This window comes from Microtus oregoni, unplaced genomic scaffold, assembly GCF_018167655.1.
Source record: "Microtus oregoni isolate MIOR12 unplaced genomic scaffold, Mior012 000000F_ref0000247, whole genome shotgun sequence".
Lineage (NCBI taxonomy): Eukaryota > Metazoa > Chordata > Mammalia > Rodentia > Cricetidae > Microtus > Microtus oregoni.
Window position 1 is genome coordinate 34834431 of NW_024543059.1, and position 130718 is coordinate 34965148.

At 36.1% G+C, this 130718-nt stretch overlaps 2 long non-coding RNA genes across 2 annotated transcripts; both read right to left on the minus strand.

The window, feature by feature from the left end:
- Positions 1-44268: 44268 nt before the first annotated feature.
- Positions 44269-67156, minus strand: LOC121449360. Its single transcript, XR_005974517.1, has 7 exons — positions 67111-67156; positions 63424-63522; positions 53117-53265; positions 52869-53022; positions 51615-51753; positions 50380-50466; positions 44269-44342 (listed from the first exon to the last, which is right to left on the minus strand). It is a non-coding gene; the product is annotated as an uncharacterized LOC121449360 (long non-coding RNA).
- A 619-nt stretch (positions 67157-67775) lies between these two features.
- On the minus strand, positions 67776-110553 carry LOC121449366. The gene is made up of 9 exons (XR_005974521.1): positions 110511-110553; positions 100885-100941; positions 98609-98719; positions 87969-88050; positions 84875-84972; positions 84471-84538; positions 69624-69734; positions 68539-68708; positions 67776-68150 (listed from the first exon to the last, which is right to left on the minus strand). It is a non-coding gene; the product is annotated as an uncharacterized LOC121449366 (long non-coding RNA).
- Between the last annotated feature and the right edge of the window lie 20165 nt (positions 110554-130718).

Sequence of the window (130718 nt, forward strand, 5' to 3'; positions counted from 1 at the left end):
AGGATAGAGCCATTTATGAGTCTGTGAATTTTTTAACATAAAAACAGAAAATAACATAAGGGTTATTATTTAGAGTACACACTGATATTTTTATATGTAACTAACTACTCTACTACTTTCTTTACTCTAATTGTATTTTAGGCATTCTTAAAGATTCAACAATTTTTGACTGACTCCTGAAATGAAACCACAAGATGACTAAAGTGTCTTTGCGGTTTTTATATAATCCACACATATATCAAAGAAGAACAAGATTCAGGAGACACCCATGCAAATCAACAAAAAAAGTAATAAAGTAAAGTTTTAGTGTTTATCTTAAAAATAAGATATTTAATCAATATTTTTCACTGTTAGGATCTGATTGTCAGTCTGTAAAACAATAAATATAGCTATAATTTTGAATAATCATCCTAATATGTTATGGTCAAACCCACAACTAACAGGACTACAAAATACCTAGGTAAAATGCATGATTTCTTCAGCTAATTCAAATGTCATTATTTGTCAAAATTTATCTTCAGGGTGTATTACTGGTTACATATTCACAGACATGTGCAATTTTCTACGATTTGATATTTTAGAACTGTAGCTATATAATTGAAAGAAAGAACAATTTGCCAATTTCAACAATTGAGCCTACTTTATATTGTAAGTGATAACACAATCAGAAATTTCATATATGTATATTTTATAGATGGCAGAAATATTATTACAGATTGAAATGAAGGCTCTTGATTTCAAAGTACCAATGTTTTCCAGTCTTAACATTACTAGCAGATATACACATTTAGAATCTGCGATGAACTGAGATGAACAAGATAAGTTCTGAACTTTTAAAGCATATAAAACATGGCACAAATAGCAAAGATATCTATTGTGTTAATGATTTTCAAGGGAAGTATGCAATACCTTGCTGCCATCACCAATAAACACTGGATTTCCAAAAAGCACATGGTGTCTGATTTCCTAATTTGGAATGGGCAAAAAGTGAGAAAATATCATGTACAAGAGTATTTATATGCAAATACACAAAGACTATGTCAATGAAAACAGCAAATTTGAGATTGTGAGAACCTTAAAAGAAATAGGATGATATGAAGTAGGTTTACTCTTCTATACCATATTATAATTCAGAGGCTTTGGTGACAGTTAGGGTGATACTTTCATATGTTACTGCATAATAATATCAATGATTCTGTTTTCTTGAGAAAAAAAAAACAGCAATGTCATACCAATTTTCACAATGAAATTCAGAGAATAGAGGAAAGGGCATGACTCCCCTTGACACTGTCATATACTAAAGCATTAAGGGAATTATTTCTTTGCAGATGCTGCAGTGTTCAAGACAGAGATAGTGGTGCCACAACTTAAAGAGAAGGAGAGGTTTCAGAAGCAGGGATGGACATGATGCACAGGCCACAACAGGTGACTCCAGACAGTAATACTGGAATATACCAGTACCTGACTGCTAATTATCCTGGGTTTTTTTTGTCATATAGGAGCAGTCTGCTTTGTCTGGTAAATGTACATTCGGATTTCAGCTATAAATATTTGCAGCTGCATGCTGGCATATAGCCAGAACCTGTCTAGGAAGGATTCGCTATGCTGACAATATTATTAGCTCTCCTTGCCTGGGAATCCTCTGAATAAGTGTGTGCATTCAATTTTTCCCGGGAACAGTCACAAAAATGATCTCAATTCCACCTATAGGAACAAAGCCTGTGGTATCCTTGGAGATCTGCATCAGAGCTGCTGACTCATTTCTCATTCCCTTCTCTATGTTTGCTCCGGCAGAAAAATATGAAAGTGAAAGTAGATGGCAGGAAATAATGTAGTTTACCTAGGACCAGAATCCCAATATCAAAAGGGAAATCATTATGAGGTAGGTAGGGCATGATCACGTATCTGAATTCTTGGGTCTGTATCCTGCCTATCTACCTGAAATTTCCATTTCTCCCTTCTGACGGCTGATTGTGATTCTTGCTGCCGATTGCTGCTTACTGGCTGGTATCCCATTCAGAAATGCCATGTCAGAGTCCCGAAACACTTATTGCAGAATCTCACACTTGAAATTTTCAGATTCCCAGGTGCCTGAGACTATTTGCCAACATAGCAATTACCCTAGTGAGGTTTCCAATATCGCATAAGATCAGTACATTTCAGTGTTGTCATGTATGGACTTTCTATGAAAATCATCATTTCAGAAAATAAATAATTTACAGCTAAGCTAGAAATCACAGATTTTGCGGCTGAATCAGTGGCTTCAGAATCGAGCGCATTTCCTGCACTGCAAACAGAATCAGGTGACTCTCACAAATTCCTTGCTTTTCTTATGATTCTCTATCCTGCAGGTCTCGGAGACACATATTCTCCTGTGGTGTTTTTTACAGTGAGGCTTTGACTAAAGTCCAGCTTTTAGCAGGACTTTAGTCAAAGCCCCACTGGCAAAATTCCTCAGTGAGGTCCGTTTTATGCCATGTAGGAACCAATGAGCAGAGAGATCTCATAACAAGGACCGGAAAGCACAAGACAACATTCATCTTGATGATCTCATCCAGAGCTGATGAGTCATCTGTGTCTCTCTCCTTACCTTGTATTGTGAAAAGAAGCAGAGCAATTGGCAGGGGAACAGAGGATAAAATGTAATTTACCCTGCATTTTGCCTCAAATTAACAGCCAACTAAAGATGTAAAATGTAACAGGTTGAGCCAGCTGACAGATGCTTTTCAATTGAATCTACCAATATACTTGAGAGCCTTCCTTTCTCTCTGAGGATTTTTGATTGTGAATCTGTGCTGCCAATGTATCTGTCTTCTGATTCTTTGTGAATTTTTCTATGTTATTAGGTGTGGTTTTTATGCAGTCAAATTATAATAAATATGTTACATATAATATGATAGTTTGTATTATATACAAATAAAAATGTGAGTATAATTATGCAAATAGTTTATAATACACAATATATTTAAGTTTATTAGAAGGCTATACGAGGAATTGAGGATACTGTAGTAAGAAATGTAGATTTTAAACCTTCTCTCATATAGACCCAAGTGTAATATAGTAGCTCATAATGTCTTAGTGATAAAGAAATGAATTCAGTTTAATTGATTTCAGAAAAAAATGAATATATTTAAATTGTTAACATATGTGTCTGTTTGTTTTAAGGCTTATAGGTATTTGGACATTTACATTTGCATGAAGCATCCTTCATATTTTTTGTTTCTTGATTGCAAGCAATATACATAATTATCCTTTAAATAATAATTCATAATTATTTATTTAAAAAAAACTGGTTTCAAAATATTAGAAGTTATCTCCAAATCTCATGAGAACCATTAAAACTGATATATACATATACACACACATATATATACATTTATACATATATATATATATATATATATATATATATATATATATATAAGATTTTATTTAAGGAAGTTGTATGTCCACCACTTCCATGCCTTCTATTGTTACATCTATTTCATGGCAAGCCACTCTGAATATTTGTCCTGCCATAAGGCCTGCTAGGAACTTAGACACTGCCGAAGCTACATAATTATGCATTTAGTTCCATTGTTTTGAAATTGCTTTGGGGCAAATGTTCTTTTATATTAATCAAATACTGGTTTCATGTAGATGTTTATTGGAACTAGAAGATATGAGATTGGATTTCTCCTTTAACTGTAATGTGTTATACTAGGCTACCTGGACATAAATACTCAGAGAACTTCCTCTTCCCACACTTCTATAATATTCTGGAATTGCCTTATACCAGCATGCTTTCTTTCAAAAATGAGTATTATGAAAATGTCTTCTGGGTTTCTAAATTTCCAAATGAGCATGTTGTTGACTGTCTCAGGTTACAATGTAACCATGAAAGCAAAAAAAAAAATAAGATAAAGACTATAACTCACAGACTACACTGTTTACTAGTCTAAAGAAAATGGTATTCAGCTTACTCACCAAGTTTGATATGGTTCTGTAACATCACTATTAAATTATCTTATCTGAATTGTAGATGATAATGTGAAAAAATGGGTTAATCTCTGGGTTCTTTGACTATCATTCTTATACATATAATATAATTAGAATAGCATGGAGTTAAATCTATGTCCATTGAATAAAATTGAATAAAAATTTGTTGTTGGGATAAGTCCCGCCCCTTTGGGGACGTGTTCTCCTTGGGCTAATGTTTGCCTATATGTTTGGCAAGCATGCTCCCAGCCATCGCTTCTGCTTTTCTGGTCTCCGTGGGAACAGTGTATCTGTAAGTCTATTTCTACATTAAGATATATATATATATATATATATATATATATATATATATATATATATACAATCTGTCTGCATTCGTTTACGCTGTTACATTTTGGTGCTCAACGTGGGGCTCGAACCCACTACCCTGAGATTAAGAGTCTCATGCTCTACCAACTGAGCTAGCCTATTGAACTATAGGATCTAGCTCAAGGAGTGGAATATTTGAGGCAATTTCTAAAATTATTTTTTCAGGTACCCAATTATGCCATGAAAATCAGTTTTTTTTATCTTAACAGATGTTCTTTTCATCCTGACATGCAATAATAAATATCACAGCACTCTTGATATATTGAGAAGTTTGTAAGCCCTCTGTGATCAACAATTTCTTGGAACACAAGACCTGAAATAAATATCATTCATTATTCACAAAGTTGGAGCCTCAAAAATTATGTTTTCATACTTTATGTACAATATAATATTTAGAGGAAAATCTTTTTGGAAACTTTCCTAACCACCTTCTTGAATTTCATATCTGTCATACTCTATCTACTATAAAATTCTCAATGATAATTTGTATACCTTGTGAATAAATTTTCCACAATTCTTAAAACACACTTGAATGCCTCTTAATTAATAACAGCTGTGGGGCTTGATCTACCTGTGTCACCTCTGACAATGGGAGAAGTGTCTGTCCATGCTGTTGGGCTGGTGCTCTGTAACCTGCTCCCCATACTGGATAGCCTTACTCTGCATAAATATAGGGGGAGGTGTTGGTCTTATTGTAGAGGGAAATGTCATGTTGTTCTGGCATCCCTGAGAGGCCTGCCCCTATCATGGGAATAATGTGAGGGAATAGAATAAGGGGGCAAAGGGAGGAGCTGGCAAAGAGATTGAGGGGGAATCTGCAGTCAGGAATGACACAAAATTGACATAATTGAATAAATGAATGAATGAGCATATAAACAGATATAAAGGTCATTTGCATTCACCAAAGGTAAAAAACACAAATAAGAAACCAGATACTTAAAAAATAGAAAATACAATAATGAGTTATAAATAGAAAGAAATTATATCTTGTAAATTAAAATTAAATTAGTTTTTTATGAACCAACAATAATGATTAGCAGTGTGAAGAAATATTGAAGAAAATTTATAAAAATTTTCAAATTACTACCTGTCAGTCTTCGCTTTAGTCTGCTTTTTGTATCAGTGACAATGGGCATGTTTCTTACTTCTGTCAGATAGGCATAGCCTGCCATTATTACCTCTCAGAAATTCTACCTGTCACTCTCAACTGGACTGCGACATGATTCTGAAAAGTAGTGAGGTTCATCAGGGTTCTGATTTCATTGTAAGCAAATTGATGTTTATTAATTTAACTAGGTGTTAGTTTCTCCTTTTCTTTTCTGTGAAAATCAGCCTCCATCAAAGGCTGGAACCATTTTACTAAAATTGCTCCTTTCTATAGAGAACCATTTGAAGCTCATAATATTATTTCTTTGTAACCTAGTTAAGGTTTCATTAGCTTAACACGGCTGGAGGTTTTTTGGCTGGCTGAAAAACATTCTCTGTCCAAATTTATCCACACAACTTTGGATATGGATGGATGTTCCTCCATCTACAGATAATTTACTAATTTCTAAGTCTTCACATCCTGCATTGCAATTTTCACAATGCTCTCTTTCTTACATATATCTGCTCTTTGTTAGAATGTGACTTGCTTTAAAGAAGCCAGCATCCTGGAATCAGTCATCTCATTAGAGATCACATGCCCACTGTCTACCATATTAGTATAAGAAATGTCATACATCATATGAGTTTCTTCGCCCTGGGGTTTAGCATAGAGCTTTCAATCATCAGCACTTACGTTTCAGAAGAGATGTGTGTCTTTATTTTGGAATGCTTGATTTTAAAATAATGTAACAGCTATAAAACTTTAAAAAAATGGGGGAATACAAAAATAAGTTGGTAAGGAAAATTCCAAAATTGGAAGTATGACCATAACAAGAAAGGATAAAATATTCTCACAAATGATGTCTTCATGAGAAAGCAACAGCATTGTAATGTTGAGGGTAAACATTCTGGTTATTATGCACTAGAGTGTTAAACAATAGCTTTATATGCCATAAAAACATCATTTTACACTAAGATTACTCAAGCACAGTTGTTCAAAGAGCTAAAAATTTGTAGTGTTTATTCTAATTACATTTTATTAATACATACTACTTACCTCTATTCATGGACTTAAAAATACTTCATGCCATGTGTAGATTAAGTTTATATCCCAAAGAAAAGGATATCATATTGGAAGACAGCATATCTTAAGGAGTAGAACTGTCGGCAGACGCTGATGGCTTGTATCCTAATGCCCTGACTTGAAATAACCAATCAGAAACTATATGATTTAAAGTACTGTCTGGCCAATAGCTTAAGAGTACTGCTAGCTTACTCCTATATCCTAAAATAACCCACTTCTCCTAATCTGTGGACCACCATGAGGTCGTGGCTTACTGGCAAATTTCAGAACATGCCTGGAAACGTATCTGTTTTTGGCAGCAGCTTCATGACTTCTCAGTGACTCTTCCTAATTTTTCTATATAGCTCCTTCAGGCTTTCTTTACTCTGCAAAGACATTGGTTGATTCAACTTACTTATTAACAAATGGCAATACAAGATATTCACAGAATATATCACCTCCTAAATCAGCTTCCCTTTTCTTTCTAAATAAAAGAGAAAGATTTAACTTTAACATACTAATATTGCATATAAAAACAGTTATGTAGCAATAATCACAGTTATGATATCCATATGCATCTTATATTTCATCATAACTAAGGAAACTATGACTATTTATTCTTTTTATAGTACATAACATTTTATTTCCTGAGTATCCTCTTTTTATAATGAGAAACAAAGACATCCCCTCTGGTGATCCGTGTGTATGCAGGGATGCACTTACACTCTAAAATGCAGATTTTATCCTTCCAGCAACTCAGCCTCCATAAGCTTTGTGTTCCTTTATTGTATCATCGCAAAGAGAATTGGTTGCAAAAATAAGTCATCATCTCGATGAAAGAATTTATTGCTCGAATAATAGGCAGGTCTTTAAGGTTCACTGATTCAGCTCTCTTGAAGATAGAACAAGGAACATCTAGAGCTTTTTTTTTTAATAATGTATGACTATGTCATTTTAACAAACCTAGGCAGAGGTGATGAATAGCTGAAGATGTTAAAGTGAATTCAGCCTAAGGGGGAAAGTCGGGAACAGATATTTAGGTTGTGGAAATGAAAATGAACCTCATTTGAAAAGGTCCAAGTGAGAAGTAATTCAACCTATTTCATTCTCTAAGAAGTTAGTTGGGCCCCTGTACTGTATCAGTAAATCAGAAATTGAATCTGCCTCCTTGGACAATGTATTAGTGTCCTGTGTCTTATGAGACAAATCACCAAGCATTTTGCTGTTTTAAAGCAACACAAGTGGATAATACTCCTGATTGTTAGTGTACAAAATGGATTTTTCTCATCTCAAAACAAGGTGTTATGAGGCTGCATTCCTTCTGGGACTTTTGATCAGGAGTCCATCCTGATGCCATACAAAGTGACAGGTGACTTCCTGCCTTTTCAGTGAATGCTTGTCTTTCTTACATTATCTTTTAGGTCCCCTATCATCTCAATAAAGACCTCTGTGGGTATACTGAGATAGCTAATCTAAATAGTACACGATCACTTGCACATCTCAAATTCATGAACTTCATTGTAGCTACAACATCTTGTTGGCCATACCAGGGAATGTTCACAGCCTCTGTTGATTAAGTCAAAGGGATTTCTAGATTTATCACACCTGTCACAGAAGAGGAAAGAGTTCTTTGGATTCTAATTTGAATGCATATGCTTCACCTAAACAGAGAAGGAAGTAAGCACTGTGAGACATCATAGGTGTGATGATCATTTTAACATCTCTCTGTGCTCTTTCTGCTTTGTGTTGCATCAGCAGTAATAAAAGTGATCATCACCATATATGTGGTGATAATTTTACATCCTCAAAGGGCAGGAGAGAAGCCATTTCAGTTCTTTTAAAGATCTTATGTCTAACAAAATGTTGGCAAGGTTAAGATCATATCATTTCCACGAGATATATTTCAACATAAAGTTGTACAAGAAAGTATGTCATGTAAAGAGTAACATTATATCTGCTCTGGTTCTTGTTTTCTCTGACATCTATCTCTATGCAACAAAAGAGGAGACAAGATAAAGATTTGCATTAATGAAAGGGGATACAAATTTGCTAATTCAATTGACACACTATCAATACAGAAAGCATATTTCACACAGTAACTATACTTGAAAGCGGCATAATCAACAGAACAGGTATAAAATTAGAAACAGGATTAAACACACCAATGATAGAAGCAAGATGTGCATGTGTGAACCATCCAAGGGGAATGTGTGGCCAGGTAGCCTATAATGTTATAAAGTATAGAACTAGACCCTCTTGTTAAATAAAAAGATGTCATACTCAGTGATGACATGCTTTGGGTCAATGCAAACATACAGGGATTCACTAGCATAGCATATACAGCAGTAGAGAGTTGAGAAAATTTAGATGTAGTAAATGAGAAAAAGTAGGGTACATAATGAAAGGAAAATTGAGTACAAGAGTGAAAAGAAACATAGCAACAAAGGCAACATCCATTTTGCTAATCTGGGACCTCCAAGAGCACAAACAGCACAAAAGAAACACAAATACAACGTGAAAAACTTGCAGTGGTTAACGATATTTTAACAGGAGTATAAAGCTGGGAAGTCAATGTTTCAAGGGAATACCTAATTCAGAGATGCTAAGACTCATATGGAGGGTTCTGGTTTTGATGTATGCTTAGTTAAAACACTCATTGTAGATTATTCTTTGAAATCAGAATGTGCTGAAAAAGAGAAAAAAGGTAGAATAAAAAGTGAGATAATAGGAACATTACAGGACACCACAAAAAGTCGTCTCATTAAAAAGCCCAGGATGAACAGGAGAATGTGGAATAATAGCAAAAAGACAATGGTTTGTTCTCTACTACACTGAAAAGATTTCTACATTCTTTTCTGCTGAAAATGTACTTCAGCTTAATAACAAAACTAAACTCATATTTTAACCCCTCAAAGTTAGGTGAGGAGAAATTTATTTCTTCTTAATTAGAGTTCTTAACTATGGGACAGTAAGAAAGTGCCAGAGTAGGAAACCAGGGATTTCTGTTACAAACTTTACTGAACCTATCAATTTCTGTGTCTAGACTGCATCAAACATGTATATACTCTTCCATTCTCTGTTTGTTTGTTTGTTTGCATTGCTTAATTTTAAGTCACAAAAATATCACAATGTGTGCTCATTGAAACAAAAAAGGGTAATACAGAAATTTATATACCATTGCATTTACTTCCATGTCTTCCCAATGAGTAGACGTTGGTTTAGAAGGTTTGCTTTCAGATAACATGCCTAACTATGAATAAGATATTGATGTATACATAATTAGAAGGATCTTCATAGACTTCAGCAAGATCTTTTGTAACTTTATTTGAAATAGTACTATTTTTTTTAATTTTTTTTTTACCAAATTTTTCCTATTTGTTATAATTCTTGTATAAATTTATCAGGTCTTTATAGACATTTATCTTTATGTTTAGCATTCCTGATCATTCTTATTCTTTTAATTGAAAACTGTGGATTATTGCATGTTATGAAATGCTTACCCAGTATCTCAAGAAATTAATTATGTGGAGTTTATTATTTAATTTATTACTCCACAATAAATATTGTTTTTAGGTTATAAATCCATTCCAACTGTTGTCGAATAATGGGGAAAAGGATTAACCATTTTATCCCTTTTTTGGTAGGCATAATATGTAAAAAAATATTTGGCTAGGTAGTATATCTTTGTTTCTTTTAGCCACAAGTAATGTCACTTTGTGGCTCTCAACTGGAAGGTTGCCCCATCAAGAAATCTTCAAAATGTTTGCTTCCATTTGATATGCGAACAAAGCAAGTTCAGTAAATTGCTATTTGGTGCCAGGTTTTACCATGGTGACTTATATAACTTCAAACAAACTTCATCAAACTGCTGAAAATAAGAGAAATTGTGAAAGAAACAAAACAATAAGTAACATTATGTGCAAAAAATACTGGTAAACAATTGTAAGTCCCATCAGAAACAGGAGGTTAGAAAGTGGAACAGAATGCTGAAATGCTAAGCAACAAAACAAAACAGGCTAATGTGAGCAATCAAATTTAATAAGTACAAAAATCCATCAATCCAAACTGTAGTCAGAGAAAATAACCTTCAAATACACAGGTCAAATAAATGATGTAAATAGCATAGAGAACTGTCAGCAATACTTTATACCAAAAAAGCTAAAGGTATTTTTAAGTTTGCAAAGATAATACTCATTAAAACCAAGTGGTCTACAGTAAAGAAAATTTAGAATATGTTATAAAGTTCCAATAATGTTGACTCACTAAAGAATAGTAGGATAGTTAAATTATTATGTCCAAACGTGTGGCGATATTTTGCTTGTGTTCAAAAAAAATAAAACTTGCTTTAATATCAGAGAACAGAACTAGCTATGAGTTAACCATAGAGGTCTAGAGGCCTGTACAGACACTGTAGAAGTAATATGGCTGGGTGGAGAGAGGAATATAAGGTAGGAGTAGACATGAGATCAGATTCATTTTTCTGGTGAGGTGTTAGCAAGGTAAGAGTTAACTGTGACTTGTTCCTTTGTCTCTCTGATCTTTCAGCATTTACTCTTATTTGTGGCTCCGAGATTTTTTTATTATTCTTATTATCAATTCCTATTAGAACTCATACAACACAAAGAAACAGTCTTGCAGAAAACCCCTTGTTTATCTGGCTCTTAAAAATCTTTCCACCACCACCACCAGACCTTCAAGTTTTACCAGACCTTTAGCTGGGAGAATATTTTGAAGATGTATTTATGGGGACTGAAATCCGTAACTGTTTTTTTTTTTGGTCTTTTTATTTATTTATTTAAAATTTCAACCTTCTCCCATCCAGCACCCATGCTTGTTGGGACCATCTCTGATCACACCAACACATACCTAAGGGCCAATATGTAATAATTCAACATTGAATTCTTAGTGCTATACAATCTAGTTTTTGACCAGATTTTGCCTGCAACACAAGACAGAATTCCACATTTTTGTGCTGTAATCCTGCTCAAAGCCCATGGAGTGGTGGTCCATAAGTCTGAGCTTTTTTAGATGAATATGCTTTCAAATACCTTCTAAACAGTTATGTTTATGCTGAGACACCCTGGCTCCTCTCAGTCTTTTTTTTTTTTGAGACACATTTTTTTTATTGAAAAAAGGAAGAAAAAAAATACAAGTTTCCACCTCCTACCAGCCTCCCATTTCCGGCCCCCTCCTCCCACCCTTCTCCCCCTCCTCCCATTCTTCTCCCCCTCTTCCCACCCTCTCTCCCTCCCTCTCCAGTCCAAAGAGCAGTCAGGGTTCCCTGCCCTGTGGTAAGTCCTAGGTCCTTCCCCCTCTGTCGTTATCTAGGAAGGTGAACATCCAAACTGGCTAGGCTCCCACAAAGCCAGCACATTGCATAGGATTGTAGTAATAAGGGCTGCGGGGCTGCATCCCCAGCACCCCAGCCACCCGCAGGGCTAGCTTATGCCCGAAATAACAACACACAAACTGTATTCATTTAAACACTGCTTGGCCCATTCTCTTCTAGGCTAATTCTCACATTTTAATTTAGCCCATTTCTAGTCTTCTGTGTTGCGCCCCTAGGTGTGCTTACCGGGAAGATTCAAGCCTATATCCATCCTGGATTGGAGTTTCATCCTGCTAGCAGGGCATGGCGTCTCTCTCAGGTGTCTGCTCCCAAGAGGAGAGCTGTCGAGTCTGAGCTCACTTCCTCTTCCTCCCAGCGTTCTGTTCTGTTGACTCCTCCCATCTATCCTCTAACCAATAAAATGGGCCAAGGCAGTTCCTTTATTAGCCAATGACCTTCCTCCATCATTTCCCCTTTTTCGGTTTAAACCAAAAAAAAAATGGCTTTAACTTTAACATAGCAAAATTACATATAACAAAACAGTTATCAAGTAAAAGTTACAATAATCTTTATCATAACTAAGGAAAACTATAACTAACTATTCTTAACTCCATCAAAGACTCCAGAAAGATACAATCCTACCTAAGCAAACAAGAAAAAAGCAACTTTTAATACTCTAGAAATAACAGAGACATCTCGCTGCCTGGACAGTCACCCAAAGTTCCTCTGTAACATTGGGGCATCCATCTTCAGCCTTCAGGCCCATGGTATCCAGCAGACATTTCCATAAAGCAGGAAAATTCAAAGTCAGTTCAGTCACTATCTGTTGTGGCCTGCAGAATGTCTCACATACTCTTTCATGAATCAGGAACCCCGAAAGATCATCTCACCTTAGGCAAGTTCAGTAGTCCTCTCTCTGTGGGTTATCTGTGTCCCGTTTATGCAATAATTCAGGCAAGAGCAGTTTCTTGCCCAAATGGCTATCAAACTCCATAAGGTGCCTCTTCGATGCCCATCTTCCTCTTGAAGTACATTGGTGTTGCCAGGAGCAGAGTGTCTCATTGTCATGAAAAGTCCTCAGTTATTAAAACATTAAATGTCCTATTCTGTAATCTTTGAAAGACATGAAGAATGTCTATCTAAAATATGTCTCTATATATCTAGAAAATCTAATTAACGTGACTACAAGCTTTACTATTATCGATGATTATCCATTAACAACCTATATTTCTTAATTATACAGTACATATTTAAATGAACTACACAATCACAATACCTTAATCAGAAACACTTATATATATAACAAAATTGACCTTAAATCTCTATTAATAAATCAAAATCTATACTAATGTAAATTATTCATATCTATATCATATCCCACTTTAAATGTAAAAGGAAGTTTATAAACCATATTTGGGAACATGGGCGCAGTTTTTTCTCTCCAAACTGCTTCCTGCTGAATGGGGGCGTCGTTAATTAGGTCTTTCATGTTATAACCTGTGTGCTAGTTTCATCTCAGTTGGCAGTTGAGCGAAGCAATTTTCTGAAGATGTTCACTGCAACCCTTCAGGAGAGCGTGGTCCATCATACCAAATTGGAATAGAAGAAATGAACAGTGTCTCATGCTCTGTGAAAACAAAATAAGAAACTCCTTTCCAAAGTATCATATCCTTAGATCCAAATTCAAAATATCTATGTTGGATTAGTTTAGCAGCATTTATAAACAAATATCTTTTAGCAGCTGTTGCTCCTTCCTCAGCATTCAAACAATTCAAAGAGAGCATAATAGCATACAGTATCAAAATTCTCTGTGTATTTTCCATCATTGTGCAGCTTTGTTTTAACCTGTATTTTGTTTATTTTGACTTTTAACTCTTTGCTCTTTGAGACAGGTTCTCTGTATCTTTGACCTGAATTAACCCTGTAGACCAGGCTGTCTTTGAACTCTCAGAGATCTGCCTGTCTCTGCCTCCCAGGCATTGGGATTAAAGGTGTAAGCTCCTACACCTTGACCTCACAGAGATCTGTTTGCCTCTGCCTTCTAGGCACTGGGATTAAATGCGTGTGCTACCACACACAACAACTCTCTTTCTTTTTTTTTGTTTTTTTTTTACTTTAAGAACTTCAACTTTTAGTATGCATATATTTTAACCCACTTTAAACCATTCAGAAATTTTCTCTGTCTTTGAATCTCTCTTTACTGTATATCTCTCTTTTTCTGACCACATGAATCTTTAATTTACCAAGCAATCTCAGTAGGACTAAAGGTGTGGCTTTGCCAGCTAGATCCAGTCCATTCCTTAGTTTTCCAACCTCATGGCAGATATACAGGCTGTAGCCATGTTTACTGCAACAACTGTATGGCATTTCAAGGTCCCTTCCAGCAAGTGAGCTACAACAGACAACACTCAAGTCCTCTCTCGGTAGCCGGCCCTCCTGCCTCAACAATCAGAGTTTGCCCTGGCAGGATGGCCCAGAACGCCGGCATTTTTAAACGGCGCAGCTTTTTTCCTGCTATGGCTGAAAACCGAAAAGCATGCCTTCAGCTTTTCGTCAACACCATTTAAGTGTTTCATGGCAGGACCTCTTAATGAGCTGCAGGGTTTTGCAGCTAAAGCTGAGTCAGGAAGCCTCTCTTAGATGAGGCGCTTGCTTGCCTCTAGCAAGCAGAGCAGACCCGAGAACACAGCAAGTCTAGTTGTCATCAAACAAATCGTAGCACTTTACTCCAAATGCTCTATTCAAAAGCTGTCTCCCACGGGAGCCAGATGGAGATCACAATGGCGGCACAGCCCCAGGAAGTTGCGCTTTAAAATGACACAGCGTTTTTACTGCTACTATAGCCAAATCAGGAAATCTCTCTACAGCATGCCACCAACAAACAGCAAAAATCTGTGTTAAACTCTCACTCCCTTATTTTTAAGCATTCTCAGGTTTTTTAAATGGGTTTACTTGTCCACACATCTGGGCGCCAAATCTGTAGTAATAAGGGCTGCGGGGCTGCGTCCCCAGCACCCCAGCCACTTGCACGGCTATCTTATGCCCGAAATAACAACACACAAAATGTATTCATTTAAACTATGCTTGGCCCATTCTCTTCTAGGCTAATTCCCACATATTAATTTAGCCCATTTCTAATTATCTGTGTTACGCCCCTAGGTGCGCTTACTGGGAAGATTCTAGCCTATGTCCATCCTGGGTCAGAGCTTCCTCCCGGGAGCAGGGCATGGCGTCTTTCTCAGGGTCTGCTCCCGAGCGGAGAGCTGTCGAGTCTGAGCTCACTTCCTCTTCCTCCCAGCATTCTGTTCTGTTTACTCCTCCCATCTATCCTCTAACCAATAAAATGGGCCAAGGCAGTTCCTTTATTAGCCAATGACCTTCCTCCATCATAGGATCAAAACCCCGTGACTTTATCCTTGGCTTCTCATCAACCCTCATTGTTCGCCATGTTCAGAGAGTCCAGTTTTAACCCATGCTTTTTCAGTCACAGTCCAGCTGGCCTTGGTGAGCTCCAAGTAGATCGGCCCCACAGTCTCAATGGGTGGGTGCACCCCTCGTGGTCCCGACTTCTTTGCTCATGTTCTCCCTCCTTCTGCTCCTCATTGGGACCTTGGGAGCTCAGTTACTTATCCCAAACAGTTTGCCCCATTGCACGAGTGGACACATCTTGTCCAGCAGGGCAGTGTCACAGTGCAGTGGCCAGTGCTGGGTAAGGTCATTGATGTCTTTGTCCCTCACAGACTGTATGTGATTTTCAGTATGATGAAAGATTGTAGCAAGTATAAAGTGTCCTACATGGTTTGAGATTAATTTCCTCATTTCTTCTTCAATGTGTGTGGTTTATTAAGAACTGGAATTTCAACCATGTTTAGTATGTTGGATAACCAAGGGAAATGGTAATACCATTTTCAGTTTTGGAGACCTTGGGATTCACCTTTGCCAATAAATCACAATGAGATATCTGATCCTGCTACTGGAATTATCATCTAACAACCAATGTCTTTTGGAGTGACATTGTCCATCCATGTAGTGCAATTTCATTTTAGTTCTTATTTTAAAGTTATTTTTTTAAGTTAACAGCTCAACTTTAGTCAAACTGAGTAGATTATATCAGACTACATTTTGAAGTGTTGTATTAAAATTATATTACATGATATATTTTGTTTTAGTACATAAAACTAATTTTGTACTATTAAAAGGTAGAAATTAAAAAAAATATTTAGTTGTTGTTATAGGGATGAGCAGTTGAGAAATGGAATATCGTCACAGCACGACTAGTAAGGACCTGCTATGCTGAAAGTGTTATTAGCAGTCCTTGCCTCATACAGCAGGAGTGTGTGTTTTCAAATTGTTCCTGGAATATGAACCATAGACAAGAATGATTTCCATTCTACCAATAGGAACAAATCCTGTGGTAACCATGGAGATGTCCATCAGAGCTGCTGCCTCATTTCTCCCTCCTTTCTCATGGTGTGGTCCGGCAGAAAAAATGAAAGTAAAAGTGGATAACAGGAAAAAAAAAGTGCAGTTTTTCTCAGACCAGAATCCAATTATCGAAGGGGAAAGCCCTGCAAGGGAATTAGGAGTTGATAATATATCCCACTTCTAGGGTCTGTATCCTGCCTATCTTCCTGAAATCTAACATTTCTGCTTGGGGATGGCTGATTATTATTCCTTGCCGCCAATTGCAGCTTACTGGTATCACATTCAGAAATGCCATGTCATACTCCATAAACACACTGACTGTGGAATCTGCCGCTTGAAATTTTCAGAATCTGAGATGCCGGAAGTATCCCTCAATATGGCAATTATTAATGGGTACTCCAGTGGTGCATATGATCAGTACATTTCTGTTTTCTGTAAGGTATTGACTACCAAGCTAAAATTTGATTACAGAAAATGAATAATCAAAGGCTAATCAAAAAATCACAGATATTAAGCATGAAGCTGTGATTTCAGCGACTCGAGCACATATCCTGCACTGCAAACAGGAACAGGTGACTCTGAGCGGAAGCGTGGGGAATCTCAGAAATTCTATGCTTTTACTAGGTATCTATAACTTCTGTCTCCTGCAGGTCTCTGGAACAGATTTTCTTTCTGAGTTTGTTTATAGCCAATCTCCTGACTAAATTCCAGCTAAACACTGGACTTTAGCCAGGAGACTGGCTGGCAAAATCCCTCAGTGCAGACCTTTTTATGTTTTCTAGGAACCAATAAGAAGAGAGCTCTCAAACCTAAAAGCTCAGGACTGCGTTTTACATCATGATCTCATCCAGAGCTGATGATTTATCTGTGTCTCCTTCCAGCCTGTGTATTGTAAAAAGAAGCAGAGCCATTTCAAGGCGAACACAGGAAAAATATAATTTACCCTTTGTTTGCCTCCTGTTAACAACAGACAAACCTGCCTAATTAAGACTGGTTGCCACAGCTACATTGTAGCTGCTTTTGCCTATATTCTAGCAGGATACCTGATAGCCTCCATACCTATCTGTGGTTTTTTTATAGTGACTTTGCGCTGTTAATTCCATATGGTTTCTTATTTTTTCTGATTTGTTTATTTTTAAGTGTTTGTTTATGCAGTTGAAAGGTAATTATTTATGTTTTATATACTACATGTAAAATATAATATATAAATATAATATATTATTACAGTGGTTCATGTAGTTGAATTACAATACACAATATATTTAAGTCCATTAGAATGTTGTATTTGGAGATGGATGGATTGTAGAAAGAAATATTGATTTTAAGTCCTCCTATGTTATACAAAGTACAGAACTAGACCCTCTTGTTAAATAGAAAGATGTTATACTCAAAGATGACAAGCTTTGGGTCAATGCAAACATACAGGCCTTCGCTAGCATAGCATATACAGCAACAGACAGGTAAGAAACTTAAGATGTATTAAATGGAAAAAGAAGGGTACATAATGAAAGAAAAATTGAGTAAAAAAGTAAAAGGAAACATAGCAAAACAAAGGCAACATCCATTTTGCTAATCTGGGTCCTCCAAGAGCAGTAACAGCACAAAAGAAACACAATTACAACAAGAAAAACTTGCAGTGGTTAACAATATTTTAAAAGGAGTATAAAGCTGGGAAGTCAATGCTTCAAGGGAATACCTGATTCAGAGAGGCTCAGATCTCATATGGAGGGTTCTGGTTTTGAAGTATGCTTAGTTAAAACACTCATTGTAGATTATTCTGTGGAATCAGAATGTGCTGGAAAAGAGAGAACAGAGGCAGATTAAAAATGAGATAATAGAAACATTGCAAGACACAACAACAAAAAATCATCTCATTCAAAAGCCCAGGATGAACAGGAGAATGTGAAATAATAGCAAAAATACAATCATTTGGTTTTATACAATACTGAAAAGATTTCTACAATCTATTTTTCTGAAAATGTACTTCAGCTTAATAACAAAAGTGTAATCACATTTTAACCCCTCAAATTTAGGTAAGGAGATAAGTATTCCTTCTTAATTAGCGTTCTTAACTCTGAGACAGTAAGAAAGTGCCAGAGTAGGAAACCAGGAATTTCTTTTAAAAACTTTTCTGAACCCAGCAATTTCTGTGTCTAGACTGCATCAAACATGAATTTATTGTTCCATTCTCTGTTCATTTGTTTGTTTGCATTGCTTAATTTTAAGTCACAAAAATATCACAATATATGCCCATTGAAACAAGAAAGTGTAATAAATAAGTTTATATACCATTGTATGTACTTCCATATCTTGCCACTCCAGGTTTTCTCCAATGGGTAGATGATGGTTTAGAGGGTTTGCATTCAGATAACATGCCTGACTATGAATATGATACTGATGTATTTATAATTAGAAGGATTTTCATAGACTTCAGCATGATCTTTTGTAATTTTATTTGAAATAATAATAAATGTTTTTCTCTTTTTACCAAAATTTACCTATTTGTTATAATTCTTGTATTAATTGTTCAGTTCTTTAAAGACATTTATCTTTATGTTTAGCATTCCTGATCATTCTTATTCTTTAAGTTAAAACTGTGGATTATTGCATGTTATGAAATGCTTACCCAGTATCTCTAGAAATTAAGTATGTGGAGTTTATTATTTAATCCATTATTTTTCAGTAAATATTGTTTTTTGGCTAAAAATCTATTCCAACTGTTGTCAAATAATGGGAAAAATGGTTAACTATTTTATCCCTTTTTTTGGTAGGCATAATATCTAAAAAAATATTTGGCTAGGTAGTATCATTGTTTCTTTTAGCCACAAGTAATGTCACTTTGTGGTTCTCAGCTGGAAGATTACCCCATCAAGAGCTCTTCAAATATTTGCTTCCATTTGATATGAGGAACAAAGCAAGTTCAGTAAATTGTTATTTGGTGCCAGGTTTTACCATGGTGACTTATATAACTTCAAACGAACTTCATCAAACTGCTGAAAATATGAGATAACGTGAAAGGAAACAAAACAAACAGTAACGTTATGTGCAGAAAATACTGGTAAACAACTGTAAGTCCCATCAGAAGCAGGTGGTTAGTGAGTGGAACAGAATGCTGAAATGCTAAACAACAAAACAAAACAAGCTAATGTGAGCAATCAAATATAATAAGTACAAAAATCTATCAATCTAAAATGCAGTCTGAAAAAATAACCTTCAGATGCAAAGGTTAAATAAGTATTGTTATTTGCAGATAGTATTGTCAGCAATATTTTATATCAAAACAGCTAAAGGTATTAGGTATCTGTTTATATAAAAAAAGCTAAAGGTATTAGGTATCTGTTTGCAAAGATAATACTCATTGAAACTAAGTGGTCTACAGGAAAGAAAAGTTAGAATAAGTTGTAAAGTTCCAATATTGTCAACTCACTAAAGAGAGTAGAACAGTTAAATTATTAAGTCCAAAGGTGTGGTGATATTTTGCTTGTGTTCTAAAAAAATAAAGCTTGCCTTAAGATCAGAGAGCAGAGATAGCTACTAATTAACCATAGAGGTCTGGAGGCCTGTAGAGACAGAAAGGATGGAGAGAGGAATAAAAGGTAGGAGGAGACAGGAGATCAGCCTCTTTTTCTTCTGAGGTGTTAGCAAGGTAAGAGTGAATTGTGACTTGCTGCTTTGTCTCTCTGATCTTCAGCATTTACCCAATGTCTGGTTCCAAGTTTTTATTATTAATTCCAAATAGAACTCATGCAACACAAAGAAACAGGCTTGCATAAAACTCCCTGTTTATCTGGCTCTTAAAAATATTTCCACCACCGCCATCAGACGTTCAAATTTTACCTGAGCTTTAGCTCAGATAGTATCTTGTAGATGTATTTATTTGGACTGAACTCCATAACTCTTTTTTTTTGTTTATTTATTTTTTTATCTATTTATTTATTTATTTATAATTTCTATCTTATCCCATCCTCCCATTTCCCTCCAACTACCCCCACTCACCCTTCCCCTCCCTCTCCAGACATAAGAGAAGTCAGGGTGCCCATCCTTATAGGAAGTCCAACCCCCCCCCAATCTGGTCTAGGAAGGTGTGCATCCAAACAGACTAGGCTCCCCAAAAGACAGTACATGCAGTAGAATCAAATACAGTGTCATTATCATTGGCTTCTCAGTTAATCCTCATTGTCAGCCACATTAAGAGAGTCCAGTTTGATCACATGCTCGTTCAGTCCTGTCCAGCGGGTCTTGGTGAGCTCTCATTAGATCAAGCCCACTGTCTCTGTGGGTGGATACACCCCTCCCAGTCCTGACTTCCTCGCTCATGTTCTCCCTCTGATGGGGAGAGTCTTCTGTTTTGTGTTAATTTCATTCGTTAAATAATGAGACTGCCTTGGCCCTTTGATAGGACAGAAAATTAGGTAGGCAGAGTAAAGAAAACAGAATCCTGGGAGAAAGAAGCCGAGTCAAGCAGTCTCCATGATTCTCCCACCAGACACATATGCAGGTTAAGATCTCCCTGGTAAGGCACACCACATGGGGCTACACAGAATATCAGAAATGGGTTAGATCAATATGTAAGAGTGGCCAATAAGAGGCTAGAACTAATGGGCCAAGCAGTGTTCAAATGAACACAGTTTCCGTGTAATTATTTCAGGGCTTAAGTTAGCCAGGAGGCTGGGAGCCAGGTGGAATGCAGCCTGCTGCTTCCTACCACAGAGTGGCGCCCAACATGGTATTGAACTCCACATAATACCTGAGAGGGCTTATGGCAACTACACTGCTGTGTGCCTAAAGGTGGAAGAGTGGCACTCAAGCAACAGGAAAAAAGCTTCAGTTTTAAAATACCAGCCTTCTTGTCTGTGCTGCCATTGTGATCTCTGTCTGGCTCCTGTGGGAGACAGAGTCGTTGAATGGAGCATTTGGAGTAAAGTGCTATGATTTATTTGATGGCAACTAGACTCAATGTATGCCTAAAAGGGAGTCATTTCATGCTGTGGCTCAGAGGCACAAGCAGCTCCGATATACTAGTGATGCAATGTGCAAAGATCAGAGACACGAGCGGCTTCACCATGTTGGACTGGGCAGGGCAAGCAGGCAGTACCTGTTTTTGACCTAGGAATGTCACAGCTTAATTCTTAAATGCTTAGTGATTTAAAAACGTGTTCCTGGATAGTAATATATATATATATATATATATATATATATATATATTCACAATAAAACAGATTTCAGACATAAAAGAACTTTAAATGGATCACAGTGTTTGATGTGTACGTAGGCTTGGGACAGAGAAATTAAAAAAAATATAGAGAATAAATTTAATGCCTTTAAAAAAAAGGTAAAGTCTTTAAAGAGACAGAATAAAGTGATAGAGTAAAAATAATCCACGTAAAAATGGAAAATTCACAGAGTCTCGATTCTTTGTATTATTGTGTTTTCTTTAAAATTTTTGACTTTGAAGGAGCTAAGTACAGAGAGACATTTCATAATATGGGCTGCCAAGTAAAACCAGAATGGATATCATAAGGGTATTTTCACTTCAGAATTTGGGCTTAAGGATATGATGCTTTGGAGAGGGTCTTCTTTTGTTTTCACAGAGGATGAGACCCTGTAGATTGCTTCTATCCCAATATGATATGACAGACCATGCCCTCCTGAAAGGTTGCTGTGAACACCTTCAAAAAATTACTTTACTCAACTGCCAAATGAGATAAAACTGGCACACAGGTTACACCATGAAAGATCTGATTAACAGTGGCCCCATTCAGCAGGAAGCTGTTTGAAGAGAAAAAACTGGGTCAATATTAACAAGTATTGTTTATAAATGTTTTTTTACATATAAAGGATGATATGATTTAGATATGAATAATTTGCATTGGTATAGATTTTAAGGACAATTTTGTTATATGTATATGTATTTCTGATATTGATTAAGGTATTGCGATTGTGTAGTTCATTTAAAAATGTAATTTATAATTAGGAAATATAAGTTGGTAATGGATAATTATCAATAATAGTCAAGCTTGTGGTCATGTTCGATTTTCTAGATGTGAATAGATATATTTCATTTAGGCATTCTTCATATCTTTCAAAGACTACAGAATATGGCATTTTAAATGTTTTAAAGAGTTAGGGCTTTTCATGACAATGAGACACGTCTGTTCCTGGAAGCACCAATCTACTTCAAGAGGAAGATTGGCATTGAAGAGGCTCCTTATGGAGTTTGATACCCATTTGGGCAAGAAACTGCTCTTGTCTGGACTGTTGCATAAACTGGCCACAGAACCCACAGAGAGAGAACTGCTGAACTTGCCTAAAGGTGAGATGATCTTTCAGGGTTCCTAATACATTAAAGAGTCTGCAAGACATTCTGCAAGACACGGCAGAAAGTGTCTGAACTGCCTTTGAAATTTCCTGCTTCATGGAAATGTCTGCTGAATACTATGGCTTGTAGGCTGAAGATGGATGCCCCAATGGTACAAAAGAACTTTGGGTGACTGTCCAGTCAGCAAGATATATCTGACATTTCTAGAGTTTTGGACTTCTTATTTGCTTAGGTAATATTATATCCTTCTGGAGATCTTTGATGGAGTTGAAGAATGGTTAGTTATAGTTATAGTTTTCCTTAGTGATGATAAAAGATAAAGTATATATAAATATTGTAACTGTAATTCTTGCTTGATAACTGCTTTGTTATATGTAATCTTACTATGTTAAAGTGAAAGCCTTTCTTTTTTTTTTTTTGTTTAAACAGAAAAAGGGGAAATGATGGAGAGAGTCTTCTGTTTTGTATTAATTTCATTGGGTAAATAAAGAGACTGCCTTGGCCCCTTGATAGGACAGAAAATTAGGTAGGCAGAGTAAACAGAACAGATTGCTGGGAGAAAGAAGCCGAGTAAAGCAATCTCCATGATTCTCCCACCAGACACAGATGCAGGTTAAGATCTCCCTGGTAAGCCGCACCTTGTGGGGCTACACAAACAATCAGAAAATGTTGAGGTGTGGTGGGGCCGCGTCCCCAGCACCCAGGGGCCTGCATGGCTTATGACCCGAAATAATTATGTGGAAACTATATTCTTTGAAACACTGCTTGGCCCATTAGTTCCAGCCTCTTATTGGCTAGCTCCTACATATTGCTCTAACCCATTTCGAATAATCTGTATAGCCCACGAGTTGGCTTACCAGGGAAGAACTTAACCTGCTGCTGTGTCAGGTGGGAAAACATGGCTACTGACTGACTCAGCTTCTTTCTCCCAGCATTCTGTTCTGTTTACTCCACCTACCTAATTTTCTGTCCTATTGAAGGCCAAGCAGTTTTCTTTATTAACTAACCAATGTAACAACAGATAGAAAGATGATCCACCTCCATCACAAATGGGTTAGATCAATACGTAAGAGTTAGCCAATAAGAGGCTAGAACTAATGGGCCAGGCAGTGTTTAAATGAATACATTTTCCATGTAATTATTTCAGGGCATAAGCTAGCCAGTTGGCCGGGTGCTGGAAGGGAACACAGCCCGCAGCTCATACACCATCCCTTTTTCTGCTCTTCATCTGGGCTTTGTTCCTCAGTTCAGTGCCCCATTTGGGTCTCAGTCTCTATCTCCATCCCTCGCCAGATGAAGGTTCTATGGTGATATGCAAGATATTCATCAGTGTTGCTATTGGAGAAGGCCAGTTCAGGTACCCTCTCCTCTGCTGCCCACAGACTTAGATGGGAAAAGTCTCTTGGACACCTGAGTACCCCTCTAGAGCCAAGAATCTTGCCAACCCTAAAATGGCTTGCTTAGTTAAGATATCTTCTTGACTGCTACTGCAATAAAAAATATTCACAGATCATATAACCTTCCAAAACACCTTCCCTTTTTTTCTAAATAATAGAGAAAGATTTAATTTTAACATAATGAAATCTCATATAAAAATCTGTGATCTAGCAAGAATCACAGTTATTATATTCATAAGTATCTTATATTTTATCATAACTAGGGAAAACTATAATTAATTATAACTATTTATTCATCAACTCCATGAATGTCTCCAAAAGGAGATGATATTACCTAAGTTAACAGGAATTCCATTGTATGCAATTTCCAAAACTCTAGAATTAAGAAAGTCATTTGACTGCCTGGACAGTCATCCAAGGATATTCTGTAACTTTACAGGCACCTATGTTAATCTTAATGGCCCATAGTTTCTGGCAAACTTTGTCAAGAAATTTCAAGACAGTTCCCCCTATAATGGCAGTTTGTCAGTCACTTTCTTCCATGTCCTGCAGATTGTCCTACAGACCCTTTCATGAAGCAGGATCTGTTAAAGAATTCTCTCACCTTCTCTAGGCAACTTTAGCCGACAGTTCTCTGTGGGTCCAGCATGTCTAGTTAATACAATATATCATTAAGCAGTCCAGGCAAAAGCAGTTTCTTGTCCAAATGACTAGCAAACTCCATTAGGAGCCTGCTAGATGCCCATCTTCCTCTTGAAGTAATTGGTGCTACCAGGAGCAGATGAGTATGTGTCTCAATGTCATGAAAAGTCCTAAGTTTTGAAAACATTTTAAATATCATATTTTGTTAAACTTTGAGAAGCTCAAATAATTACTATCCATCAGAAATAAATCTCTGTAACTCTAGAAAAGCTAAGTAACCTGACAACAAACTTGACTCTTATAGATGACTCGATATTAACCTATGTTTCAAAATTATACATTATATTTTAAACAAGCTGCACAATACAATACCTTAATCAGGAGCAGAAACATATATATATATATATATATATATATATATATATATATATATATATATATATATATCAAATTTATTAAAATTATATTAATAAACCAAAATCTATACCAATGAATAATTCTATTGTGTATCATGCTTTAAATGTAACCAAATTTTATAAAATTCTTTTTGGTCATACCTGTTTCCTAACTTCTTGCTGCTCTTTATTGGGCTAAGTATTTGGAGGAGTATATTTAGACCTTTAAGTGCATCTTTTTCCCTTGAATCACATTAATCTTGAGAAATCCACAGGTTTCCATTCTCTATAGAAAGGAAGTATAACCTCTTTTCCAAAGCAAATATCCTTACCTATAACCAAATTTTAGTCAAGATACCTTTATGCACATATTTTGGTTTAGATTAGCACCACATACTATGAAATGTCTTTCTGCACTTAACTAATTCACAGTCAAAAATAATACACAATAATATAAATAAGCCAGTCTCCCTGTGTATTTTTCATTTTTATATGACTTATTTTTCTTTACTCATTTAATCTATGACTATCTATACTCTGTCTATTTAAATACTTTATTTTCAATGTATTGTTTCTTTTTATAGCTATAACTGTTTTCTGACCAGAAGCATTTTAAATGCAAAGTGGACAAGGCTAGGATTAACTCTGCCATTTTGCCTGTCATTTCCATTCTATCAAACATGTTGAAGGCATGTTTACTGCCTTTGAGAGCCTTTCTCTCAGATCCAGATACAGGCTTGTGTCTCATCAGATATGTGTTGCCATTCAGTAAGTTGTAGCACTCTGCTCACAAACTCCAGATAAATGCTCTGCAGCCAGACCACCAGAAAGAATAATAGTTGATCCTGAAATGAACATGGATCAGGATGCTTTCTTAACAAGTCTTGAAGATTTTATGCTACCACTGAGTCAGGAAGCATTCTCTGAGATAAAAAAAAAAAAGTCGTTCCTCTGCTTGCTGCTAGCAAACGGAGCCCACCCAAGAAAATGCTACTACCAACAAATCTATGTGTAAATCTATCTTTTTTATTTACCATTCCTTTTTCATCATTCTCAGGTTTTACATGGATATAGTTGACATGCAGCTAGTTCAATCCACCATGACCATCCTGACTTAAATAATAACTAAGAAAGTTTATTCTTTGAGTACTATTTGGCCAATTGCTTACTTTACGTGTGTTGTATTTAGCTATTTTATCCTAAACTAACTAGTATTCATGAATCTGTTCATTAGTTCAATAACTTACTGGAAAAGTTTTGGCAGGTGGCAGTTGAGGCATTTGCCTCTTGCAGCAGCTCCTTGGCTTCTCCTGGAATCTGTCTACTCACTCTGTCATTTCTTTCAGCCTGGCTTTACTCTGTAAAGACATTGTTTGAAGGCCTATTTTTAATTAAGAAATGACAATAAAACCAACTCAAAGCATACATCACCTCTCACTTCAGGGGAACATATTAAAGAGAAAAAATAATTTGAAAATGGGAACTTCAACAACAAACTACACAAAATTAATTAAAAATCCAAAATTGTGTAAGCACAGTGATATGAGAAATTTTAATGCCCACACAGATTCAAACATTCTCAAATTCCCAAACATAGCAGGAGAGTCATGAAAAAAAAATTCATGCAAAATCAGAAAAGATCAGCTTTTACTGTACAATAATATTGATAGTTTTAAAATTCAAAATGATAAGCTAAAATGATTACATATAATCCCCACATTCCTTATACAATTTTTGATAGTTGTGTTTATATTTGTGTATGCATTAAATGTAAAATAACTTCACATACTTATTGCATTATATGATATTTTCCAATGCACATATTTTACTGAAAGTAGCAGGAAGAATTGTGAAGTAATATAAATACTGTACTTACACATGATATTCTAAACTACATAAAGCAATTGTACCCATTAAAAATTATATATATATATATATATATATATATATATATATATATATGTATATATGAGGAAACACATATAAATATATGTGATAAATAAACTTACATAATTATTTGAAAAGAACAAAACGTATCACAGTACAGTTGGTGAGATGTTTTGAAAAGTGTACCTCCTATAGTATGAAAGAATAGGATATTTTAACAGTTACTCATGTAAAACACCAATTCATATAAAATAAAAATAAAATCTAAAAAAAAGTAAAAATAACCTGACTTAGCCAGGCGGTGATGGCGCACACATTTAATCCCAGCACTGGGGAGGCAGAGGCAGGCGGATTTTTGCGAGTTCAAGGCCAGCCTGGTCTACAAGAGCTAGTTCCAGGAAAGACACCAAAAACTACAGAGAAACCCTGTCTCGAAAATCAAAAAGAAAAAAAAAATAACTTGACTTATAAAGAACCTTCAACTGGCGATGGATCGAGATAGAGACAGAGACCCAAATTGGAGCACCAGACTGAACTCTTAAGATCCAAATGAGGAGCAGAAGAAGGGAGGAGAATATGAGCAAGGAAGACAGGACCACGAGGGGTGCACCCACCCACTGGGGCAGTGGAACTGATCTATTGGGAGCTTATCAAGGCCAGCGGGACTGGGACTGAATAAGCATGGGATGAAACCAGACTTTCTGAATGTCCGGACAATGAAGGCTGATGAGAAGCCAAGGACAATGGCACTAGGTTTAGATCCTAATACATGAACTGGCTTTTTGGGAGCCTAGCCTGTTTAGATGCTCACATTCCTGGTCCTGGATAGAAGTGGGAGGACCTTGGACTTCCTGCAGGGCAGGGAATCTGGAATGCTCTTCATTCTCCAGAGGGAGTGGAAATGGAGTGGGAGGGAGGGGGAGAGGGGGGAGGGAAGTGGGGGAGGGGGCGAAGTGTCAGAGGAGGGGGAGGGAAATGGAAGACAGGGAGGAGGCATAATTTTTTTTTCAACAACTAAAAAAAAATTAAAAATAGTCCTTCAGAGATACAAAAGATAGTAAAGATTTGTAAATTTCATTGTCACTTGTTCTGAGGAAGTGTAATAATATTCAAAGCTAATTAGAAACTAAGTTTTATGTAGGTATGATATTCTGAGATAATGTGTAGTTCTGATGTATTGCCACCATTTATATCTCTGACATATATGTGTTATATGCAAATGAATAAATCATGCTCCATTGATAGTATGTACAAAATTTGAATTAATTTCCCCTGAGTCTATCAACATCCATCACCTAGATCTCATCAGTGGCACTGCTTATAAATCCCACAAATGCATGAATTCAGAGTTTTGGATGTGTCTGCTCCCCTCTTCCGTTGATTACGTATGTACGTGATTCTTAGAACCCTCAGGTTAAATCCAGTTTTTCATTGCAGTTTGGCTTTTGAAAATCTTAGACATATTTGTTATATTAGTACAGAGCATAACGTTGAGAATATCAACAGCTATGCTTTAATCTTGTGTATTCAGAGAAGACATGAAAATACTACTACCTTCTCTACCTTTAAGATACTCACTCCATACCAGGGATCACTTTAGGCTTCTCTTCTTGAGTATCTACCTATTTTCTACATAGGTCCTAAGTGTACAAAACTTTAGTTCTTCATCTCTTGGTTGTTTCATTCAATGGAATAAAGATGTGGTTATTGCTAGGCTGTTCATGTTAAATTGGGCAGCATAGTGAAAATTTGCAATAGATATTCTTCAAACAAGGCATAAACTTGTCTTTCCCTAGATTGCTTTATGATGAATACCTTCCATGAACTTTCTATCTGTCCTTAAGTCTGGCCACAATACCATTCACAGAAATGCTGTCTTTCGTTCAAGAATTTTTCTGCTATGATTCAAAGTGACTCAGATACTGTCTATATTGTTCTCACACCTCTTTCCCTCACAAATCCAGCACTCATATTTGTGACATCCAATGGGACCATCTCTGGTGCCACCAACACATGCCTAAGGGCCAAGATGTAATAATAATTCAACAATGACTTCTACTTATTGCTATATAATCTAGTTTTTGTTATAGGGATGAGCAGCTGAGAAATGGAATATATGCACAGCATGCCTAGTAAGGACCTGCTATGCTGAAAGTGTTATTAGCAATCCTTGCCTCATACAGAAGGAGTGTGTATTTTCAAATTGTTCCTGGAATAGGAACCAAAGACAAGAATGATCTCCATTCTACCAATAGGAACAAATCCTGTGGTAACCATGGAGATGTCCATCAGAGCTGCTGCCTCATTTCTCCCTCCCTTCTCAAGGTGTGGTCCGGCAGAAAAAATGAAAGTAAAAGTGGATAACAGGAAAAAAAAAAACGCAGTTTTTCTTAGACCAGAATCCAATTATCAAAGGGGAAAGCCCTGCAAGGGAATTAGGAGTTGATCATATATCCCACTTCTTGGGTCTGTATCCTGCCTGTCTTCCTGATATCCGACATTTCTGCCTGAGGATGGCTGATTATTATTCCTCGCCGTCAATTGCAGCTTACTGGTATCACATTCAGAAATGCCATGTCATACTCCCTAAACACACTGACTGTGGAATCTGCCGCTTGAAAATTTCAGATAATGAGATGCCGGAAGTATCCCTCGATATAGCAATTATCATATAGGTTCCTCCAGTGGGGCATATGATCAGTACATTCCCGGTTTCTGTCAGGTATTGACTCCCAAATTAAAATTTGATTACAGAAAATGAATAATCAAAGGCTAATCAAAAATCACAGATATTAAGCCTGAAGCAGTGATTTCAGCGACTCGAGCACATTTCCTGCACTGCAAACAGGAACAGGTGACTCTTAGCTGAAGCATGAGGAATCTCAGAAATTCTGTGCTATTACTAGGTATGGATAGCTTCTGTCTCCTGCAGGTCTCTGGAACAGATTTTCTTTCTGAGTTTGTTTATAGCCAATCTCCTGACTAAATTCCAGCTAAATGCTGGACTTTAGCCAGGAGACTGGCTGGCAAAATCCCTCAGTGCAGACCTATTTATGTTATCTAGTAACCAATAAGAAGAGAGCTCTCAAACCTGAAAGCACAGGACTGCGTTTTACAATGTGATCTCATCCGGAGCTGATGATTCATGAGTGTCTCCCTCCTCCCTGTTTGTTGTAAAAAGAAGCAGAGCCATTTCAAGGGGAACACAGGTTAAAATATAATTTACCTTTTTTTTTGCCTCCTGTTAACAACAGACAAACCTGCCTAATTAAGACTGGTTGCCACAGCAACATTGAAGCTGCTTTTGCCTAGAATCTAGCTGGATACATGAAAGCCTCCATACCTATCTGTGGTTTTTTGATAGTGACTTTGCACTGTTAATTCCATCTGGTTTCTTATTTTTTTCTGATCTGTTTATTTTTAAGTGTTTGTTTATGCAGTTGAAATATAATTATTTATGTTTTATATACTACATGTAATATGTAATATATAAATATAATATATGATTACAATGGTTCATGTAGTTGAATTACAATACACAATATATTTAAGTCCATTAGAATGTTGCATAAGGAGATGGATGGATTGTAGAAAGAAATATTGATTTTAAGCCCTCCTGAAATAGACCTGTCTGTAATAATGTATCCAGCTGTGTATCTATGATAAAAAATGAATTCAAGTTAATTCATTTGTGTAAAAAATAGATATATTTATATTATTAACATTTATGTTTGCCTGTTTTTAAGTCCTTATAGATATTTGCACCCCCACCTTTGCAAGAAGCTACTTTCATAATGTTTCTTATCATATGTAATTAATATACCTGTAATATTGTCTTAATATAAATTTATAGGTATTTATTTTAAAAATCCACTAGATTCCAAATACTTGAATTCCTATTAAAATTTCATAATCACTAATAAATCTGAACCATATTTTTCTATCTTTAATGTATACAGAATATATTTAAGGAAGTTGTATGTCCATTAATTATAAACCATCTATTGGTACATGAGTGCCCTACATAGCAAACTACACTGATAATAATTCTATATTTCTTTCTCAATTAGCTAAGGACAATGAAGAGCTATTCTAATATGAGTTTTGATTTCATTGTACTTCTTCTGTGCATAGTGTGTTTTGAGCAATGAATATACTACAAGAATTATGCATTTAGTTACAGTTGTTGGAGATTCATTAGGGCAAAAGTGCTTACATATTAACGAATAGTGGTTTGATGCAGTTATTTATTAAAATTTGTGCAATTGAGATAGGTGTCCTCCTGGGACTTAAACGTGCTGTTCTAGCCTAGCTGTCCATAATACTCAGAAAACTTCCTGTTTCCAGATTTCTCTAATGTTCTGGAATTGTACAATACCAGCATGCCTGCTTTAGAAAACAAATATCAAAAAAAAATTAATTCCTGGTTTTCAAATTTCCAAATGAGCTTATTCCTTACTGTTTCAGTTTTCAATGTAACCATGAAGGCATAAAAATTATGATAATAATTATAAATCAAAGAACATATAGTTAACCACTCTAAAGATCATCGTATTCTACTTACCAAATATGATATGGTCCTCCATAAGTACCCATGTTGAATTATCTTTTCTTAATAGAAGATAATAATGTCAAAAAGTGGAAAAATGTTTGGGTTCTTCCTCAATAATCCTTAAGAATATAATGTAATAAGAGCAAAATGAAAGTAAATTTAGGCTCTTTTACCAAATATAGATTTTTTAAAATATGCGGTCACATTTACACAATAAAGAACTATTCAGCAGTAAAACAAAGATATCTTGAAATTTTCTGGCAAATGAATGAAAATATAAAAATCCATTCAGAGTGAGGTAACCTAGACCAGAATGATGAGGATTGTTTGTACCTAATTATAGGGGAAAAACAACTATAAAACATAGAATAGGGTACCTACAACTCAGTATCACAGAGAATCTAAGTAATAAGGAGAACATTAAGGGAAAAAATGATAACTCTGGGAAAAGGAAAAATACAAATATCGTGAAAATATGGGAAAATATGGATGCGGTAAAAAGAAAATGCAGAAGTAAGGATAAAGAGAGTAATGAAGAGGAAAGAACTGGAAGTAACAGGATTTTAAAGATTGGTGAGCAAGAGATAGCAAAGAAGGAAAAAGTTAGATTCACTGACAGAAATATTATGTAAATAGTTAAACCCTGGAATTGTAGGAATTCAGAAATATGACCATAACTTAGACCCAAAGTAATAGTGAAGATTGTACTTGAACAGTCCTTGCCTTGTTGTCAGATTGGTGACTATCTTAAATGTCATCATCATAGAACCTAAATCCAGCAAATTATGGAATCAGATGCAGAAATCCACAGTTGATCACATGGCTGAGTTCCTAAAGCCCAGTTGAAAAATGGGAATTTTAAGAATACATGCAAGAGAGGTCAAGGTCGTGATGGGAATACCCACTGATACAACTTACCAAGGCTGGTGGTATCTAGCAACTCTGACTGACAGTGAAAAACTAGGATACTAACAATCTAAGCACTCTGAATGTGAGGGAGAGTTGAATGACTGGGGCAGACTGTGGGCCCAGGCCCAGTGGGACCAGGATTGATTCATCCTGCACGTTCTGATTTTAGGGAACCCATTCTCGGGAAAGCTATCTAGCAAAGTCTAGATATAGTGGGAACAAAAAATAAATAAGAAATGCAACTATGACATGTTCATATGGAATTAAATAATACCTAATGAAATTGCCTGTGTTAATAATGTCTTTTTTAAGATATCATGTAAATCATATTTAAACAAGCAACCAAAATATAATGAAAAGCAAAAGAGAGCCTTTACATAAAACATATTGTGACTATGCTTTTTAATAATTTCAACTGGAGGCAAAACATATGAGTCCTGAACTATATCCCTGTACTATGCTTTCTTTATCTCCTTGGAAACATAGTCCCAGTGTTTTTACTCTTTGCAAATGTATTATTTGCTTATGTCATGTCACAGACTGTGGGTGGAAACCTGACTAAGAAAATGAGCCTGTTTATTAATCCCATATGGTAAGACAGTTGTAGATCATAGCCCAGTCTGTAGTAAAATATTTACAATTATCTGTGCATGTTGATATTAAATGTTCATGATGTCGTGTTTCATTATGTAGACATGAGGATGGCATCACTGCTGAGAAAGTTAAATATGTGAGGAATGAACATATTTTCTACTAAGAATACATGTAATATAATACATACCACCACTACGATGAATAAATTTAATCATAAAATTTCTCAAGATGATAGCAAAATGGCAATTTTTGTGGACACCAGCATAAAAATAAAATGAAATATAAAGAGAGAGTGTATTAACTAATGAAGAACATGGTACGAAATATTCCTTTATATTGTGTGAATATATTTCATTGTAAATGATTTAAGAAAGATTATGACTGGATATTGTGTAAGTAGGATAAGTTTAGGCTGTAGAAACAGACAAAATAATAGTTAGGAAAAGTGGAGGACTCTCTGTATCATGAGAAGCTGTGGGAAGTAGATTTAATTGCTATACTGAGAAAATACCAATCCATATGACAGAGCACTTATAAGAAATATAATGAATTAAAAATTTCTATGTTAACTAGTTATGACCTGAGCAATTTGTTGAGTGTTTAGAAATAATAATAATTTTCTCTATGCTTACTCAGGAATTGTCTAGAGGGAAACAAAACTCTGTCTACTAATGAAATTCTGATGTGGGGAACCTAATTATGATAAAACAAATAAAAATAGATATCTAAAAGTTTTTAAATAATAAAAAATTGAATCAAATGTGGCTTTGAATAAGGGTTTTTGTTCAGCTACGATCAATGCAGGTGGAAAAGAGAGTTATGGCTCTTTAAGAGATGATTTCTGAGCTGGGTGCTGGTGACTACCAGGAACATAACTCTATTAAGTGTTCCTTCATCTAATAACTTTATAATGTTTATTAACAATGGGTTGTATGCTATTCAGTATAAGAATGGACCCAATAATGTCCCAGAGGTGCAGTGATAATCATGGCTCCCTGAGACCTCAGCCATGAAGCTCATCTCAGAGGGACTCAAAGGTGAAGAGCCAGCTCCAAATGCCATGCAACAAGATGTGCTTTACTCTGAGCAGTGCGAAACTGCAACTAATATTGTAGTTTAACATTTGTCTCATCTAATCAAAGAACAATGCAGATATTCAATAAAGAAAGTTCAGGACAAAAAAGACTCTAGACAGACGGCTGGGTGTTTATAGATATGCAGGTGTTAGTGTCTCTGCTGGTCTTTTGTAAATTGTTATTTCTTTAAATAAATGAGATAATATTAATGAATCACCGATAAAAGGGGATTATGTAATTGCTTTCTTTTTATTTTCTCTTCAATCATTTTACATTATAAATAAATTTCTCCTACAGACTCTCCTTCCCCATGCTTGTCTCCCCACAGTTCATCCTCATCAATTCCTCCCAAAGGATACTCCACCCATGGGGAGGCAACATAACTTGACATATTAAGCTGACGCAGTTCAAACCCTACCCCATCAAGAAGAGTAAGACGTCCAAACTTATTGAATTTTCTCTAAAATTATAAGTTTTATCAGAAATGAGTCTTGTCCCCCTCCCAGCTCCTTAAACTGACCAAGATACACATCTATCTCTCATAAGCAGATAGCCTAGATCAGTGGAAAATAGACTTTATAGCAGTCGGTTTAGAGTTCATGATTTCCCATGAGCTTGGTGCTGTTCTATGTAAGTTTCTGAAAATATTCAACCTCCCTTGCTCATATAATTCCTACTCGATTGGCATTTTGGTATTTCTTCAGACCATTGAAAATTGCTTCTCCTATATTAATATACAAATATTATTAGGAAAAAAAAATCTATTACATCCCAATTTTCAAACAACTGTCCAATTTCCAAAATCACAATTATGTCTGAAGATTGTATTGTTTTTTCTTTAATGACAACTCAGTTCATTTAAGCAACTTGTATGTCGTTCAGTATGAATCTACCAACTACAACCTTAGTAGCCAATTTAGGTAAACGTCCTGAGAAAACATCTAGTGTTCTTTCTCAGTAATCTCACTCCAATAAGGATCAGGCATCATTAATCCTGCCGTAATGCAAGATGGGATTTCTGAATTTTTGATATACCACAAGAATTAAGTAGTTTGTTCTATTACTTGGAATTCATGAGTTCACATGTGCTTGTATGAATCCTTTTCAATGTGTCCAAAGGTCAAGGGTATAAACTAGGATGCTTTGACCTAAGGTGTTGCTACAGAACATTGTACCAAGGAAAAAGAATATTTCGCTAGTGTGTGGTTACTTTCACTTTGGAGATGTGTGATGAAATTACTTTGTTCTTTATATTATGGCAAGGAAATCTTGCCTCACACCCAATTTTATATTGAGATACAAAAGAACTATAAATAATAAACTTGAGACAGATCAAAATATTCACTGCATGCCCTACAAAATCTATAAATTTTCTCTTGTTAATTCCTATTGTAATCTTAATCCCAACTTGGAATAGTTCAGTAAAGACCCTGAGTGATGGCTCCTCAAAGGTGAAGCTTCAGTATAGTGGTATCACATTATGGATACTGCAAGTTGAGACTTCCACAGCTGTAAGTAAAGAATAAGTGCTCCTCCATCACCTTCTAGTACTAAAGATGGCAGGGTTCCCTGATGGAGGAAGGTCATTGGCTAATAAAGGAACTGCCTTGGCCCATTTTATTGGTTAGAGGATAGGTGGGAGGAGTAAACAGAACAAAATGCTGGGAGGAAGAGGAAGTGAACTCAGAGTCTCGACAGCTCTCCTCTCGGGAGAAGACGCCTGAGAGAGACGCCATGCCCTGCTCCCGGGATGAAGCTCCGACCCAGGATGGACATAGGCTAGAATCCTCCTGGTAAGCGCACCTTGGGGTGCCATACACAGATGATTAGAAATGGGCTAAATTAATATGTGAGAATTAGCCTAGAAGAGAATGGGCCAAGCAGTGTTTAATTACTACAGTTTGTGTGTTGTTATTTCGGGCATAAGCTAGCCGTTCAGGCGGCCGGGGTGCTGGAAACGCAGCCCCACCGCTCTTATTACTACAGTTCCCTATCCTGTGGAAAGTCCAGGCCCTCCCACTTCCCTCCAGGTTTAGGAATTTGGGCATCCAATAGACTAGGATCCCAAAAAAACCAGTACATGCATTAGAGACAAATCCCAGTGTCACTATCATTGGATTGTCAGTCTTCCCCAATTGTCCGCCATATTCAGAGGGTCCACTGTGATCACATGCTCGTTCAGACCCTGTCTGGCTGGGATTGATGAACCCCTAATGGATCAGGCACACTGTCTCACTGGGTGGACAAACCCTTAGTGGTGTTGACTATAGCAACAGCTCACAACAAATTAAATGGAGAGAAACTCAAAGATTCCACTAAAATCAGGAAAAATTCAAAACTGTACAGTCTCTCCACATCTCTTTAATATAAGCTTGGTATTCTAGCAATAACAATAAAAAAACATAAGGGGATCAAGGAGATTCAAATTGGAAAATAGATCAAACTTTTATTATTTGCAGATAATATGATAGTGTACATAAGTGACCAAAAAATATACCAGAGATATACTACAACAAAAAATACCTTCAGTGATGTGGCATGATACAAGATCAATGTAAAAAAAAAAATCAGTGACCTTCCTATACACAAAGGATAAAGAATCAGTGAGGGAAAACAGAGAAACATCACCTTTCACCATAGCCACAAATAGAAAAAAGAGTCTTGGGGTAACATTAACCAAGAATGTAAAAGATCAATTCAACAAGGAGGACTTTAAAGCTTTGAAGAAGGAAATTGAAGAGGATACCAGGAAATGGAAGGATCTCCCATGCTTATGGATTCAAAACATGATAGTCAAAACAATGCTATACAATAAAGGCTCTTCCAGTGGCATTACTATCCCTGACATCAAACTCTATCACAGAACTAAAGTAATGAAAAATGGTTGGTTTTTAAGTAAAAACAGAGACAGTGACTAATGGAATAGAATCAAAACCTGGATATTAATCCACAAACCTATGAACACCTGATTTTAAACAAAGAAGCCAAAAGTGTACAAACTGAGAATCTTTTGTAAAGCAAAGAGCACAGTCATTAAGACAAAAAGGCAACCTACTGAATGGGAGAAGATCTTCACCAACACCACATCAGACACAGGTCTGATCTCCAAAATATATAATAACTCAGGAAACTGGACATTAAAATTCTAAATACCTCAATTAAAAAATGGGGTACTGAACTGAACAGAGATTCTAAACAGAAGTATTTCAAATGGCCAAAAATACTTAAGGTCGTGTTCAATTTCCTTAGTGATCAGGGAAATGCAAATAAAAACAATTTGAGATACCATCTTCCACCTGTCAGAATGGCTAAAATCAAAAACACCATTGTTAACATATGCTAGAGAGGATGTGAATAAAAAGAAACACTCATCCATTACTTGTGGGGATGCAAACTTGTACAACCACACTGGAGATCAGTGGGGTGGGGGTGGGAGGAAGATGTGAGAAAAGTTAAGAGGAGGGCTGTGGAAAGCTTGGAAAAGTGGGATGTTTGAGATGAAGGAAACATGGATATGGGGGCAGGTAAGAAGATTTCTTAATTAGGGAGCCAATTTGGGTTGGCAAGAGGCTTGGCTCTAGAGGGGTTCCCAGGTGTTCATGGGGATGTCCAGCTAAGACCCTGGGCAGTGGAGGAGAGGGTGTCAAAACTGGCTTTGTCCTTTGGTCAGACAGATTACTATCTTGAATATCATCATGGAAACTTCTATAGGCGATAGATAGAAATAGTGACCGAGACCCACATCAGAGCACTGGACTGAGCTCCCAAAGTCAACTTAGAAATATTTTCAAAGCTAGAGCAGCTCATGTGTAACAGTTTCAAGAAGAGAATTTTTTCGTATTGGTACATCATCTCTGCCTTTGATTTTCCAAGTATGGTATCTTGGAAATACAAAAAAATGAGGTGAAAATTTAAGACCATTATAACCTGGAATCAACACAAAGTATTCTACTAATTTGTGGGTACTTATAAGGTAGAGTTTGGATTTGCACCATGATAAGTAAAAAGTAGTTCCCCCTGCAATGGTCAGAAGTGAGATATGACACTCCAATCCAGCATAGGAGCTGTTAGATGAGGAAACATTTATAGTACTGTGTGATTCTGATCATCCTGTGCCTTGGGAGTTATAGGAAGAAGGCACTGAGTAAAAGAATAAGGAGCACTGAAGTCCTTTGCTTCTGGTGAGGAATGCTGAGACGTAGAGAATAGTGAAAAAATAAGCAGGAGCTAAAAATTTTAAGAGATATAGCAATATCACTTTCACAGAATTAGGAAAGTTTGTGAATCTCCTCTTATCAGAAAAGCACTCCTCTTCCTACACAGGGCTGGTTTAGAGCAGTCAATGGTGTAGAGATCTCCTAGAGTACTGCAAACACTCAGATTTATTTGTATATCTCTTCAGCAAGCTAGTTTCAGAGACGGTACCAGCTGAGGAGAGATAGCATGAATGTTATTAGCAATAGAGCAAAGATATGTGCAGAAAAAATAAAAACTTAGATGCCCTGAGCCTATTTGAACAACTCAAAGAATTAAAAGCAACCAGGACATAATTTGTCTTCAAATGGAGATGATATTTTGTGGAAAACCAAACATGCAGAAAATTGTTGGGCCACAGATGAGAGATATCTGACCCATCAAATTCCTGTCTCTTTTCATATGCTTAATGGTGAGGGAATTCATAGAAAAATAAATCAGCAATTAAATTTTGAAATTGCAGCATATGCCCAAGTTAATTCAATAGGAAAGAATGCCTGGAATATAAAAATTGGAAACTTGGGGGTGGTGTTGGTGTGGGGGTAACGGGAGATTGGGAGAGAAACATGAGAAGGGGAGGATGGGGAGAGCTTGGGGGCATGGGACCATTGTGATAGAGGAATGGTGGATATGGGAGCAGGGAAGTATATATATTAAGTAAAGGAGCCATTATAGGGTTGGAGAGCATCTTGGACTTTCCAAAAAGCAGGGAACCTGGACTGCTCTTCAGACTGGAGAGGGAGAGGATACGGGGAGGAGTAAGGAAATTGGAGGAGTGGAGAAAGTGGAAAGTTTTAATTAAAAATAAATTTTAAAAAAGTGGTAGATAGAGCAAACAGTATTGAAAAAAAAGATATCCTGGAATAAACTTCTGTCTCATGGATAGCAGATTTAAGACTAATATAAGTTTAATTAGGACCTGATGAATTGTTTATGATGACATACTAATTAAACATATTAATGGGAGATACAGAAGCTGGACATATGAAAGATGAATAGCAAACATATGACAATACTATTGCAGTTACTAAGTTTGCTTTGAGACCATTTAGAATGAAAGGTAATATTTCTGATTACATTTGAATATCTTAAGATATTGGACTATTATATAATCAGTTCCTAGGTATGACTTCTCCTTTACTTGAAAAAAATAGTTATAGACGTTATCCCTAAAAAAGAAATCTAGAAATTGGAGATTGATATAAGATTCAAGAAGAGTAACTTAGAGTAATTACTGCGTCTATTTCCTTCTCAATCTTCCACAGCAAAAGATACCAATAACATTGTCTTAGATTTACAAGATTTTTTTTTCTTTCCATGGGTTCCTCAAAGTTGTCAAAGATTTGCATTTAGTGTTTCATCAATCAATTCATAAATCTAATTAGAAAATATAATTGTAATATCTTGATTCATGATATGACAAAAAGATTTACATTATGCTTGAATTCTGTTTCTCAGGCTACACAAATTATTAGAGATCAATTTCAACAAGTTTATATCATCCAATAAAGGATGATTACTTGTTTGTCCTTATAAAGGAAGTAAGTTTGTTTGAAATATCTTGTCAGCTTCAGCTTTATCTTGTCCCTTCAGGGTTAATAATTTCCCCAGTGAAAGAAAAAAATAGCTGTCTTTTGAATATTTGGGATATATGTTGTATCCAGAAGAAATTAATCATAAGAAATATGAAATCAAGAGAGAAAGATAACAAACTTTGAACTACTTTCAGAAATTATTGTGAGATATACCAAATCCATGATGCCTCCACCGAACCAACCAATTACTAACATCTACACTTGCTTCTTGAAACGTATAAGGTAGGATGATTTGACTTAAGGTGTTTCTATAGGACATTGTGAGAAGAATAATGATACTTTGACTTAGGGTGTGGTTGCTCCGTGTTTTGTGATTTTGAGAGAATATTACTTTGTTTGTTCTTTGTATCATGGCAAGCAAGTCTTTCCTCCTAAATCATTTTTGGACTGAGATATATATGAACTTTGAATAATAATCTTGAGATATATAACAGTATTCACTGTGTGCCCTTAATATCTATATAGTTTTTCTTGTAAATTTTTATCTTTATCCTTATCCCTTCCACAAGTATGGAAATGGCTAGGTCAGGACTAGCCATTTCTGATGGCTGCTCAGAAGTGAAAATGGACTATGGACATATTGCTAGATCAATAACAAAAGGTAGACGATTCCACAATTGTAAAGTAAAGAGTAAGTGCTTGGGAAAAAAAGTAAAAGTGAATATGGCTTGAAAATGGGAGATTATAATTGTAAATAAATTTGTACTGTGACAGAAAATCAGTAGTTAAGTGACTATGCAATTGCCTAGGAGATAATTTACAAACTAGAGGAGCTTAGTTGGATCAGTTTCAAAAACCGAAATTTTTAGAGTTGGTTGAGAAATTTTCCCTTTGATTTCCCAAGCATGGTCTCTTGGACACAGAAAAATTGATGTGAAATACCAATTCCATTATAACCTGGAATTAGCACAAAGTATTCTTTTCATTTGTGTGGGCTCATAAGGGTGAGTTTGTATTTGCACATACTAGGTAAAACGTACTTCTGCCTGCAATGGTTAGAAGTGAGACAGGACACTCCTATCCACCATACGAGCTGTTAGATGAGGAAACATTTATAGTACTGTTTGATTATGATCAGCCTGTGCCTAGAGAGAGTGATAGGTAGAAACTGCTAAGAACAAGAATAGGGAGGATTCAGGTCCTTTGCTTCTGGTGAGCAATGCTGAGTAGTAGAAACCGGTGGAATAATTAAGCACAATCGAAAAAGCTTCAGGAATTTAGCAATATTACCTTCACAGAAGTTGGAAACTCTGTAAATCTCCTCTTATCACAAAAGCACTCCTCTTCTTACCCAAGGGCTGGTTTAGTTCAAGTAATGATGCAGAGACCTGGAGTAGTGTAAACACCCAGTTGTGTTGTGTATCCCTCAAGCAAGCTAATTTCAGGGAAGGTATTTGCTGATGAGAGAAAGTATGAATGTTATTAGTAATTGAGCAAAGATAAGTGCAAGGCAAATAATAAGTTAGTTGCCCTGAGCCCATTCAAACAACTCAAAGAATTAACAGCAACTCGAGCTCAGTATGGGCCAAGTGCTCCTTTGATGCAAATGCTGCTGGAATACAGGATTTTAGAAGCCTTACACTATGGGAAATGGAAACAACTGGACAACACTTGCCTGTCAAATGGAGACTATCTGCTGTAGAAAACAAACATGAAGAAAGATGTTGGGTCACAGATCAGAGAAATCTGACCCAACAAATTCCCTTTTCTTTTCATATGCTTATTGGTGAGTGACTTCATAGAAAAAGAAATCAGCAATTAATTTTTGAAATAGCATTATATGCCCAAGTAAATTCAGTGACAAGAAGGCCTGGAAGAAACTTCTGTCTGCTGAAGAGCAGAGTGAAGACTAATGTCAAGTATCAGGGACCTGATGAATTGTTTCAGAATGCTGCAGTAACCAAACAGATTAATTGGAGACACCGAAACTGGATACTTGAGAGGTAAAGCTAGCCTACAGCAATACTATTATAGTATTGAAGTCTGCTTTGAAACCATTTAGAAATAAAAGTAATATATCTGATTTTATGTGAATATCCTAAGATATTGGACACTCGTATAGCCATTGCCTAGCTGTGATTTCTGTTTTACATGAAAAAAAAAACAGTTAAAGATGTTTCTCCTGACAAATAAATTCAGAAATTGGAGATTGATATAAGATTTAAAAACCATTAATGAGAGTTGATGGGAGCTTTACACCTTGCATTGACTTTTGTTTCTTCCATAACAAAATATACCCATAATGTTGTACTATATTTAAAAGATTCTTTCCATACCATCCCCTGGGCTCACTGAAATTGTCAAAATTTGCAGTTAGTGTTTCATCAGTTAATTTCAAATTTCAAGTTAGAAAATAGAATTAGAACATCTTGCTTCACGATATGACAAATAGGTTTATATTATGGCAGAAATCTGTGGCTCAGGCTACATAAAATCTTACATTTCAATTTCCACAGTTTTATATTATGCTTTAATGATGAAGACTAGTTTGTCCATATGAATGGAGCAAGTTTGTTTCTAATATATTGTCAGCTTCAACAGAATCCTGTACTTTTAGAGTTAGTAATTGCCCCAGTGAAAGTAGTACAAAGACAGCCATTTTTTGAATATTTTGGGATATATGCTTATTCAGAAGAAATTAAGCCTCAGAAATTGGAAATTAAAAGAGAAACATCACAAACTTTGAATGACTTTCAGAAATTACTGTGGGATATACCAACAACCACTGTGCCTTCATGACACCCACCTAGTTCCTCTGTTTAATTGTGACTGTGTGATGCTTGAAATATTTGTGGGACACCTGGCAGTGAGAGAATGATTTGTCTCTGTGGCTTTGGCTGATACTTTGAAACCTGTTCCTCATGCAGCATTGCATTTTTCTGCATAAATATAGGGAGACTTATATTTTATTGATATTTATATATTATTTATATTTTGTTATTTTTTTAGCTTGCCTGGTGTTATGGCAAGCTGTTATGCCAAGCTTTGCTTGTGTCCATTTGAAACCTCCTTCATACTGTGAGAATACAGTGGAGAATCAGAGCAACAGGTTTTCCAAATGTAGGGGTGGAATAGGAGGCAGAGTAGAGGCTGCAGTCATGTTGGAAAACAGCAAAAGAAAATAATTAAATTTTAAAAAGATAACTAATTGTCATATAGGGATGGCAGATGGACATTTGATTCAAGGGCTCTGATAGTTTATGAAAACATATCTTATCAATTCAAAAAAATTTGTATTTAAGATATTCTATTAGTTTTTAGGTTTTTCAAGACATGGTTTCTCTGTTGCTTAGCAGCCTGTCCTGGAACTAGCTCTGTAAAGCAGGCCAGATTAAAACAAATGGAGACACACCTGCCTCTGACTCTTGAGTCCCAAGTTCTGACATTAATGTTGTGCACCATCCCCACATGGTGGATGTGTTTCTTTTGAAAAGATATCCTGCTTTTTTTCCACAGAAGATGAGAACATGTGTATTGTTTTCAGGCCAACGTTATTTGAGGGAGCACGAGCTCCCAGAAGACCTCTAGAATGCCTATAAAAAGTTTCCCAACAAGCATAGGAATAATTTTGGAGAAAACTACATGCAAATTTCCAAATAATTATATATTTTGATCTTTATTTAAGGTGGGATATTATATATAGAAATGAACCGTTTACATTGGAATTAATCTTAGTTTACTTATAAACATACAAGGTTGATTTTGGTATATGCATTTCTGCTCTTGGTTAAGGTTTTGTCTTAGCAGATCATTTAAATATCATGTATAGCTGAGAAGATTAATAGATAGTCATCAATAATAATCAAAATCTTAGTAACATTATTTAGTTTTTCTAGATATGCAGAGATATAGTTCAGTCACATTGATAATCTTCAACACTTCAAAGAACTATGAACATAACATTTAAAAGGTTTTAAGAACTTACAATTTTCTGAACAGTGGAACATATCTGCTTCTGGCAGCACAAATTCCTTCATTTGTGGATGCTTAAAAGGGAGAGTTATGATTTCTACCCTGAACAGCAGAGATGCCTCCCCTGAAATCGTTAGAAGTGAGAGAAGACTCTCTGCAGACAGGGGAGCTGATAGATTAAGAAATATTTATGGGACTGTGATACAATCAGTCAGAGCCTAGTAAGCTGTAGAAGAAGCCACAAATAACATAGTTAGGATCTTTAAAATAAATCACTTTTGACTAGAAATTCTGAGAGTCAAAGATGGTAGAAAGCTAGAACAGGAGCTAAAAGGCCTGAGAGACTTAGTAATTTAAAATTCACAGAAGTTGAAGTCTCTGAAAATCTTCTGTCATAAAACATTATATTTCTTACATAGTGGCTGGTTTAGATCCATCTATGGTGCAGAGATCTCCTGGAGCAAGGCAAACACCCACCTTTTTTTGTGCATTTTTCCTACAAGCTAGTTTCCAGAGAAGGAGTGAGACGATGTGAAGATGTTCAGGGATTTCCAGTATTTCTAGAATAGAGCAATGAGAAGATCAGGGAAATCTACTCAGACAACGAGACCTGAAACCATTAAAACAAGGCAAAGTATTAAAAGCAACCTAAGCTCAGTGTGACCAATTTTCTCCTTTTACACATGCTGTTAGAGTATATGGATTTAAAGCCAAACTCCAGGGACTTGAAATAGATGGCCAAAGCTTGCCTGACAGGAAAAGGCTACCTGACGAGGAAAACTGAGTTTTCAGAACAAAGTCAGTCCACCGCTGTGAGTAATATGGCCCAAGTAGATCTTGGAATGAATTTCTTTCTTTGGGAGAGCAGACAATGGACTTACATTAAATAATACAGGGGCCTGTTGAGTTGTTCAAGGATTCTGTTTCCTCGCTGATGCAGCCATAAATAAGAATATTAAAAATCCAGATGTTGATTTTTGATTATTAAACAGCTATCCTACGAGAGTACTAATGTAATATATCAGCTTACTTTGACATGTTTTAGAAAGAAAGGTGCCATTTCTGATCACATTCAAAATTGTTGAGGAATTTTAACCTCATACACCCAACGACTAGTTATAGCTGCTGCTTTTCAGGAGTAAACACGTAAATATGTTCTCTAACAACATAGAAATCTGTAAAATGGAAACTGATACAAGAATTATAAATAGTTAATAAGACTGTGCACCTAGGTTGAGCTTTAGAGACTAGACTGTGTAGTAATATGGGGCGGCAGGGCTGCGTCCCCCACACCCGGCCGCCCACATGGCTAGCTTAAGCCCCGAAATAATTACACGGACACTGTATTCTTTTAAGCACTGCTTGGCCCTTTAGCTCTAGCACTTACAGGCTAATTCTCACATCCCAATCAACCCATCTCTAATAATCTGTGAGAACCAGTCTTACCGGGAAGATTCTAGCCTAGTCCATCCTGGGTCGGAGCTTCATCCCGGGAGCGGGGCATGGCGTCTCTCTCTGAGGCGTCTGCTCCCGAGAGAGCTGTGGAGTCTCTGAGCTCACTTCCTCTTCCTACCAGCATTTTGTTCTGTTTACTCCTCCCACCTATCCTCTAACCAATAAAATGGGCCAGGGCAGTGCCTTTATTAGCCAATGACCTTCCTCCATCATTTCCCCTTTTTCGGTTTAAACAAAAAAAAAGGCTTTAACATAGCAAAATTACATATAACAAAACAGTTATCAAGTAAAAGTTATAATAATCCTTATCATAACTAAGGAAAAATATAACTAACTATTCTTAACTCCATCAAAGACTCAAGAAAGATACAATACTACCTAAGCAAACAAGAAAAAAGCAACTTTTAAAACTCTAGACATGACAGAGACATCTTGCTGCCTGGACAGTCACCCAAGGTTCCTCTGTACCGTTGGGGTATCCATCTTCAGCCTTCAGGCCCATGGTATCCAGCAGACATTTCCATAAAGCAGGAAAATTCAAAGTCAGTTCAGTCACTATATGTTGTGTCCTGCAGAATGTCTCGCAGACTCTTTCATGAATCAGGACCCCCAAAAGATCATTTCACCTTAGGCAAGTTCAGTAGTCCTTTCTCTGTGGGTTCTCTGTGTCCAGTTTATGCAATAGTCCAGGTAAGAGCAGTTTCTTGCCCAAATGGCTATCAAACTCCATAAGCATCCTCTTCGATGCCCATCTTCCTCTTGAAGTAGATTGGTGCTGCCAGGAGCAGAGTGTTTCATTGTCATGAAAAGTCCTAAGTTATTAAAACATTTAAAATGCCATATTCTATAATCTTTGAAAAATATGAAGAATGCCTATCTAAAATATATCTACGCACATCTAGAAAATATTAACTAACATGACTACAAACTTTACTATTATCGATTATCCATTAACAACCTATATTTCTTAATTATACCGTACATATTTAAATGAACTACACAATCACAATACCTTAATCAAAATCAGAAACACTTATATATATAACAAAATTGACCGTAAATCTCTATCAATAAAGCAAAATCTATACTAATGCAAATTATTCATATCTATATCATATCCCCCTTTAAATGTAAAAGAACATTTATAAACATTTTTTGGGAATTTGGGCGCAGGTATTTCTCTCCAAACTGCTTCCTGCTGAATGGGGGCGTCGTTAATTTGGTCTTTCATGGTATAACCTGTGTGCTAGTTTCATCTCAGTTGGCAGTTGAGCGAAGCAATTTTTTGAAGGCGTTCACACCAACCCTTCAGGAGGGCGTGGTCCATCATACCAAATCGGAATAGAAGAAATGAACAGCGTCTCATCCTCTGTGAAAACAAAATAAGAAACTCCTTTCCAAAGTATCATGTCTTTAGATCCAAATTTCAAATTTAAGGCATTTTCAAAATATCTATGTTGGATTAGGTCAGCAGCATTTATAAATAAATATCTTTTAGCATCTGTTGCTCCTTCCTCAGCGTTTAAATTATTTAAAGAGAGCATAATAGCATACAGTATCAAGATTCTCTGTGTATTTTCCATCTTATTACACCTTTGTTTTAACCTCTATTTCATTTATTTTTACTTTTAACTTTTTGCTTTTTGAGACAGGTTCTCTGTATCTTTGACCTGAAGTAACTCTGTAGACCAGGCTGTCTTTGAACTCTCAGAGATCCGCCTGTCTCTGCCTCCCAGGCATTCGGGATTAAAGGTGTATGCTACTACACCTTGAACTCACAGAGATCTGTTTGCCTCTGCCTTCTAGGTACTGGGATTAAAGGCGTGTGCTACCACACACAACAACTCTCTTCCTTTTTTTTTTGTTACTTTTAAGAACTTTAAATTTTAGTCTGCATATATTTTTAACACACTTTAAACCATTCAAAAATTTTCTCTGTCTTTGAATCTCTCTTTACTGTATATCTCTCTTTTTCTGACCACATGAATCTTTAATTTACCAAGCAATCTCAGTAGGACTAAAGGCGTGGCTTTGCCAGCTAGATCCAGTCCATTCCTTAGCTTTCCAGCCTCATGGCGGATATACAGGCTGTAGCCATGTTTACTGCAACAACTGTGTGGCATTTCAAGGTCCCTGCCAGCAAGTGAGCTACAACAGACAACACTCACGTCCTCTCTTGGTAGCTGGCCCTCCTGCCTCAAACGGTCAGAGTTTGCCCTGGCAGGACAGCCCAGAAAGCCAGCATTTTTAAATGGCGCAGCTTTTTTCCTGCTAAGGCTGAAAACCGAAAAGCATGCGTTCAGCTTTTCGTCAACACCGTTTAAGTGTTTCGTGGCAGGACCTCTTAATGAGCTGCAGGCTTTGCAGCTAAAGCTGAGTCAGGAAGCCTCTCTTAGATGAGGCGCTTGCTTGCCTCTAGCAAGCAGAGTAGAACCGAGAAATTGCTGCTACCAAGAAACCAGGCACAATGCTTTCATTTTGTTCTAGAATTACTTCCCAAGCTGTCTCAGGCTTTATGTGGAAGCAGTTGTCCACGTGGGCGCCATATGTAGTAATATGGGGCGGCAGGGCTGCGTCCCCCACACCCGGCCGCCCACATGGCTAGCTTAAGCCCCGAAATAATTACACGGACACTGTATTCTTTTAAGCACTGCTTGGCCCTTTAGCTCTAGCACTTACAGGCTAATTCTCACATCCCAATCAACCCATCTCTAATAATCTGTGAGAACCAGTCTTACCGGGAAGATTCTAGCCTAGTCCATCCTGGGTCGGAGCTTCATCCCGGGAGCGGGGCATGGCGTCTCTCTCTGAGGCGTCTGCTCCCGAGAGAGCTGTGGAGTCTCTGAGCTCACTTCCTCTTCCTACCAGCATTTTGTTCTGTTTACTCCTCCCACCTATCCTCTAACCAATAAAATGGGCCAGGGCAGTGCCTTTATTAGCCAATGACCTTCCTCCATCAAGACTGGATTAATTTCTCATTAAGGTATGGACCAAATGGTACCTATAAAATGTACTAGAATTAATAGATTGATTTTTACCATGCCTTTTGTTCCAAAATATTTCTAAAGATTTTCATGTAGTGTTCCATTGGCCAATTAAAGGACCAAATTGGGAGATATCATAGATAAGTGTTGCCTTAGGGAATGGCAAACAGTGTAATATTATGCAATATATGTGTAGTTCATGCAATACAAAATATTCTAAATATCTTCAACTAGTTTACATTATCCATTACGGATCCTGTTTGTCCATGAAAAATGAAGGAATTTGCATGCAATTCTTGGACAGCTTCAGCAGAACCTTTCCCTTATGGGTAGTTCATTTCCCACAGAAAATACAAATGCAACCACCTTTCCCAACCAGGACATATATTTCATCCTAAAGAAATTAAGACTCAGTATTTGATAATTGGGATCAATAGTTTGAAAACTTTGAAGGAGTGTCAGAAATGACTGGTAAATATTCAGTGAATGTGCCTATTTTAAAATTGTCTACTGAAAATCTTGAGCAATTTAGTGACATTCTTTTTTTTTAACTTTTTTTTTATTGAGAAAAGAGAAAAAAAAAAACAAATTTCCTCCTCCTCCCAGCCTCCCGTTTCCCTCCCCCTCTTCCCACCCTTCTCCCCCTCCCCCCACTCCTCTCCCCCTCCCTCTCCAGCCCAAAGATCAGTCAGATTTCCCTGCCCTGTGGTAAGTCCTAGGTCCTCCCCCCTCCGTGCATTTCTAGGAAGGTGAACATCCAAACTGGCTAGGCTCCCACAAAGCCAGCACATTACGTAGGTTCAAAACCCCGTGCCATTGTCCTTGGGTTCTCATCAGCCCTCATTGTTCGCCATGCTCAGAGAGTCCAGTTATATCCCATGCTTTTTCAGTCACAGTCCAGCTTGCCTTGGTGAGCTCCCAATAGATCAGCTCCACTGTCTCAGTGGGTGGGTGCTCCCCTCGTGGTCCCGACTTCTTTGCTCATGTTCTCCCTCTTTCTGCTCCTCATCGGGACCTTGGGAGCTCAGTCCAGTGCTCCAGTGTGGGTCTCTGTCTCTGTCTCCATCCATCACCAGATGAAGGTTCTATGATGATATGCAAGATATTCGTCAGTATTGCTCTAGGATAGGGTCATTTCAGGTTCCCCATCCTCAGCTGCCCAAGGAACTAACTGGGGACCTCGGCTTGGGTATCTGGGAGCCACTCTAGGTTCAAGTCTCTTGCCAACCCTAAGGTGGCTCCCTTAACTAAGAACCGTGCTTCCGTGCTCCCCCATCCAACCTTCCTTCATCCCAATCCTCCCCCTTTCCCAAGCTCCCCCCCATTCTCCCCCTCTCCCCCCTCTCTCCCCATTTCCCCTTACCCCCATCCCACCCTACCCCCAAGATCTCAATTTTCTCCCCGGCAATTTTGTCTACTTCCCATAGCCAAGAGGACAACTATATGCTTTTCCTTTGGTTCACCTTCTTACTTAGCCTCTTTGGGATCACCAAGTGTAGACTCCGTGACCCTTGTTTATGGCTAGAAAGAAGTGACTCAATTATCCCAGGTTTATATTGAAACTTGGGGTCAAATGTTGACTCAGGTGAGCATTTCTTTGCCTTTTTGAATACACAATTTCAATAAATAAATAAATAAACAAATAAATGACTGTGAGTTATCCTTCAGTCACGACATATTCACTGCATCATGCACTTTTTATTCTAAATTTTCTAAATGTGAATTCCCACAAGCATTATACCATGCATAGATTTTGGCATGATGGTGTAGAAGAGAATTTTGTTAAAAGCAAATGAAAAGACCATTGCAATGGATTATGGACAGGACAAAACCATGCTATAATATAGGGTCAAGTGCATGTGAGCTCATGTGTGTGTATGTGTGTGTGTGTGTTTTTACAGGAAGAAAGTGAACCACAATACCTTACTGAAAGTTTGGTGTAATTGATTGACCAGAAGATTACAAGACTAGATGATATTGGAGCTGCTAGTGCTCACCAAGTAGTAATGGATTGAGATTGCTGAAATTGTGTTTTTGAAACTCTGATGATAATAATGGATACACATCATTGCCACAACGTGTATAGAGTGTGAGTTTATATGTATGCATTTCTATTTGCAAAAAAATAATTTTAATAAGCAGTTGTATTTATTCATACCTTTTGTAGTTCATATATTTTATTGATCACGTTGAGTGACAATTGTTCCAGGGAAATGCTACTTACTCGTCCCAGGCATCCTGCTCACTTAACCCCAAAATAATAAAACAGAAATTATATTAATTAAAACACTTCTTAACCCACTTGCTCTAGCCACTAATCAGCTAACTCCCATATCTTGATTTAATTCATTTCTATCAATCTCTATATTGCTACATGGCAGTGGCTTACTGGGAAAGAGATTCAGTATGTCTGAATCTGGTGGCTCCGTGGCAGCTCTCTCCTCTGCTTTTTTCTCGATTCCTATCTAAGGCATCTATTTCCCCTGCCTATCTAAGTTCTGCCCTATCAAAAGGCCTAGGCAGTTTTTTTTTTATTGACTAACCAATGAAAGCAACATGTAAACAGAAGTCCCTCCTACACCAATATGTATGTATTTTACATAAAAATTATGTCATAATAAGGATATTTTCTTAATAGGAATGTTATCTTGTAAACCAGTATGAAAGTGCAAAAATTAAAAAATGGTATCTAAAAATGGCATGATAATTTAGTAACAATTTGATGTTTTCATTTGGAAAAACACAATATACCTATTATTTTTAGAATTTCACAATTGTCTGCATGCTTCTATTAGTGTTTTACATATGTGTACATCTTTTGACATTGATTTCAGAGTAATAGTCTTAACGTGTTGAAATGTTTTGAGGTACTTTTATATGAACATTTAATTTTTTATAAAATTCACCACAATGTGTTCTCTAGATTTTCCCTGTAATCACCAATATCAATACTCCAGCCTCAGGACATTTATCTATTCTCTCTTTTCAGTGACATCGGATTTCAGGGAAAATGTGTGTGTGTGTGTTTGTGTGTGTGTGTGTGTGTGTTTATGTGTGTCTTTTTTGTTATGGGGCATTCTTCTAGCACATGGGCATCATTTCAATGCTAGCATACATGAGAAAATCTATCATTTCAATTTGTCATTTCTATAAATAATTTAAGCCATTTTGATAATATTTTGCATTCATAAAGTTCCTCAGCATACAGTAGAACATTCTCTAGATTTTATAATGAAGCAATTAAATATAAAAACTTACACAATGGAAATTCAATAATAAAAGTGTACATATACATAAATACCAATCAATTACTATTTTTATGTGCTAGTAAAATAGGATGCAACAGCGTGAACTGTGGCATATGTGGTATAAAATCATGCAAGTAAATCTTACAGATTTCTTCATTCATGCTCCATGTCCTGGGAAACTTGATAATGTTAATATACCAGTTTTCTTCACATGTATATATTATAAAAATATCCAGTTGTTCATATTTCAAATTACCAGTTCAATGAGAGATCCCTCTATGAGTCTGTTAATTTTCAAATATAAAAGCAGAAAATAACATAAGGGTTATTATTAAAAGCTGACATTGATGTTTTTAAATGTAAGTAACTACTCTATTACTTTCTTTCCTCTGATTGTATTTTTGCATTTGTACAGATTCTACAATTGTAGCCTGCCTCCTGAAGTAAAACCGTAGGATCACTACACTATCTGCTGTTTTATATACTCCACAATACATCAAATAAGAGCAACATTCAGAGTCTCCCATACAATAACACTTAGAAATAAATAAAATTAAGTTTTACAGTTTATCTTAAAAATAAGTTATTTAAATAATTGTTTACAGTATTAGGATCTGAGAGTCAGTCTATTAAACCAAGAATATAGCTAAATTTCTATAATCATCCTAAAATGTTAATGTCAAAACCGCAAATAACAGCAGTATAACATATTGAGGCAAAATGTGTGATTTTTCCAGCTACTTCAAATGTCATAAATTGACAAAATTTAGCTCTTCAGAGGTTATTCCATGTTTCATATGTATAGACATGTCTAAATTTTCACACATAGCTTCTCTTAGATATGCAAATATATAATTGACAAAAGGAAAAATTTGCAAAATGCAAAAATCAATCAAATTCCCTATTGTTAGGGTGATAGTGGTAAGAGAATCATAAACTTCTTCTGCAACATTTCTGAAAGAATTAATTTTCCAAAATTCTCATAAATATTTATCCCTAGACCCACAGGAAACATTGACTCTAAGTTCCAGAAAAAAAAAAGGATAAAATTGGGGTATTAAAGGGCAAAATTATAGAAATCTTAAATGTCCATTAAAATTAAATGAAAGCAAAGAAACAATGAAAAATGTTTAGCATAATGACATCCCTCCAGGAAATGTCACAAAGATGGAAAACTCTCTACAATTAACACAATTAGGAGAAAACCACTAACAAATGTTGAAGGCTAAGAAAAAATAATTATTTTCAACTGTACAGTAATATTGATAGGCCTTTGTATTAAAAAAGTCAATGTTAAATCGGTTCTATAAAATCACAAGAGTGTGTATTCAGTATGGAATTCTGGTGTATAAAATCATATCTGCACAATAAAATATAATAATTTTTGTGGGATACTTACTGCTTCCTGATTCAGTTTTGCACATCATGTTGTGCTTGACTCCTCATGCTCTTCTGATCTCTCACATACTAACTCTGCACGGATTTATTGCTCCATTTTTCCCATGGTTTGAACATTCTGACTTTTCTTCTTGTTGCACTTAGGGACTTTATGCCTGACCATTAGAACATAGTTACGTTGTCTAGTAAGATGCCTAGTTACCCATGTAAAAAAGGAGAATTTGCTCCTTTCCCTTACCCTTTATTTACCTGGATTCTTCTCTTGAATAAACAAGTCTTGATGAGAATCCTGTCTTGCCTCCATCTCCGGTATCTCTTGTCCCAACTATTCTCACTTCCCCTCGAGGGACTCTGTTGACTTTCAGGTGGGCAAGGGTAGAGTGGTGCCCAAAGTGTGTCTGGAACAAGGGAGATTCAGTGAAGAAGCTGTTCAGAGAGGCCCATATAAAGTGAAGTATAAATAAGAGGAAGAAAAACACAGGAACCTGCTGTGTCTTCTAAACCTCAGAAAGCAGAACAGTGATCACAGGACAAACAATTACTTAGCATGAAATGAGACATGCATTCAAGGTGTGAGGGGTAAATACTAAAATTAAAGTATAGGTTTTTTGAGTATATTAAAGATGTTTTATAGATGAGAAAAAATGATAGAGGGTCAGAGAGGCTCTTAAAGATTACTGTTAAGCATTTACCAAGAACTGTTCCTATAACTGTCTTTTTTACTAGAATTAATAGTTTTTTTTTTATTTTAGAGGTATTATGATTTTGTAGTGGGCAATGTTATTGGGATAGAAGAGAAAGTATTATTAAAAGATAAGTTGTACATAATGCATAAAAAGGAGCCTAAATATTTGCAATGGCAAATATGTTTTTTTTTTTAATTTGAGAAGGCTCAAATTGATGCAGTCAGCAACAATCCTCTGCTAAGGGAAATTATTTTTTCTATGTTAACAGGTAAGTGGAACTTGTGATAATCCTAATTAGCAGGCTCATACCCCAGTTGAAATACATGAATAATTGAGAGAAATGGGCATGGAAACATGGGAGCATCTTCGCTCCATGGGAGAGAATGATGGTTCGTGGATTAAAGCTATCCAGAAATATAATGAGCCTTACATTGAATTCCTAGTTCGACTAAAACAAGCAATAGAAAGAACTGTAATTGGAGAAGAAGCAAAGAAATGACTTCTGAAAAGGCCAAGCATATAAAAATGCCAAGGTGTGTTATAATGAGCTATGCTATCAGTTCAGGAAACATGAAATATTAAAAGTTATAGGAATGTATGAAAAGATATTCAATCTGAAAGAAAAGTGCAATTGGCTTCTGAAACTATGGCCACCATTTAGTATAATTTGTAAATTAAAATAAAAATTTTAAAGATTTAAAATACTTTGGATATTGGAAAATCAGTCTCTAATCAAAAAAGATCAGACAAATGTAAAATTAGTTAAAGAGCATATTTAAAAGGCCTTTTTGAATAGGTTATAACCTATAATCACCTGCAAAATGTCTGAAGTTCGGACATTTGAAAATTTGGAAATGCTCGAAGGGATCATTGGTATCCTTTTCCTTTGTTAAAGATGACATTGGACATTTACATGCTAATCATCTACATGTTCAAGATAAAATTCCATTTAGATATTATAATCATACTTTTCTTGGACAGCACAGTAGAGGGTGCCTGAACTGGCTTTATCCTATAGCCACACTGATGAATATCTTGCATATCACCATAGAACCTCGTCTGGCAATGGATGGAGATAGAGACAGAGACCCACATTGGAGGACTTGTACTGAGATCCCAAGGTCCAAATGAGGAGAAAAAGGAGGGAGAACATGAGCAAGATAGTCAGGACCTTGAGGGGTGCACCCATCCATTGAGACTGTGGACTGATCTAATAGGAGGTCACCAAGGCCAGTTGGACTGGGACTGATGGAGCATGTGGTCAAACAAGACTCTCTGAATGTGGCTGAAATGAGAGCTGACTGAGAAGCCAAGGACAATGGCACTGGGTTTTGATTCTACTGCATGTACTGCTTTGTGGGAGCGTAGTTTATTTGGATGCTCACCTACCTAGACCGTGATTGAGGGAGGATAACGTTGGAGGTCCCACAAGGCATGAAACTCTGACTGCTCTTTGGACTGGAAAGGGTGGGTGAAGGGGGTGGAAGGAAGGGAATGGAAATGGGAGGAGGAAAGGAGGTGGAATTTTATAATAAAAAGTAAAAAATTCCATTTTGATTAATTAATCATACTTTCAAGTCCGTTACATTTTAAAACAACAAATTGCAATTTTTAAAAGGAAGATTTGGTAAGGAATAAATATGAAATATTTGGAAGAAAAATTGCAACTTTATATTAATACATAGTAAATTTCTTAAATCTGCCCTGAAGGGATATTCTAATTAGAGTAGAGCAATATTTTGCTCATACTCCTAATGTTGAATTAGCAGAAAAATTGCCATAAATACTGAATTGCAGCCTTCATTTCTAATGGAGAAAGGGAGAGGGTATGGTTTTGGTAGTTCAGGATGAGTGACAATTATGACTCCTGAAGTAGACATTCCAATATTGGCCATGATAAAATTATACTCATGGAAGTGACCTCAACAATACTGATCTTCACCACGATCACCAACTTGGGGTTAGGTGAAATCTCTTGTGCTCTATAGTCAGATGATTATCCAGCAGTCCAAAAGACCAGTTACAGCTGAATATTTTTTCTGGCCGTATGTGCTCTGTTAATTGTCTCTTTTATTCAGGGATCAGCTCTAAATAATTGTGCTTATGTCTCTTTTACACCTATGTTTAAGCCTGTCTTTTGGGGAGATACTGATGTTTTAGAGTATATCACTGTAAGTATCCTCTCTCCTCCTTGGAATGACTTGACTTATCTGAATAATTTTGATGGGACCTCTTATAATTTTACTTATATGGATGATAGAAAGCCAAAAAGCTTTGGAAGTGGTCTTTGCTTATAAGTGGGATTACATCATTGGTTACAACCTGGAATTAAAATTTGCAGATCTCGTACTCATCTTCAAAGGCTTTCCGAATGGTAAATTAATCAGACCTGGTACAATTATAATAATTCATAATGAATTATGATATCCTGTATGACCAGAATTTACATATTGTGGTTAAAATATCAGCAATTTATTTGGAAGACTTGTTTGGGCAAACTTGGCAAAATAATTCAAAATGAATAGATCCATTGATGCCCATATTTTCAATTTATTAACACTTGTTCTGAATGGAATATTATCACTTGTGATTTGCTTAATGTTACCAGGTTGAATTGAGTCAAGAACGAATTGATAACTGGAAGACATCTTCTGTCATGGAGAGATGGAGGAATCAGTGATAATCACATTCCTTAATCACAGAGGCTACTGCAATTTAGAAGATTGTGGCTACCTTAAACTTGTTCAGCTTTTAAATGGCTCATTTATTGCAACACAAGTATCTGCTTCTACTTTTAATTTTCACTTACTTTAAGTAGTAATGTTACTGCCTCTGTACCACTACCACATGCATTTTTGTTGGAAGAATTAATTTTACAACTGGAATTAATTTTGTGAATGTTAATTGTATTTATATATTAATTCCACTTTTAAGTTTAATCCTCATAATCAATCACTTATGATATTACAACAGTATACACATATTTGGCTGCCAGTAACTTGGGTCATTCTTGGGCTCAAAATCCTCTAGATAATATTGTAGAATTCTTCAAAAAGATATTGAAAAGATAAAGCACATGTTTGGTTTAATAATAGTTGTCATTCTTAATCTTACTGCTGTTTTTGCTACTACTTCTGTGGCTGGTTTATAGTTTATAGAGACAGAGAATTTTGACCAATATGAGTACTCCAGCCTCATGTCATTTTGCTGTTCTCTCTTTTCAGTGACATCTGACATCAGGGAAAATGTGAGAGTGTGTGTGTGTGTGTGTGTGTGTGTGTGTGTGTGTGTGTGTGTTTTGATATGGGCATTCTTCTAGTACATAGGCATCATTTCAAAGCTACCAACCTGAGAAAATCTATCTTTCCTCTTACATCATTTCTGTAAATAATATAAGACATTCTGATAATATTTTGAATTCATATTGTTCCTCATAATACAGTAGAACATTCTCTGTTTTTTGTAGTGAAACAATTACATAAACAAATTTATATAGTTTAAACTCAATAATACAAGTGTACATATACATAAATACCAATAAATTACTATTTGCATGTGTAACTAAAATAAGATGCCACAGACTTGAAATTTGCCACATGTGGTATGAAAACAGGCAAGTAAGTCTCAGATCTCCTGTATTCACTGCATATGCTTAATATCCTGAGAAAACATGATAATGTTTGTATATTAGTTTTTTCTCATGTATGTATTAGAAATAGATCCAGTAGTTAATATTTCAAATACTATTCCATGGACAGAGACCTTTATGAATCTGTGGATTTTTTGAACATAAAAGTAGAAAATAACATAAGGGTTATTATTTATAGTACACACTGATATTTTTATTTGTAAGTAACTATTCTACTACATTCTTTACTCTAATTGTATTATTGGCATTCTTACAGATTCAACAATTTTTGTCTGACTCCTAAACTGAAACCATAAGATGACTAAAGTGTCTGTGCGGTTTTTATATAATCCACACATATATCAAAGAAGAACAACATTCAGGAGACACTCATACAAATCTAGAAATTTAATAAAATAAAGTTTTACTGTTTATCTTATAAATAAGATATTTAATCAATATTTTACACTGTTAGGATCTGATTGTCAGTCTCTTAAACCATTAATATAGCTATAATTTCTAATAATCATCCTATTATGTTATGGTCAAACCCACAACTAACAGGAGAACCAAATGCCTAGGTAAAATGCATGATTTTTTCAGCTAATTCAAATGTCATTATTTGTCAAAATTTATCTTCAGAGGGTATTATTGGTTACATATGTATAGACATGTCCAAATTTCTAATATTTGATAATTTAGAACTGTAGCTATAGAATTGAAAGAAAGAACAATTTGCCAATTTCAACAATTGAGCCTACTTTATATTGTAAGTGATAAACACAATCAGAAATTTCATATATGTATATTTTATAGATGGCAGAAATATTGTTACAGATTGAAATGGAGGCTCTTGATTCCAAAGTACCAATGTTTTCCAGTCTCAACATTACTAGCAGATATACACATTTAGAATCTGAGATGAACTGAGATGAACAAGATAAGTTCTGAACATTTAATGGATATAAATCAAGGTACAAAATAACAAAGATATCTATTGTGTTAATGATTTTGAAGGGAAGTATGTAATACTTCCCTGACATCACCAATAAACACTGGATTTTAAAAAGCATATGGTGTCTGATTTCCTAATTGGGAATGAGCAAAAAGTGAGAAAATATCAAGTACAAGAGTATTTATATGCAAATACACAAAAACTATGTCAATGAAAACAGCAAATTTGAGATTGTGAGAACCTTAAAAGAAATAGGATGATAAGAAGTAGGTGTACTCTTATAAACAGTATTATAATTCAGAGGCTTTGGTGATAGGTAGGGTAGTACTTTTATATGTTACTGCATAATATTATCAATGATTCAGTTTTCATGAGAAAAGAACAACACTGTCATTCCAATTTTCACAATGAAATTCAGAGAAAAGAGGAAAGGGCATGACTCCTTCTGACACTGTCATATACTAAAACATTAAGGGAATAATTTTTTTTGCCAATGCTGCAGTGTTCAAGACAGAGATAGTGGTGCCACAACTTTAAGCAGAAGGAGAGGTTTCAGAAGCAGGGATGGACATGATGCACATACCATAACAGGTGACTCCAAACAGTAATACTGGAATATACCAGTACCTGACTGCTAATTATCCTGGGTTTTTTGTCATATAGGGGCAGTCTGCCGTGTCTGGGAAATGTACATTCAGATTTCAGCTATAAATATTTGCAGCTGCGAGCTGGCATATAGCCAGAACCTGATTAGGAAGGATACGCTATGCTTACAATATTATTAGCTCTCCTTGCCTGGGAATCCTCTGAATAAGTGTGTGCATTCAAATTTTCCCGGGAACAGTGACGAGAATGATCTCAATTCCACCAATAGGAACAAAGCCTGTGGTAACCTTGGAGATCTGCAGCAGAGCTGCGGACTCATTTCTCGCCCCCATCTCAACGTTTGCTCCGGCAGAAAAAGATGAAAGTGAAAGTAGATGGCAGGAAATAATGTAGTTTACCTAGGACCAGAATCCCAATATCAAAAGGGAAATCATTATGAGGTAAGTAGGAGGTGATCACGTATCTGAATTCTTGGGTCTATATCCTGCCTATCTACCTGAAATTTCCATTTCTCCCTGTTGACGGCTGATTGTGATTCTGTGCTGCCGATTGCAGCTTCCTGGTATCACATTCAGAATTGCCATGTCAGAGTCCCGAAACACTTATTGCAGAATCTCACACTTGAAATTTTCAGATTCCCAGGTGCCTGAGGCTATTTGCCAACATAGCAATTATCTTACTGAGGTTTCCAATGGTGCATAAGATCAGTACATTTCAGTGTTTTCGTGTATAGACTTTCTATGAAAATCATCTTTTCAGAAAATAAATAATTTACAGCTAACCTTGGAATCGCAGATTATGCGGCTGAATCAGTGGCTTCAGACTGGAGCGCATTTCCTGCACTGCAAACAGAATCAGGTGACTCTCACAAATTCCTTGCTTTTCCAATTGCTTCTGTATCCTGCAGGTCTCTGAGAAACATTTTCTTCTCTGGTGTTTTTTACAGTGAGGCTTTGACTAAAGGCCAGCTTTGAGCAGGACTTTAGTCAAAGCCCCACTGGCAAAATTCCTCAGGGCAGTCCTTTTTATGCCATGTAGGAACCAATAAGCAGAGAGATCTCATAACAAGGACCGGAAAGCACAAGACTGCATTCATCTTGATGATCTCATCCAGAGCTGATGAGTCATCTGTGTCTCTCTCCTTACCTTCTATTGTGAAAAGAATCAGAGCAATTGACAGGGGAACAGAGGATAAAATGTATTTTACCCTGCATTTTGCCTCCAATTAACAGCCAACTAAATTGGTAAAATGTAACAGGTTGAGCCAGCTGGCAGATGGTTTTCCCTTGAATATACCTATATACATGGGAGCCTTCAGTCCTCTCTGAGGATTTTTTGATTGTGAATCTGTGCTGCCAATGTATCTGGCTTCGGAATCCTTGTGATTTTTTTCTATGTTTTTAGGTGTGGTTTTTATGCAGTCAAATTATAATAAATATGCTACATATAATATGATATTATTAATTATATACAAATAAAAATGCTATTATAACTTTTCATGTAGTTTAATAATAATACACAATATATTTAAGTTCATTAGATGGCTATATGAGGAATTGGGGACTGTAGAAAAAATGTAGATTTTAAATCTTCTCTCATATAGACCCAAGTATAATATAGTAGCTCACAATATCTTAGTGATAAGGAAATGAATTCAGTGTAATTGATTTCAGAAAAAAAATAATTATATTTAAATTGTTAACATTTGTGTCTGTTTGTTTTAAAGCTTATAGCTTTTTGGACATGTACATTTGCATATAGCATCCTTCATTTTTTTGTTTCTTGCATGCAAACAATATACATAATTATTCTTTAAATAATAATTCATAATTATATATTTAAAAAAAACAACTGGATTTGAAATATTAGAAGTTTTCTCTAAATACCATAAACAAAATTAAAAATTATATATATATATATATATATATTAAAAACAGATTTTATTTAAGGAAGTTGTATGTCCACCAGTTTCAAGCCATCTATTGTTACATCTATTTCATGGCAAGCCACTCTGAAAATTTGTCCTTCCTTAAGGCATGCTAGGATTTTTTGACACTGCATAAACTACAAGAATAATGCAGGCAATAGATTGAAACTAGAAAACTCCATCCTGAGTGCATTAACACAGATCAGAATAATGAGGATTGTTTGTAGCCAATCATCGGTGAACACCAAATAAAGCAAACCAATAGCCCCCAATGCCAGAGAAACTAAGTAACAAGGGGAGCATAAGGGGAACAAACATTCATCCTTTGACTGCACAAGTCTATTCCCCAGAGCATGTGGGGCACTGAAGACATCCACTAGGAGCTTGGCAAAACTGGCCTTTGTGCAAATAACTCCCCATGTGCTGACACTGGAAAAAGTTATCAAATTATACCATGAAAATCAGTTTTTTATCTTAACAAATGTTATTTTCAACCTCTAATGCAATGGTAAATATCACAGCACTTTACACCAATATTACTCATGCAGTTCAAAGAGCTAAAAATTACACCTTATTAATACCTACTACTTGCCATTATTCTTGGACGTAAAAATACTTCATGCCATATGTATATGCAATTTATATCCTAAAGAAAAGGATATCTTAATTGAAGACAGCATATCATAAGGAGTAGATCTTTCGGCAGATAATGATGGCTTGTATCCTAAAGCCCTGGCTTGAAATAAGCAATCAGAAACTATATTATATACAATAATGTCTGGCCAATAGCTTAAGAGTATTGCCTGCTTACGCCTATATCCTAAAATAACGCACTTCTCCGAATCTGTGGACCAGCATGAGGTCGTGGCTTACTGGCAAATTTCAGCAGATGCCAGGAATGGTATCTGTTTCTGGCAGCAGATTCATGACTTCTCAGTGACTCTTCCTAATTTTTCTATATAGCTCCTTCAGGCTTTCTTTACTCTGCTAAGACATTGGTGGATTCAGCTTACTTATTAACAAATAGCAATACAAGGTATTCACAGATTATATCATCTCCGAAATCAGCTTCCCTTTTCTTTCTAAATAAAAGAGAAAGATTTAATTTTAACATACTAATATTGCATATAAAAACAGTTATCCAGCAATAATCACAGTTATGATATTCATATGTATCTTATATTTTATCATAACTAAGGAAAACTATAATTATAACTATTTATTCTTTTTATAGTACTTAACAATTTATTTCCTGAGTATCCTCTTGTTATAATGAGGAAGAAAGATCCCCTCTGGTGATCCGTGTGTTTGCTGGGATGCTCTTACACTCGAAAATGTAGATTTTATCCTTCCAGCAACTCAGCCTCCATAAGCTTTGTGATCCTATGTTGTATCATTGCAAAAAGGATTGATTGCAAAAATAAGTCTTCATCTTGATGGAAGAATGTTGTTCAAGGTATTGTTCAGCCCCTTTTTTTCTGTGACTTTTGTTCAGGAGTCCATAACGATGTCATACAATTAGACGGGTGACTTCCTGCCTTTTCAGTGAATGCTTGTCTTTCTTACATTATCTTTTAGGTCCCTTATCATCTCAATAAAGACCTCTGTGAGTATCCTGAGATAGCTAATCTAAATAGTACATGATCACTTGCACATCTCAAATTCATGAACTTCATTGTAGCTACAAAGTTTTGTTGGCCATTCCAGGGAATGTTCACAGCCTCTGTTGATTAAGACAAAGGGATTTCTAGATTTATCACACCAGTCACAGAAGAGGAAAGAATTCTTTGGATTCTAATTTGAATGCATATGCTTCAATTAAGCAGAAGCATAAGGAAGTAAGTACTGTGAGACCTCATAGGTGTGGTGATCATTTTAACATCACTCTGTGCTCTTTCTGCTTTGTGTTGCATCAGCAGTAATATAGGAGATCATCACCATTACTGTGGTGATATTTTTATATCCTCAAAGGGAAGGAGAGAAGCCATTTCAGTTTTATATATATCTTATGGCTAAAAATATGTTGGCAATATTAAGACCAAATCATTTCCACAAGGTACATTTCCTCATAAAGTTGTACAAGAAGGTATGTCATGTAACGAGTAACATTTTTCTGCTCTGGTTCTATTTTTCTCTGACATCTATCTCTATGAAACAAAAGAGGAGACAAGATAAAGATTTGCATTAATGAAATGAGGTACAAATTTACTAATTCAGTTGACACATTGCCAACACAGAGAGCACATTTCATCACAGTAATTAGATTTGACAGGGGCATATTCTACAGAAAATGTATCCAATTAGAAACAGAGTAAGTACACCAATGATAGAAAGAAGATGATCATGTGCGAACCATGGGAGGGGAATGTGTGGACAGGTAGCCTATGTTATATAAAGTACAGAACTAGACCCTCTTGTTAAACAGAAACATGTCATACTCAATGATGACAAGCTTTGGGTCAATGCAAACATACAGGCTTTTGCTAGCATAGCATATACAGCAACAGACAGGTAAGAAACTTAAGATGTATTAAATGGAAAAATACAGGTACATAATGAAAGAATAAAATAAGTAAAAGAGTGAAAAGAAACATGGCAAAACAAAGGCAACATCCATTTTGCTAATCTGGGACCTCCAAGAGCAGAAACAGCACAAAAAAAAAAAAAACAGAATTACAACAAGAAAAACTTGCAGTGGTTAACAATATTTTAAAAGGAGTATAAAGCTTGGAAGTCAATGCTTCAAGGGAATACCTGATTCAGAGAGGCTCAGATCTCATATGGAGGGTTCTGGTTTTGAAGTGTTCTGAGTTAAAACATTCATCGTAGATTATTCTGTGGAATCAGAATATGCTGGAAAAGAGAGAACAGAGGCAGAAAAAAATGAGATAATAGAAACATTACAGGATACAACAACAAAAAATCGTCTCATCCAAAAGCCCAGCATGAACAGGAGAATGAGAAATAATAGCAAAAGGACAATTTTTTGTTCTCTACAAGACTGAAAAGATTTCTACATTCTTTTTTTCTGAAAATGTACTTCAGCTTAACAAAAAAAGTGTGATCACATATTAACCCCTCAAATTTAGGTGAGGAGATATGTATTTCTTCCTAATTAGCGTTCTTAACTCTGAAACAGTAAGAAAGTGCCAGAGTAGGAAACCAGCGATTTCTGTTACAAACTTTACTGAACCCACCAATTTCTGAGTCTAGACTGCATCAAACATGAATTTATTGTTCCATTCTCTGTTTGTTTGTTTGTTTGCATTGCTTAATTTTAAGTCACAAAAATATCGCAATATATGCTCATTGAAACAAAAAAGTGTAACACAGAAGTTTATATACCATTGCATGTACTTCAATATCTTGCCACTCCACAAATTTTCCAATTGGTAGACGATGGTTTAGATGGTTTGCATTCAGATAACATGCCTGACAATGAATATGATACTGATGTGTTTATAATTAGAAGGTTCTTCATAGACTTCAGCATGACATTTTGTAACTTTATTTGAAATAGTACTAAATGTTTTTCTGTTTTTACCAAATTTTACCTATTTGTTATAATTCTTGTATTAATTTATCAGGTCTTTAAAGACATTTATCTTTATATTTAGCATTCCTGATCATTCTTATTCTTTAAGTTAAAACTGTGGATTATTGCATGTTATGAAATGCTTACCCAATATTTCAAGAAATTAATAATGTGGAGTTTATTATTTAATCTATTACTCTTCAGTAAATATTGTTTTTTGGCGACAAATCTTTTCCAACTGTTGTCAAATAATGGGAAAAAGATTAAGGATTTTATCCCTTATTTTTGGTGGTCATAATATCTTAAAAAAAATATATGGCTAGATAGTATCATTGTTTCTTTTAGCCACATGTAATATCACTTTGTGGTTCTCAACTGGAAGATTGCCCCATCAAGAGCTCTTCAAAATGTTTGCTTCCATTTGATATGAGGAACAAAGCAGGTTCAGTAAATTGTTATTTGGTGCCAGGTTTTACCATGGTGACTTATATAACTTCGAACAAACTTCATCAAACTGCTGAAAATAAGAGAAAATATGAAAGGAAACAAAACAAACACTAACATTATGTGCAGAAAAACCTAGTAAACAACTGTAAGTCCCATAAGAATCAGGAGGTTAGACAGTGGAACAGAATGATGAAATGCTAAACAACCAAACAAAACAGGCTAATGTGAGCAATCAAAGATAATAAGTACAAAAATCTAACAATCTAAAATGCAGTCAGAGAAAATAGCCTTCAAAGGCAAAGGTCAAATAAGTGATGTAAATAGCAGAAAGTATTGTCAACAATATTTTATACCAAAAAAGCTAAAGGTATTTTTCTGTTTGCAAAGATAATACTCATTGAAAGTAAGTGGTCTACAGGAAAGAAAAGTTAGAATAAGTTGTAAAGTGCCAATATTGTCAACTCACTAAATTATAGTAGGAGAGTTAAATTATTATTTTTTTTGGATTTTTTCGAGACATGGTTTCTCTGTGGTTTTGGAGCCTGTCCTGCAACTAGCTCTTATAGATCAGGCTGGTCTCGAACTCACAGAGATCCGCCAGCCTCTGCCTCCCGAGTGCTGGGATTAAAGACGTGCGCCACCACCGCCCGGCGACAGTAAAATTATTAAGTTCAAAGGTGTGGTGATATTTTGCTTTTGTTCTAAAAAAATAAAGCTTGCCTTAAGATCAGAGAGCAGAGCTAGCTACTAATTAACCATAGAGGTCTGGAGGCCTGTAGAGACAGAAAGGATGGAGAGAGGAAAATAAGGTAGGAGGAGGTAGGAGATCAGCCTCTTTTGCTTCTGAGGTGTTAGCAAGGTAAGAGTTAATTGTGACTTGCTGCTTTGTCTCTCTGATCTTCAGCATTTACCCTATGTCTGGCACCGAGTTTTTATCATTAATTCCAAATAGAAATCATGCAACACAAAGAAACAGGCTTGCAGAAAACTCCCTGTTTATCTGGCTCTTAAAAATCTTTCCAACACTACCATCAGACTTTCAAATTTTACCTGAGCTTTAGCTCAGATAGTATTTTGTAGATGTATTTATGGGGACTGCACTCCATAACACTTTTTTAGCCTATTTATTTATTTATTTATTTATTATTTCCATCTCATCCCATCCTCCCATTTCCCTCCAGCTTCCCCTACTCACCCTCCCCCTCCCTCTCCTGACATAAGAGAAGTCAGGGTGCCCAGCTTTGTAGGAAGTCCAAGCCCCCCTACAATCAGATCTGGGAAGGTGTGCATCCAAACAGACTAGGCTCCCCAAAAAATCAGTACATGCAGTAGAATCAAAATCCAATGTCATTATCATTGGCTTCTCAGTTAATCCTTATTGTCAGCCACATTAAGAGAGTCTACTTTGATTACTTGCTCGTTCAGAGCCTGTCCAGCTGGTCTTGGTGAGCTCTCATTAGAACAGGCCCACTGTCTGTGTGGGTAGATGCACCCCTCAGAGGCCTGACTTCCTTACTCATTTTCTCCCTCTGTTGTGGAGAGTCTTCTGTTTTGTATTAATTTCATTGGTTAAATAAAGAGACTGGCTTGGTCCTTTGATAAGACAGAAAATTAGGTAGGCAGAGTAAACAGAACAGAATGCTGGGAGAAAGAAGCCAAGTCAAGCAGTCTCCATGATTTTCCCACCAGACACAGATGCAGGTTAAGTTCTCCCTGGTAAGCCACACCTCGTGGGGCTACACAAAATATCAGAAATGTGTTGAGGGGGTGGCTGGGCCACGTCCCCGGCACCCAGCTGCCTGCATGGCTTATGCCCCAAAATAATTACGCAGAAACTGTATTCTTTTAAACACTGTTTGGCCCATTATTTCCAGCCTCTTATTGGCTAGCTCTTACATATTGATTTATCCCATTTCTAATAATCTGTATAGCCCACGAGGTGGCTTACCAGGGAAGATCTTAACCTGCTGCTGTTTTGGATGGGAAATCATGGCGACTGACTGACTCAGCTTCTTTCTCCCAGCATTCTGTTCTGTTTACTCCACCTACCCAATTTTCCGTCCTATTAAAGGCCAAGCAGTTTTCTTTATTAACCTACCAATGTAACAACAGAGAAAAAGATGACCCTCCTTCATCAGAAATTGGTTAGATCAATACGTAAGAGTTAGCCAATAAGTGGCTAGAATTAATGGGCCAAGCAGTGTTTAAATGAATACGGTTTCCATGTAATTATTTCGGGGCATAAGCTAGCCAGGCAGCTGGGAGCCGGATGGATCACAGCCCTCAGCACATACAACATCCCTCCTTCTGCTCGTCATCTGGGATCTGGGAGCTCAGTTCAGTGCCCCAATTTGGGTCTCAGTTTCTATCTCTATCCCTGTCCAGATGAAGTTTCTATGGTGATAGGCAAGATATTCATCAGTGTTGCTATTGGAGAAGGCGAGTTCAGGTACCCTCACCTCTGCTGCCCACAGACCTAGCTGGGGAAATAATCTTGGACACCTGTGAACCCCTCTAGAGCCAAGACTCTTGCCAACCCTAAAATGGCTTCCTTAGTTAAGATATCTTCTTCACTGCTCCTGCAATAAAAAATATCACAGATGAATAAAAAATATTCATGACCTTCCAAAACACCAACCTTTTTTTTTTCTAAATAAAAGAGAAAGATTAACTTTGACATAATGAAATCTCTTATAAAAAAACTGGTCTAGCAAGAATCACAGTTCTTTTTTTTTCGGGGGGGGGTTTCGATAGAGGGTTTCTCTGTGGCTTTGGAGCCTGTCCTAGAACTAGCTCTTGTAGACCAGGCTGGTCTCAAACCCACAGAGAACCGCCTGCCTCTGCCTCCCGATTGCTGGGATTAAAGGCATGCGCCAACATCGCCCGGCAAGAATCACAGTTCTTATATTCATATGTATCTTATATTTAATCATAACTAGGGAAAACTATAATTAATTATAACTATTTATTCCTCAACTCCATGAATGTCTCCAAAAGGAGATCACATTACCTATGTTAACAGGAATTCCATTGTATGAAATTTCCAAAACTCTAGAATTAAGAAAGTCATCTGACTGCCTGAACAGTCATCCAAGGATATTATGTAACTTTATAGGCACCTATATTCATCTTACTGGCCCATAGTTCCTTGCAGACTTTATCAAGAAATTCCAAAGACAGTTCCCCCTATAATGGCAGTTTGTCAGTCACTTTCTTCTATGTCCTGCAGATTGACTTACAGACCCTTTCATAAAGCAGGATCTGTTAAATTCTTCTCTCACCTTCTCGAGGCAACTTTAGCAGACATTTCTCTGTGGGTCCAGCATGTCTAATATTGTATAATTAATACAAGATATCATTAAGCAGTCCAGGCAAAAACAGTTTCTTGCCCAAATGGCTAGCAAACTCCATTAGGAGCCTGCTAGATGCCCATCTTCCTCTTGAAGTAATTGATGCTACCAGGAGCAGATGAGTATGTGTCGCAAAGTCATGAAAAGTCCTAAGTTTTGAAAACATTTAAATATCATATTTGTTAAACTTTGAGAAGCTCAAATAATAACTATCCATCTGAAATATATCTCTGTAACTATAGAAAAGCTAAGTAACCTGACAACAAACTTGACTCTTATAGATGACACTATATTAACATATGTTTCAAAATTATACATTCTATTTTAAACTAGCTGCACAATACAAAACCTTAATCAGGAGCAGCAACATATACATACATATATATATATATATATATATATGTAATTTATAATATATATAAATAACTAATTTATTAAATTTTTATTAATAAACCAAAATCTATACCAATGCATATCTCGATTGTGTATCATGCATTAAATGTAACCAAATTTTATAAAAAAATTTTTTGGTCATACCTCTTTCCTAACTTCTTCCTGCTGTTTATTGGGCTAAGTATTTGGAGGAGTTTATTTAGATCTTTAAGTGCATCTTTTTCCCTAGAATCACATTTATCTTGAGAAATCCACAGGTTTCCATTCTCTTTGCAAAGGAAGTATAAGCTCTTTTCCAAAGCAAATATCCTTACCTATAACCAAATTTTTAAGTCAAGATAAGTTTAATGCACACATTTTGTTTAGATTAGCACTACATACTATGAAATGTCTTTCTGTACTTAACTAATTAACAGTCAAAAATAATCTACAATAATATACATGAGCCAGTCTCCCTGTGTATTTTCATCTTTATATGACTTATTTTTCTTTACTCATTTAATCTATGACTGTCTATACTCTGTCTATTTAAATACTTTATTTACTTTCAATGAGTTGTTTCTTTTTATTGCTATAACTGTTTTCTGACCAGAAGCTTTTTAAATGCTAAGTGGAAAAGGCTAGGATTAACTCTGCCATATTGCCTGTCAGTTCCATTCAATCAAACATGTTGAAGGCATGTATACTGCCTTTGAGAACTTTGTCTCAGATCCAGATACAGGCTTGTGTCTCATCAGATATGTGTTGCCATTAAGTAAATTGTAGAACTCTGCTCACAAACTCCAGATAAATGTTCTGCAGCCAGACCACCAGAAAGAGTTATAGTTGATCCTGAAACTAACATGACTCAGGATGCTTTCTTAATAAGTCTTGAAGATTTTATGCTACCACTGAGTCAGGAAGCATTCTCTGAAATAAAAAAAAATCATTCCTCTGCTTGTTGCTAGCAAACAGAGCCCACCCAAGAAAAATGCTACTACCAAAAAACCTATGTGTAAACCTATCCTTTTTATCTAGCTTTCCTTTTTCATCGTTCTCAGGTTTTGATGGATATAGTTGACATGTAGGTAGTTCATTCCACCATGACCATCCTGACTTAAATAATAACTCAGAAACTTTATTCTTTGAGTACTATTTGGCCAGTTGCTTACTCTATGTGTGTTGTAGCTTGCTATTTTATCCTAAATTAAGTAGTATTCATAAATCTGTTCATTAGTTCAATAACTTACTGGAAAAGTTTTGGCAGGTTGCTGTTGAGGCATTTGCCTCTTGCAGCAGCTACTTGGCTTCTCCTGGAATCTGTCTACTCACTCTGTCATTTCTTTCAGCCAGGCTTTACTCTGTAAAGACATAGGTTGAAGGCCTTTTTTTAATTAACAAAAGTCAATAAAACCAACTCAAAGCATGCATCACCTCTCACTTCAGGAGAACATATTAAAGAGAAAAAAATAAGGTTCGGAAATAAGAACTCCAACAAAAAAAAACTAAAAAAATTAATTAAAAATCCAAAATTGTGTAAGCACAGTGACATGAGAAATTTTAATGCCCACACAGCTACAAACACTCTCAAATTCCCACACATAGCAGGAAAGTCATGAAAAAAAATTCATGCAAAATCAGAAAAGATCAGCTTTTACTGTACAATAATATTGATAGTTTGAAAATTCAAAATGATAAGCTAACATGGTTACATATAATCCATACATTCCTTACACAATTTTTGGTAGTTGTGTATATATTTGTGTATTCAAAAAATGTAAAATAACTTCACATAATTATTGTATTATTTGATATTTTCCAATGCACATATTTTACTGAAAGTAGCAGGAAAAATTGTGAAGTAATATAAATACTGTACTTACACATTATATTCTAAACTACATAAAGCAATTGTACCAATTAATAAATGAATTATATATATGTATGTATATATATATGTATATATGAGGAAACACATATAAATATATGCAATACATAAACTTACATAAATATTTGAAAGGAACTAAAAATATCACAGTACATTTGGTGAGATATTTTGAAGAGTGTACCTCCTATAATATGAAAGAATAGGATATTTTAACACAGTTACCCATGTAAAACACCAATTCATATAAAATAAAAATAAAATTAAAAATAACTTGACTTATAAAAAATATTCACCTGGCGATGGATTGAGATAGAGACAGAGACCCAAATTTGAGCACTGGACTGAACACTTAAGGTACAAATGAGGAGCAGAAGGAGGGAGAACATGAGCAAGGAAGACAGGACCACGAGGGGTGCACCCACCCACTGGGACAGTGGAACTGATCTATTGGGAGCTCATCAATGCCAGCAGGACTGGGACTGAATAAGCATGGGATGAAACCAGACTTTCTGAATGTCAAGACAATGAAGGCTGATGAGAAGCCAAGGACAATGGCACTAGGTTTTCAATCCTAATACATGAACTGGCTTTGTGGGAGCCTAGCCTGTTTGGATGCTCACATTCCTGGTCCTGGATAGAACTGGGAGGACCTTGGACTTCCCACAGGGCAGGGAATCTGAAATGCTCTTCATTCTCCAGAGGGAGGGAGAATTGAGTGGGAGGGAGGGGAAGAGAGGGAGAGGAGTGGGAAGAGGGGGCGAAGTGTCAGAGGAGGGTGAGGGAAATGGGAGATGGGGAGGAGGCAATTTTTTTTCCAACAGCTTAAAAAAATTTAAAAAAAAATTAAAAATACTCCTTCAGTGATACAAAAGATAGTAAAGATTTGTGAATTTCATTGTCACCTGTTCTGAGGAAGTGTGATAATATTCAAAGTTAATTAGAAACTAAGTTTTATGTAGGTATGATATTCTGAGAGAATGTATAGTTCTGATGTATTGCCACCGTTTATATCTCTGACATATATGTGTTATATGCAAATGAAAATATGATGCTCCATTTGATAGTATGTACAAAATTCAAATTAATTTCCTCTGAGTCTATCAACATCCATCACCTAGATCTCATCAGTGGAACTGCTTATTAATCCCACCAATGCATGAATTCAGAGATTTGGATGTGTCTGATGTACTCTTCCTTTGATTACATATGCACGTGATGCTTAGATCCCTCAGTTTAACTCTAGTTTTTCATTGTAGTTTGGCTTTTGAAAATCTTAGACATATTTGTTATATTAGTACAGAGCATAACATTGAGAATACCTACAGATATGCTTTAAACTTGTGTATTCAGGGAAGACATGGAAATACTACTACCTTCTCTACCTTTAAGATACTCACTCCATACCAGGGATCACTTTAGGCTTCTATTATTGAATATCTACCTATTTTCTACATAGGTCCTAAGTGTACAAAAATTTAGTTCTTCATGTCTTGGTTGTTTCATTCAATGGAATAAAGATGTGGTTCTTGCTAGGCTGTTCATGTTAAATTGGGCAGCATAGTGAAAATTTGCAATGGATATTATTCACACAAGGTGTAAACTTGTCTTTCCCTAGATTGCTTTATGATGAATACCTTCCATGAACTTTCTATCTGTCCTTAAGTCTGGCCACAATACCATTCACAGAAATGCTGTCTTTCGTTCAAGAATTTTTCTGCTATGATTCCAGGTGACTCAGATAATGTCTATATTGTTCTCACACCTAATTCCCTCACAAATCCAGCACTCATATTTGTGACATCCAATGGGACCATCTCTGGTGCCATCAACACATGCCTAAGGGCCAATATGTAATAATTCAACATTGACTGCTACTTAGTGCTATACAATCTAGTTTTGGTTATAGGGATGAGTAGCTGAGAAATGGAATATAGCCACAGCATGCCTAGTAAGGACCTGCTATGCTGAAAGTGTTATTAGCAGTCCTTGCCTCACACAGCAGGAGTGTGTGTTTTCAAATAGTTCCTGGAATATGATCCAAAGACAAGAATGATATCCACTCTACCAATAGGAACAAATCCTGTGGTAACCATGGAGATGTCCATCAGAGCTGCTGCCTCATTCTCCCTCCCTTATCAAGGTGTGGTCCAGCAGAAAAAAAAATGAAAGTAAAAGTGGATAACAGCAAAAAAAATAATAAAACACGCAGTTTATCTCAGACCACAATCCAATTATCAAAGAGGAAAGCACTGCGGGGTAATTAGGAGTTGATCATATATCTCTCTTCTTGGGTCAGTATCCTGCCTATCTTCCTGAAATCCAACATTTCTGCCTGAGGATGGCTGATTATTATTCCTCACCGCCAATTGCAGCTTACTGGTATCACATTCAGAAATGCCATGTCATACTCCATAAACATACTAACTGTGGAATCTGCCACTTGAAATTTTCAGAATCCGAGATGCCAGAAGTATTCCTCGATATGGCAATTATAATATTGGTTCCTCCAGTGGGGCATATGATCAGTACATTCTCGGTTTCTGTCAGGTATTGACTCCCAAACTAACATTTGATTACAGAAAATGAATAATCAAAGGCAAATCAAAAAATCACAGATATTAAGCATGAAGCAGTGATTTCAGCGACTCGAGCACATTTCCTGCACTGCAAACAGGAACAGGTGACTTTTAGCAGAAGCATGGGGAATCTCAGAAATTCTGTGCTTTTACTAGGTGTCTATAGCTTCTGTCTCCTGCAGGTCTCTGTAACAGATTTTCTTTCTGAGTTTGTTTATAGCCAATCTCCTGACTAAATTCCAGCTAAACGCTGGACTTTAGCCAGGAGACTGGCTGGCAAAATCCCTCAGTGCAGTCCTTTTTATGTTATCTAGGAACCAATAAGAAGAGAGCTCTCAAACCTGAAAGCACAGACTGCATTTTACATCGTGAGCTCATCCAGAGCTGATGATTCATCTGTGTCTCCCTCCTGCCTCTGTGTTGTAAAAAGAAGCAGAGCCATTTCAAGGGGAACACAGGATAAAATATAATTTACCCTTTGTTTTGCTTCCACTCAACAACAGACAAACCTGCCTAATTAAGACTGGTTGCCACAGCAACATTGCAGCTGCTTTTGCCTAGATACCAGCTGTATACATGAAAGCCTCCATACCTATCTGTAGTTTTTTGATTGTGACTTCGCGCTGTTAATTCCATCTGGCTTCTCAATATTTTCCTGATCTGTTTATTTTTATGTATTTGTTTATCCAGTTGAAATATAATTATTTATGCTTTATATACCACAAGCAATATGTAATATATAATTATAATATATGATTACAATGGTACATGTAATTGGATTACAATACATAATATATTCAAGTCCATTAGAACGTTGTATAGGGCAATGGATGTATTGTAGAAAGAAATATTGATTTTAAGCCTTCCTGAAATAGACCTGATTGTAATAAAGTATCCCTTTTCTCTTAACGATAAAAAGTGAATTCAAGTTAATTCTTTTCTTGAAAAAAAATTAAATATATTTATATTATTAACATTTATATTTGCCTGCTTTTAAGACATATTTTTTTGTTTGTTTTTTGTTTTTGTTTTTCGAGACAGGGTTTCTCTGTGGTTTTGGAGCCTGTCCTGGAACTAGCTCTTGTAGACCAGGCTGGACTCGAACTCACAAAGATCAGCCTGCCTCTGCCTCCCAAGTGCTGGAATTAAAGGCATGTGCCACCACTGCCCGGCTTTGTTGTTAAGACCTTAGAGATATTTGGCAACTTTGCAAGAACCTTCTTTCATAATGTTTCTTACCATATGTAATTAATATACCTGAAATATTGTCTTAATATAAATTTATAGGTGTTTGTTTTTAAAATCCACCAGATTCCAAATAATAGAATTCCTCTCAAAATTTCATAATCACTATTAAATCTGAACCATATTTTCTATCTTTAATGTATATTGTATATATTTAAGGAAGTTGTATGTCCATTTATTATAAACCATCTTTTTGTACATAAGTGCCCTACATATAAAGCTACGCTAATAATAATTCTATATTTCTTTCTCAATTAGTTCAAGACTACAAATAGCTACTATCATAAGGGTTTGGTTTCATTGCCCTTTTTCTATTCAAAGTGCGTTTTTGAGCAATGGATATACTACAAAAATTATGCCTTTAGTTAGAGTTGTTGGAAATTCATTGGGGCAAAACAGCTTACATATTTACCAATAGTGGTTTGATGGAGATATTTACTAAAACTTGTGAAATTGAGATAGGTTTCCTCGTGTGAATGAAACGTGTCATTCTAGACTAGCTGGCCATGAATACTCAGATAACCTCCTGTTACCACATTTCTCTAATGTCCTGGAATTGTACAATACCAGCATGCCTGCTTTAGAAAACAAATATTCTAAAAATGAGTCCAGGTTTGCACATTTTCAATGAGCATATTCCTGACTGTTTCTGTTTTCAATGTAACCGGGAAGGCATAAAAATTAAGATAATTAGTATAAATCACAGGCCACATAGTTAACCACTCTAAAGATCATTGTATTCTACTTACTCACCAAATATGATACGGTCCTCTGTATACACCAATGTTAATTTTTTTTCCTAATAGTAGATAATAATATCAAAAAGTGGAAAAATGTTTGGGTTATTCCTCTATAATCCTTAAACATATAATATAATAAGAGTAACATGGAAGAAAATCCATGGTCATTGGCCAAAAATAGATTTTTAAAAAATGTGGTCACATTTATACAATAAAGAACTATTCAGCAGTAAAAACAAAGATATCTTGAAATTTGCAGGAAAATGAATGAAACTATAAAAATCCATTCAAAGTGAGGTAACCTAGACCAGAATGATGAGGATGGTTTGTACCTAATCACAGGTGAACAACAACTATAAATCATAGAATAGGGAACCTAAAACTCAGGAACACAGAAAAGCTAAGTAATAAGGGTAGCATTAAGGGGAAAATGGTAACCCTGGGAATAGGAAAAAGACGATTATCATGAAAAAAATGGGAAAATATGGGTGCGTGATAAAAGGAATGCAGAAAGTAAGGATAAAGAGAATAATGAAGAGGAAAGAACTGGCAGTAACAGATTTTAAAGATTGGTGAGTGAAACAGATAGCGATGAAGGAAAAAGTTAAATTCATTGACAGAAACATTCTGGGAATAGCTAAACCCTGGAATTGGAGGAATTCACAAGGATGATCACAACTTAGACCCGAAGTAATAGTTGCGATGGAACTTGAACAGTCCTTGCCTTGTTGTCAGATTTATGACTCTCTTAAATGTCATCATCATAGAACCTAAATCCAGTAAAATATGGAATCAGATGCAGAGATCCACTGTTGATCACATGGCTGAGTTCCTAAAGCCCAGTTGAAAAATGGGAATTGTAAGAATACATAAAAGAGAGATCAAGGTCGTGATGGGAATACCCACGGATACAGCTTACCTAGGCTGATGGTATCTAGGAACTCTGCCTCTCAGTGAGGGAACTAGGATACTAACAATCTAAGCACTCTGAATGTGAGGGAGTGTTGAATGAATGGGGCAGACTGTGGGCCCAGGCCCAGTGGGACCAGGATTGATTCATCCTGCATGTTCTGATTTTAGGGAACCCATTCCCTGGAATGCTATCTAGCAAAGTCTAGATATAGTGCGAAAAAAATTAAAAAATGCAATGTTCATATGAAATAAAATAATACCTAATGAAATTATTTTTGTCAGTGCTATGTTTTTTTAAGATATCGTGTAAATCATATGTAAACAAGGAACAAATATACCTTAAAAAGCAAAAGAGAGCCTTTACATATAACATATTGTTATTGTTATTTAAAAATGTATGTACACATTAGGATGCTATCACTGCTGAGTAAGTGAAATATGTGAGAAATAAACATATTTTCTACTAAGAATACATATAACATAATACATACCACCACTATTATGAATAAATTTAATCATAAAATTTTTCAAGATGATAGCAAAAATGGCAATTTATGTGGACATCAGCATAAATATAAAATGAAATTAAAAGAGAGAGTGTGTATTAACTAATGAAGAACATGGTACGAAATGTTGCTTCATATTGTGTGAATATATGTCATTGTATATGATTTAATAATGATTCTGAGTGGATATTGTCTACGTAGTATAAGTTTAGGCTGAAGAAACAGACAAATTAGTAGTTAGGAAAATGGAGAAATATCAGTATCATGAGAAGCTGTGGGAAGTAGATGTAATTGCTATACTGAGAAAATACCAATCCATATGACAGAGCACTTATAAGAAATATTATTAATTTAAAATTTATATGGTAACTACTAAAGACCTGTGCAATTTGTTGAGTGTTTAGAAATAATAATAATTTTCTCTATGCTTACTCAGGAACTGTCTAGAGGGAAACAAAACTCTGCCTACTTACTAATGACATTCTGATTTGGTGAACCAAATTATGATAAAAAAAATAAAAATAGATATCTAAAAGTTTTTAAGCAATAAAAAATTGAATCAAATATGGCTTTGAATAAGTGTTTTTGTTCAGCTATTATCAATGCAGGTGAAAAAGATTGTTATGGCTTTTTAAGAGATGTTTTATGAGCTGGGTGCTGGTGACTACCAGCAACATAACTCTATTAAGTGTCCCTTCATCCAAATACTTTATAATGTTTATTAACAATGTGTTGTATGCTACTCAGTGTAAGAATGGACCCAATAATGTCCCAGAGGTGCAGTGATAATCATGGCTCCCTGAGACCTCAACCATGAAGCTCATCTCAGAGTGACCCAAAGGTGAGAAGCCAGCTCCAAATGCCATGCAACAAGACTTGCTTTACTCTGAGCAGTGTTATATTGCAACTAATATTGTAGTTTAACATTTGTCTCATCTAATCAAAGAACAATGCAGATATTCAGTAAAGAAAGTTTGGGACCAAAAAAAAAAAAAAAACTCTAGACAGACGGCTGGATGTTTATAGATATGTACGTGTGAGTGTCTCTGCTGGTGTTTTTTTAAATGTTTGTTCTTTTTTTAAAGGAGATAATATTAAGGAATCACTGATAAAAGTGGCTTTTATTAATTGCTTTCTTTTTACTTTCTCTTCATTCATTTTACATTCTAAATAAATTTCTCCCACAGACTCTCCTTTCCCATTCTTGTCTCCCTCAGTCCACCCTCATCAGTTACCCCCAAAGGCTAGGCCACCCATGTGGAGGCAACATAACTTGGCATATTAAGCTGAGGCAGGTCAAACCCTACCCGATCTAGAAGTGTAAGACATCCAAACTTATGGAATTGTCTCTAAAATTAGATCTTGTACCAGAAATGAGTCCTGTTCTCCCTCCCAGTCCCTTAAATTGAACAAGCTAAACATCTATCTCCCACAAGCAGATAGCCTAAATCAGTGGAAAATAGACTGTATAGCAGTTAGTATAGAGTTCATGATTTCCCATGAATTTGGCTCTGTTCTATGTAAGTTTCTGAAGATATTCAACCTCCCTTGCTCATATAATTCCTACTTGGTTGGCATTTTGGTATCTCTTCAGACCATTGAAAATTGCCTCTCTTCTATTAATATACAAATATTAATAGAAAAAATCTATCACATCCCAACTTTAAAACAACTGCCCAGTTTCCAAAATCACTACTATATCTGAAGATTGTATTCTTTTTTCTCTTTACTGACAACTCAGTTCATTTAAGCAACTTGTACGTCGTTCAGTATGAATCTACCTACTGGACCATTAGTAGCCAATTTTGGTAAACGTCCTTGAAAAAACATCTAATGTTCTTTCTCAGTGATCTCACTCCAAAAAGGATCAGGCATCATTCATTCTGCCATTATGCATGCTGGGATTTCTGAATTTTTGATATGGCATGAGACTTATGTAGTTTGTTCTATTTCTTGAAATTCATGAGTTCACATGTGCTTATGTGAATCCTTTTAAATGTGTCCAAAGGTCAGAGAGTTCAGACCTAGTCTTGCACCTTCAAGAGTATAAGCTAGGATGCTTTGAACTAAGGTGTTGCTACAGAACATTGTGCCAAGGAAAAAGAGTATATTGGCTAGTGTGTGGTTACTTTCTGTTTGGAGATGTATGGGTGAAATTACTTTGTTCGTTCTTTATATCATGGCAAGGAAGTCTTGCCTCACACCCAATTTTATATTGAGGTACATAAGAACTATGAATAATAAACTTGAGACAGATCACAATATTCACTGCATGCCCTAGAAAATCTATAAATTTTCTCTTGTTAATTCCTATCTTGATCTTAATCCCAAGTGAGAATAGTTCAGTAAAGACCCTGAGTGATGGTTCCTCAGAAGTGGAACTTGAGTATGCTGGTATAGCATTATGGATACTGCAATTTGAGAATACCACAGTGCAGGGTTCCCTATCCTGTGGAAAGTCCAGTGCTCCCCCTTCCCTCCAGGCTTAGGAAGATGTGCATCCAAATGGACTAGGATGACAAAAAGCCAGTACATGCATTAGAGACAAATCCCAGTGCTATTATCATTGGCTTCTCAGTCTGCCTCAATTGTCAGCCTTATTCAGAGGGTCCAGTTTGATCCCATGTTCATTCAGTCCCTGTCCAGCTGAAATTAATGAGCCCTCAATAGATCAGGCACACTGTCTCAGTGGGTGGACAACTCTTTGTTGTGTTGACTACAGCAACAGCTCACATCAAATTAAATGGAGAGAAACTCAAAGATTACACTAAAATGAGGAAAAAGTCAAAACTGTACATTCTTTTCACATCTCTTCAATATACTGCTTGGTATTCTAGCAGTAGCAATAAGACAACATAAGGGGATCAAGGCGATTCAAATTGGAAAAGAGAAGTCAAACTTTTGTTATTTGCAGATGATATGATAGTGTACATATGTGACCCCAAAAAATCTACCAGAGAATTACTACAGCAGAAAAGTACCTTCAGTGATGTGGCATGATATAAGATCAATTAAAAAAAAATCAGTGACCTTCCTATGCACAAAGGATAAAGAAGCAGTGAGGGAAAAAAGAGAAACATCACCTTTAACCATAGCCACAAATAGCATAAAGAGTCTTGGGGTAACACTAACCAAGGATGTGAAAGATCTATTTGACACGGACTTTAAAGCTTTGAAGAAAAAAAAAAAACTGAAGAGGATACCAGGAATTGGAAGGATCTCCCATGCTCTTGGATTCATGGAATCAAAATTGTAAAAATGGCTATTCTACCAAAGGAAATCAATAGATTCAATGCAATCCCTATCAAAATAACAAAAAATTCTTCACAGACCTTGAGAGAACAATAATAAAGCTTATATGGAAAAACAAACACCCATGATATTCAAAACAATGCTATACAATAAATGAACTTCCAGTGGCATTACCATCCCTAACCTCAAACTCTATCACAGAGCTACAGTAATAAAAACAGGTTGGTATTTAAATAAAAACAGAGAGAGTGACTAATGGAATAGAATAAAACCCAGATATTAATTCACAAACCTATGAACGCCTGATTTTGAACAAAGAAGCCAAAATTATTCAAACTGATACAAAGAGTACATTCATTAAGACCAAAAGGCAACCTACTGAATGGGAGAAGATCTTCACCAACCCCACATCAGACACAGGTCTGATCTCCAAAATATATAATAAGTAAGGAAACTGGACATTAAATTTCTAAATACCTCAATTAAAAAATGGGGTACTGAACTGAACAGAGAATTCTCAACAAAAGAATTTCAAATGGAGAAAAAGGCTTAAGGTCATTTTCAATTTCCTTACTGATCAGGGAAATGCAAATAAAAACAATTTGAGATACCATCTTCCACCTGTCAGAATGGCTAAAATTAAAAACACCATTGTTAACATATGCTGGAGAGGATGTGAATTAAAAGAAACACTCATCCATTGCTTGTGGGGATGCAAACTTGTACAACCACTTTGGAAATCAAGTGTAGCGGTTTCTCAGAAAATTGGGAATCAACCTACCTCAGTTCCAGCAATACCACTCTTGGGAATATACCCAAGAGATGCCCAATCATACTACAAAAGCATTTGTTTTACTATGAGTATAGCAGCATTATTTGTAATTGCAAAAACAAGAAAACAACCTAGATGCCCCTAAATGGAAAATGAATAAAGAAAATGTGGCACATCAGCACAGAGGAGTAGTAATCCATGGTAAAAAATAAAAGACATCTTTAGATTTGCATGCAAAAGTTAGGAAATAGAAAACACTATCTTGAGTGAGATTACCCAGCCCCCAAAATATTAATATGTTATGTACTCTCACATTGGTGGATTCTAGCGATAAACAAAGGACATTAAGCCTACATTTAACGATCCTAGAGATGCTAAGTCATAATGTGATCCCAAAGATAAAACATACAGATCCTCCAGGAAACTGGAAGGAGACATCATCAGGCAAATTTGGGAGCATTGGGGTGGGAGGAAGACGTGAGAAAAGAGAAGAGGAGCGCTGTGGAAAGCTTGGAAAAGTGGGAAGTTTGAGATGAAAAAAAAATGGATATGGGAGCAGGAAAGAATATATCTTAATTAAGGAAGCCAATTTGGGTTTGGCACGAGACTTGGCTGTAAAGGGGTTCCCAAGTCTTCCGGGGAATGTCAGCTTGGATTCTGGGCAATGGAGCAGAGGGTATGTAAACTGGCCTTGTCCCATAGGCAGACTGAATATTATCTTGAATATCACCGTAGAAACTTCGATAGTCAATAGATTGAAATAAAGACCAAGACTCACATCAGAGCACTGGACTGAGCTCCCAAGGTCCACTTAGAGATATTTTAAAAGCTAGAGCACCTCATGTGTAACAGTTTCAAGAACAGAAATTTTAGAATTTGTAGAGCAGCTGTTCCTTTGATTTTCCAAGGATGGTATCTTGGAAACACAAAAAATGAGGAGAAAATCCAAGACCATTATAACCTGGAATCAGCACAAATTATTCTATTAATTTGTGGGTAATTGTAAGGTAGAGTTTGGATTTGCACCATGATAAGTAAAAAGTAGTTCCCCCTGCAATGGTCAGAAGTGAGATAGGACACTCCTATCCTCCACAGGAGCTGTTAGATGAGGAAACATTTATAGTACTGTGTGATTATGAACATCCTGTGCCTAGAGAGTTATAGGAAGAAGGCACTAAGTAAAAGAATAAGGAGCACTGAAGTCCTTTGCTTCTGGTGAGGAATGCTGAGACGTAGAGAATAGTGAAAAAATAAGCAGGAGCTAAAAATTTTAAGAGATATAGCAATATCACTTTCACAGAATTAGGAAAGTTTGTGAATTTCCTCTTATCAGAAAAGCACTGCTCTTCCTACACAAGGGCTGGTTTAGAGCAATCAATGGTGTAGAGACATCCTAGAGTACTGCAAACACTCAGATTTAGTTGTATATCTCTTCAGCAAACTAGTTTCAGAGAAGGTACCAGCTGAGGAGAGATAGCATAAATGTTATTAACAATAGAGCAAAGATATGTGCAGGAAAAATAAAAAACTTAGATGACATGAACCTATCTGAACAACTTGAAGAATTAAAAGCAACCAGGACATAGTTTGTCTTCAATTGGAGACTATCTGTTGCGGAAAACCAAACATGCAGAAAAATTGTTGGGCCACAGATGAGAGATATCTGACCCAACAAATTCCAGTCTCTTTTCATATGCTTAATGGTGAGGGACTTCATAGAAAAATAAATCAGCAATTAAATTTTGAAATAGCAATATATGCCCAAGTTAATTCAACTGGAAAGAATGCCTGGAATACAAAAATTGGAAACTTGGGAGTGGTGTTGGCGTGGGGGTAAAGGGAGATGGGGAGAGAAACATGAGAAGGGGAGTATGGGGAGAGCTTGGGGGAATGGGACCATAGTGATAGAGGAAGGGCAGATATGGGAACAGGGAAATATATATCTTAAGTAAGGGAGCCATTTTAAGTTTGGAAAGAGACTTGACTCTAGAGGGGTTCCCAGGTGTCCATGGAGATGTTCCCAGCTAGATCCTTGGATATCTGACGAGAGGAAGCCTGAAATGGCCATATATTATAGCCATATTGATGAGTATCTTGCATATCACCATAGAACCTTCATCTATCGAAAGATGAAGCTAGACACAGAGACCCACATTGGAGCAATGGACTGAGCATCCAAGGTCCAAATGAGGAGCAGAAGGAGGGAGAACATGAGCAAGGAAGTCAGGACCCCTAAGGGTGCGCCCACCCACTGAGACAGTGGGGCTGATCTAATGGGCGCTCACCAAGGCCAGTTGGACTGGGACTGAAGAAGCATGTGATCAAACTGGACTCTCTGAAAGTGGCAGACAAGGAGGTCTGACTGAGAAGCCAAGGACAATGGCACTTGGTTTTGATTCTACTGTATGTACTGGCTTTATGGGAGCCTAGTCTGCTTGGATGCTCACCTTCCTAGACCTGGATGGAGGGGAGAGCATTTTGGACTTTCCAAAAAGCAGGGAACCTGGACTGCTCTTCAGACTGGAGAGGGAGAGGATGCGGGGAGTGGTAGGGAAAAATGAGGAGGTGAGAATGTGGAAAGTTTTAATTAAAAATAAATTTTAAAAAAGAGTTAGATATAGCAAACAGTATTGAAAAAAAAAAAAAGAATGCCTGGAATAAACTTCTGTCTCGTGGATAGCATACTGAAGACTAATATAAATTTAATAAGGACCTGAGGAATTGTTTATGATGACATAATAATCAAACATATTAACGGGAGATATAGTGCTGGACATTTGAGAGATGATTAGCAAACATGTGACAATACTATTGCAGTAATTAAGTTTGCTTTGAGACCATTTAGAATGAAAGGTAATATTTCTGATTATATTTGAATATCTTAAGATATTGGACTCTTATATAATCAGTCCTAGCTATGACTTCTCCTTTACATGAAAAAAAATATTTATAGACGTTTTCCCTAACAATGAAATCTAGAAATTGGAGATTGATATAAGATTCAAGAAGAGTTAATTAGAGTAAATACTGCTTCTATTGCCTTCTCAATCTTCCACAGCAAAAGATACCAATTACATTGGCTTAGATTTACAAGATTTGTTTTCTTTCCTTGGGTTCCTCAAAGTTGTCAAAGATTTGCATTTAGTGTTTCATCAGTCAATTCAAAAATCCAATTAGAAGATATAATTGGAATATCTTGATTCGTGATATGACAAAAAGATTTACATTATGCTTGAATTCTGTTTCTCAGGCTACACAAATTATTAGAGATCAATTTCAACAAGTTTATATCATCCAATAAAGGATGATTACTTGTTTGTCCTTATAAAGGAAGTAAGTTTGTTTGAAATATCTTGTCAACTTCAGCTTAATCCTGCCCCTTCAGGGTTTGTAATTTCCCCAGTGAAAGAAAAAACAAGCTCTCTTTTGAATATTTGGGATATATGTTGTACCCAGAAGAAATTAATCATAAGAAATAAGAAATCAAGACAGAAAGATAACAAATTTTGAACTACTTTCAGAAATTATTGTGAGATATACCAAATCCATGATGCCTTCACCGCATCCACCAATTACTCACATCTACACTTGCTTCTTGAAGCGTGTAAGGTAGGATGATTTGACTTAATGTGTTGTTATAGGACATTGTGAGAAGAATAATGATATTTTGACTTAGGGTGTGGTTGCTCCCTGTTTGGTGATTTTTGAGAGAATATTTGTTTGTTCTTAGTATCATGGCAAGGAAATCTTGCCTCCTAAAACATTTTTGGACTGAGATATATATGAACTTTGAATAATCAACTTGAGATATATAACAGTATTCACTGTGTGCCCTTAATATCTATAGTTTTTCTTGTAAATTTTTATCTTAATCTTTATCCCTTCCACAAGTATGGAAATGGGTAGGTCAGGACAATTAATGATGGCTCCTCAGAAGTGAAAATGGACTATGGACATATTGCTTGATCAATACCAAAAGGTAGATGATTCCACAGGTGTAAATAAATAGAAAGTGCTTGGGAAAAAAAAGTAAAGTGAACATAGGTTGAAAAATAAGAGATTATAATTGTAAATAAATTTGTATTGTGACAGAAAATCAGTAGTTAAGTGACTATTCAATTGCCTAGGAGATAATTTACAAGCTAGAGGAGCTTAGGTGGATCAGTTTCAAAAACCGAAATTTTTAGAATTTGTTGAGGAACTTACCCTTTATTTCCCAAGCATGGTCCCTTGGACACAGAGAAATTGAGGTGAAAAAGCAGGACCATTATAACCTGGAATTAACACAAAGTATTCTTTTCATTTGTGCTGGCTCATAAGGGTGAGTTTGTATTTGTACATAATAGGTTAAATATAGTTCTGCCTGCAATGGTTACACCTGAGACAGGGCACTCCTATCTACCAGAGGAGCTGTTAGATGAGGAAACATTTATAGTACTGTTTGATTGTGATCAGCCTGTGCCTAGTGAGAGCGATAGGTAGAAACTGCTAAGAACAAGAATAGGGAGTTTTCAAGCCTTTTTTTTTTTCTAGTGAGCAATGCTGAGAAATAGAAACTGGTGGAATAATTAAGCAGGATCTAAAAAGCTTGAGGAATTTAGCAAATTTACCTTCACAGAAGTTGGAAACTCTATAAATCTCCTCTTATCACAAAAGCACTCCTCTTCTTACCCAAGGGCTGGTTTAGATCAAGCAATGATGCAGAGACCTGGAGTAGTGTAAACACCCAGTTGTGTTGTGTATCTCTCGAGCAAAGATAAGTGCAAGACAAATAATAACTTATTTGCCCTGAGCCCATTCAAAAAACTCACAGAATTAAAAGCAACTCAAGCTCAGTTTTGCCCAAATGCTCCTTTGATGCAAATGCTGCTGGAGTACAGAATTTTAGAAGCCTAACACTATGGGAAATGGAAACAACTGGACAAAGCTTGCCTGACAAATGGAGTCTATCTGCTGTAGAAAACAAACATGAAGATAAATGTCGGATCACAGGTCTGAGAAATAAGACCCAACAAATTCCCTTTTCTTTTCATATGCTTACTGGTGAGTGACACCATAGAAAAAGAAATCAGCAACAAAATTTTGAAATAGCAGTATATGCCTAAGTTACTTCAATGACAAGAAGGCCTGGAAAAAACTTATGTCTTCTGAAGAGCAGACTGAAGACTAATGTCATGTAATTCAGGGGCCTGATGAATGCTTTCAGGATGCTGCAGTAACCAAACAGATTAATTGGAGACACCAAAACTCGATACTTGAGAGGTAAAGCTAGCCTACAACAATACTATTATTGTATTTCATTTGCTTTGAGACCATTTAGAAATAAGAGTAATATTTCTGATTTGATTTGAATATCCTCAGATATTGGACACTCATATAGCCAGTGCCTAGCGATAACTTCTGTGTTACAGGAGAAAAAAAAACAGTTAAAGATGTTTCTCCTGACAAATAAATCCGAAAATTGGAGATTGATATAAGATTTAAAAACCATTAATGAGAGTTAATGGGAGCTTTACATCTTCCATTGCCTTCTGTTTTTTTCCATACCAAAATATTCCCATAATGTTGTACTATATTTAAAAGGTTCTTTCCATTCCATCCCCTGGGCTCACTGAAATTGTCAAAAATTTGCAGTTAGTGTTTCATCAGTTAATTTCAAATATCAAGTTAGAAAATAGAATTAGAACATCTTGCTTCACGATATGACAAATAGGTTTATATTATGGCAGAAATCTGTGGCTCAGGCTACGTAAAATCTTACATTTCAATTTCCACAGTTTTATATTATGCTTTAATGATGATGACTAGTTTGTCCATATGAATGAAGTAAGTTTCTAATATATTGTCAGCTTCAACAGAATCCTGTACTTTTAGAGTTAGTTATTGCCCCAATGAAAGTAGTACAAAGATAGTCATCTTTTGAATATTTGGGGATATATGCTTATTCAAAAGAAATTAAGCCACAGAAATTGGAAATTAAAAGAGAAAGATCACAAACTTTGAATGACTTTCAGAAATTACTGTGTAATATACCAACAATCACTGTGCCATCATGACACCCACGTATTTCCTCTGCTCATTTATCACATTTGTAATGCTTGAACAATTAGTGGGACAGCTGGCAGATAGAATGATTTGTCTCTGTGGCTTTGGCTGATACTTTGAAACCTGTTCCTCATGCAGGATTGCATTTTTCTGCATAAATATAGAGGACTTATATTTTTATTTATATTTTATTGATATTTATTTATATTTTGTTATATTTTTAGCTTGCCTGGGTGTTATGGCAAGTGTTATGCCAAGCTTTCTGGTGTCAATGAGAAACCTCCTTCATACTGTAAGAATACAGTGGAAAAAACAGAGTATGAGGTTGTACAAATGTAGGGGTGGAATAGGAGGCAGAGTAGAGGCTGCAGTCATGTTGGAAAATAAGAAAATTAAATATTTAAATTTAAAATATATTACTGAATGCCATACAGGGATGGCAGATGGACATTTGATTCAAGGGCTCTTATGGTTTATGAAAACATATTATCAATGCATAAAAATTTGAATCTAATGATATTCTATTAGTTTTTAGGTTTTTCAAGACATGGTTTCTCTGTTGCTTTGCAGCCTGTCCTGTAACTAGCTCTGTATAGCAGGCCAGACTAAAACTAATGGAGACACACCTATCTCTGACTCTTGATTCCTATGTGCTGGGATAAAAGGTGTGCCCCATCTCCACATGGTGGATATGTTACTTTTGAAAAGATGTCCTGCTTTTGTTCCAAAGATGAGAACCTGTGGATTATTTCCAGTCTAACATTATTTGAAGGAGCATGAGCTCCCAGAAGACCTCCAGAAACCCTATAAAAAGTTTCCTAAAAAGCATAGGAAGCATTTTGGAGAAAACTACATGCAAATTTCCAAATAATCATATATGTTGATCTTTATTTAAGGTGGGATATTATATAGAAAGGAACCATTTACATTGGATTTGATCTTAGTTTACTAAAAAACTTATAAGGTTGATTTTGGTATATGTATTTCTGCTCTTGGTTAAGGTTTTGTCTTAGCAGATCATTTAAATATCATGTATAGTTAAGAGGATTAATAGATAGTAATTCATAATAATCAAAATCTTAATAACATTATTTAGTTTTTCTAGATATGCAGAGATATATTTCAGTTACATAGATAATCTTCAACACTTCAAAGACCTAAAGAACATAACATTTGAAAGGTTTTAAGAACTTAGAATTTTATCAACAGAGAAACATAGCTGCTTCTGGCAGCACAAATTACTTCATTTGTGGGTGCTTAAAAGGGAGAGTTATGCTTTCTACTCTGAACAGCATAGATGACTCCCCTGAAGTCGTTAGATGTGAGAGAAGACTCTCTCCAGACAGAGGAGCTGATAGATTAAGAAGTATTTATGGGACTGTGATACAATCAGTCTGAGCCTAGTAAGCTGTAGAAGAAGCCACAAATACCAAAGTGAGGATCTTTAAAATCAATCACTTCTGACTAGGAATTCTGAGAGTTAAAGATGGTGGAAAGCTAGAACAGGAGCTAAACAGCCTGAGAGACTTAGTAATTTCATTTTCACAGAAGTTGAAGTCTCTGAAAATCTTCTGTCATAAAACATTATATTTCTTACATAGTGGCTGGTTTAGATCAATCTACGCTGCAGAGATCTCCTGGAGCAAGGCAAACACCCACCTTTTTTGTGAATTTTTCATACAAGCTAGATTCCAGAGAAGGAGTGAGCCGATGTAAACATGTTCAGGGATTTCCAGTATTTCTAGAATGGAGCAATGAGATGATCAGGGAAATCTACTCAGACAACGAGACCTGAAACCATTAAAACAAGGCAAAGTATTAAAAGCAACTTAAGCTCAGTGTGACCAATTGTCTCCTTTTACACATGCTGTTAGAGTAAATGGATTTAAAAGCCATACTCCAGGTACTTGAAATAGATGGCCAAAGCTTGCCTGACAGGAAAATTCTACCTGACAAGGAAAACTGAGTTTTTAGAACAAAGTCAGTCCACAGCTGTGAATAATATGGCCCAAGTTGTTCTTGGAATAAATTTCTTTCTTCGGGAGAGCAGACAATGGACTTACCTTAAATAACACAGCTACCTGTTGAGTTGTTACAGGATTCTGTTTCCACGCTTACACAGCCATTAATAAGAATATTAAAAATCCAGAATATTGATTTTTGATTATTAAACAGCTATCCTACGAGAGTACTAATGCAATATATCAGCTTACTTTGACATGTCTTAGAAAGAAAGGTGCCATTTCTGATCACATTCAATATTGTTGAGGAATTTTAACCTCATACACCCAAGGACTAATTATGGCTGCTGCTATTCCGGAGTAAACACGTAAATATGTTCTCTCACAACATAGAAATCTGTAAAGTGGAAACTGATAGAAGAATTATAAATAGTTAATGAGACCGTGCACATTGGTTGAGCTTTAGAGACTAGACTGGATTACCTTCTCATTATGGTATGGACCAATTCGTACCTATAGAATATTTTAGATTTAATAGATTGATTTTTAGCATGTTTTTTGTTCCAAAATATTTTCAAGGATTTTCATGTAGTGTTCCATTGGCCAATTAAAGGACCAAATTGGGAGATATCATTGATAAGTGTTACCTTAAGTCATGGCAAACAGTGTAATATTATGCAATATATGTGTACTTCATGCAATACAAAATATTATTAATATTTTCAACAAGTTTACATTATCCATTATGGATCATATTTGTCCATGAAAAATGAAGGAATTTGATTGCAATTCTTGGACTCTTTCAGCAGAACCTTTCCCTTATGTGTAGTTCATTTCCCAAAAAAATACAAATGCAGACACCTTTCCCAATCAGGATATATATTTCTTCCTAAAGAAGTTAAGACTCAGTAATTGGAAATTGGGATGAATAGTTTGAAACTTTGAAGAAATGTCAGAAATGACTGGTAAATATTCAGGGACTGTGCCTATTTTAAAATTGTCTAGTGAAAATCTTGAGCAATGCAGTGAGATAATTGGGAGAAGTGACCCAACTATCCCAGGTTTTATGTTGAAGTTGCAAGTCAAATGTTGACTCAGGTGACCATTCTCCCTGGCTTCTTGAATAAACAATTTTAATAAATAAATAAATAAATAAATAAATGTAAGTTATCCTTCAGTCACAACATAATTCACTGCATCATGCACTTTTTATTCTAAATTTTCAAATGTGAATTTTCACAAGCATTATACCATGCATAGATTTTGGTATGATGGTGTAGAAGAGACTTATGTTTAAAGCAAAAGTTCATTGCAATGTATTATGGAAAGGACAAAACCACGCTATGATATAGGGTCAAGTGCATGTGAGCTCATGTATGTGTATGTGTGTGTGTGTGTGTGTGTGTTTACAGGAAGAAAATAAACCACAATACCTTACTAAAAGTTTTGTGTAATGGATTGACCAGAAGATAACCAGACTACATGATATTGGATCTGCTAGTGCTCACCAAGTTGTAATGGGTTGAGATTGCTGAAATTGTATTTTTGAAACTCTGATGGTAATAATGGATACACATCATTACCACAGTGTGTATAGAGTGTGAGTTTATATGTATGCATTTCTATTTGGAAAAAATAATTTTAATAAGCAGTTGTATTTATTCATACCTTTTGTAGTTCATATATTTTATAGATTTAGATGATCACGTTGAGTGCCAGTTGTTCCTGGGTTAGGCTGCTTGCTCGTCCCAGACATCCTGCTCACTTAGCCCCAAAATAACAAAACAGAAATTATATTAATTAAAATACTTCTTAACGCATTTGCTCTAGCCACTTATCAGCTAACTCTCATATCTTGATTTGATGCATTTCTATCAATGTGTATATTGCTACATGGCAGCGGCTTACCGGGAAAGATTCAGCACTTCTGACTCTGGTGGCCCCATGGCAGCTTTCTCCTCTGCTTTTTTTCTCGCTGCATTCAGTTTTGTTTCCCCTGACTGCCTAAGTTCTTCCCTATTAAAAGGCCTACGCAGGTTTTTTATTCATTAACCAATGAAAGCAACATGTAAACAGAAGGCCCTCCTACACCAATATGTACGTATTTTACATGAAAATTATGTAATAATAAGGATATTTTCTAAATAGGAATGTTATTTTAAAACCCAGTCTGAACGTGCAAAAATTACAAAATTGTATCTAAAAATGTCATGATAATTTAGCAACAGTTTGATGTTTTCATTTGGAAAAACACAATATACGTATTATTTATAAAATTTCACAATTGTCTGCATGCTTATATTAGTGTTTCACATATGTGTACATATTTTGACATTGATTTCAGAGTAATAGTCTTATTTAAAGTGTTGAAATGTTTTGAGGTACTTTTATATGAACATTTAATTTTTTATAAAATTCACTGTAATGCCTTCTCTAGATTTTCCCTGTAATCACCAATATCAGTACTCCAGCCTCAGGTCATTTTTCTGTTCTCTCTTTCAGGGACACCTGACTTCAGGGAAAATGTGTGTGTTTGTGTTTGTGTGTGTGTTTGTGTGTGTTTTGATATGGGGCATTCTTCTAGGACATGGGCATCTTTTCAATGCTAGCATACATGAGAAAATCTTTCATTCCAATTTATCATTTCTATAAATAATTTAAGCCATTCTGATAATATTTTGCATTCATTAAGTTCCTCAGAATACCGTAGAATATTCTCTAGATTTCATTATGAAGCAATTAAATATAAAAACATACAATGGAGAATCAATAATAAAAGTGAACGTATACATAAATACCAATCAATTACTATTTGTATGTACTAGTATAATAGTATACAACAAGCTTGAACTGTGCCATATGTGGTATGAAATCAGGCAAGTAAATCTTAGAGATTTCTTCATTCATGCTCCATGTACTGGGACTACATGATAATGGTATTATACTTTTTTTTCACGTGTATATATTATAAACAGATCCAGTTTTCATATTTCAAATTACCTGTTTATGGACAGATCCCTCTATGAGTCTGTTAATTTTCAAACAAAGAAGCAGAAAATAACATAAGGGTTATTATTTAAAGTAGACTTTGATGTTTTTAAATGTAAGTAACTACTCTATTACTTTCTTTCCTCTGATTATATTTCTGCATTCATACAGATTCTACAATTGTTGCCTGCCTCCTTAAGTAAAAAAATAGGATCACTACAGTTTGTGATGTTTTTCTATAATCCACATACATCAAATAAGAGCAACATTCAGACGTCTCCCATACAATAACACTTAGAAATGAATAAAATCATGTTTTACCGTTTATCTTAAAAATAAGGTATTTAAATAATTGTGTACAGTATTAGGATCTGAGAGTCAGTCTCTTAAACCATGAATATAGCTATAATTTCTATTATCATCCTAAAATGTTAATGTCAAAACCTCAAATAACAGCAGTACAACATATTGAGGTAAAATGTGTGATTTTTCCAGCTACTTCAAATGTCATAAGTTGACAAAATTTAGCTCTTCAGAAGTTATTACTTATTTCATATGTATAGACATGTCTAAATTTTCTCTCATAGATTCTCTTAGATATGCAAATATATAATTGACAAAAGGAATAATTTACCAAATGCAAAAATCAATCCTGTTCCATATTGTTAGGGTGATAGTGGTAAGAGAATCATAAATTTCTTCTGCAACATTTCTGAAAGAATTTACTTTCCAAAACTGTCATCAATATTTATCTCTAACCCACGGGAAACATTGACACTAACTTCCAGAAAAAAAAAAGGATAAAATTGGGGTATTAAAGGGCAAAATTATAGAAATCTTAAATGCCCATTAAAACTTAATGAAAGCAAAGAAAGAATGAAAAATGCTTAGCATAATTACATTCCTATATGAAATGTCAAAAAGATGGAAAACTCTCTACAATTAACACAATTAGGAGAAAACCACTAAAAAATTTTGGAGGCTAAGAAAAATGAATTATTTTCTACTGTACAGTAATATTGATAGGCCTTTGTATTAGAAAAGTCAATGTTAAATTGGTTCTATAAAATCACAACAGTGCGTATTTAGTATGGAATACTGGTGTATAAAATCATATCTACATAATAAAATATCATAATTTTGTGGGATACTTAATGCTCCCTGATTTAGTTTTGCACATCCTGCTGTGTTTGGCTCCTCATGCTGTTCTGATCTCTCACATAGTAACTCTGCAGGGATTTATTGCTCCATTGTTCCCATGGTGTGAACATTCTGACTTTTCTTCCTGTTGCAGTTAGGGACTTTAGGGCTGACCAGTAGAACATACTTAGGTTGTCTAGTAAGTTGCCTAGTTACCCATGTACACAAGGAGAATTTGTTCCTTTCCCTTTCCCTATATTTACCTGGATTATACTCTTGAATAAACAAGACTTGATGAGAATACTGTCTTGTCTCCATCCCTGGTATCTCTTGTCCCATCTATTCTTGCTCCCCTCTAGGGACTATTGACTTTCAGCAGGGCCAGGGTAAAGTGGTGCCCAAAATGTGTCTGGAACATGGGAGATTCAGTGAAGAAGCTGTTCAGAGGGGCCCATATAAAGTGAAGTATAATTAAGAGGAAGAAAAACACAGGAACCTGCTGTGTCTTCTAAACCTCAGAAAGCAGAACAGTGATCACAGGACAAACAATTACTTAGCATGAAATGAGACAGGCATTCAAGGCATGAGGGGTAAATACTAAAATTAAAGTATAGATTTTTTTGAGTATATTAAAGATGTATTATAGTTGAGAAAAATGATAGAGAGTCAGAGAGGCTCTTAAAGATTACTGTTAAGCAAACCAAGAACTGTTTCTATAACTGTCTTTTTTACTAGAATTAATATTTTTTTTTTGTTTTAGAGGTATTATGATATTATAGTTGGCAATGTTATTGGGATTTAAGAGAAAGACTTATTAAAAGATAAGATGGACATATTGCATTAGAAAGGAGCCTAAATATTTGCAATGACAAATATGGGTTTTTTTAATTTGAGAAGGCTCAAATTGATGCAGTCAGCAACAATCCTCTGTTAAGGGAAGTTATTTTTCCTAGGTTAAAAGGTAAGTGGAACTTGTGATAACCCTAATCAGCAGGCTCATACCCCAGTTGAAATACATGAATAACTGAGAGAAATAGGCATGGAAGCTTGGGAGCATCTTCAATCCATGGGGGAGAATAGTGCTTCGTGGATTAAAGTTATCCAGAAATATAATTAGCCTTATATTGATTTCCAAGTAAGACTAAAACAAACAATGGAAAGAACTGTAATTGGAGAAGAAGCAAGGAAATAACTTCTGAAAAGGCCAAGCATATAAAAATGCCAAGGTGTGTTATAATGAGCTATGCTATCAGTTCAGGAAACAGGAAATATTAAAAGTTATAGGAAAGTATGAAAAGATATTCCATCTGAAATAAAACTGCAATTGGCTGCTGAAACTATGGCCACCATTTAGTATAATTTGTAAATTGAAATAAAAATTTAAAAGATTTAATATGCTTTGGATATTGGAAAATCAGTTTCTTAACAAAGAAGTTCAGACAAAAGTAAAAGTAGTTAAAGAGCATATTTAAAAGGCCTTTTTGAATAGGTTATAACCTATGATCACATGCAAAATGTCTGGAGATCTGACATTTGAAAATTTGGAAATGCTTTAAGGGATCATTGGTAGCCTTTTCCTTTGTTAAAGACGACAATGGACATTTACATACTAATGCTAATCATCTACATGTTCAAGATAAAATTCCATTTTGATATAATAATCATACTTTTCCTTTGACAGCAGAGTAGAGGGTGCCTGAACTGGCTTTATCCTATAGCCACACTGATGAATGTCTTGCATAACACCATAGAACCTCATCTGGCAATAGATGGAGATAGAGACAGAGAACCACATTGGAGGACATGGACTGAGATACCAAGGTCCAAATGAGGAGCAGAAGTAGGAAGAACATAAGGAAGGAAGTCAGGACCATGAGCAATGCTCCCATCCACTTAGACTGTGGGGCTGATCTAATAGGAGCTCACCAAGGCCAGCTGGACTCACACTGATGGAGCATGTGGTCAAACAAGACTCTCTGAATGTGGCTGAAATGAGAGCTGACTGAGAAGCCAAGGACAATGGCACTGGGTTTTGATTCTACTGTATGTACTGGTTTGTGGGAGCATAGTTTATTTGGATGCTCACCTACATAGACCGTGATGGAGGGAGGACAAGGTTGGACTTCCCACAAGGCATGGACCTCTGACTGCTCTTTGGACTGGAAGAAGAGGGTGAGGGGGTTGGAAGGAAGGGAATGGAAATGGGAGGAGGAAAGGAGGTAGAATTTTTTAATAAAATGAAAAAAATCCATTTTGATTAATTAATAATACTTTCAAGTCCATTACATTTTAAAACAGCAAATTGAAATTTTAAAAAGGAAGATTTTGGTAAGGAATAAATATGAAATATTTGGAAGAATAATTGTGACATTACATTAATACACATTAAATTTCTTAAATCTGCCCTGAAGGGATATTCTAGTTAGAGAAGATAAATACTTTGCTCATACTCCAAATGTTGAACTAGCAGAAAAATTGCCATAAATACTGAATGGCAGTCTTCATTTCTAATGGATAGAGCAAGAGTTTATGGTATTGTTTGTTCAGGATGAGTGACAATTATGACTCCTGAAGTAGACATTCCAATATTGGCCATGGTAAAATTATACTCATGGAAGTGACCTCTCCAATACTGATCTTCACCATGATCACCAACTTGGGGTTAGGTAAATCTCTTGTGCTCTATGGTCAGCAGTCCAAAAGACCAGTTACAGCTGAATATTTTTTCTGGCCGTATGTGCTCTGTTAATTGTCTCTTTTGTTCAGGGATCAGCTGTAAATTATTGTGCTTATCTCTCTTGTACATCCATGTTTAAGCCTTCTTTTGGGGAGATACTGATGTTTTAGTGTATATCACTGTAAGTATCCTCTCTCCTCCTGGGAATGACTTGACTTATCTAAATAATTTTGATGGGACCTCTTATAATTTTACTTATATGGATGATACAAAGCCAATAAGCTTTGGAAATGGTCTTTGTTTATAAGTGGGATTACATCATTGGTTACAACCTGGAATTACAATTTGCAGATCTTGTACACTTCTTCAAAGGCTTTCAGCATGGTAAATTAATCAGACCTAGTACAGTAATAATAATCCATAATGAATTATTATATCCTGTATGGCCAGGTTTTACATATTATGGTTTAAAATATCAGCCATTTATTTGGAAGACTTGTTTGGGCAAATATGGCAAAATAATTCAAAATAAATAGATCCTTTTTCGCCCATAATGTCAATTTATTATCACTTGTTCTGAATGGAATATTATCACTTGTGATTTGCTTAATGTTATCAGGTTGAACTGAGTCAAGAATGAAATGATAACTTGAACACTTCTTCTGTCATGGGGAGATGGAGGAATTACTGATAATCATATTCCTTACTCAAAGACGCTCCTGCAATTCAGAAGATTGTGGCTACCTTAAACCTGTTCAGCTTTTAAATGGCTCATTTATTGCAACACAAGTATCTGCTCCTATTTATAAATTTCACTTATTTGGAAGTAGTAATGTTACTGCTTGTGTAACACTACCACATGCATTTATGTTGGAAGAATTAATTTTACAACTGGAATTAATTTTTGTGAATGTTAATTGTATTTATATATTAATTCCACTTTTAAGTTTAATCCTCATAATCAATCACTTATGATATTACAACAGTATACACATATTTGGCTGCCAGTAACTTGGGTCGTTCTTGGGCTCAAAATCCTCTAGATAATATTGTAGAATTCTTCAAAAAGATATTGAAAATATAAAGCACATGTTCGGTATAATAATGGTTGTCATACTTAATCTTATTGCTGTTTTTGCTACTGCATTTCAAAAATATATTGTCACCTCCCAATATGAGGCAAAACACTTATATTTAATATTCTTACACACTTATTTTCTCATTGATCAAAAATCCCTCTATTGCAAAAGAAGCCTCACAGGAAATGAATTCATGAGATATGACTGAAATTGAATTTGTGTCATATGGCTTAATTGAGAAGGAACAAAATTTCTCACTTTCATGTGCAACATGGCATCAAAGTGAGGGTCAAGAACAATCTTCAGATTTTTTTTTTTATCAAAGTGGCACCATAATGATGCATAATATGAAGTAACTATGAGGATTATGATTAAGAACATGGTATGGAAAGAATACCTGACACGTATTTAATAAACTAACTGAGACTAAATGATTACAAAATTATACAGGAAATTTTTTTCTTTCTGTTAGAATCATATACAAATAATCTGATTCCTATTCATATGTTCTCATATCTAAATATTTGTGCATCAGCAGAAACTCACCAGAAATATTACTTCTGAAACTAGATGGGAAATAACTCAGTGTTGTGAAGAGAATGTCACTCAGGGTAAAACACCAATGCATATAAAATAAAAATAAAACTTTTAAAAAATTAAAAATAGACTTGCAGTGATACAAAAGATTGTGAAGATTTGTGAATTTCATTGTCACCTGTTCTGAGAAAGTATCAGAAAATTCAAAGCTAATTGGTAACTAAGTTTTATAAAGGCATGGTCTTTTGAAGGATGTGTAGTTGTGATTTATTGTCACCATTAATATCACTGACATGTGTTATATGCAAATGAAAAAATGATCCTCCAATTTGCTAGTATGTGCAAAATTCAAATTAGGTTTCCATGAGTCTAACAATATCCATCACCTAGATCTCAACAATGGAACTCCTAATTTCTCCCACTAACACATGAATTGATAGATTTGGATTTAGCAGCTCTCCTCTTTCTTTAATTACGTTTATGTATCAGGCTTGGATCCCTCAGCTTACATCTAGTTATTCTATGGAGTTTGGCTTTTGTAAATATTATAATTAATTGTTATCTTAGTATAGAGAGTAACTGTGAGAATGCCTAGAGCTATGCCATAAAACTAAGTATTCAGATAAGACATGAAAGACTACTACCCTCTCTACCTTTAAGATACCCAATCCATTCTCTCTCCCCATCTCCCTTTCCCCCCAAACTAAAACAACCCCCATGCCCCCAACATTTGCCCAGAGATCTTGTCTACTTCCAATATCCAGGAGGATAAATATATATTTTTCATTGGGTTCACCTTTTTATTTATCTTCTGTAGTATCACGAATTATAGGCTCAATGTCTGCTGTTTATGAGTAAGTACATACCATCTTCATTTTTTGGGTCTGGGTTACCTCACCCAGTAAAGTATTTTTTATTTCCATCCATTTGAACCCAAAATTCAAGATGTAATTGTTTTTTACTGCTGAGTAAAACTCTATGGTGTATATGTGCAAAAACTTTTTTATACATTATTCTATTTAGGGGCACCTAGATTGTTTCCAGGTTTTGGCTATTACAAATAGTGCTGCTATGAACATAGTTGAACAAATGCTTTTGTAGTATGATAGAGCATCTCTTGGGTATATTCACAAGAAGGGAATTGCAGGATCCTGTGGTGGGATGACTCCCATTTTCCTGGGAAACCACCACACTGATTTCCAAAGTGGTTGAGATGGAGGAAGGGTGGATATAGGAGCAGGGAAGAAGATATCTTAACTAAGGGAGCCATTTTAGGGTTGGCAAGAGACTTGGCTCTAGAGGGGTTCCCAGCTATCCATGGGGATTTCCCCAGCTAGGTTCTTGGGCAGCAGAGGAGAGGATGCCTGATCTGGCCATACTGATGAATATCTTGCATATCACCATAGAACCTTCATCTTGTGATGGATGGGGATAGAGATAGAGACCTAAATTGGAGCACAGGACAGAGTTCCCAAGGCACAGATGAATAGTAGAAAGAGGGAATACATGAGAAAGGAAGTCAGGGCAGCGAGGTTTGTGTCAAAACACGGGGACATTGGGACTGATCTAATGGGAGCTCACCAACGTCAGCTAGACTGGGACTGAATGAGTGTCTGCATATGTGTGTGTGTGTGTGTGTGTGTGTGTGTGTGTGTGTGTTTACAGGAAGATAATGGACCACACTAGCTTCCTGAAAGTTTGATGTAGTGGACTGACCAGAAGATTACCAGACTAGATGATATTGTAGCTGTAAGTGCTCACCAAGTAATAATGGATTGAGATTGCTGAAAATTGTGTTTCTGAAACTCTGATAATAAAAATGGATACACAAATTACTATAAAATGTACAGTGTGTGAGTATATATGTATACATTTCATTTAAAAATAATTGTAATAGGCAGTTATATTTATTCATACCTTTTGTATTTCATATATTTTATTGGTTTAGTTGATCACGTTGAGCGCCAATTTTTCCAGGGAAAGGCTGCTTTTCATGCCAGCCACCCTGCTTCCTTAGCCCTGAAATAACTAAACAGAAATTATATTAATTAAAATAGTCCTTAACCCATTTACTCTAGCCTCCTATTGGCTAACTCTCACATCTTGATTTAATCCATTTCTATCAATCTGTATATTGCTACATGGCAGTGGCTTACCAGGAAAGATTCAGCATGTCTGGCTCTGGTGGCTCCATGGTAGCTCTCTCCTCTGCTTTTTTTCTCCCTGGATTTAGTTCTGTTTTCCCTGCCTACCTATGTTCTGCCCTATCAAAGACCCAGACAATTTTTTTATTCATTAATCAAGGAAAGCAACATGTAGAGAAAAGGACCTCCTACATCAGTATGTATGTATTTTACATAAAAATATGTAGAAATAAGGGCATTTTCTAAATAGGAACGTTATTTTAAAACCGAGTATTAACATGAAAATGTTACAAAATCGTATCTAACAATGTCATGATAATTTAGCAACAATTTGTTGTTTTCATTTAGAAAAAGCACAATACATGTATTATGTTCAAAATTTCACAATTGTCTGCATGCTTGTTTTAGTGTATCACTTAAATTTACATGTTTTGACGTTAATTTCAGAGTACTAGTCTCAATTAAAATTTCTGACATGTTTTGATATATGTTTATGTGAACATTTAAATTTTGATAAAATCACTATAATGCCTTCTCTAGATTTTCCCTGAAATCACCAATATCAGTAGTCCAGCCTCATGTCATTTATCTGTTCTCTCTTTTCAGTGACATCTGACTTCAGGGAAAATGTGAGTGTGTGTGTGTGTGTGTGTGTGTGTGTGTGTGTGTGTGTGTTTGTGTGTGTGTGTGTTTTGGTATGGGCATTCTTCTAGTACATAGGCATCATTTCAAAGCTAGCATACCTGAGAAAATCTATCTTTCCCCTTTCATCATTTCTGCAAATAATATAAGACATTCTGATAATATTTTCAATTCATAATGTTCCTCATAATACAGTAGAGCATTCTCTGGTATTTGTAATGAAACAAATACATAAGCAAATTTACATAGTTTAAATTCATTAATACAAGTGTACATATACATAAATACCAATAAATTACTATTTGCATGTGTTACTATAATAAAATGCCTCAGACTTGAAATTTGCCACACGTGGTATGAAAACAGGCAAGTAAATCTCAGATCTGTATTCACTGCATATGCTATCTGTTCTGAGAAAAACATGATAATGTTTGTATATCAGTTTTTTTTTCGCATGTATGTATTAGAAATATATCCAGTAGTTACTTTTCAAATTACCCGTTCATGGACAGAGCCCTTGATGAGTCTGTGAATTTTTTTAACATAAAGCAGAAAATAACATAAGGGTTATCATTTAGAGTACACACTGATATTTTTATATGTAACTAACTACTACATTCTTTACTCTAATTGTATTATTGGCATTCTTACAGATTCAATAATTTTTGTCTGACTCCTGAACTGAAACCATAGGATGACTAAAGTATCTTCGTGATTTTTATATAATCCACACATATATCAAAGAAGAACAACATTCAGGAGAATCCCATACAAATCTACAAAGCACTAACAAAATTAAGTTTTACTGTTTATTTTAATAATAAGGTATTTAATCAATATTTTTACACTATTAGGATCTGAGAGTCAGTCTCTTAAACCATTAATATAGCTATGTTTTCTAATAATCATCCTAATATGTTATGGTTAAACCCACAACTAACTGGGCTACAAAATATCAAGGAAAAATGCATGATTTTTTCAGCTAATTCAAATGGCATTATTTGTCAAAATTTATCTTCTGAGGGTATTACTGGTTAATATGCATAGACATGTCCAAATTTCTACTATTTGATTATTAAGAACTGTAGCTATATAATTGAAAGAAAGTTCAATTTGCCATTTGCAACAATTGAGCCTACTTTATATTGTAAGTGATAGCACAATCAGAAATTTCATATATGTATATTTTAAAGATGGCAGAAATATTGTTACAGATTGAAATGGAGGCTCTTGATTCCAAAGTACCAATTTTACCAGTCTCAACATTACTAGCAGATATACACATTTAGATCTGAGATGAACTGAGATGAACAAGATAAGTTCTGAACATTTAAAGCATATAAAACAAGACTCACAATAACAAAGATATCTATTGTGTTAATGATTTTCAAGGGAAGTGTGCATTACCTCGCTGCCATCACCAATTAACACTGGATTTCCAAAAAGCACATGCTGTCTGATTTACTTATTGGGAATGGACAAAAAGTGAGAAAATATCATGTGCATTTCAAAACAGCAAATTTGAGATTGTGAGGACCTTAAAAGAAATAGGATAATAAGAAGTCGGTTTACTCTTCTATACCCTATTATAATTCAGAGTCTTTGGGGACAGGTAAAATAGTGCTTTCATATGTTACTGCATAATATTATCAATGATTCTGTTTTCATGAAAAAAAAACCTGCAATGTCATACCAATTTTCACAATGAAACTCAGAGAAAAGAGGAAAGGGCATGACTCCCCTTGACACTGTCATATACTAAAACATCAAGGGAATTATTTCTTTGCAGATGCTGCAGTGTTCAAGACAGAGATAGTGGTGCCACAACTTTAAAGAGAAGGAGAGGTTTCAGAAGCAGGGATGGACATGATGCACAGACCATAACAGGTGACTCCAAACAGTAATACTGGAATATACCAGTACCTGACTGCTAATTATTCTGGGTTTTTTTGTCATATAGGAGCAGTCTGCTGTGTCCGGGAAATGTACATTCGGATTTCAGCTATAAATATTTGCAGCTGCGAGCTGGCATATAGCCAGATCCTGACTAGGAAGGATTCGCTATGCTGACAATATTATTAGCTCTCCTTGCCTCGGAATCCTCTGAAGGAGTGTGTGCATTCAAATTTTCCACGGAAGAATGACAAGAATGATCTCAATTCCACCAATAGGAACAAAGACTGTGGTAACCTTGGAGATCTGCATCAGAGCTGCGGACTCATTTCTCCTTCCCTTCTCAATGTTTGCTACAGCAAAAAATATGAAAGTGAAACTAGATGGCAGGAAATAATGTAGTTTACCTAGGACCAGAATCCCATTATCAAAAGGGAAATCATTATGAGGTAAGTAGGAGGTGATCTGAATTCTTGGGTATGTATCCTGCCTATCTACCTGAAATTTCCATTTCTCCCTGCTGATGGCTGATTGTGATTCTGTGCTGCCGATTGCAGCTTCCTGGTGTCACATTCAGAAATGCCGTGTCAGAGTCCCTAAACACTTATTACGGAATCTTACACTTGAAATTTTTAGATTCCCAGGTGCCTGAGGCTATTTTTCAACAGAGCAATTATCTTAGTGAGGCTTCCAATAGCGCATAAGATCAGTACATTTCAGTGTTGTCATGTATAGACTTTCTATGAAAATCATCATTTCAGAAAATAAATAATCTAAAGCTAACCTTGGAATCGCAGATTTTGCTGCTGAATCAGTGGCTTCAGACTCGAGCTCATTTCCTGCACTGCAAACAGAATCAGGTGACTCTCACAAATTCCTTGCTTTTCCTATGATTCTGTATCCTGCAGGTCTCTTGGACACATTTTCTTCTCTGGTGTTTTTTACAGTGAGGCTTTGACTAAAGGCCAGCTTTGAGCAGGACTTTAGTCAAAGCCCCACTGGCAAAATTCCTCAGTGCAGTCCTTTTTATGCCATGTAGGAACCAATGAGCAGAGAAATCTCATAACAAGGACCGGAAAGCACAAGACAGCATTCATCTTGATGATCTCATCCAGAGCTGATGAGTCATCTGTGTCTCTCTCCTTACCTTTTATTGTGAAAAGAAGCAGAGCAATTGACAGGGGAACAGAGGATAAAATGTAATTTACCCTGCATTTTGCCTCCAATTAACAGCCAACTAACGTGGTAAAATGTAACAGGTTGAGCCAGCTGGCAGATGCTTTTCCCTTGAATATACCTATATACATGGGAGCCTTTCTTCCTCTCTGAGGATTTTTTGATTGTGAATCTGTGCTGCCAATGTATCTGGCTTCTGAATCTTTGTGATTTTTTTCTATGATTTTAGGTGTGGTTTTTATGCAGTCAAATTATAATAAAAATGTTACATATGATATTATGAATTATATACAAATAAAAATGCAATTATAATATTTAATGTAATTTAATTATAATACACAATATATATAAGTTAATTAGAGGGCAATACGAGGAATTGGGGAGACTGTAGAAAGAAATGTAGATTTTTAACCTACTCTAATGTAGACCCAAGAGTAATATAGTAACTCACAATATCTTAGTGATAAAGAAATGAATTCAGTTTAATTGATTTCAGAAAAAAATAAATATATTTAAATTGTTAACATTTGTATCTGTTTGTTTTAAGGCTTATAGTTATTTGGACATATACATTTGCATGAAGCATCCTTCATATTTTTGTTCCTTGCATGCAAGCAATATACATAATTATTTTTTAAATAATAATTTATAATTATTTATTTTAAAAAACAACAGAATTCAATATATTACAAGTTTTCTCTAAATCCCATGAGCACCATTCAAACGGATATATATATATATATATATTATATATATATTTATATATATACATTTATATATATATTACAAAGAGATTTTATTTAAGCAAGTTGTGTGTCCTCCAGTTTCATGCGATCTATTGTTATGTCTATTTCATGGCAAGCCACTATGAAAATTTGTCCTGCCATTCGTCCTGCTAGAATTTTTGACACTGCATAAGCTACAAGAATAATGCATTTAGTTCCATTTTTTTAATTGCATTGGGGCAAATGTTCTTTTATATTAATCAAATACTGGTTTCATGTAGATGTTTATTGGAACTAGAAGATATGAGACTGGATTTCTCCTTTGACTGGAATGTGCCATTCTAGGCTAGCTGGACATAAATACTCAGAGAACTTCCTCTTTCTACACTCCTCTAATATTCTGGAATTGCACAATACTAGCATGCTTGCTTTAGAAAATGAGAATTGTGAAAATGTCTTCTGGGTTTCTAAATTTCCAAATGAGCATGTTGTTGACTGTCTCAGGTTACAATGTAAACATAAAGGCAAAAAAATAAGATAAAGACTATAACTCACAGACTACACTGTTTACTAGTCTAAAGAAAATGGTATTCAGCTTACTCACCAAGTTTGATATGGTTCTGTAACATCAATATTAAATTATCTTTTCTGAATTGTAGATGATAATGTGAAAATATGGGTAAATGTCTGGGTTCTTCGACTATCGTCCTTATGCATATAATATAATTAGAATAGCATGGAGGTAAATCTATGCCCAATGAATAAAACTGAATAAAAATTTGTGGGTATATTTAGCCAATGGGGTACTCCTCAGTGGGAAAAGACGATGACATCTTCAAATTTGCAGGCAATAGATTGAAACTAGAAAACTCCATCCTGAGTGAGTTAACACAGATCAGATTTATGAGGGTTGTTTGTAGTCAATCATCGGTGAACACCAAATAAAGCAAACCTATAGCCCCCAATGCCAGACAAGCTACGTAACAAGGGGAAAATAAGGGGAACAAACATTCATCCTTTAGCAGAACTAGTCTATTCCTCAGAGCATGTGGGGCACTGAAGACATCCACTAGGAGCTTGTAAAAACTGGCCTTTGTGCAAAGAGCTCCCCATGTCCTGACACTGGAAAAAATGCACAATGTCTGAACTGGACAAGCGTGATGAAAGAAAAAAAAGATTGCCAAACATTGACAAGACTGGGTAAGATGAATTTAAAATTTTTCCTGCTTCTGAAGATGGTCTGTCAGTGACAATATGTCTAAGAAATGTTATTTGCTCCTATGTTGAAAATGAAACTTTGGGTGATAGCCTACATAGCCGGTTGTCTCTGTCACTTTTTCCGCATTTGAAAGTTGCTTCTTTGTACTTCATTTTTATGTAATATTATTTTTCTCTCAATTTTTCAATGGGTTTGTATACTATGTAGGCATAGTTACATTCCTCTCATGACTTGGACAAGCCATTACTAATATCAGACTTAGACTCCTTAGGATAGAATTCATTGAAATATTTAGGATAAATTTCTATCTTGATATAGTTTATGATGTGTGTAACTCTACTTTTTGTTTTGTTTTTCAAGACAGGTTTTCTCTGGTAACTCTAATTTTGATACTTGACATCTGTTCCTATTTGTATGTAGTTTTACAATGGGTTTAAAACTCTCTTATTTCAACAAAAGGGAGAGGTGCTCTGGGAACTCCTTAAGACAATGGCTTTGGATGCTGGACCACATGAACATGGTCTTGGCATACTATAACAACAGATTAGGAAACATGCTCTTGCTCATTCTTGTCAGTCTGGTTCTGTTCCCTGTTCCCTGCTTGTGCAGAGGACTGTTGATCTGAGAGGCTACCCCCAAATAAAGAATCCTTTATTATAATCTATGCCAAAATGATGCGGTACTATTTTATCATGATGCTCTAAAAATAGAGTTTTTCCTCTACGGGGGTACACATTTAATTCTATAAGAACTTTGCTACAATAGGATCTAGCTCAAGGAGTGGAATATTTGAGGCAATTTCTAAAATTATTTTCTCAGTTATCAAATTATACCATGAAAATCAGTTTTTTTATCTTAACAAATGTTCTCTTCATCCTCTAATGCAATGGTAAATATCACAGCATTTTACACCAATATTACTCATGCACAGTTGATCAAAGAGCTAAAAATTTGCAGTGTTTATTCTAATTACACCCTATTAATACCTACTACTTACCATTATTCTTGGACTTAAAAATACTTCATGCCATGTGTATATCCAATTTATATCCCGAAGAAAAGGATACCTTATTTGAAGACAGCATATCATAAGGAGTAGATCTGTCGGCAGATAATGATGGCTTTTATCCTAAAGCCCTGACTTGAAATAACGAATCTGAAACTATATTATTTACAATAATGTCTGGCCAATAGCTTAAAAGTAATGCTAGCTTACTCCTATATCCTAAAATAACCCACTTCTCCTAATCTGTGGACCACCATGAGGTCGTGGCTTACTGGCAAATTTCAGCAGATGCCAGGAATGATATCTGTTTCTGGCAGCAGATTCAAGACTTCTCAGTGACTCTTCCTACTTTTTCTATATAGCTCCTTCAGGCTTTCTTTACTCGGCTAAGACATTGGTGGATTCAGCTTACTTATTAACAAATGGCAATACAAGGTATTCACAGAATATATCACCTCCCAAATCAGCTTCCCTTTTCTTTCTAAATAAAAGAGAAAGATTTAATTTTAACATACTAATATTGCATATAAAAAGAGTTATCTAGCAATAATCACAGTTATAATATTCATATGTATCTTATATTTTATCATAACCAATGAAAACTATAATTATAACTATTTATTCTTTTTTTATAGTACCTAACATTTCATATCCTGAGTATCCTCTTGTTATAATGAGGAAGAAAGACATCCCCTCTGGTTATCCGTGTGTTTGCAGGGATGCTCTTGTACTCGAAAATGTAGATTTTATCCTTCCAACAATTCAGCCTCCACAAGCTTTGTATCCTATGTTGCATCATTGAAAAGAGGATTGATTGCAAAAATAAGTCTTCATCTCGATGGAAGAATGTATTGTTCCAATAAAAGGCAGGTCCTTAAGGTTCACTGATTCTGCTCTACTGAAGATAGAGCAAGTAACATCTAGGGCTTTTTTTGTATTGTATGACTAGGTCATTTTAGCAAACCTAGGCAGCTGTGATGAATAGCTGAAAATATTAAAGTAAGCTCAGCCTAAGGGGAATTCGGGAACAGACATTTAGGTTGTTGAAATGTAAATGAACCTCATTTGAGAAGGCCCAAGCAAGAAGTAATGAAACCTATTTCATTCTCTAGGAAGTTAGCTGGGGCCTTGTACTGAATCATAAAATCATATCGAATCTACCTCTGTGAATCATGTATCGGTTTCCTGTTGCTGCAGAGACAAATCACCAAGCATTTGCTGTTTGAAAGCAACACAAGTGGATAATACTCCTGATTGTTAGGGTACAAAATGGGTTTTTCTGATCTCACAACAAGATGTTGTTCAGGCTGCTTTCCTTCTGTGACTTTTGTTCAGGAGTCCATACCAATGTCATACAAATAGACGGGTGACTTCCTGCCTTTTCAGTGAATGCTTGTGTTTCTTACCTTATCTTTTAGGTCCCTTATCGTCTCAATAAAGACCTCTGTGGGTATACTGAGATAGCTAATCTAAATAGTACACAATCACTTGCACATCTCAAAATCATGAACATAATTGTAGGTACAACATCTTTTTGGCCATACCAGGGAATGTTCACAGCCTCTGTTGATTAAGAGAAAGGGATTTCTAGTTTTATCACACCTGTCACAGAAGAGAAAAGAGTTCTTTGGATTCTAATTTGAACGCATATGATTCAATTAAGCAGAGGCATAAGGAAGTAAGCACTGTGAGACCTCTTAGGTGTGGTGATCATTTTAACATCTCTCTGTGCTCCTTCTGCTTTGTGTTGCATCAGCAGTAATAAAGGTGACCACCACAACTTCTGTGGTGATATTTTTATACCCTCAAAGGGAAGGAGAGAAGCAATTTCAGTTTTATATAGATCTTATGGATAACAAAATGTTGGCAATATTAAGACCATATCATTTCCACAAGGTACATTTCCTCATTAAGATGTACAAGAAGGTATGTTATGTAAAGAGTAACATTTTATCTGCTCTGGTTATTTTTTTCTCTGACATCTATCTCTATGCAACAAAAGAGGAGACAAGATAAGGATTTGCATTAATGAATGGAGGTACAAACTTACTAATTCAGTTGACACATTGTCAACACAGAGAGCACATTTCATCACAGTAATTAGGTTTGACAGGGGCATATTCTACAGAAAATGTATCCAATTAGAAACAGAGTAAGTACACCAATGATAGAAAGAAGATGATCATGTGTGAACCATGGTAGGGGAATGTGTGGACAGGTAGCCTATGTTATACAAAGTACAGAACTAGACCCTCTTGTTAAATAGAAAGATGTCATACTCAATGATGACAAGCTTTGGGTCACTGCAAACATACAGGCTTTTGCTAGCATAGCATATACAGCAACAGACAGGTAAGAAACTTAAGATGTATTAAATGGAAAAAGAAGAGTACATAATGAAGGAAAAATTGAGTAAAAGAGTGAAAAGAAACATAGTAAAACAAAGGCAACATCCATTTTGCTAATCTGGGACCTCCAAGAGCAGAAACAGCACAAAAGACACACAAATACAATGTGAAAAACTTGCAGTGGTTAACGATATTTTAAAAGGAGTATAAAGCTGGGATGTCAATGCTTCAAGGGAATACCTGATTCAGAGAGGCTCTGATCTCATATGGTGGGTTCTGGTTTTGAAGTATGCTTAGTTAAAACACACATTGTAGATTATTCCGTGGAATCAGAATGTGTTGGAAAAGAGAGAACAGAGGCAGAATAAAAAGTGAGATAATAGGCCGGGCGGTGGTGGCGCACGCCTTTAATCCCAGCACTCGGGAGGCAGAGGCAGGTGCATCTCTGTGAGTTCGAGGCCAGCCTGGTCTACAAGAGCTAGTGCCAGGACAGGCTCCAAAGCTACAGAGAAACCCTGTCTCGAAAACCTAAAAAAAAAAAAAGTGAGATAATAGAAAGTTTACAGGACACAACAACAAAAAATCATCTCATTCAAAAGCCCAGGATGAACAGGAGAATGTGAAATATTTGCAAAAAGACAATCATTTTGTTCTCTACAACACTGAAAAGATTTCTACATTCTTTTTTTTGAAAATGTACTTCAGCTTAAAAACAAAAGTGTAATCACATTTTAACCCCTCAAAGTTAGGTAAGGAGATATGTATTTCTTTAATCAGCGTTCTTAACTCTGAGACAGTAAGAAGGTGCCAGAGTAGGAAACCAGGGATTTCTGTTGAAAACTTTACTGAACCCACCATTTCCTGTGTCTAGACTGCATCAAATATGAATTTATTTTTCCATACTCTGTTCGTTTGTTTGTTTGCATTGCTTAATTTTAAGTCACAAAAATATCACAATGTATGCCCATTGAAACAAAAAAAGTGTAATACAGAAGTTAATGTTCCATTGCATGTACTTTCATATCTTTCCACTCCACGATTTCTCCAATGGGTAGACAATGGTTTAGAGGGTTTGCATTCAGAAAACATGCCTGACTATGAATATGATGCTGAAGTATTTATAATTAGAAGGATCTTCATAGACTTCAGCATGATCTTTTGTATCTTTATTTGAAATAATACTAAATGTTTTTCTCTTTTTACCAAATTTTACCTATTTGTTATAATTTTTGTATTAATTGTTCAGGTCTTTAAAGACATATAACTTTATGTTTAGCATTCCTGTTCATTCTTATTCTTTTAACTCAAAACAGTGGATTATTGCATTTATGAAATGTTTACCCAGCATCTCAAGAAATTAATTATGTGGAGTTTATTATTTAATCAATTACTCTTCAGTAAATATTGTTTTTTGCCTACAAATCTATTCCAACTTTTGTCAAATAATGGGAAAAAGATTAACCATTTTATCCCTTATTTTTGGTAGGCATAATATCTAAACAAATATTTGGCTAGGTAGTATCATTGTTTCTTTTAGCCACAAGTAATATCACTTTGTGGTTCTCAACTAGAAGATTGCCCCATCAAGAGCTCTTCAAAATGATTGCTTTTATTTGATATGAGGAACAAAGCAAGTTCAGTAAATTGTTATTTGGTGCCATGTTTTACAATGGTGACTTATATAACTTCAAACAAACTTCATCAAACTGCTGAAAATAAGAGAAAATGTGAAAGGAAACAAAACAAACAGTAACATTATGTGTAGAAAATACTGGTAAACAACTGTAAGTCCCATCAGAAGCAGGAGGTTAGACAGTGGAACAGAATGCTGAAATGCTAAACAACAAAACAAAACAAGCTAATGTGAGCAATAAAGATAATAAGTACAAAAATCTATCAATCTAAAATGCAGTCAGAAAAAATAACCTTCAAATGCAAAGGTTAAAAAAGTATTGTAAATAGCAGGTAGTGTTGTCAGCAATATTTTATAACAAAAAAGCTAAAGGTATTTTTCTGTTTGCAAAGATAATACTCATTGAAATTAAGTGGTCTACAGGAAAGAAAAGTTAGAATAAGTTGTAAAGTTCCAATATTGTCAACTCACTAAAGAGAGTAGAACACTTACATTATTAAGCCCAAAGGTGTGGTGATATTTTACTTGTGTTCTAAAAAAATAAAGCTTGCCTTAAGATCAGAGAGCAGAGCTAGCTACTAATTAACCATAGAGGTCTGGAGGCCTGTAGAGACAGAAAGGATGGAGAGAGGAATATAAGGTAGGAGGAGACAGGAGATCAGCCTCTTTTTCTTCTGAGGTGTTAGCAAGGTAAGAGTTAATTGTGACTTGCTGCTTTGTCTCTCTGATCTTTCAGCATTTACCCTATGTCTGGCTCTGAGTTTTTATTATTAATTCCAAATAGAACTCATGCAACACAAAGAAACAGGCTTGCAGATAACTCCCTGTTTATCTGGCTCTTAAAAATCTTTCTACCACCGCCATCAGACGTTCAAATTTTACATGAGCTTTAGCTCAGATAGTATCTTGTAGATGTATTTATGGGACTGAACTCCATAACTATTTTTTGTTTGTTTATTTATTTATAATTTCTATCTTATCCCATTGTCCCATTTCCCTCCAACTCCCCCCACTCCCCCTTCCCCTCACTCACCAGACATTAGAGAAGTCAGGGTGCCCATCCTTGTGGGTAGTCCAAGCGCCCCCTCCAATCAGTTCTAGGAAGGTGTGGATCCAAACAGACTAGGCTCCTCAAAAGACAGTACATGCAGTAGAATCAAAATACATTTTATTATCATTGGCTTCTCAGTTAATCTTCATTGTCAGCTACAATAAGAGAGTCTAGTTTGATCGCATGCTCGTTCAGACCCAGTCCAGCTGGTCTTGGAGAGCCCTCATTACATCAGGCCCACTGTCTCTGTGGGTGATTGCACCAATCACAGTCCTGACTTCCTTGTTCATGTTCTTCCTCTGATTGGAAGAGTCTTCTGTTTTGTGTTAATTTCATTCGTTAAATAATGAGACTGCCTTGGCCCTTTGATAGGACAGAAAATTGGGTAGGCAGAGTAAACAGAACAGAATGCTGGGAGAAAGAAGCCAAATCAAGCAGTCACCATGATTCTCCCACCAGACACAGATGCAGGTTAAGATCTGCCTGGTAAGCCACACCTCGTGGGGCTACACAGAATATAAGAAATGGGTTAGATCAATATGTAAGAGAGACCAATAAGAGGCTAGATCAAATGGGCCAAGCAGTGTTTAAATGAATACAGTTTTCGTGTAATTATTTCGGGGCATAAGTTAGCCAGGCAGCTGCGAGCCAGGTGGAATGCAGCCCGCTGCTTCCTACTACAGAGTGGCGCCCAACGTGGTAATGAACTCCACATAAAACCCCAGAGGGCTTATGGCAACTACACTGCTGTGTGCCTAAGGGGGGAAGAGTGGCACTCAAGCAACAGGAAAAAAGCTTCAGTTTTAAAATGCCAGCTTTCTGGGCTGTGTTGCCATTGCGATCTCTGTCTTGCTCCTGCGGGAGACAGAGTCTTTTTTTTTTTTAATTTTTTTTTTTTATTTTATTTTTTTTTTATTTTTATTTTTTTTAAATTTCTTTATTTATTAAGGATTTCTGTCTTTGAGTGGAGCATTTGGAGTAAAGTACTATGATTTGTTTGATGGGAAGTCGACTCGCTGTATGCCTAAAAGGAAGTCATTGCATGCTGTGGCTCAGAGGCACGAGCGGCTCCACCATGTTGGACTGGGTAGGGCAAGCAGGCAGTACCTGTTTTTGACCTAGGAATGTCATAGCTTAGATTCTTAAATGCTTGGTGATTTAAAGGCGCAAAACAAAGTGTTCCTGGATAGTAAAAAAAAAAAAATACATATTCAAAATAAAACAGATTTCCGTCATAAAAGAACTTTAAATGGATCACAGTGTTGGAGGTGTACGTAGGCTTGGGACAGAGAAATTAAAAAAATATATATATATATAGAAAATAAAGTTAATGCCTTTAAAAAAAGGGTAAAGTCTTTAAAGAGACAGAATAAAGTGATAGAGTAAAAATGAGCCCCGTAAAAATGGAAAATTCACAGAGAATCTCGATTCTTTGTATTATTGTGTTTTCTTTAAAATTTTTGACTGTGACTGAGCTCAGTAGAGAGACATTTCATTATATGGGCTGATAATTGGAACCAGAATGGATATCATAAGGGTATTATGACTTCAGTATTTGGGCCTAAAGATATGATGCTTTGTCGAGGGTCTTCTTTTGTTTTCGCAGAGGATGAGACCCTGTGGATTGCTTCTATCCCAATATGATATGATAGACCATGCCCTCCTGAAAGGCTGCTGTGAACACCTTCAAAAAATTACTTCACTCAACTGCCAACTGAGATAAACCTGGCACACAGGTTACAACATGAAAGATCTGATTAACAGTGGCCCCATTCAACAGGAAGCAGTTTGGAGAGAAAAAAAATGGGCCCATATTCCCAAGTATTGTTTATAAATGTTCTTTTACATATAAAGGATGATATGATTTAGATATGAATAATTTGCATTAGTATAGATTTTAAGGTCAATTTTGTTATATGTATATGTATTTCTGATATTGATTAAGGTATTGTGATTGTGTAGTTCATTTAAAAATGAAATGTATAATTAGAAATATAAATTGTTAATGGATAATTATCAATAATAGTCAAGCTTGTAGTCATGTTAGATTTTCTAGATGTGAATAGATATATTTCAGATAGACATTTCATATCTTTCAAAGAAACAGAATATGGCATTTTAAATATTTTAATGACTTAGGTCCTTTCATGACAATGAGACACGTCTGCTCCTGGCAGCACCAATCTACTTCAAGAGGTAGATATGCATTGAAGAGACTCCTTATAGAGTTTGATACCCATTTGTGCAAGAAACTGCTCTTGTCTGGACTGTTGCATAAACGGGACACAGAACGTGCAGAGAGAGGACTGCTGAACTTGCATAAAGGTGAGATGATCTTTCGGAGTTCCTAATTCATGAAAGGGTCTGTGAGACATTCTGCAGGACACGGCAGAAAGTGACTGAATTGTCTTTGAAATTTCCTGCTTCATGGAAATGTCTGTTGAATACTATGGCTTGTAGGCTGAAGATGGATGCCCCAATGGTACAAAAGAACTTTGGGTGACTGTCCAGGCAGCGAGATGTCTCTGACATTTCTAGAGTTTTGGACTTCTTATTTGCTTAGGTATTATTATATCCTTCTGGAGAACTCTGATGGAGTTGAAGAATGGTTAGTTATAGGTATAGTTTTCCTTAGTGATGATAAGAGATAAAATAGATATAAATATTGTAACTGTAATTCATGCTTGATAGATGTTTGTTATATGTAATCTTACTATGTTAAAGTGAAAGCCTTTCTTTTTCTGTTTAAACAGAAAAAAAAATGATGGGGAGAGTCTTCTGTTTTGTAATAATTTCATTGGTTAAATAAAGAGACTGGCTTGGTCCTTTGATAGGATAGAAAATTAGGTTGGCAGAGGAAACAGAACAGAATGCTGGGAGAAAGAAGCCGAGTAAAGCGGTCTCCATGATTCTCCCACCAGAGACAGATGCAGGTTAAGATATCCCTGGTAAGCCACACCTAGTGCGGCTACTGAAAATATGAGAAATGTGTTGAGGTTGTGGCAGGTCTGCATCCCCGGCACCCAGCCGCCTGCATGGCTTATGCCCCGAAATAATTACACGGAAACTGTATTCTTTTAAACACTGCTTGGCCCATTATTTCCAGCCTCTTATTGGCTAGCTCTTACATATTGATCTAACCCATTTCTAATAATATGTATAGCCCACGAGGTGGCTTACCAGGGAAGATCTTATCCTGTTGCTGTGTCAGGTGGAATAATCATGGCGACTGACTGACTCAGCTTCTTTCTCCCAGCATTTTGTTTTGTTTATTCCGCCAACCTAAGTTTCTGTCCTAGTAAAGGCCAAGCAGTTTTCTTTATTAACTAACCAATGAAACAACAGATAGAAAGATGACCCACCTCCATCACAAATGGGTTAGATCAATACGTAAGGATTAGCCAATAAGAGGCTAGAACTAATGGGCCAGGCAGTGTTTAAATGAATACAGTTTCCATGTAATTATTTTGGGACATAATCTAGCCAGGTGGCTGGGAGCTGGACAGAACACAGCCCGCAGCTCATACAATGTCCCTTTTTCTCCTCTTCATCTGGGATTTTGGAGCTCAGTTAAGTGCCCATATTTGGGTCTCAGTCTATCTCCATCCCACACCAGATGAAGGTTCTAGGTGATATGCAAGATAAACATCAGTGTTGCTATTGGAGGAGGCAAGTTCAGGTACCCTCTCCTCTGCTGCCCACAGACCTAGCTGGGGAAACTTCTTGGACACCTGGGAACCCATCTAGAGACAAGATTATTGGCAACCCTAAAATGGCTTGCTTAGTTAAGATATCTTCTTTACTGTTCCTCCAATAAAAAATATTCACAGATAACATAATCTTCCAAAAAACCTTCCTTTTTTTCTAAATAAAAGAGAAAGATTTAACTTTAACTTAATAAAATCTCATATAAAAAACTGTGATCTAGCAAGAATCACAGTTATTATATTGATATGTTTCTTATATTTTATCATAACTAGGGAAAACTATAATTAATTATATCTATTTATTCATCAACTCCATGAATGTCTCCAAAAGGAGATGATATTACCTAAGTTAACAAGAATTCCATTGTATGCAATTTCCACAACTCTAGAATTAAGAAAGTCATATGACTGCCTGGACAGTCATCCAAGGATATTCTGTAACTTTACAGGCACCTATATTCATCATACTGGCCCATAGTTTCTGGCAGACTTTATCAAGAAATTACAAAGACAGTTCCCCCTATAATGGCAGTTTGTCAGTCACTTTCTTCCATGTCCTGCAGATTGTCCTACAGACCCTTTCATAAAGCAGGATCTGTTAAAGACTTCTCTCACCTTCTCTAGGCAACTTTAGCAGACATTTCTCTGTGGGTCCAGCATGTCTAGTTAATACAATATATCATGAAGCAGTCCAGGCAAAAGCAGTTTCTTGTCCAAATGGCTAGCAAACTCCATAAGGAGCCTGCTAGATGCCCATCTTCCTCTTGAAGTAATTGGTGCTACCAGGAGTAGATGAGTATGTGTCTCAATGTCACGAAGAGCCCTATGTTTTGAAAACATTTTAAATATCATATTTTGTTAAACTTTGAGAAGCTTAAATAATAAATATCCATCTGAAATATATCTCTGTAACTGTAGAAAAGCTAAGTAACCTGACAATAAGCTTGACTCTTATAGATGACTCTATATTAACCTATGTTTCAAAATTATACATTATATTTTAAACTAGCTGTACAATACAATACCTTAATCAAGTCAGAAACATATATATATATATATATGTGTGTGTGTGTGTGTGTGTGTGTGTAATTTATAATATATATATAACAAATTTATTAAATTTATACTAATAAACCAAAATCTATACCAATGCATATCTCTATTGTGTATCATGCTTTAAATGTAACCAAATTTATTAAAAAGTTTTTTTGTTCATGCCTGTTTCCTAACTTCTTCTTGCTGTTTATTGGGATAGGTATTTGGAGGAGTTTATTTAGAACTTTAAGTGCATCTTTTTCCCTTGAGTCACATTAATCTTGAGAAATCTACAGGTTTCCATTCTCTATGCAAAGGAAGTATAACCTCTTTTCCAAAGCAAATATCCTTTCCTATAACCAAATTTTTAAGTCAAGATACCTTTAAAGCACATATTTTGGTTTAGATTAGCACCACATACTATGAAATGTACCTCTGTACTTAACTAATTCACAGTCAAAAATAATACACAATAATATACATAAGCCAGTCTCCCTGTGGATATTTCATGTTTATATGACATATTTTCCTTTACTCATTTAATCTATGACTATCTATTCTCTGTCTATTTAAATACTTTATTTATTTTCAATGTGTTGTTTCTTTTTATGGGTATGATTGATTGAATGGAACTGACAGGCAATATGGCAGAGTTAATCCTAGCCTTGTCCACTTAGCATTTAAAATGCTTCTGGTCAGAGAGAGTCTGGGATAAAACAGGAAGCATTTTAAATGCTAAGTAGACAAGGCTAGAATTAACTCTGCCATATTGCCTGTCAGTTCCATTCAATCAAACATGTTGAAGGCATGTTTACTGCCTTTGAGAGCCTTTCTCTCAATCTAGATCCAGGCTTGTGTCTCATCAGATATGTGTTGCCATTCAGTAAGTTGTAGCACTCTGCTCACAAACTCCAGATAAATGCTCTGCAGCCAGACCACCAGAAAGAGTTATAGTTGACCCTGAAACGAACATGAACCAGGATGCTTTCTTAACAAGTCTTGAAGATTTTATGCTACCACTGAGTCAGGAAGCATTCTCTGAAATAAAAAAAAAAAATCATTCCTCCGCTTGCTACTAGCAAACAGAGCTCACCCTAAAAATGCTACTACCAACAAATCTATGTGTAAATCTATCCTTTTTATCTACCATTCCTTTTTCATCATTCTCAGGTTTTACATGGATATAGTTGACATGCAGCTAGTTCATTCTTCCATGACCATCCTGACTTAAATAATAACTAAGAAAGTTTATTCTTTGAGTACTATTTGGCCAATTGCTTACTTTACGTGTGTTGTAGCTAGCTATTTTATCCTTAACTAACTAGTATTCATGAATCTGTTCATTAGTACAATAACTTGCTCGAAAAACTTTGGCAGGTTGCAGTTGAGGCATTTGCCTCTTGCAGCAGCTACTTGGCTTCTGCTGGAATGATGGAGGAAGGTCATTGGCTAATAAAGGCACTGCCCTGGCCCATTTTATTGGTTAGGACATAGGTAGGTGGAGCAAACAGATCAGAACGCTGGGAGGAAGAGGAAGTGAGGTCAGAGACTCCACAGCTCTGCTCTCCGGAGCAGACGCCATGCCCCACTCCCGGCATGAAGCTCCGACCCAGGATGGACTAGGCTAGAATCTCCCCGGTAAGCGTACCTTGGGGTGCTACGCACAGATGATTATAAATGGGCTAAATTAATATGTGAGAATTAGCCTAGAAGAGAATGGGCCAGGCAGTGTTTAAATGAATACAGTTTGTGTGTTGTTATTTCGGGACATAAGCTAGCCATGTGGGCGGCCGGGTGTGGGGGACGCAGCCCTGCCGCCCCTATTACTACATATGGCGCCCACGTGGACAACTGCTTCCACATAAAGCCTGAGACAGCTTGGGAAGTAATTCTAGGACAAAATGAAAGCATTGTCCCTGGTTTCTTGGTAGCAGCAATTTCTCGGTTTTACTCTGCTTGCTAGAGGCAAGCAAGCGCCTCATCTAAGAGAGGCTTCCTGACTCAGCTTTAGCTGCAAAGCCTGCAGCTCATTAAGAGGTCCTGCCACGAAACACTTAAACGGTGTTGACGAAAAGCTGAACACATGCTTTTCGGTTTTCAGCCATAGCAGGAAAAAAGCTGTGCCATTTAAAAATGCCGGCTTTCTGGGCCATCCTGCCAGGGCAAACTCTGACTGTTTGAGGCAGGAGGGCCGGCTACCGAGAGAGGACTTGAGTGTTGTCTGCTGTAGCTCACTTGCTGGCAGGGACCTTAAAATGCCATACAGTTGTTGCAGTAAACATGGCTACAGCCTGTACATCCGCCATGAGGCTGGAAAGATAAGGAATGGACTGGATCTAGCTGGCAAAGCCACGCCTTTAATCCTACCCATATTGCTCAGTAATTTAAAGGCTCGTGTGGTCAGAAAAAGAGAGATATACAGTAAAGAGAGATTCAAAGACAAAGAAAATTTCTAAATGGTTTACTGTGTGTTAAAAATTTATGCAGACTAAAAGTTGAAGTTCTTAAAGTAAAAAACAAAAAAAGGAAGAGAGTTGTTGTGTGTGGTAGCACACGCCTTTAATCCCAATGACCTTCCTCCATCACTGGAATTTGTCTACTCACTCTGTCATTTCTTTCAGCCTGGCTTTACTCTGTAAAGACATTGGTCGAAGGCCTATTTTTAATTAACCAATGGCAATAAAACCAACTCAAAACATACATCACCTCTCACTTCAGGGGAAGATAATAAAGACAAAAATTAATTTGAAAATAAGAACTCCAACAAAAAACTAAACAAAATAATTAAAAATACACAATTGTGTAAGCACAGTGACTTCAGAAATTTTAATGCCCACACAGCTTCAAACACTCAAATTCCCACACATAGCAGGAAAGTCATTAACAAAAAATTCATGCGAAATCAGACAAGATCAGCTTTTACTGTACAATAATTTTGATAGTTTGAAAATTCAAATTATAAGCTAAAATGGTTATATATAATCCCCACATTCCTTAAGCAATTTTTGATAGTTGTGTATATATTTGTGTATGACAACATGTAAAATAACTTCACATAATTATTGTATTATTTGACATTTTTCAATCCAGATATTTTACTGAAAGTAGCAGGAAGAATTGTGAAGTAATATAAATACTGTACTTACCCATGATATTCTAAAATACATAAAGCAATTGTACCAATTAATAAAGAAATTATATAAATATGTATATATGAGGAAACACAAATAAACATATGCGATACATAAACTTACATATATTTGAAAGGAACTAAAAATATCATAGTACAGTTGTTGAGATATTTTGAAAAGTGTACCTCCTATAATATGAAAGAATAGGATATTTTAACAGTTGCCCATGTAAACCACCAATTCATAAAAAATAAAAATAAAATTTAAAAAAAATTAAAAATTACTTGACTTATAAAAAACCTTCATCTGGCGATGGATCGAGATAGAGACAGAGACCCAAATTGGAGCACCGGACTGAACTCTTAAGATCCAAGTGAGGAGCAGAAGGAGGGAGACCATGAGCAAGGAAGTCAGGATCACGAGGCGTGCACCCACCCACTGGGACAGTGGAACTGATCTATTGGGAGCTCATCAAGGCCAGCGGGACTGGGACTGAATAAGCATGGGATGAAACCAGACTTTCTGAACCTCAGGACAATGAAGGCTGATGAGAAGCCAAGGACAATGGCACTAGGTTTAGATCCTAATACATGAACTGGATTTGTGGGAGCCTAGCTTGTTTGGATGCTCACCTTCCTGGTCCTGGATAGAAGTGGGAGGACCTTGGACTTCCTGCAGGGCAGGGAATCTGGAATGCTCTTTATTTTCTAGAGGGAGGGGGAATGGAGTGGGAGGGAGCGAGTCAGTGGGAGGTGAGTGGGGGGGAGGGGGCAAAGTGTGAGAGGAGGGGGAGGAAATGGAGACAGGGAGGAGGTGGAAATTTATTTTCAACAGCTAAAAAAAATTAAAAAAATAATTAAAAATAGTCCTTCAGTGATACAAAGATAGTAAGGATTTGTGAATTTCATTGTCACCTGTTCTGAGGAAGTGTGATAATATTCAAAGCTAATTACAAATTAAGTTTTATGTAGGTATGATATTCTGAGAGAATGTGTAGTTCTGATGTATTGCCACCATTTATATCTCTGACACATATGTGTTATATGCAAATGAAAATATGATGCTCCATTTGATAGTATGTACAAAATTCAAATTAATTTCCCCTGAGTCTATCAACATCCATCACCTAGATCTCATCAGTGGAACTGTGTAGGAAATAGGGGCGGCAGGGCTGCGTCCCCAGCACCCTGGCTGCCTGGCTAGTTTATGCCCAAAATAACAACACACAAACTGTATTCATTTAATCACTGCTTGGCCCATTTCTATCTAGCCTTTTCTAGGCTAATTCTCACATATTAATTTAGCCCATTTCTAATCATCTGTGTTGTGCCCCTAGGTGCGCTTACCAGGAAGATTCTAGCCTATGTCTATCCTGGGTCGGAGCTTCATCGCGTGCATCTGCCTGGGAGCTGGGATCATGGCATCTCTCTGAGGCGTCTGCTCCCGAGAGGAGAGCTGTGGAGTTTGAGCTCACTTCCTCTTCCTCCCAGCGTTCTGTTCTGTTTAGTCCATCCACCTATGCTCTAAGCTATGAGCCCAAGCAGTTTGTACATTACTTAACCAATGAAATCAACAGATTGATATATGACACTCCCACATCAGAACTGCTTATTAATCCCACCAATGCATGAATTCAGAGATTTGGATGTGTCTGCTCCCCTCTTCCTTTGATTACATATGCACGTGATGCTTAGATCCCTCAGGATAACTCTAGTTTTTCATTGTACTTTGACTTTTGAAAATCTTAGACATATTTGTTATATTAGTACAGAGCATGACATTGAGAATACCTACAGCTATGCTTTAAACTTGTGTATTCAGGGAAGACATGGAAATACTACTACCTTCTCTACCTTTAAGATACTCACTCCAAAACAGGGATCACTTTCTGCTTCTATTCTTGAATATCTACCTATATTTTACATAGGTCCTAAGTGTACAAAACTACAGTTCTTCATCTCTTGGTTGTTTCATTCAATGGAATAAGGGTGTGGTTATTGGTAGGCTGTTCATGTTAAATTGGGCAGCATAGTGAAAATTTGCAACAGATATTATTCACACATGACATAAACTTGTCTTTACCCAGATTGCTTTATGATGAATACCTTCCATGAACTTTCTATCTTTCCTTAAGTCTGGCCACAATACCATTCACAGAAATGCGGTGTTCCATTCAAGAATTTTTTCTTCTATGATTCCAAGTGACTCAGATAATGTCTATATTGTTCTCACACTTAATTCCGTCACAAATCCAGCACTCATATTTGTGACATCCAGTGGGACCATCTCTGGTGCCATCAACACATGCCTAAGGGCCAATATGTAATAATTCAACATTGACTGCCACTTAGTGCTATACAATCTAGTTTTGGTTATAGAGATGAGCAGCTGAGAAATGGAATATATTCACAGCATAACTAGTAAGGACCTGCTACGCTGAAAGTGTTATTAGCAGTCCTTGCCTCACACAGCAGGAGTGTGTGTTTTCAAATTGTTCCTGGAATAGGAACCAAAGACAAGAATGATTTTTCCATTATACCAATAGGAACAAATCCTGTGGTAACCATGGAGATGTCCATCAGAGCTGCTGCCTCATTTCTCCCTCCCTTCTCAAGGTGTGGTCCAGCAGAAAAAAATAAAAGTAAAAGTGGATAACAGACAAAAAAAAATAAAACACGCAGTTTATCTCAGACCAGAATGCAATTATCAAAGGGGAAAGCCCTGCGAGGGAATTAGGAGTTGATCATATGTCCCACTTCTTGGGTCTGTATCCTGCCAATTTTACTGAAATCCAACATTTCTGCCTGGGGATGGCTGATTATTATTCCTCACCGCCAATTGCAGCTTACTGGTATCACATTCAGAAATGCCATGTCATACTCCCTAAACACACTAACTGTGGAATCTGCCACTTGAAATTTTCACATTCTGAGATGCCGGAAGTATCCCCCGATATGGTAATTATCATATTGGGTACTCGAGTGGGGCATATGATCAGTACATTCCCATTTTCTGTCAGGTATTGAATCCCAAACTAAAAAAAAATGATTACAGAAAATGAATAATCAAAGGCTAATCAAAAATCACAGATATTAAGACTGAAGCAGTGATTTCAGCGACTCGAGCACATTTCCTGCACTGCAAACAGGAACAGGTGACTCTTAGCAGAAGCATGGGGAATCTCAGAAATTCTGTGCTTTTACTAGGTATCTATAGCTTCTGTCTCCTGCAGGTCTCTGCAACAGAGTTTCATTCTTAGTTTGTTTATAGCCAATCTCCTGACTAAATTCCAGCTAAACGCTGGACTTTAGCCAGGAGACTGGCTGGCAAAATCCCTCAGTGCAGACCTTTTTATGTTAACCAAGAACCAATAAGAAGAGAGCTCTCAAACCTGAAAGCACAGACTGCATTTTACATCGTGATCTCATCCGGAGCTGATGATTCATCTGTGTCTCCCTCCTCCCTGTGTGTTGTAAAAAGAAGCAGAGCCATTTATGGGGAACACAGGATAAAATATAACTTACCCTTTGTTTTGCCTCCTGTTCACAACAGACAAACCTGCCTAATTAAGACTGGTTGCCACAGCAACATTGTAGCTGCTTTTGCCTAGATTCTAGCTGGATACCTGATAGCCTCCATACCTATCTGTGTTTTTTTTTTTTTTTTGAGAAAAGAAGAAAAAAAAAACAAAAATCAAGTTTCCACCTCCTCCCAGCCTCCCATTTCTCTCCCCCTCCTCCCACCCTTCTCCCCCTCCCCCCACTCCTCTCCCCCTCCCTCTCCATTCCATAGAGCAGTCCGGGTTCCCTGCCCTGTGGTAAGTCCTATGTCCTCCCCACTCCGTCCATATCTAGGAAGGTGAACATCCAAACTGGCTAGGCTCCCACAACGCCAGCACATTAAGTAGGATCAAAACCCCGTGCCATTGTCCTTGGCGTCTCATCAGCCCTCATTGTTCGCCATGTTCAGAGAGTCCTGTTTTATCCAATGCTTTTTCGGTCACAGTCCAGCTGGCCTTGGTGAGCTCCCAGTAGATCAGCTCCACTGTCTCAGTGGGTGGGTGCACGCCTCGTGGTCCCGACTTCTTTGCTCATGTTCTCCCTCCTTCTGATCCTCCTTGGGACCTTGGGAGTTCAGTCCAGTGCTCCTGTGTGGGTCTCTGTCTCTATCTCTATCCATCACCAGATGAAGGTTCTATGATGATATGCAAGATATTCGTCAGTATTGCTCTAGGATAGGGTCATTTCAGGTTACCAATCCTCAGCTGCCCAAGGAACTAATTGGGAACCTCATCTTGGGCACTTGGGAGCCCCTCTAGGGTCAAGTCTCTTGCCCACCCTAAAGTGGCTCCCTTAACTAAGAATTGAGGTTCCGTGCTCCCCTATCCACCTTTCCTTTATCCCAATTCTCCTGTTTCCCCAAGTCCCCCCTCCTTCCCTTCTACCTTTTCTCTCCCCATCTCCCCTTACACCCATCCCATCCCACCCCCAAGATCCCCAATATCAGCCTGAACACACTGAACCTGATAGAAGAGAAAGTGGGAAATACCCTGCAACAGATGGGCACAGGAGATCGCTTGATATGTATAACCCCAGAAGCACAGACATTAAGGGCAACATTGAATAAATGGGACCTACTTAAACTGAGAAGCTTCTGTAAAGCAAAGGACATTGTCACTAAGACACAAAGGCAACCTACTGACTGGGAGAAGATCTTCACCAACCCCGCAACAGACAAAGGTCTGATCTCCAAAATATATAGAGAACTCAAGAAACTAGACTTTAAAATGCTAATTAACCCAATTAAAAAATGGGGCACTGATCTGAACAGAGAATTCTCAACAGAAGTTCAATTGGCCAAAAGACACTTAAGGTCGAGCTCAACTTCCTTAGCAATCAGGGAAATGCAAATCAAAACAACTTTGAGATCTCATCTTACACCTGTCAGAATGGCTATAGTCAAAAACACCAAGGATAACCTTTGCTGGAGAGGCTGTGGAGGAAGGGGTACCCTCATCCATTGCTGGGGGGAATGCAATCTTGTGCATCCACTGTGGAAATCAGTGTTTCGGTTTCTCAGGAAATTCGGGATCAACTTACCCTTGGACCCATCAATACCACTCCTGGGAATATACCCAAGAGATGCTCTATCATATGACAAAAGCATTTGTTTAACTATGTTCACAGCGGTATTATTTGTAATAGACAGAACCTGGAAACAACCTAGATGCCCTTCAATGGAAGAATGGATGAAGAAAGTATGGAATATATACACGCTAGAGTACTATGCTGCGGTAAAAAACAATGACTTCTCGAATTTTGCATGCAAATGGATGGAAATAGAAAACACTATCCTGAGTGAGGTGTCCCAGACCCAAAAAGATGAACATGGGATGTACTCGCTCATAATTGGTTTCTAGCCATAAATAAGGGCCACAGAGTCTACAATAGGTGAACCTAAAGAAGATAAGTAAGAAGGTGAACCCAAGGAAAAACATATAGTTATCCTCTTGGCTAAGGGAAGTAGACCAAATTGCCGGGGAGAAAATTGCTATCTGTGGTTTTTTGATAGTGACTTTGAGCTGTTAATTCCATCTGGTTTCTTATTTTTTCTGATCTATTTATTTTCAAGTGTTTGTTTATGTAGTTGAAAGGTAATTATTTATGTTTTATATACTACATGTAATATGCAATATATAAATATAATATATTATTACAGTGTTTCATGTAGTTGAATTACAATACACAATATATTTAAGTCCATTAGAAGGTTGTATAAAGGAGATGGATGGATTGTAGAAAGAAATATTGATTTTAAGCCCTCCTGAAATAAACCTCTATGCAATAACATATACCGCTGTGTATCAATGATAAAAAATGAATTCAAGTTAATTCATTTCTGTAAAAATATAAATATATTTATATTATTAACATTCATGTTTGCCTGTTTTTAAGTCCTTATAGATATTTGCTCCCCCACCTTTGCAAGAAGCTACTTTCATGATGTTTCTTATCAGAAATGCCTCTGCCTCCCAAGTGCTGGAATTAAAGGCATGTGCCACCACTGCCCGGCTTTGTTGTTAAGACCTTAGAGATATTTGCACCCCCAACATTGCAAGAACCTTCTTTCATTATGTTTCTTACAATATGTAATTAATATACCTGAAATATTGTCTTAATATAAATTTATAGGTATTTGTTTTAAAAATCCACTAGATTCCAAATACTTGAATTCCTATTAAAATTTCATAATCACTATTAAATCTGAACCATATTTTTCTATCTTTAATGTACACAGTATATATTTAAGGAAGTTGATTGTCCATTAATAATAAACCATCTATTGGTACATGAGTGCCCTACATAGCAAACTACGCTGATAATAATTCTATATTTCTTTCTCAATTAGCTAAGGACCATGAAGAGCTACTCTAATAAGAGTTTTGATTTCATTGTACTTCTTCTGTGCATAGTGTGTTTTGAGCAATGAATATACTACAAGAATTATGCATTTAGTTACAGTTGTTGGAAATTCATTATTGCCAAAGTGCTTACATATTAAACAATAGTGGTTTAATGCAGTTATTTATTAAAATTTGTGCAATTGAGATAGGTGTCCTCCTGGGACTTAAACGTGCTGTTCTAGCCTAGCTGTCCATGAATACTCAGAAAACTACCTGTTTCCAGATTTCTCTAATGTCCTGGAATTGTACAATACCAGCATACCTGCTTTAGAAAACAAATATCAAAAAAAATTAATTCCTGGTTTTCAAATTTCCAAATGAGCATATTCCTTACTGTTTCAGTTTTCAATGTAACCGTGAAGGCATAAAAATTACAATAATAACTATAAATCAAAGAACATATAGTTAACCACTCTAAAGATCATCGTATTCTACTTACCAAATATGATATGGTCCTCCATAAGTACCAAAGTTAAATTATCTTTTCTTAATAGTAGATGATAATGTCAAAAAGTGGAAAAAATGTTTGGGTTCTTCCTCAATAATCCTTAAGCATATAATGTAATAAGAGCAAAATGGAAGTAAATTCAGGCTCTTTTACCAAATATAGGTATTTAAAATGTGCGGTCACAGTTACACAATAAAGAACTATTCAGCAGTAAAAACAAAGATATCTTGAAATTTTCTGGCAAATGAATGAAAATATAAAAATCCATTCAGAGTGAGGTAACCGAGACCAGAATGATGAGGATGGTTTGTACCTAATTATAGGGGAACAACAACTATAAAGCATAGAATAGGGAACCTACAAGTCAGTATCACAGAGAATCTAAGAAATAAGGGGAACATTAAGGGAAAAAATGATAACTCTGGGAAAAGAAAAAATACAAATATCATGAAAATATGGGAAAATATGGATGCAGTAAAAAGAAAATGCAGAAGTAAGGATAAAGAGAGTAATGAAGAGGAAAGAACTGGAAGTAACAGGATTTTAAAGATTGGTGAGCGAAAGAGATAGCAAGGAAGGAAAAAGTTAGATTCACTGACAGAAATATTATGTAAATAGCTAAACTCTGGAATTGTAGGAATTCAGAAATATGACCATAACTTAGACCCTAAGTGATAGTGAAGGTGTTACTTGAACAGTCCTTGCCTTGCTGTCAGATTGATGACTATCTTCAATGTCATCATCATAGAACCTAAATCAAGCAAATTATGGAAGAAGATGCAGAGATCCACAGTTGATCACATGGCTGAGTTCCTAAAGCCCAGTTGAAAAATGGGAATTTTAAAAATACACGCAAGAGAGGTCAAGGTCGTGATGGGAATACCCACTGATACAACTTACCTAGGTTGATGGTATCTCGGGATTCTGCCTGACAGTGAGGAACTAGGAAACTAACAATCTAATCACTCTGAATGTGAGGGAGAGTTGAATAACTGGGGCAGACTGTGGGCCCAGGCCCAGTGGGACCAGGATTGATTCATCCTGCATGTTCTGATTTTAGGGAACCCATTCTCTGTAAAGCTATCTAGCAAAGTCTAGATATGGTGGGAACAAAAAATAAATAAGAAATGCAACTATGACATGTTCATATGAAATAAAATAATACCTAATGAAATTGCCTGTGTTAGTGATGTCTTTTTAAGATATCATGTAAATCATATTTAAACAAGCAACCAAAATATATTAAAAAGCAAAAGAGAGCCTTTACATAAAACATATTGTGACTATGCTTTTGAATAATTTCAACTGGAGACAAAACATTTGAGTACTGAATAATATCCCTTTACTAGGCTTTCTTTATCGCCTTGGAAACAAAGTCCCAGTGTTTTTACTCTTTGCAAATGTATTATTTGCTTATGTCATATCACAGACTGTGGGTATAAGCCTGACTATGAAAATGAGCCTGTTTATTAATCCCATATGGTAAGACAGTTGTAGATCATAGCCCAGTCTGTAGTAAAATATTTAGAATCATCTGGGCAGGTTGATATTAAATGTTCATGATGTCGGGCTTCATTATGTAGACATGAGGATGGCATCACTGCTGAATAAGTTAAATATGTGAGGAATAAACATATTTTCTACTAAGAATATATATAAAATAATACATACCACCACTATTATGAATAAATTTAATCATAAAATTTCTCAAGATGATAAAAAAATGGCAATTTTTGTGGACGCCAGCATAAAAATAAAATGAAATATAAAGAGAGAGTGTATTAACTAATGAAGAACATGGTACGAAATATTCCTTTATATTGTGTGAATATATTTTATTGTAAATGATTTAAGAAAGATTCTGACTGGATATTGTCTAAGTAGGATGAGTTTAGGATGAAGAAACAGACAAAATAGTAGTTAGGAAAATGGAGGAGTGTCAGTATCATGAGAAGCTGTGGGAAGTAGATGTAATTGCTATACTGAGAAAATACCAATCCATATGACAGAGCACTTATAAGAAATACAATGAATTAAAAATTTCTATGTTAACTAGTAATGACCTGAGCAATTTGTTCAGTGTTTAGAAATAATAATAATTTTCTCTATGCTTACTCAGGAATTGTCTAGAGTGAAACAAAACTCTGTCTACTAATGACATTCTGATGTGGGGAACCTAATTATGATAAAACAAATAAAAATAGATATCTAAAAGTTTTTAAACAATAAAAAATTGAATCAAATGAGGCTTTGAATAAGGGTTTTTGTTCAGCTATGATCAATGCAGGTGGAAAAGAGAGTTATGGCTCTTTAAGATATGTTTTTTGAGCTGGGTGCTGGTGACTATCAGGAACATAACTCTATTAAGTGTTCCTTCATCCAAAAACTTTATAATGTTTATTTACAATGTGCTGTATGCTAGTCAGTGTAAGAATGGACCCAATAATGTCCCAGAGGTGTCCCAGAGATAATCATGTCTCCCTGAGACCTCAGCCATGAATCTCATCTCAGAGGGACCCAAAGGTGAGGAGCCAGCTCCAAATGTCATGCAACAAGATGTGCTTTATTCTGAGCAGTGCTAAATTGCAGCTAATATTGTAGTTTAACATTTGTCTCATCTAATCAAAGAACAATGCAGATATTCAGTAAAGAAAGTTCAGGACAAAAAAGACTCTAGACAGACGGCTGGGTGTTTATAGATATGCAGGTGTTAGTGTCTCTGCTGGTCTTTTGTAAATTGTTATTTCTTTAAATAAATGAGATAATATTAATGAATCATTAATAAAAAGGGATTATGTAATTGCTTTCTTTTTACTTTCTCTTCAATCATTTTACATTCTAAATAAATTCCTTTTTTTTTCTTTAATGACAACTCATTTCATTTAAGCAACTTGTATGTCGTTCAGTATGAATCTACCAACTACAACATTAGTAGCCAATTTAGGTAAACGTCCTTGAAAAAACATCTAGTGTTCTTTCTCAGTAATCTGACTCCAGTAAGGATCAGGCATCATTAATCCTGCCGTAATGCAAGATGTGATTTCTGAATTTTTGATATACAACAAGAATTAAGTAGTTTGTTTTATTACTTGGAATTCATGAGTTCACATGCGCTTGTATGAATCCTTTTCAATGTGTCCAAAGGTCAAGGGTATAAACTAGGATGCTTTGACCTAAGGTGTTGCTACAGAACATTGTACCAAGGAAAAAGAGTATTTTGCTAGTGTGTGGTTACTTTCAATTTGGAGATGTGTGGATGAAATTACTTTGGTCTTTATATTTTGGCAAGGAAATCTTGCCTCACACCCAATTTTATATAGAGATACATAAGAACTTTAAATAATAAACTTGAGACAGATCACAATATTCACTGCATGCCCTGCAAAATCTATAAATTTTCTCTTGTTCTTGGTGTTCTCAATAGATCAGCTCCACTGTCTCAGTGGGTGGATGCATCCCTCGTGGTCCCGACTTCTTTGCTCATGTTCTTCCTCCTGCTCCTCATTGAAACCTTGGGAGCTCAGTCCAGTGCTCCAGTGTGGGTCTCTGTCTCTATCTCCATCCATCACCAGATGAATGTTCTATGATGATATGCAAGATATTCGTCAGTATTGCTCTAGGATAGTGTCATTTCAGGTTCCCTATCCTCAACTGCCCAAGAAACTAACTGGGGACCTCAGCTTGGGCACCTGGGAGCCCCTCTAGTGTCAGGTCTCTTGCCAACCCTAAAGTGGCTCCCTTAACTAAGAATTGTGGTTCCGTGCTCCCCTGTCCAACCTTCCTTTATCCTGAAAAAGCATGGGATAAAACTGGACTCTCTGAACATGGCGAACAATGAGGGCTGATGAGATGCAAAGGACAATGGCACGGGGGTTTGATCCTACGTAATGTGATGGCTTTGTGGGAGCCTAGCCAGTTTGGATGTTCACCTTCCTAGATATGGACGGAGGTGGGAGGTCCTAGGTCTTACCACAGGGCAGAAAACCCTGACTGCTCTTTGGACTGGAGAGGGAGGGGGAAAGGACTGGGGGGAGGGGGCGTAGGGTGGGAGGAGGGGTAGGGAACTGGGAGCCTGGGAGGAGGTGGAAACTTGTTTTTTTTTTTTTGTTTGTTTGTTTTTCTCCTTTTCTCAATAAAAAAAGAAAAAAAGTCTCTTGTTAATTCCTATCGTAATCTTATTTCCAACTTGGAATAGTTCAGTAAAGACCCTGAGTGATGGCTCCTCAAATGTGAAGCTTCAGTAAAGTGGTATTGCATTATGGATACTGCACGTTGAGACTACCACAGCTGTTAAGTAAAGAATAAGTGCTTTGAAAAGAATTAAGATGAACATGGGTTGAATATCATAAATTATCGTTGTAAAAAAATTTGAAATGGGGCAGAAAATTAGTAGTTAACTTACTATAAATTGCTTGGAGATGTCTTAACGTTTTGTTATTTATTATTTTTATTACTGAATAAATAAAAACATTCAAAATTTCGGCTTCCCCCTACTCCTACTTCCCTCCCGCTACCCTTCCCTTTCCCCTTCCCCTTCTAGTACAAAAGAGGGCAGGGTTCCCTATCCTGTGGAAAGTCCAGGCCCTCCCACCTCCCTCCAGGTTTAGAATTTTGGGCATCCAATAGACTAGGATCCCCCCAAAAAACCAGTACATGCATTATAGACAAATCCCAGTGTCACTATCATTGGCTTCTTCCCCAATTGTCCGCCATATTCAGAGGGTCAACTGTGATCACATGCTCGTTCAGTCACTGTCCGGCTGGGATAGATGAGCCCCTAATGGAACAGGCACACTGTCTCAGTGGGTGAACAAACCCTTAGTGGTGTTGACTATAGCAACAGCACACAACAAATTAAACGGAGAGAAACTCAAAGATTCAACTAAAATCAGGAAAAGTTCAAAACTGTACACTCTCTCCACATCTTTTTAATATAGTGCTTGGTATTCTAGCAATAACAATAAGAAAACATAAGGGGATCAAGGAGATTCAAATTGGAAAATAGGTCAAACTTTTATTATTTGCAGATGATATGATAGTGTACATAAGTGACCAAATTAAAAAAAAAAACTATACCAGAGAAATACTACAGCAAAAAAATACCTTCAGTGATGTGGCATGATACAAGATCAATGTAAAAAAAAAAATCAGTGACCTTCCTATACACAAAGGATAAAGAAGCTATGAGGGAAAACAGAGAAACGTCACCTTTCACCATAGCCACAAATAGCAAAAAGAATCTTGGGGTAACATTAACCAAGGATGTGATGGATCGATTTGACAAGCACTTTAAAGCTTTGAAGAAGGAAATTGAAGAGGATACCAGGAAATGGAAGGATCTCCCATGCTCATGGATTCAAAACATGATAGTCAAAACAATGCTATACAATAAAGGAACTTCCAGTG